General features: G+C 43.4%; 1 protein-coding gene across 3 annotated transcripts; it reads left to right on the top strand.

The window, feature by feature from the left end:
* The first annotated feature begins 56,036 nt into the window (after positions 1-56,036).
* dnajb5 (DnaJ heat shock protein family (Hsp40) member B5) lies at positions 56,037-117,900 on the top strand. Of its 3 annotated transcripts, XR_005944050.1 has the most exons (5): positions 56,076-56,168; positions 56,346-56,597; positions 96,144-96,754; positions 113,300-113,483; positions 115,279-115,383. XR_005944050.1 is itself a non-coding variant. In XM_041196145.1 (4 exons), exons 2-4 carry the CDS (start codon positions 56,387-56,389, stop codon positions 115,510-115,512), a joined length of 1,056 nt encoding a protein of 351 aa, XP_041052079.1. In that variant the 5' UTR covers positions 56,037-56,168; positions 56,342-56,386; the 3' UTR covers positions 115,513-117,900. The 3 variants fall into 3 exon arrangements, 2 of the variants coding, with proteins under 2 accessions (XP_041052079.1, XP_041052074.1); XM_041196145.1 differs by lacking the exon at positions 113,300-113,483 and having other exon boundaries at positions 56,037-56,168; positions 56,342-56,597; positions 115,279-117,900; XM_041196140.1 differs by lacking the exon at positions 113,300-113,483 and having other exon boundaries at positions 56,077-56,168; positions 115,279-117,900.
* The last annotated feature ends 21,846 nt before the right edge of the window (positions 117,901-139,746 follow it).

The raw sequence follows: 139,746 nt of genomic DNA, 5'->3' as shown, positions 1-139,746 counted from the left end.
TCTGTCCCATCCCTAATTTTAAATGCCTCTATTAAACATCCTGTGATTTGTCAAAGGCAAGTATGATTGAAGGAAAGTCATTTTTCTGCAGGGAACAATCAATTCACATTTTATTATATATTTATAATTCAACAAATAAACTGCACAGAAGGACCTTGTTGCTGTTGGCAATTAAGCAGTCTTAATTTAGTAGGTGACCTACTTCTGGCACTTAGTTTCTTCCCTACTGATGCATCAGGATCTAAAGTATTGAAACAGGTAAACCTATCAATTTTTGTTGTCCTCAACAATCATACACCATGTGATTATTTCAGTTACTTCAAGTTGGAATTCTGTGGTTAAGTACCATTAGTCTTTAAATAATGCTGTAGAAATATCAACATGAATATTTAATACATTCACATGGAATTTTTGTCTCTACTGTTCTGAGATTTGAAATCATTTATTTTAAACTGGCCTTCTTTAAAATAGCACCTTGAAATCAACAAAGTATCAACTGCCATGGAGGACCTTCGTGTAAGTGCCTTTACATTTCATACATAAGCACGCGATGCAAATGTAATTTTAATTTTCATAAATGTTTAATTTTACATTAGCCAACTGATGCTGTTGAGGTTATTTGACAAAACAAGTTATGACATAATAGGTGCCATATAATTTCCAAATTCATAATGGTATCATCTATATTACACTAATAAAATTGAAGACTTTCATTGTTACATAAATAATGTGCAGTGGCAAACAGTGGACTCACCTGGCATATTCAGCAGGGAAAATTATCTAAAGATAGCTGAACAATACCTTTTTCCCTGTTTAAATGGTAGAACAGTTCAAGTAATTAATGAGTCAAATTATTGAAAGCACATCTTGGATGCTATTAGTGATGGAACAAGATATAGGAAACAAGATTTATTGCTCATAATTACACTAAATATTTCAGCTAGAAGCAGCATAAATTTAACCATTGTTACAGGAACCAGATATTAATGCAGCTCCAGAGCCTACAACATTCCCCAGTTTTGATGTCAAACCAATTAATGGAGACAAATATTTTATGTCACCAACATATGTTTAAAATATCTAATTCTAGCTAAATAACATTTACTATTTTTGTTTAAATGGCAGAACTGTTCAAGTGGTTTTACTAATGTATGACTCAAGTTATTGAAAGCACATCTTGGATGTTGCTATTTGTGAAGCTGTGCACTTTATAGGAGTGAATAAAATTGAAGTTCAACTGAGATCAGTGGTACCTTGCAGAATGTGAAGGATTTCTCACATTCTTTCTTCAGTTATTCAACTTCATGGTCAAGTTTTTGACATTGGTATTAATTTAATGGAAGTATATCACTGGGCTGGTGTTTGAAGTGTGTCAAATAATCTTCAATAATACTTGAAACATGCAATATAGTGCATCTAAACTGGCTCTTGCTATAAAAGAGTATTTTCAGTTCTTATGAAATTGAAAGTATATATGTATTTGATATTTATAAGCTCTACATTGACAGAAAACAGTTTATCAAGTGCAATTTTATCTTTGAGCAGTGTTCTCCCTTGAAGAGGTTTTGCTGTATATAAGCTGCATTGTGGTCTTTTACTCCTTTGTGTCCTTAAACTCAAAATCATTATTGTTAATTTATGCTATGAAGGTACAGATAAAATAAAGATATTTCCTTTCTAAATGTATTGATGCATTTCAATTTCCTATTAATATTCAATGTGTTTCAACATGCATTTGAGAAGAAGTATAAAATTATTTTAGAATACAATGGGCAGAATTTCATTCTGAAGACAGAGTCCAGTGAAACATGCACAATCTTCCCCTTTTCAGTTAATTAATTATGCATCTTCGAGGAGCTCGATGAATCTCATGTCAGGAACGGGGAGGAAGTTGCCTGCCCTGCCGTAACCTCATGGGATCAAAGGTCCTGGCACCATATTTAAAGGGCACCCAGAGAGACATTCACTCATTGCAGGCCAGAGAGCAGATGCCTCAATTTAATGTTTCATCTAAAAGATGAGGCATTCAACATTGCAGCACTGTACTCAGCCCAGATTTTATGCTTTCAGTCTCTGGAGTAAGACTTGAACCCACAACCTTCTGATTCAGGTGAAATGTGTTCCCGCTGTGGCTGAAACCTGAAACATAGAACTCCAGTTGAAGAGGAACTATGGTCAGCTGTTATGCTGTGAATTCTTGGACCTTATAGTCTTTCCTATGAGGTCTTGTGGTACACCAGGTGGTGTCTCCGCTTCTGAACCAGAAGCTCTGGGTTCAAGTCCCACTCCAGGATTCAACGACCAAGGAAGGTGTGTTCATAATGTGGCCTATTAACCTGTAAATCCTGCCAGTATACGCCAATGGCAGGCAGTAAGAATGGGAGAGATTCCTGGTTACTCAAGTGATAGAAAGAAAATTGGAGTCTCTACCATCACTGTTAATTGCTCTGGACTTAAACATGCACATTGCCACAGCAACTCACTCCTTGGACTAGCTCATTTGGCTGGACGGCTGTATAGATCAGATTAGTGCCAACAGCGTGGGGTTTGACCCCCACTTCCAGTTGGGGTGGATTTGGGATCTGCCTCCTTGCCCTACCTGCGGTGAGGTTGTGGGCATTGTGGGTCGTACCTGCCTTTGGGCAGAGGACTGAAAAAGATGGTCTTTCCTTCTTTCCGATGCCAATACAAGAACTCCAACACAATTAAGAAGTTCTGTTTGAATTATTTTGCAAGTTCTCCCTGTGTCTGCGTGAGTTTCCACGGGGTGCACTAGTTTCCTCCCACCGTGTGCTGGTTAGGTGGATTGACTACAGTAAATTGTCGCCCAGTGTGTGTGAATATGTGTGTGTGTGAGGGTGTGTCCTGTAATGGACTGACATTCCGTCCTGGGTGTACCCTACCTAACGCCCATTCATCGCACAATTCCTAGCCTCTAACCTCTTCTAACCACAGTATTTATATGGTTAGTCGAGTTTAGTTTCTGGTCGATGGTAACCCCCAGGATTTTGATAGTGGGGGATTCAGTGATGGTAATGCCACTGAACATCAAGAGGCAATGATTGGATTCTCTCCTGTTGGAGATGGTCATTGACTGATATTTGTGTGGCGCAAATGTTACTTGGCACTTGTCAGCCCAAGCCTGGATATTGTCCAGGTCTTGCTGCATTTGGACATGGACTGCTTCAGTATCTGAAGAGTCGCAAATGGTGCTGAACATGGTGCAATCATCAGCAAACATCCCCGCTTCTGACCTTATGATGGAAGGTCATTGATGAAGCAGCTGAAGATGGTTGGGCCAAGGATACTACCCTGAGGAACTCCTACACTGATATCCTGGAGCTGAGATGACTGACCTCCAACAATCACAACCATCTTCCTTTGTGCTAGGTATGAATCCAACCAGCAGAGAGTTGTCCTCCGATTCCCATTGACTCCAGTTTTGCTAGGGCTCCTTGATACCACGCTTGGTCAAATGCTGCCTTGACGTCAAAGGCAGTCACTCTCACCTCACCTCGGGATTTCAGCTCTTTAGTCCATGTTTGAACGAAGGCTTTAATGAGGTCAGGAGCTGAGTGGCCCTGGCAGAACCCAAATTGGGCGTCAGTGAGCAGGTTATTGCTAAGCAAGTGCCACTTGATAGCACTGTTGATGACCCCTTCCATTACTCTACTGATGATCGCGAGTATACTGATGGGGCAGTAATTGGCTGGGTTGGATTTGTCCTTTTTGTGTGCAGGATATACCTGGGCAATTTTCCATATAGCCAGGTAGATGCCAGTGTTGTAGCTGCACTGGAACAGTTTGGCTAGGGGCGAGGAAAGTTCTGGAGCACAAGTCTTCAGTACGATTGCCAGAGTGCTGTCAGGGCCCATAGCCTTTGCAGTATCCAGTGCATTCAGCCATTTCTTGATATCATGTGGGGTGAATCAAAATTGCCTGTTTTTAATTGAATTCAAATTCCACCATTTGTTGTGGCGGGATTTGAACCCCAGTCCCCAGGGTATTACTCTGGGTCTCTGGATTACTAGTTCAGCAACAATACCAATTTAGACTTAAGATTTGATATAGTTCTTTGTCTTCTCCCTCCTTCTACACACTTAAATCTCGGATATTACAAAATAACTAAGGCAATGATCGTGCTGTTGGGTCTTCCAACTCAAAGTCCAGTTTAGTTTCATTCTTTTAAATACATTAATAAGCTAATCTGGTTACATCTATTGTATGCTCCTGACTTTTTTTGCATTTCCACACCTTCAATCAGCTAAAGAATCAGCTTTTAAATATAGGAACACCGGGATTAGAGTAGGCCTTACAGCCTCTATTCTACCACTTAGTTAGCTCATGGCTCATCTGTTACTCAACTTCCAATTACCTGCCATCTCAATACTCCTATTGAATACAACTTATATTCATATAGTGCCTTCAATGAAAGGCACTTCACGAGGAACGTTATAACCAAAGTATTACATAAAACCAAATAAGATGTTAGGTCAGATGACTAAAAGGAATGGCCCAGTGAGGTAGGTTTTAAGGATTGTCTCAAAGGAGGAAAGTGTAGTAGAGGCGGAGAGGTGCAGGGAGTGTATTCCAGAAGTTAGGGCCTCAGCAACTGAAGGTATGACCACCAATGGTGCACCAGTTAAAATTGGGGATGCACAAGAGGCCAGAATTAGAGGAGTGCAGAGAATTCTGAGGGTTGAAGGCCTGGAAGGGATTATAGCAATAGGGAGAGGCTAGAACAAGAAAATCGATCTTAGTCTTGAAAATTTAAATTGACCCAGCAACACCTTTTGGGCAGTGTTCCACATTTCCACTACTCTTCAGGTGAAGGAATGCTTTCTGATTTCACTCCTGAACAGCCTGGCTCCAATTTAAGATTGTACCCCCTTTTTCTCGAATCCCCCACTAGAGGAAATAATTTCTCTATATACACCATATTGAATCACTATAATTTTAAATATACAACCTTCTAAACCCAAGCAAATATAAACCAATTTTCTACATCTTTGCCTCATAAGGTAAATCTGGGTATCATTCTAATCAATCTATGTTGTATTTCTTTTAAGGGCAATATTTCTATGATCCCTCCGGTAGAGTACTCCAGAACTGGATGCAGTTCTCCAGATGCGCTTTGATCAGGACGATACAACTGAAGTATCACTTCTTCCATTTTGTACTCCGATTTCCTTGAGATAAGGGCCAACATTGCATTCGCCTTTTTGATTATTTTTTGTACTCACACACTAGCTTTTAGTGAGTTGTGTAAATGGACACCCAAATTCCTTTACTCTTCTGCAGTTTCGAGTTTCTCAGCATTAAGAAAATACTAGCAGTCAAATTAGTATACTTAACCAATTCCATCACAGCATCCAACCCTCCCATGTCATCCCCATCCCAGGCCATTCCATCCTTCCCATGCCATCTCTTTCATCCATTCTATCCTTCTTATGCTACCATTCTCTTGCCATCCCCTCCCACCCATACCATTCCTTCCCTTGCCATCCCTCATCCTATAAAGTGAACACACAGACAGAGAGAAACCTTAACACCACTGAAATGGATTTACACAGTAAACATTCAGGGAGTTATTGCTGACCGAGGATTTGCCCACTGAACCCGCAGAGGGAGACTCGCTTAAAAAAAAAATGACTGCTGTCAGGTTTGTGGACCTTGCTTTGCAGAGAACTTTATGGTTGGTGAGGTTGTTCTGCAAACCTCTTAGTATGCACCCGTGTGATGACAATTGGTTAATTAGGTATTTTATTGTAACATTCAAGTACTGAATGTACTGACTGTAACAATTTTGATCCAACTAATACAAGGCACCTGAAGTAAGTTGTAAAGTCCTCTGTTTCACGTATCTCTACATGCATCAGGCCCTGCCCACCAGATCAACCCGCCAATCAGCAAAGTGCAGACAGTCAAAAACTATTACAAATGATTATTTGCCTTTTTAGAATCCTCACACTTACTCAATCCTCTCAATTTTTCCACAATTTATGTTCCTTTATAATTTCCTGTTTCCAACTATTCAAAGAAGATCTGGTTGAGTGCTCCTGATGTTGACCAATACCACGTAACTAACATCACTAAAACAGCTTACCTGGTCATTTATTTCATTGCTGTTTATGAGTCCCTGCTGTGTGGAAAAAATGTTTTTTTTTTGCAAAAAATATACTTTATTCATAAATCTTCAAAAACATTTTGAACCATTTCAAAATCACCATTACAAAAATACAATCAGGTTCAACTTTAACAACATGAATCACAAAGTGTATCAGTACAAACAATGAATATTACAATCATTGGCAGACATTCATTTTAATCTGTATAGCCTGAGGGGCTCTAAACAGTTTCCCGTCCCTCGGTGCACTGTGGCAGCACCCCTTCCCCATTGCGCCTTTGTGGCGGCTGCCCCAAGCTTAACTGTGTCCCTCAGCATGTAGTCCTGGACCTTGGAATGTGCCAGTCTGCAACACTCGGTTGGGGACAACTCTTTGCGCTGGAAAACCAACAAGTTTCGGGCAGACCAAAGAGCGTCTTTCACCAAGTTGATGATCCTCCAGCTGCAGTTGATGTTTGTCTCGGTGTGTGTACCTGGGAACAGCCCGTAGCACAGAGTCCTCTGTCACAGAACTGCTCGGGATGAACCTCGACAGAAACCACTGCATCTCTCTCCAGACCTTCTTCGCAAAGACACAATCTACAAGGAGGTGAACAACGGTCTCTTCCCCACCACAGCCACCTCTAGGGCAACATGCAGAGGGGGTGAGACTCCTGGCGTGTAGGAAGGATCTTACAGGGAGGGCCTTTCTCACCAACAGCCAAGCTACATCTTGGTGTTTGTTGGAAAGTTCTGGTGATGAGGCATTCTGCCAAATGACTTTGTCAGTCTGCTCAGGGAACCATCCCACAGGATCCACCCTCTCCTTTTCCCTCAGGGCCTTTAAGACATTACGTGCTGACCACTGCCTGATGGACTTGTGGTCAAAGCTGTTTCTCTGCATAAATTTTCCCACAAGGGACAGGTGGTACGGCACGGTCCAACTACTTGGAGCGTTCCGCGGCATCGTGGCCAGACCCATCCTTCGTAACACTGGGGACAGGTAGAACCTCAGCATGTAGTGACACTTGGTGTTTGCATACTGAGGGTCTACGAACCGCTTGATGCAGCCGCACACAAAGGTGGCCATCAGTATGAGGGCGATGTTGGGCACGTTTTTTCCCCCTTTATCTAGAGGCTTGTACATCGTGTCCCTGCAGACACGATCCATTTTCGACCTCCAGATAAAGCGGAAGATGGCTCGGGTGATCGCCACCACACAGGAGTGTGGAATGGGCCAGACCTGCGCCACGTACAGCAACAGCGAGAGTGCCTCACACCTGATGACCAGGTTCTTACCCGCAATTGAGAGGCAGCGTTGCTCCCACATGCCCAGTTTCCTTTTCACCATAGACACTCGCTCCTTCCAGTTTCTAACGCGTGCCCTGGTCCCTCCGACCCATAACCCCAGCACCTTCAGGCCATCAGCCCTGATAGTGAAGGGGACAAAGGATCGGTCAGCCCATTTCCCAAAGAACATGGCCTCACTCTTCCCACGATTTATCTTGGCTCCCGAGGCCAGTTCGAACTGGTCACAGATGTGGATTAGTCTGTGCACCGACGCGGATCCGAGCAGAAAACGGTGACATCATCCATGTACAGGGAGACTTTGATCTGTGTGCCTCCACTACCTGGGATCATCACTCCTCTTATGCCCGGATCCTTCCTGATGGACTCAGCAAAGTGTTCTATGCAACACACAAACAGGACAGGTGAGAGAGGGCAGCCCTGCCTGACTCCAGATTTAATCGGAAAGCTATCTGATTCCCACCCATTGATTGAGACTGCACTACTGATGTTAGTGTAGAGCAGTTGGATCCAATTGCGAATTCCCTCCCCAAACCCCATTTTGGAGAGCACATCCACCATGTAGGTGTGCGATATTCTGTCAAAGGCCTTCTCCTGATCCAGGCTGATGAGGCAGGTGTCCACACCCCTGTCCTGTACATAGGCAATCGTATCCCTGAGCAGCACGAGGCTGTCAGAGATCTTCCTGCCCAGCACAGTGCAGGTCTGGTCGGGGTGAATCACCAATTCCAGAGCGGATTTGACCCGATTGGCGATGACCTTGGACAGAATCTTATAGTCCACATTCAACAGTGAAATGGGTCGCCAATTTCTAATTTCCTCCCTTTCCCCCTTGTGTTTGTAGATGAGGGTGATAATGCCTTTCCTCATGGATTCTGATATACTGCCGGCGAGGAGCATACTCTCGTACACTTCTAGCAGGTCTGGGCCGATCCAGTTCCACAGAGCCGAATACAACTCCACCAGCAAGCCATCGCTTCCGAGAGTTTTACTCTTCTCGAAGGACTCAAGGGTCTCAGTCAGTTCGTCAGGAGTTAGCGCTTTGTCCAGACTCTCCCGTGTACTGTCGTCTAAGACCTCCGTGATAGAGGACAGGAAGGACTGGGAGGCTGTGCTGCCTCTGGGCTTCACGTCATATAATCCGGCATAGAAGGATTTGCTGATCCTCAAAATGTCGGACTGCGATGACTTTACTGAGCCATCTTCTTCCTTCAGGCTGCTAATCACAGAGCTCTCTCTGTTCTCCAACCTTTGTAATCCCTCTTGAGCTCCTCAATGTTCTCTGGGGTCAGCACTTTCACGTTTAGCTTCCATGCCCCCCTGCCAACCCTCTGGTCCTTCTCTAAGTGACAGGCAGCCAGTAGGAGGCAGTGGTCAGAGAAGAACACCGGCTTGACGTCGGTGGATCTGACTGTGAATGCACTGGACACAAACAGGAAGTCTATCCTGGAACGGACGGACCCGTCAGGCCGCGAACAGGTGTATCTACGCTGCGCTCCATCTGCAGGGTTGCTGAAGACGTTGTGAAGCTTGGCATCCTTTACTGTTTCCATCATGGATCTGGATGTAGCATCCAATCTGCTGTCGGCCCTGCCGGATCGTCCAGCCACATCGATGATGCAGTTGAAGTCACTGCCCAGAATGACCGGCCTGGAGGTTGCCAGCAGCAGTGGGAGCTGCTGAAAAACCTCCAGCCGCTCAGCCCCTTGTGATGGGGCGTAGATGTTAATTACCCGGAGTGGAGCATTCTTATACATTACGTCTGCTACGAGGAGGCGCCCGCCCACCACCTCCTTAACCTGGGAGACAGTGAAGCTGCCTCCCCGCAGCAGAATCCCCAGGCCGGAGGAACGAGAGTCGTTTCCTCCCGACCAGATCGATGGCCCATGGGACCACCATCGTGACCATTGCCTGTACGGAGCTGAGGTGCGGTATCGCACACTCCTGCAGAAACAACGGGTCAGCTTTGACCTTGGCAAGGTAGTCCAAGGTCGCAACACATCGCGTAGTAGATTTAATGCTACGCACATTTATGGATACAATCTTTACACCCATTTTAAAGCAGTTAGCCGCTTACCAAACCTGTTGTCTCTGAGAGTTCCAGACCTTTGGTCTGCTCCTTCGTGCCCGTAGTGTGCTCAAATTGCTTCACTTTGGATGGGCTGAGGAAAGCGTCCTGAACCTCCCCATTGGCAGTGTTCTGCTCAGGTGGCATCTTGGGGTCCGTGTAGAGAGCGGGGTTTGAAATGTCCTCTGTTGGAGAAGCTTCTCCAATCCTCTCCCCCTCTGGGGCGTTGCTGCTCCCGGCTTCCCGGAGCTGGGGTGCACTGAGCGCCTCACTGTTCCCAGATTCCTGGGGTTGTGGTGCACTGGCCTCTTCGGGTTGTGGGCAAAGTTGGGGTGCGCTGGTCTCCTCATTGTCTCCAATGTTCTGGAGCTCAGGTGTCTCATCCTCCAACTCCCTAGCATTTTGCCGCTTCTTCTGTTGGCGCTGCCCTGGCCTTTCTTCATCCGAAGAGCTGTTGCTCTTGTTCTCCGTGTCGAATAGGAGACTCCTCTTGACTCTTGTCTGGGAAGTGGCTTGGTTTCTTTTTATCCCCTTCTTCCTTTTGGCTCTCTTCACCAGCTGCCACTCCCCCTGCTGCTTTCCCACTGCTGCCTCCTCCTCCTCTGTTGATTCGCTTTCCTGAGGAGTGGGAGGTTCAGGGGGCAGTGCTGTTGATTGGCTGTCTGCTGCCTCAATCTTTTCCTCCACCTTGTCTCTCTCTGTGTCCTCCTTTGTCCCGTTGTTCTCCCTGGGGGCCTTAGTAGTTGGAGTGACACGAGGCATTTCTTCTGCTTCCCCCTCGTAGGCTTTAGCTGCCTGTGCATAAGTACGGCAACGTTTGGGGCAGGTCTTGTAGAGGTGACTTGCCTCGCCACACAGGTTGCAGCACTTAGCCTGTTTACAATCTTTTGTCTGGTGCCCTTCCTTTTTGCAGTTCTTGCAGAGGACAGCACTGCAGTTGGCCGCCACATGACCAGACTTGCCGCATGAGCGACAAAGTTTGGGTTGCCCAGCATAGACAAGGTAGCCACGGCTTCCCCCAATAGCGAATCTGGAAGGGGGGTGGAAAACGGCTCCCTTACTGTCGGTCTTGAGCGTTACCTTAACCTGGCGTTTACATGTCCAGATCCCCAAATTATCTTTAACCTCAGTGCAGCTCCCAACCTTATCGAAGTACCTGGTAAGGAAGGTGAGCACGTCAGCGACAGGGACGTAGGGGTTGTACAGATGCACAGTTGCAACCCGTTCTCGTTGCAACGGTAGAGCAAAGAGCGGGTCCGCTGTCAGGATCTTCATTTCTGGCAGGTCCTTCTTTTCCTCAAACACCTTCAGGAGTTTGCTTGAAGGTCACATCAAAGAAACCAGCGCTGGGGAAATCCTGTAGGCAGTAGATCTCCGCAGCCTTGAAACCACACAGCTTGAATAGGATCCTCTTGGTGAAGAAGGTCCTATCCATTCCTGTTCCTTGCTCGCTGCCCTTCACCATGACTCGAATGGTGTTAGGTACCCCATGGTAAGGAGTTTGACTAGTTATAGCCCTTGCTCTTTCCCTGACAGAAACGCGATGAAGGTCTCTCCCCTGCCAGGTAAGTAAAAAATGTGTTTCTCCACATTACATCAGCGAGGTACAGCTCAAAATGAATGTCTGCCAATGATTGTAATATTCATTGTTTGTACTGATACACCTTCTGATTCATGTTGTAAAAATTGAAACTGATTGTATTTTTGTGATGGTGATTTTGAAATGGTTTGAAATGTTGTTGAAGATTTATGAATAAAGTATATTTTTGCACAAAAAAAAATCACACTTAAAAAGTACTTAACTAAAGCACCTCTGGGACATTGAGATTATGAAAGGTGTCACATAAATGCATACTCCTTGAGCATTAAAGCAGGATTGTCACTATGTAACATGTTATGTAGCCTATAAATGAAGGATTGTAATGATTCTAATTTCTGTACCACTAACACGAGCCCTATGAGTTTTCTGCAGGCTTCAGTGACAGCCTTTCTCATGCATTTCAGAATGCTGCTATAGAAACCTTGGGCCTCAATGGCTTTCTCCTCCTATTTTGACAGACTTGGAGATTGGATTAGACACTTCATCATCTCAGTGGTGCTATTAGGTTTGTTGTTGTATAGCAAAAACATGGACATAGCTGGAATAGGCATGGGTGCTGTCTTGCTGAATAAACCTATCAATGGTGCTGTCTCTCTGGACAATTTATCAGCATTTTTCTACCTAGATGTTCCAATATCTGTACATGGTAGAAAGCAGGCATGGCCACGTAGCCTGCAGCTATGGAACTGGCGGACCATTTAACAGCCCAGCTCATATAGAGCCAACTCAAGGCTCTCATTTAAATGAAACAGCCAGCCACTTCAATTACCCCTGCCACTGAAGAAGCTCTAAGGCATAATTTAGATCTTACAAATTATCCACTGTCACCATGGTTTACGCCATGATGACACACACATCACATTCTCAGATAATTTCTATGTGAAGATTAATATCTTGTTTTAAAAGTGAGGTACACTTTAACAATGTAAGAAATATGGGCAGGACTGAACTTTCTGATCTCTCAAGCCTGCTCTGTCATTCAAAATATTCATGGCTGAGGTTCTGCCTCAACACCACTTTCCCCTCCTATCCCCAGTTGCCCATATCCCTTGATTCCCTGAGAGACAAAAAATCTATTTATCTCAGCCTTGAATATTGTTATGGCACAGTGGATGGTAAATGTCGAGCTGCTCAAATCCCAGAGGGAAACTTGAAACGGCTGTCACAACTGTCTTGCAAGTGATATTTTATTTCAAGATGCATGCCTTGAATTCAATAGTAATAAGTTCACTGAGTCTTAGAAGTTTTTTTACAAAATTAAATGAAACATTGATCAATAAAAGAAAAGGTTTTAAGCACATACATAAGTCTAAACATTACTACTATAATAGCTTAATTAATCTGACTCCCAGTTACACCTCCATTAAGGCGGTAAAACAAATAGAATTAAACAGACCCAAGCAAAGCACACAAAACCCTGGACAGTGATATTCAATGTGCGTTTTCTTAGTTTCAGTTCCTGTAGTCAGCAACTTGATGCATAGAGGTTGGATGCTTTTCACACTTGTTAGATCTTAGAATTCCTTCTCCCTTACACACAACCTCATCTTCTTTATACATGTTTCTCCCTTTTTAATGTAAATTCCATTGTTCTAATATGTCTCTGTAACTTTACTTTTCTCATAATGTAAATCTTTCATAGTACTCATATTTATCAGTAACCTTCAGGAAAAATAAACACACTGTTTGGCTTAGCTTCTTATCGCTAGGTGTAACCTCTTACCATCTCTTGAAATTCAAACTAACTTAATTTATCTAAAAATGCAAATGTTCCTCACACCTCACATTCTAAAACTTCAGCCATGTTTATGTATTTAGCATTCCAAACATAGCTTCCCTTTTGATAACTCAAAAGCTTCAGACCAGCTGCCTCCAATTCAATTAAACCCCCCCCACACTCACATTCACACAGAGGAACTAATCCAAACCCCACTATTAACCTACCTTTACAATAAATGACAATAATATAGTGAAAATTATTATGTTTTCATGACAATATACTTAAATATGGTGGAGAGAATTCCAAAGATTTACAAATCTAAATTTAAAAATTCCTCATCCTAGTCTGGAATTATTGACCCCTTATTCTGAGACTCTGCCTGAGTTCTATGTTTCCTGGCCAGGGGAAACAGCCTCAGAGTGTCTATCTGTCATGAAGAGATATTAATGTCTATAATGTTATAGGAAATTATTTTAAAATTGGAATTGTAGGGTCTGTGTCTGTGTGTGGCTTAATTGGATTAAAGCCAGCTAGTCTGGGTGCTTTGATGTATAGTAGTTTGAGATGTTAAATAGATAAACATAAGGAGTAAAAGATAAAGTGCAGTTTGCATTTGTTGAATTGACCATTCAAAAGAATGGGTAAAATCTTGCACCTAGCTGGGAGACACCAAGCAATATGTTTATATTACTAATAAAATTGGTGGAATGAAAGGATTATTGTTAAGAGAGAGAAAATTTAAAAACCTAGTAGTACAATGGAAAATTTACATTCAAAGGGGAAGCTAGGTATAAACTGAAAGGAGTTTGTGTGTGAGAGTCAGAGGCATTTAAGCTCCAATCAGCCTGTAGGCCAAGGACTATGTCTGCAAAGGAACCAAATTGCAAGGGACCTTAATGTGAATTTGTAATGCCAAATGTGCTTTGTCTGGTGTCTGTTTAAAGTCTATGGCCAGAATTTTACCTTCAGCATGCAGGCACACACCTGACATGCCAGAGTGTAAAATGACACGTGATGATGTCAGGTGTGTGTCCCGACATCACCGTGCACTGATATTTCGCTAGGTGGGTGCACAATGAAAACGGAGGCACATCCACCATTAATTAATGGGCCAGTTAAGGCCCTTGAGGCACCAATTATCTGTGGTTTTATGTAGCCCGTGTGATTTTCAGGGTGCAATAGGCAGATGGGTAGGCCACATTTTCAAAAACCTCATCCACAGGCAGAATAACAGGGGTGAGTGGGCTTGCCAATGTGAGTTGTTTGTACTTTAGCTTATAAGCTGCTGCTTGCTTGTGTGAGCAGAACATCTTCATTTCGCTTCAGAGCTGCTTTGACAGAAATAAGAGGCTTCAGTTCAGGACTCCGGAGGAGTCATACCACTTGGGGCCTTCCAGGTATCAGACAACCTTCCCTCACCTGGGAATGGGGATTGTGGTCTCCGCTGGATGCAGCTCCTCTGAGGAGGAAGAGAGGGCCAGAAGGGGGAGGAGGCTAGGCATCCCTTTTCAGCCTCAAGGGAGCGATCTGTGGAAGGACAGACTCAGGCACAAGGGGCGCAGGGCCAACAGGAAGTCCAAGGCAGAAGGGGCTGCAGAAGATGCCACTATCCTGCAGCCATGGTTTACAGGCAGTGATGCAGCTACCTTAATATGTCTGAGGTGCAGTGCTGAAGGCGGCTCCGTCTCTCAAGGAAGACAGTGACCCCCGTCTGTCAGATGATCGGCCCTGAGATCAGCTCCAACTGTGTGGGTAGACACCCCATGCCAATGGTGCTGAAGGTCACAGTGGGCCTCAAATTCTATGCCTCCAGCTCTTACCAGGGGTTGGTAGGTGATCTTCATGAAGTCTCCCAATCAGCTGTCCACAGTTGTGTCGAGCTGGTGACAGACATTCTGTTCAGGTGTGCATTGACTTTCATTCACTACCACACGGACGAGGCTGGCCAGGCAGAACGAGCCAGAGGCTTTGCAGCAATTGCCAGGTTACCCTCATCCAGGGTGCAATCGACAGCACACATGGCCATCAAGGCTCCAGCAGGTGAGCCCGGTGCCTTCATCAAGAGGAAGGGATTTCACTCCATGAACTACATAATACAAATTAAATTGAAAGGTGTTATCCATCACACCAAATAATATTTACTATAAAACTGGGGGAAAAAAATATCACCAGTGATAAGCCCATGTTGTGCTTAAGGTGCTTTAAGTTTTTGCTTGCGGGTGCTACGTCTAGGAGCTCCCCCCCTCGCTGGTGCCAGCATTGGAGACAGTCTGCTCACTCTGCTGTCCTGTTGGCCTTGATGACCTTGGCAGGCGTCCTCTGGCCCAAGGAGCCTGTGCTGGCCCTGTCTGGGAGTGAGCGGCCAGTGCCAAGGCTGGCATCTCCCCAGTCGTCGCAGCCTCATTGGATGCCATGGTGACTGGCAGAGGGGCGGAGGAGCTGCTGGTGTCATCCAGAGCGCCCTGAGAGAAGCCTGCAGAGACAACAAGCAGCTTATGCGCCAACATCAGGTCGCTTTGGACCTCCCTGTTTAGCATTGATGGATGGGCACCAATTTGGGATACTAGGTGTCCAATCCATCTCCCACACTGATAGTGACCACCTGAGGTCCTGGCCGGTGTGAGGGCTTGCAGGTCCAAGCGCATCCCCAAAAACCCCTGATTCAGCTCCTGGAGGAGCCTTTCCCTGAGAATCACAGAATCACACAGTGCTGCAGAGGCCCTTCGGCCCGTCAAGTCTGCACCGACACGTGAAAAACACCTGACCTACCTACCTAACCCCATTTACCAGCACTTGGCCCATAGCCTTGAATGTTATGACGTGCCAAGTTCTCATCCAGGTACTTTTCAAAGGGTGTGAGGCAACCCACCTCCACCACCCTCCCAGGCAGCACATTCCAGACCGTCACCACCCTCTGCGTAAAAAGGTTTTTCCTCACATCCCCCCCTAACTTCCTGCCTCTCACCTTGAAATTATGTCCCGTCGTGACTAAACCTTCAACTAAGGGGAACAGCTGCTCCCTATCCACCCTGTCCATGCCCATCATAATCTGGTACACCTCGATCAGGTCGCCCCTCAGTCTTCTCTGCTCCAACGAAAACAACCCAAGTCTATCCAAACTCTCTTCATAACTTAAATGTTTCATCCCAGGCAACATCCTGGTGAATCTCCTCTGCACCCCATCCAGTGCAATCACATCCTTCCTATAATGTGGCAACCAGAACTGCACACAGTACTCCAGCTGTGGCCTCACCAAGGTTCTATACAACTCCAACAAGATCTCCCTACTTACGTAATCTATGCCTCGATTGATAAAGGCAAGTGTTCCATATGCCTTTTTCACCACCCCACTAACATGTCCCTCTGCCTTCAGAGATCTATGGAAACACACCAAGGTCCCTTTGTTCCTTGGAACTTCCTAGTGTCATGCTGTTCATTGAATGCTTCTTTGTCAAATTACACCTTCCAAAGTGTATCACCTCACACTTTTCTGGGTTAAATTCCATCTGCCACTTATCTGCCCATTTGACCAACCCGTCTATATCTTCCTGTAGCCCAAGACACTCAACCTCACTGTTAACCACCCAGCCAATCTTTGTGTCATCCGCAAACTTACTAATCCTACCCCCCACATAGTCATCCATGTCGTTTATATAAATGATTAATAATAGGGGACCCAGCACAGATCCCTGTGGTGTGCCACTGGACAAAGGCTTCTAGTTACTATAGCTTTCTTCTGTCATCACCCTCTGTCTCCTACAACAATGCCAATTTTGAATCCACTTTATCAAATTACCCTGTATCCCATGTGTATTTGCCTTCTTTAAAAGTCTCCCATGTGGGACCTTGTCAAAGGCTTTGCTGAAATCCATATAAACTACATCAACTACACTACGCTCATCTACACACCTGGTCACCTCCTCAAAAAATTCAATCAAATTTGTTAGGCATGATCTCCCTCTGACAAAGCCATGCTGACTATCCCTGATCAAACCTTGCCTTTCCAAGGGAGATAGATTCTCTCCTTCAGAATTTTCTCCAATAGTTTCCCTACCACTGACGTGAGACTCACTGTCCTGTAGTCCCCTGGCTTCTCTCTACAACCCTTTTTAAATAGTGGAACCACATTAGTTGTTCTTCAGTCCTCTGGCCCCTCCCCCGTGGCCAGAGAGGAATTAAAAATTTGGGTCAGAGCCCCTGCGATCTCCTCCCTTGCCTCCCTCAGCAGCTTGGAACACAAATCATCCGGGCCTGGAGATTTATCCACTTTTAAGCCTGCCAACACCTCCAATATCTTGTCACTCCCTATATCAATTTGCTCAAGAACCTCGCAGTCTCTCTCCCCGAGTTCCATACTTTCATTCTCATTCTCTTGGGTGAAAACGGATATGAAGTATTCATTCAACACTCTACCGATGTCCTCTGGCTCCACCCATAGTTTGGTTCCACACTGATAGTGACCACCTGAGGTCATTGCCGGTGTGAAGGCTTGGAAGTCTGAGTGCATCCCCAGGAACCCGATTCTTCTCCAGGAGGAGCATCTCCCTGAGAAGTCCCCATTCTGTCCATGGAGGAGGCAGTGCGCTCGGCCATGAGGGTCATTGCATTGGTCACATTTCGCAAGGATTACTCCACCACGGAGACCATGGCACGCATTCCTTCAGCATCTCTGCCAGATCATTCCGCACACCCTGCTGGACTTCTAGCATCTGCTGCTTCAGGGTCGACTCCAGAGGCACATCATCAGCCATCGACTGAGCATGTTCCTGTTCCCCAGCTATCTTCTGACTGCTGGCGCCCTGGGCGCTCTCTGCCTCTGCCTGCCCCTCAAGTGAGTGTGAAGTGCCCTCACTGCTGTGCGCCAAGATACTATCCGCCGATCTAATGCCCACCAAAGTGCTGGTATCTGCGCTGGTGCCTGTTTGGCTGAGAGTGTGACACAGGTAGGTTTCCATGGTTGCTGTCCTCTGGGGTCAGCGGTGGGCCTTCAGGCTCCTGACCCCGATGGGCTTCTGGTGAGCCTGAAAGGAAGAACAAGGACATGTCATTAGTTGAAGTCATTACACTGTTACTGTGCATGCCTGGCACCTGGATCAGGGTGCCCTCATATTTCCATTATCAATAGGGATTCCGTGTCCAAGACTCACATCAATATTGGGACAACAGTGGAATGGTTGCTCTTACAGACATTCTGCAATTCTGTGCACCGCACTTTTACCTCCCTGTGGCACCCCCAACCTCACCGCAGCCGGTTGACCTGGGCACATGGTGCCTCTCTAGCTCCAGGGCCTCCTGCTCATATCTACCTAGGATTAGGTGGGCCGGTCCTCCAGTCTGCAATGTCTCTGCATTGTTATGGGATGTCTTCTCCTGAAAGGACATAGGAGTAGTCCACCCTGTACCTGCATTGCCATTGCAGCCTAGCCAACCCCACCTGAGGAAGACCTCACAGCGCTCAGCCAATTCGTGACCCTGGATCCACAAGACATTCATTCCAAGTAGCCAGGGCTCACCGCTCTGTCCAGATGCTGCCTCATTGACATTTGACACTCACACTCTAAGAACTCTGAGGTCCGGGGGGTGGGGGGCCAGCTCCGAACTGCTGTGCTAAGTGACCTGTGTGAACACAGTACTCACCCTTCCCAATCGCAGGAGATCATTGAACTGTTTATGGCACTGCATCCATGTGCGCCTCACCACATCATTGGAACTCACCCTGGATGCCACCTCCTCCCAGGCATGTTTGATGAGGTGGGGAGGCCGCCTCCTCCTATCCCTGGGGACAAGGATCTCTCTGTGTGCTGCCACCTCCTCCAGGAGGGCAGCAAGACACTCATTGGAAAAACACAGGACCAACTGCCCCGCCGACCTGCCCTCCCACCTGCCGTGTTCAGCACTTAGCTCCATGATGAGGTGCATCTGCTTCACTGGCAGCCTTCGCATGGCTGCTGCAGCTGCATTTGAATTGGCCATCGGGTAGCCATTGGACCAGGCGGACATTGAGCTTCCACCCTTGTCCGCCCCTTCTCCCTGATGCCGCTGTCGCGTCATACGCTAAGCAGGCCTTAATTGGCCCGCCTGCGTAAAATGGCGGTGTGGAGCTGATCGCGGGCAGTGGGCTGCTTCCCGACCACCCCAGCCCGACGAGGGCAAAATTCAAGTCCAAGGGTTATTGTTGCCTTGATGAAGATTTACCTGGGAATGATTAATTTGGGGATTTTTTTAAGAAGTTATTATGGTCGTAATTTGTAGACATGTGTATGTGTTTAATTTGTTGCTAATTTAATAAATATTTAAGTTAGTTTTATATAAAAAACATCTTGAGGTTTGGTGGTTTTATTCCTGAATTCAGAGCTGCATCTTAAACATACCAATTGAAAATATAGGTTATGACAGTTGTTCAAGTTTCCCTCTGGGATTTAAAAAACTCAGCCATTACCAACTGCTATGTCATAACACTATCCTGTCAAGCCATTTCAGAATATTGTATGTTCCTTCTCGTTCTTCTAAACCCCAGATAGTACAGGCCCAATTTACTCACCCTTTCATCACAGGACAACCCTCTCACCCCAGGAACCAATTGAGTGAATCTTTGCTGTGCTGCCTCTAGTGCAAGTATATTGTTCCTTAGATGTACAGACCAAAACTGTGTTCAAGCTCCAATGTAGTCTCAACAAAGCACTATACAATTGTACTTCCTTATCCTTGCACTTCAATTCCCTTGCAATAAGGAAGGGAGAGATGGTGGCATAGTGATAATATCACTGGGCTAGTAATCCAGAAGCCCAAAACAATGGTCTAGGGATATATGTTCAAATCCCACTATGGCAGCTGGTGGAACTTAAATTCACTTAATAAATCTGGAATTATAAAGCTGGCCTCACTAATGGTGATCAGTGACAACTATTGTTGATTTTCATAAAAACCATCTGGTTCACTAATGCCCCTTTAGGGAAGGAAATCTGCTGTCCTTACCTGGTCTGGCCTACGTGTGACTCCAGACCTATATCAATATGATTGGCTTTTAACTGCCTTCTGAAATATCCTAGCAAGCCACTCAGTTCAAGAGCAATTAGGGATGGGCAACAAATGCTGGCCAAACCAGTGATGCCCACATCCAATAAAATAATATATTAAAAGTCAGCAAACTTGGATACATTACTCTTGGTCTCTCCATCTAAATCGTTAACATAGATTGTAAATAGCTGAGGCATTGTTTATCCATTCCCTCTACTTCTGTCCATTAACCAACCTTCATCCATGCTAATTTACCGCCCCCAACTCCATGCCCCCTTATCTTCTGCATTAACCTTTTGCGTAGCACCTTATCAAATGCCTTTTGGAAATCCAAGTATATTACTCACACTGTATCCACTTTATCAACCCTACAAGTCACATGCCTAAAAATCCCTAATAAATTTGTCAAACACAGTTTCCCTTTTGTAAAACCATGTTGACTCTGATCATTTTCCAGTACATTGTGTGAGGGTGGATTTTTTTAAAAAATATTTTTGGGGAATATACTGTGAAGAAGGATGTGTGTATGTGTAAATGATTTGATTAAGCGGAGGGAAAAGTCACTCCAGACAAGTTGTCTGAGAGGTTTAAGGCATGAAAGGATGAAGGCATTAAGTGTGCATTCATGATGAGATATTATGCTGGGTTTGAGGTACGAGTAAATAGGTTTGATTTAATATTTGCATTTTAGATAATTTGAGAGTTCATTTGAATACTAAAGGGAAGTCAGAGGTGACCAGAACCATTTTTGCATCTTACAGGAGTTCTATAGGAAAACAAAAGAGGATATATTATATTTTATTGACCCAAAAGTAGAGACAACATAGAAACATGAAAGATTTTCTATTTGGAAGGGTTTGAGTTTCAAAGAGATGTGAGAACAATGGAACCTGAGATAAAAGGGGGGAAAAGGCATTTTAGAGTTGCTGTGGAGAGCTTAGTTGTGGTTGGTGGTTGGCTGTTGGCTGTCTGAGGAAGATCTCCTAGAAACAACTCTAGGCTGGGCGAAAGATGCAGTTTGAATCAGCCATCCAGTCAAGCCAGAAATGTCTTGGGCTGAAAAAAGCATTCTTGTTCTGAAGTTTTAAGTTTCCACAGCAGAGTGGAAGAGAGTTTAAGAGATCGTATGGTATGCCGTTATTAAAGCTACAGCAGTTTGCCTTGGGTAATATTGCTGGATTTTTATAGTTAAACATCTATAACGGAGTATTGCCTGGAAGATATTTACTTGTGGGTCTGACCAAGTGGAGAGCCTTTTGGGGAATGTTTTATAAGACTAATTTTAACTGTGTAACTGTAATTCTGTGTGCTTAAGTTTTCTTTTCTTCTTGTTAATAAAACCTTTACTTCTAATTTTTAAATCCCAAAAGCATTACTGGACTACTTGCTGCTGAGATCAGTATGTTTTCCTCTCATTTTCAGAATACAAAGAAAAGGGTATGGCCTGTAAACCAAGTTTCCATCTGGGATTTGGTTTGATTAGCAATTAACATCTGCTGTGGTCATAAAAATTATTAAAACTTCCTTAATAATAGATTCCGGGCAGAATTTTCCAAGAATTGCACTAAGTGCGGTAGTGGGTGGGTAAAATGGAGTGCTGCTCGCTGACGAAAATGGTGGATTTTCACGCCATATCATCCCGAGCCCATCTCATTATTTATTCACTCCTGTGAAATGCGCCGTTCCCATAGCGGGCGGGCTCTCATGCGTCTGCCTGCCATCACCCCATCACGCCAGCCGGCTTAAAAGGCAGCCACCAGCAAAGCACATCGCCACCACTGCTGCCTGGGATACAGCAAAGAAAAAAAGACCGCAGCCCCCCACTTCAACAATGGATCTCTCAAGCGACTGCTGGATGTCATGGAGGCCCGCCTGGATGTGCTCTCTGGCCGCAGGATGGGCAGCAAAGTCACCAACCCAGCTTGGGAGATGGTGGTAGCAGTGGTCAGCACAAATGCCCTGCTGAGGAGGACAGCCACCCAGAGCTGCAAAAGGATGATCTCCTCCATTCTGCCAGGGTAAGTCACTCTTTTCATCTCTCACACTCACAAACTCATCACACATCCACATGCACTCACTCACTGCCAGTGCAAAGGACATCCCCATTCACTCTTTCACACACACCGTCATTGTCTTCCTCCCCGTCCATGGGACCACTCACCACGCAAACAGACCAGGCATACTTATCTTCTGTTCCGGCAGGCATCTTGATACACTCTCCCCATCTCTATTTATGCAGGACAAACTGGCACACAACAGGAGGGAAAGGTCACATGACAGGTGGAGGGATGCCGGAGATCAAAGTTCTGATAGAATTCAAAACAGCCATCCAGTTGGCCGGCAATGACTGGGTCCAGTCCTGTGCTGACAGTGAGGACAGCACTGTTATACCAAGTGAGGATCCAGCAAAGCAACATCCATCAGACAACCATGCCGTGAGTGATGCATCCTCTTTCGTAGGCCCTTGCCATGTACTAATTATCTTTCCTTGCTTTCGCAGGCATATCTGCCAAACAGCCGACAGAGGCCATGACTCAGGGCCTCCAGTCAAGATCTGAAGAAACCTCAAGAGGAATCTGGAGGCACCCTTCCTGAAGTCTTGTCACAGAGCTCACCCACACCCTCCACCAGCACAGAGACACACAACTTGGTGGGACCTAGCTTTAAAGTAGCCTCGGGATCACAATCTGGTGGGCACATCGCACTTTCTGATCCACAGCAGGCGGAGGCAGGAACTTCCCAGGTCCCCGGCATTCAGAGGACTGCTGGAGGCCAGAACATTGCTGAGTCTGAGTCAGATGACGAGCCTCTGGACTCGGTCATGTCACAGTTCCTGGAGGAAAGCTCGGGAACAACAGGAAGGGATATCCGCTGCACTACTCAAATTGCAAGGCACAATGGAGGAGTGCATCCGCCTTCAGGCTGAGGTGATAGTGCCAACATTGCAACGAACTGAGGTCAATGCTGGCAGGATGGTTGCCGCGATGGAGACCTTGTTCCAGGATGTCACTCCTGCACTGTTGCGTGGGCTTAACTCCATCCCTGCTGCCATAGTTGACCTCCAACAGTGTGCTTGCAAGAGGGGTGCTAGGCAGTTCAATCTCACTCCAGTTACCCCTTCCACCCGGGGAGTCAGCCAGCAGCCCTCGGGCACCCATAGGGAGGAGGATCAGCTGATGCACCCTCCGGGGCCATCCACCCAGGTGACTCTGGGAGTAACCAGCCCATCCAAATCCCCTCCTCTTGCGACCTCCGCAGCTCCAGTATCACAGGCAGAAGAGGATGCCAGTGCCACACAGCAAGGCCCTGAAAGTAGGCCAGGGCCCACCAAGTCTCGGCCCACCAGAAGACACCCGCCAAAGTCATCACAGATTGGGTGTCACAGTCAGCAGATTCTGCTGTGGATATCTGGGGAGCACCTAGACATAGTGGCAGGGTTAGGAAAGTTAGGTAAAAGTAGTTGCACAGCCTGGGCATGGGTGTTGATCACTTGTACATACTGTTCACAGAACACCTTCGGTCTGTCCGCAAGCATTACCCAGACCCCCCTGTCACTTGCCATTTCAACACTCCACCCTGCTCTCATGCCCACATGTCCGTCCTTGGCTTGCTGCATTGTTCCAGTGAAGCTCAATGCAAACTGGAGGAACAGCACCTCATCTTCCGACTAGGCACTTTACAGCCTTCCAGACTGAATATTGAGTTCAACAATTTTAGATCATGAACTCTCTCCTCCATCCCCACCCCCTTTCCGATCCCCCCCCCCTTTTTTGTTCCCAATAATTTATATAGACTTTTCTTTTCCCACCTATTTCCATTATTTTTAAATGTATTTCCATCCATTGTTTTATCTCTACCTTTTAGCCTTTTTTTGATTCCTTCACCCCACCCCCACTAGGGTTATCTGTACCTTGCTTGTCCTGCTTTCTACCCTTAATTAGCACATTCCTTAGATAATATCACCAACTTCAACACCTCTTTGTCCTTTTGTCTGTGACATCTTTTGGTTATCTCCACCTATCACTGGCCCTCTATCCAGCTCTACTTGTCCCATCCCCTCTTAAACCAGCTTATATTTAACCTCTCTTCTATTTTTACTTAGTTCTGTTGAAGGGTCATTCGGACTTGAAACGTTAACTGTGTTCCTCTCCGTAGATGCTGCCAGACCTGCTGAGTTTTTCCAGGTATTTTTGCTTTTGTTTTGGATTTCCAGCATCCGCAGTTTTTTGCTTTTATCTTAGTAGTTGTAGCCCTTGTGGCTCATAATCTGCAGGAGCACATACAGGTGTCAATAATGACACCCAAGTGCTACTTGGGTACACTACTTGCATAGACAAATGACCAATTATTCAAATGGCTCTCCTAGGCTCTTTTCCTTTGCTTATATTTACATAGGAATTAGGCGCAAGAGTAGGCCACTGGGAGTAACCAGCCCATCCAAGTCCCCTCCTCTTGTGACCTCCGCAGCTCCAGTATCACAGGCAGAAGAGGATGCCAGTGCCACACAGCAGGACCCTGAAAGTAGGCCAGGGTCTACCAAGTCTCGGCCCACCAGAAGACACCCGCCAAAGTCATCACAGATTGGCCTCAAGCCTGCTCCGCCATTCAAAAAATCATGGCTGATCTGATTGTAACCTCAATTCCGCATTCCCACCTACCCCGATAACCTTTAACCCCACTGCTTATTAAGAATCTATCTAGCTCTGCTTCAATATTATTCAAATATTCTGCCTCCACAGTCTATTGAGGAAGAGAGTTCCAAAGGCTCACGACCCTCCGAGAGAAAAAAATTCTCATCCCTGTTTTAAATGGACGATCCCTTATTTTTAAACAGTGACTCCTAGTTCTAGACTCTCCCACAACAGGAACCTTCCTTTCCATATCCACCCTGTCAAGACCCCTCAGTATCTTATATGTTTCAATCAAGTCACCTCTTACTCTTCTAAATTCCAGCAGATATAAGTCCAACTTTTCCTCATAAGACAACCCGCCATTCCAGGTATTAGTCTAGTAAACCTTGTCTGAATTGCTTCCAATGCATTTACATACTTCCTTAAATGAAGAGACCAATACTGTACATAGTACTGCAGATGTGGTCTCACCAATGCCCTGTACAACTGAAGCATAACCTCCCTACTTTTGTATTCAATTCCCCTTGCAATAAACGATAACATTCTATTAGCTTTTCTTTAGGAAAGCTTGCTGTACCTGCATACTAACCTTTTGCAACTCATGCACTAGGATCCCCAGATCCCTCTGCATCACGAGCTCCGGAATCTCTCACCATTTAGACAACATGCCAACATGTACAAAATGGACAATTTTCCCACATTACTCTCCATTTGCCAGATCTTGCCAACGCACTTAACCTATCAATATCCCTTTGTAGCCTCCTTATGTCCTCTTCACAACTTACTTTCCTATCTGTCTTTATGTCATCAGCAAATTTAGTAACCATATCTTCGGTCCCATTATACAAGTCATTTATATAAATAGTCAAAAATTGAGGCTCCAGCACCGATCCGTGTGGCACACCACTCAGTACATCTTGCCAGCCATAAAATGACCCATTTATGCCTACTCTCTGTTTCCTGTTAGCTAACTGATCTTCTAATCATGCCAATGTGTTAACCCTTACACCATGAGCTTTTATTTTCTGCAATAATGAGGCACCTCATTAAATGCCTTCTGGGAACTTAAGTACAATATATCCACCAGTTCCCCTTTATCCACAGCATGTTACTTCTTCAGAGAACTCCAATGCATTGGTTAAACATGATTTCCCTTTCCCAAAACTATGCTGACTCGCCTGATAACGTCGAATTTATCTAAGTACCCTGCTATAATATCTTTAAAAATAGCTTCTACCATTTTCACTATGATAGATGTTAAGCTAACGGGCCTGTAGTTCCCTTTCTTTCTGTCTCCATCCCTTTTTAAGTCAAGGAGTTACATTCACTATCTTCCAATCCAATGGAACTTTGCCAAATCTAGGGAATTTTGGAAAATTAAAACCAACGCATCAACTATCTCACTAGCCACTTCTTTTAAGACCCTAGGATGAAATCCAGCAGGACCCAGGGACTTGTCAGCCCGCAGCTCCAACAATTTGCTTAGTATCACTTCCCTGGTGATTCTAATTGTCTTGAGTTCCTCCCTCCCTTCCATTTCCTGATTTTCAGCTATTTCTGGGAGGTTACTTGCATCCTCTATAGTGAGGACCAATGCAAATTACCTGTTCTATTCAGCTGCCATCTCCTTATTTTCCATTATTAATTCATTAGACTCACTTTCTATAGGACCAACACTCACTTTGTTAACTCTTCTTTTTTAAATATCTATAGAAACTCTTACTATGTTTTTATATTTCTAGCTAACTTTCTCTCATGCTCTAATTTTTCACTCCTTATTAATCTTTTAGTCATTCTTTTGTCTTTTATATTCTGTCCAATATTCTGACCTACCACCCATCCTTGCACAATTATATGCTTCTTCTTTACGTGTAATACTATCTAAGATTTTTAGTTAACCATAGATGGTGGGTCCTCCCCTTGGAAATTTTCTTTTTCATTGGAATCTATCTATTCTGTGTATTCTGAAAAATCCCCGTAAACGTCTGCCCCTGCATCCCTATTGACCTATCCCTGAACCTAATTTTCCAGTTCACTTTAGCTAGCTCTGCTTTCATGCCCTCATAATTGCCCTTGTTTAAGTTTAAAATACCAGTCTTGGACCCACTCTTCACTCCCTCAAACTGAATATAAAATTCAATCATATAATGATCGCTGCTACCTAGGGAAGGCTTTACTATGAGGTCATTAATTAATCCTATCTCATTGCACAATACCAGGTCTCATATAACCTGCTCTCTGGTTGGCTTCAGAACATGCTGTTCTAAGAAACTATCCTCATCTAGGCTACCTTTACCCAACTGATTTTTCCAGTCGATTTGCAGATTAAAATCCCCCATGATTATCACCATACCTTTCTGAAAAGCTCCCATTATTTCTTCCTTTATACCCTGTCCTACCACAAGGGGGTCAGGGGTCTGTACACCACTCCCAAAAGTAACTTCTTGCGCTTATCATTCCTCATCTCTACCCAAACCATTTCTTATTTCTGGGTTCCTGAACTTAGGCCATTCCTCTCTATCATTAATTAATAGAGCCACCTCTCTATCTTTTTCTAGCTTCCTGTCCTTCCTTTAATATTCAGGCCCCAATCTATGTCATCCTGCAGCCATGTCTGTTTAATCTTCCATGGGATTGGGTGCCACTGGCAAAGCCCATATTTGTTGCCCATCCGTGAACTGAGTACAGAACAGGCCATTTCAGAGGGCAGATAAGAATCAACCACATTGCTGTGGGTCTGGAGTCACATGTAGGCATGATAGCAGATTTCCTTCCCTAAAGGGCATTAGTGAACCAGATGAGTTTTTACAATGATCAATGATTGCTTCATGGTTACAATTACTGAGATGAGCTTTATGTTCCAGATCTGTGAATTAAATTTAAAGTCCACCAGCTTTCAGGATGGGATTTGAACTCATATTCCCAGAGCATTAGGATTACTAGTCAAGTAACATTAACACTGTGCCACCATCTCCCCATTAATGTAATGGTTATGAGATTGCACTTATTTATTTTTATTTGCACTATCAATTCATTTGTTTTGTTTCAAATGCTATGTGCATTCAGATATAGAGCCTTTATTTTTGTCCTTTTAATATTTGTTACTGCTAGCTTTATCTGCTGATTTACTCTTTAGATTTGTACTCGATATCCCTTCCTATCATGGTATGTTTATCATTTCCCATATTAGTACCTTTCTCTCTTGCCTTGTTGCTACTCTTTGATTTACCACATCTTCCAAATTTGATTCCTTGCCTCCACTACTTAGTTTAAAATCCCCTCTACTTCCCTCATAATGCAGCTCACTAGAACACTGGTCCCAACGGGGTTCAGGTGTAGACAATCCCAACAGTACAGCCCCCACTTTCCTCAGTACTGGTAGCAGTGCCCCACGAGCTAGAACATACTTCTACCTCACCAATCTTTGAGCTACACATTAATTTCTCTAATCTTGTTTGCCCTATGCCAATTTGCATGTGACTCAGCGATAATCCAAAGATTATTAACTTTGAGGTTCTGTTTCTTAATTTGGTGCCTAGTTCATCATAACTGGCTATGCAGAACCGCTTCAAATGATCTCCAATGGAGAGCTTGTATATCCCTGCTTAAGCCTGCATTTTTTTAAAAATTATTAATTTACGGGATGTGGGCATCGCTGGCTAGGCCAGTATTTATTGCGCATCCCTAATTGTCCTTGAGAAGATGGTGGTAAGCAGTCTTCTTGAACCACCGCAGTCCACGTGGTGTAAGTACACCCACAATTCCAGGATTTTGGTCCAGCGACAGTGGAGGAAGAGTGATATAGTTCCAAGTCAGGATGGTGAGTGACTTGGAGGGGAACTTCCAGGTGGTGGTGTTCCCATCTATCGGCTGCCCTTGTCCTTCTAGATGGTAATGGTTGTGAGTTTGGAAAGTGCTACCTAAGGAGTCTTGGTGAGTTTGTGCAGTGCATCTCATAGATGGTACACACTGCTGCCACTGTGCGTTGCTGGTAGAAGGACTGATGTTTGTGGATGGGGTGCCAATCAAACGGGCTGCTTAGTCCTGGATTGTGTTGTTAGAGCTGCTGTCATCCAGGCAAGTGGAGAGTATCCTATCACACTCCAGACTTGTGTCTTGTAGATGGTGAGCAGGCTTTGCGGAGTCAGGAGGTGAGTTACTCGCTGCAGGATTCCCAGAGTCTGAACTGCTCTTGTAGCCACAGTATTTATATGACTAGTCCAGTTCAGTTTCTGGTCAATGGTAACCTTCAGGATATTGATAGTGAGGGAATGTCAAGGGGCGATGGTTAGATTCTGTCTCGTTGGAGATGGTCATTGCCTGACACCTGTATGGCGTAAATGTTACTTGCTACTTGTCAGCCCAAGCCTGGATATCGTCCAGGTCTTGCTGCATTTGGATATGGACTGCTTCAGTATTTGAGGAGTCATGAATGGTGCTAGGCATTGTGCAATCATCAGCGAACATCCCCACTTCCGACCTTATGATGGAAGGAAAGACATTGATGAAGCAGCTGAAGATGGTTGGGCTTAAGGAAATCCTGCAGTGCTGTCCTGGAACTGAGATGATCTAATAACCACAGCCATCTTCCTTTGTACCAGGTATGACTCCAGCCAGCAGAGAGTGTTCACTGTGGTTCCCATTGACTCCAGTTTTGCTGGAGTTCCTTGATGCCACATTTGGTCAAATGCTGCCTTTAAGTCAAGGGCAGTCACTCTCAAATCACCTCTGTTCATCTCTTTTGTCCATGTTTGGACCAAGGCTGTCAGAAGCTAAGTGACCCTGGCAGAACCCAAACTGAGCATCAGTGAGTAGGTTATTGCTAAGCATGTGCTGCTTGATAGCACTGTTGATAACCCCTTCCATTACTTTACTGATGATCGAGAGTAGACTGATGGGGCCCGGTTGGATTTGCCCTGCTTGTTGTGTACAGGACATACCTGGGCAATTTTCCACATTGCCGGGCAGCTGCCAGTGTTGTAGCTGTACTGGAACAGCTTGACTAGGGGTGCGGCATGTTCTGGAGCACAAGTCTTCAGTACTATTGCCAGAACACTGTCAGGGCCCATAGCCTTTATAGTATCCAGTGCCTTCAGCTGTTTATTCATATCATATCGAATGAATGAATTGGCTGAAAATTGGCATCTGTGATGCTGGGGACCTCTGGAGGATACCAAGGTGGATCATCCATTCGGCACTTCTGGCTGAAAACTGTCATGAATTCTTCAGCCTTATCTTTTGCACTGATATGCTGGGCTCCTCCACCATTGAGAATGGGGATATTTATGGAGCCTCCTCCTCCAGTGAGTTGTTTAATTGTCCACCACCATTCACAGCTGGATATGGCAGGACTGCAGAGCTTAGATCTGATCGGTTGGTTTTGGAATCACTTAGCTCTACCACTTGCTGCTTATGCTGTTTGGCGCGCAAGTAGTCCTGTGTTGTAGCTTCACCAGGTTGACACCTCATTTTCAGGTATGCTTGGTGCTGCTCCTGGCATGCTGTCTTGCACTCTTCATTGAACCAGGGTTGATCCCTTGGCTTGGCAGCCTTCATTGAACCAGGGTTGATCCCTTGGCTTGGCAGCCACGGTCAAGTGGGGGATATATCAGGCCATGAGATTACAGATTGTGGTTGAGTACAACTCTGCTGCTGTTGATGGAAGATGAGGGACAACCCAAAGTACGATTGTAAACACGAGTCCCCAGAGCCTGAATACATTTGGGAAGGCACCTTATTTTTCCATGCAGCAAAGGCTATTGATAGATAGCCAGAAATTACATACTCTTAGTTATTCCTGTCATAACCAGACATGCCCCCAACGCTCTATTTTGATGTAACAAGGGGTCTAAGAAGTATCATTGCCTCCACCCCCAGCAAATCACATCAGTGTTCACTGCAATCTCAACATTGTTCCACCCATCCCCCAAAGTAAGTTTTTTCAGGATATATTAACTTGTTTCAAAAAGTGCATCACTGAAGGTTGCAAGGTGGGACAGATAAGAGACTCAAATATAAAAAGATGTTAAGGATAGTATTAGATCCAAAGAGGAGTCATATCAAGTTGCTAGAAAAAGTAGCAAGCCTGAGGATTGGGAGCAGTTTAGAATTCAGCAACGGAGGACTAAGAGATTGGTTAAGACGGGAAAAATACAGTATGAGAGTAAACTTGCAAGGAAAATAAAAGCAGACTATAAAAGTTTCTATAAGTATGAAAAAGAAAAAGCTTAGTGAAGACAAATGTAGGTCCCTTACAGTCTGAACCGAGAGAATTTATAATAGAGAACAAGGAAATACAGCAATTAAAGAACTACTTTAGTTCTGTATTCACAGAGGAAGACACAAATAACTTCCCAGAAATACTCGGGAACCAACAGTTGAGTGAGAAGGAGGAATTGAAGAAAGTTAGTATTACTAAAACAATAGTGCTGGAGAAATTAATGAGACTGAAAGCCAATAAATCCCCAGGGCCTGATAATCTACATCCCAGGGTACTAAAGGAGGTGGCCATGGAAATAGTGGATGTGTTGGTTGACATCTTCCAAAATTCTGTAGATTCTGGAACAGTCCTCGCAGATTGAAGGGTGGCAAATGTAACCCCACTATTTAAAAAAAGAGGGAGGGAGAAAACAGCAAATTACAGACCTGTTAGTCTAACATTAGTAGTAGGGAAATTGCTAGAGTATTATAAAAGATGTGATAACAGGACACTTAGAAAAGATCAACAAAATTAGACAAAGTCAGTGTGAATTTATGAAAGGAAAATTGTTTGACAAACCTACTGAAGTTTTTTTGAGGACATAACTAGCAGAATAGATAAGGGAGAAGCAGTGGATGTGGTGTATTTGGATTTTCAGAAAGCTTTTGATAAAGTCCCACACACGAGTTAGTGTGTAAAATTAAAGCACATGGAATTGGGAGTAAATATTGGCATGGATTGAGAATTGGTTAGCAGAAACAAAACAGAGAGTAGGAATAAATGGGTCTTTTTTCAGAGTGGCAGGCAGTGATTAGCGGGGTACCACAGGGATCAGTGCTTTGGCCCCAGCTATTCACAATATATATCAATGATTTGGTTGAGGGAACCAAATGTAATATTTCCGAGTTTGCTGACGACACAAAACTTGGTGGGAATGTAAGCAGATGCAGTATAACTTGGATATTTATGAAGCTATTCACTTTTGGTAGGAAAAATAGACTGCCAGAATATTATTTAAATTGTGATTGATTGGGAAATGTTGATGTACAAAGGGACCTGGGTGTCCTTGTACACCAATCACTGAGCAAGCATGCAGGTGCAGCAAGCATTTAAGAAGGCAAATGATATGTTGGCCTTCATTGCGAGGGGATTTGAGTACAGGAGCAAGGATGTCTTACTGCAGCTGTTCAGTGCCTTAGTGAGACCACACCTGGAGTGTTGTATGCAGTTTTGGTCACCTTACCTAAGAAAGGATATACTTGCCATAGAGGGAGTGCAGCAAAGGTTCACCAGACTGATTCCTGGGTAGGAAGGATTGTCATATGAGGAGAGATTGGGCTAACTAAGCCTATATTCCCTGGAGTTTAGAAGAATGAGAGGAGATCTCATTGAAACATATACAATTCTGACAGGGATGGACAGACAGGATGCAGGGATGATATTTTCTCTGACTGTGGGGTCTAGAACAAGGGGACACAGTCTCAAGATATGAGGTAGACCATTCAGGACTGAGATGAGACATTTCTTTACTCAGAGGGTGGTGAACCTATGGAATTCTCTACCACAGAAAACTGTGGAGGCCAAGTCACTGAATATATTTAAGAGGGAAATAGATAGATTTCTAGACTCTAAAGGCATCAAGGGGTATGGGGAGAGAGTGGGAGTACAGCGTTTAGACGATCAGCCATGATCATATTGAATGGCAAAGCAGGCTTGAAGGGTCGAATGACCTACTCCTGCTCCTATTTTCTATGTTTCTAGAAGATGGCATGCTACATATTTCACATAATGAGGGCATTTTCCAACAGGTGGCTGCTAGGAAAAAAATGCAGCTAGCAGAGGAATAATGGCGAAGTGGGGGCATCTCAGCTGCCATCAATTCCAAAAGCTCGCCAATGCCAATTGCAGGACCTCGATTGCAAGCTTAAACTATAAATAATATGCTGCTCACAGACCTCCCATTTGTTAAGTGTTGAACAGACTAATTAGTGGTCCTTAAAGGATATCAAGTAAAAGGTTTGGAGCAGATAATCAGCCTGACAAATGAAGCACATAGCTGAGAACCAAGAATGCTTCAGACCATGTTATTTCAAATGTACCTGTTAATTCAGTTCCTTCATTACATACGAATTAGGAGCTGGAGTAGGCCATTTGGCCCTTTGAGCCTGCTAGACCATTCACTAAGACCTTGGCTGATCTGATTGTGGCCTCACCATAACTTTCCTGACTACCACCGATATCCTTATATTCTTCACTAATAAGAAGTTCAATCTACCTCTGCCTTAAAAATATTAAATGACCTTGCCTCTACTGTTCAGAATTGCACTGGCTCATGACCCGCTGAGAAAAAAAATTTCTCTTCATCTTGAATGGGAGACACCTCATTTTAAAACTGTGTCCCCTAGTTCTGGTCTGTCCCACAAGATGAAACATTTTCTCCGCATCCGCCCTGCCAAGACCCCTCAATAAGATCACCTCTCATTCTTTGAAACTCCAATGGATATAGGCCCATCGTCATAAGAAAACCCCCTCATCAATGGAATCAGTCAAGTGAACCTTTCCTGAACTGCTTCTAATGCAATTATGTCCTTTCTTAAATAAGGAGCCCAAAACTGTGCACACAACTCTAGATGTGGTTTCACCAATGCCCTGCACAACTGTACCAAGACATCCCTACTTTTATATTCTATCTCCCTTGCAGTAAACAACAATGTGGCAGATGATGTGTGTCAGGCAGATCAAATCCATGAGGGAAACTTGATCGCGTGGTCACAATGATTTTGCAGTTCGTATTTTATTTTGAGATGTGTGCCCTGAATTCAGTAATAATAAGTCCACCAAGACTTTAGCGATGTTTTACAAAACTAAATTAAATATTTATTAACAAAAGAAAAGGTTTCAAGCACATACATAGGTATACAAATTACTACTATAATATCACTAAAACGCTAATTAATCTGGCTTCCAGTTACACCCCTGTTAAGGCAACAGTAAAAAAACAAATAGATTTTAAACAGATCCAGGCAAATCACCACAATACCCTGGACAGTAGAATTCAAAGTGGCTTTTCCCAGCTTCAGATTCTGTAGACAGCAGCTTATTGCACAAATACTGGAGGCTTTTCACACTTCTGGTAGATCTTATAAGGCCTTCCTCCCTGATACATAGCCTCTTCTCCTTTATACTCCCTCTTAATGCACATTCCATTATTCCCATATGTCTTTGGAACTTTACCTTTCTCATGATATAATTTTTTTCATGGTATTAATATTATCAGTAACTTTTGGGAAAAATAAACACACTGGTTGGCCTAGCTTCTCTGGCTAGGTATAACATCCTACCATCTCTTTGAAATTCAAACTACCCTGATTTATCTAAAAATGCAAATTCTCCCCACTTCACCTTCTAAAACTTAAGCCATATTTACGTCTTTAGTATTTCAAACCTAGCTTCCTTTTGACAAGTCAAAGCCTCCAGGCCAGCTATCTCCAATTCAATTAAATCCCACACATACAGACACACACAGAGAAACTGTTCAAACCCCACTATTAACATCCTTTTACAATAAATCACAATATTATGAGAATTATTAAACTTTCATGACAACATTCCTTTTGCCTTCCTAAGCACTTACTGTATCAGTATACTAACTATCCAGGCCTCTCGGTACCTCAGAGTTCTGCAATCCCTCTCCATTTAAATAATATACTGGTTTTCTATTCTTCCTACCGAAGTGGACAAATACACATTTTCCCACATTATACTCCACCTGCCAAGTTTTTGTCCACTCGTTTAGCCTATCTAAATCCCCTTGCAGAATCCTTATGTCCTCTTCACAACTCATTTTCCCACTATCTTTGTGTCTAAATTTAGCAACTATACATTCAGTCCTTTCATCCAAGTCATTGATATAGATTGTAAGTAGTTAAGGACTCAGCACTGATCCCTGTGGTGGCACTCTTGTTACATCTTGCCAACCCAAAAATGACCATTTGTGCCCACTCTTTGTTTCATGTTAGCTAACCAATCTTCTATCCATGCTAATATGTTAACCCTACACCACAAGCTCTAGTTTGTGTAGTAACCTTTGATGTGGCACCTCATCAAATGTCTTCTCAAAATCCAAGTACACCACATCCAAGTTCTCCTTTATTCACATTGCTTGTTACTTCCTCAAAGAACTCCAATAAATTAGTCAAACATGATTTACCTTTCACAAAATCATACTGACTCTGCCTGATTGCACTGAGAATTTCTAAGTGTTGTGCTATAACTTCATTATTAATAGATTCTAGCATTTTCCCTACAGCAGATGCTAACTGGCCTGTAATTTCCTGCTTACTGTCTCCCTCCTTTCTTGAATAAAGGAGTTACACTTGTTATTTTCCAATCTGATGGGATCTTCCCAGAATATCAGGAATTTTGGAAAATCAAAACCATGATCTAATTGACTGGCAGAGCAGGTTCAACTGGCCAAATGGCCTACTCCTGCTCCTATATTCCTATGTTCCCTTTCACCTTTTGATTCACAATTATTTCTGGGATCTTATTTGTAGCCTCTACAGTGAAGACAGATGTGAAATATCTGTTCAATTCATCTGCCATTTCGTTATTTTCCACTATTAATTCCCCAACTTCACTCTCTAGAGAAATAACGCTTACTTTACTAGTAGAAGCTCTTACTATCTGTTTTTATATTTCTAGCTAGTTTTCTCTCTTCTTTTTCCCTCTATTATTTTCAGACATATTTTTGCTGTTTATTTTATTTTGTCCAATTTCCTGACTTGTCACTAGTTTTCACAGAGTTGTACCCTTTTTTGTTCAATTTTGAATAATTACACCTTGCCAATAAGAACCATAGAATCATAAAATGCATAAAAAGAGGACATTCAGTCCATCATGTCCGTGCTAGCTCTCTTTAATAGCTGTTCAGCTAGTCCTACTCCCCTGCCTTTTTATTGTAAACCTGCAATCTTTTTCTCTCTAAATAAGTTACCATTAGTAAGTTAGTATATAAGAACAAAAATTTACATTAATGCAAACTAACAGTAAAAAAGTCTTCCTCGTTGTATTGCATTGTGTAATTAAGTATAGCTACTCCAATAGCATTCTTTGTTAGAATCACTAGGATGGCAGATAAAGGAAGATTAATGGATGTCATACATACAAAATTTCAGAAGGTAGACGGCTTCCAGCTAGAAGTGGGATACATAAATTGGAAATAATCTTGAGACATGGATACGGGGAGGCGGTGGCATAGTAGTATTGTCGCTGGACTAGTAATCCAGAGACTCAGGGTAACATCCCACCAGCAGGACAGACCCAGCAGAAATGGTAGCACAGGTTATACAGTCGGAAGGGAGTTGGCCTGGGAGTCTTCAACATCGACTCTGGACCCCATGAAGTCTCATGGCATCAGGTCAAACATGGGCAAGGAAACCACCTGCTAATTACCACATATCGCCCTCCCTCAGCCAATGAATCAGTGCTTCTCCATGTTGAACACCACTTGGGAGAAGCACTGAGGGTGGCAAGGGTGCAGAATGTACTCTAGGTGGGGGACTTCAATGTCCATCACCAAAAGTGGCTCGGTAGCACCACTACTGACCGAGCTAGCTGAGTCCTAAAGGACATAGCTGCTAGACTGGGTCTGCGGCACGTGTTGAGGGAACCAACAAGAGGGTAAAACATACTTGCCCTCATCCTGACTGATCTGCCACCGATGCATCTGCCCATGATAGTATCCATAGGAGTGACCGCCCCACAGTCGTTGTGGAAACGAAGACCTGCCTTCACATTGCAGATACCGTCCATTATGTCGTGTGGCACTACCACCGTGCTAAATGGGATAGATTCCAAACAGATCTAGCAACTCAAGACTGTACATACATGAAGCGCTGTGGGCCATCAGCAGCAGGAGAATTGTGCTCAAAAACAATCTATAACCTCATGGCCCAACATATCCCCCATTATACCATTACCATCAAGCCAGGGGATTAACCCTGGTTCAATGAAGAGTGCAGGAGCAGCACCAGGCATACCTAAAAATGGGATGTCAACCTGGTGAAGCTATAGCACAGGATTACTTGGGTGCCAAACAGCACAAGCAACAAGTGATAGAGCTAAGCGATCCCACAACCAACGGATCAGATCTAAGCTCTGCAGTCCTACCACATCCAGTCGTGAATGGTGGTGGACAAGTAAACAACTCACTGGAGGAGGAGGCTCCACAAATATCCCCATCCTCGATGATGGGGGAGCCCAGCACATCAGTGCAAAAGATAAGACATCAGTGCAAAAGATAATTCGCAACAATCTTCAGCCAGAAGTACCGAGTGGATGATCGATCTCGGCCTCCTACTTCTCATCAGTATTCACCAAAGAGAAGGATTTAGCGGTCGATTTGTCTAGGGAAGAGTGTGTAGATAGCCTGGATCATGTTGAGATCAAAAAAGAGGTGTTAGGCATCTTAAAGAATATTAAGGTGGATAAGTCCCCTGGGCCAGATAGAATCTACCCCAGAGTACTGAGGGAGGCAAGGGAGGAGATTGGTGGGGCCTTGACAGAAATCTTTGCATCCTCACTGGCTAAGGGTGAGGTCCCAGAGGACTGGAGAATGGCCAATGTTGTTCCATTGTTTAAGAAGGGTAGCAGGAATAATCCAGGAAATTACAGGCTGGTGAGCCTTACGTCAGTGGTAGGGAAATTATTCGAGAAGTTTCTTCATGACAGGATTTACTACCATTTGGAAGAAAATGGGTGTATTAGTGAGAGGCAGCATGGTTTTGTGAAGGGGAGGTCGTGTCTCACTAACTTGATCGAGTTTTTCGAGGAAATGACAAAGATGATTGACGATGGAAGGGCAGTGGATGTTATCTACATGGATTTCAGTAAGGCCTTTGACAAGGTCCCTCATGGCAGACTGGTACAGAAGGTAAAGTCGCACGGGATCAGAGGTGAGCTGGCAAGATGAATACAGAATTGGCTTGGTCATAGAAGACAGAGGGTAGCAGTGGAAGGGTGCTTTTCTGAATGGAGAGCTGTGACTAGTGGAGTTCCGCAGGGATCAGTGCTGGGACCTTTGCTGTTTGTAGTATACATAAATGATTTGGAGGAAAATGTAACTGGGCTAATTAGTAAGTTTGCAGATGACACTAAGGTTGGAGGAGTTGCAGATAGTGAAGAGGATTGTCAAAGGATACAACGGGATATAGATTGGTTAGAGACTGGGCGAAGAAATGGCAGATGGAGTTTAATCTGGACAAATGTGACTTAATGCATTTTGGAAGGTCTAATACAGGCAGGAATTATACAGTAAATGGCAGATCACTCAAGTGCATTGACAGGCAGAGGGATCTGGGTGTACAGGTCCACAGGTCATTGAAAATGGCAATGCAGGTGGATAAGGTAGTCAGGAAGGCATATGGCATGCTTGCCTTCATTGGCAGGGGTATTGAGTATAAAAGCTGGGAAGTCATGCTGTAGCTGTATAGAATCTTGGTTAGGCCACTCTTGGAACATTGCATGCAATTCTGGTCGCCACATTACCAGAGGAATATGGAGGTATTGGAGAGGGTGCAGAGGAGGTTTACCAGGATGCTGCCTGGTCTGGAAGTTATTAGCTATGAGGAGAGGTTGAAGAAACTCGGATTGTTCTCACGAGAGCGACGGAGATTTAGGGGCGACTTGATAGAAGTTTACAAAATTATGAGTGGCATGGACAGAGTAGATAGTCAGAAGCTTTTTCCCAGGGTGGATGGGTCAATTATTAGGGGGCATAGATTTAAGATGAGAGGAGAAAACTTTAGAGGAGATGGGCGGGGCAAGTTTTTTAGAAGGTAGTGAATGTCTGGAATTCACTGCCAGAGGAGGTGGTGGAAGCAGTTACGATAGTGGTGTTTAAGAGGCAGCTTGACAAATACATGAATAGGATGGGGATAGAAGGATACAGACCCCTGAAGTGCAAAATGTTTTAGTTGACAGGCAATATAATCAGCGCAGGCTTGGAGGGCCGAAGGGCCTGTTCCTGTGCTGTACTTTTCTTTGTTCTTTGTTCTTTGTAACCCCAGCATCACAGATGGCAGTCTCCAGCCAATTTGATTCACTCCATGTGATACCAAGAAATGGCTGAAGGCCTGGATACTGAAAAGGCTATGGGCCCTGACAATATTCCAGCAATAGTACTGAAGACTTGTGCTCCGGAACTTGCCGCACCCCCCAGCCAAGCTGTTCAAGTACAGCTACAAGATGGGCATCTACCTGGCTACATGAAAAATTGCCTTGGTATGTCCTGTACATAAAAAGCAGGACAAATCCAACCCAGCCAATTACCACCCCATCAGTCTACTCTCAATCAGCAGTAAAGTAATGGAAGGGGTTGTCAACAGTGCTATCAAGCGGCACTTGCTTAATAATAAGCTGCTCACTGACACCAAGTTTGGGTTCCGCCAGGGCCACTCAGCTCCTGACCTCATTATGGCCTTGGTTCAAACATCGACAAAAGAGCTGAACTCCCAAGGTGAGGTGAGAGTAACTACCCTTGACATCAAGGCAGCATATGATCGAGTGTGACATCAAGGAGCCCTAGCAAAACTGGAATAATGGGAATCAGGGGGAAAACTCTCTGCTGGCTGGAGTCTTACCTGGTACAAAGGAAGATGGCCATGGTTATTAGATCATCTCAGTTCCAGGACAGCACTGCTGGATTTCCTTAGGCCCAACCATCTTTGGCTGCTCCATTCCATCATAAGGTCTGAAGAAAGGATGTTCGCTGATGATGGCACAATGTTCAGTACCATTCATGACTCCTCAGATACTGAACTAGTCCATGTCCAAATGCAGCAAGACATGGACAATATCCAGGCTTGGGCTGACAACTGGCAAGAAACACTCACACCAACAAGCGTCAGGCAATGACCATCTCCAACAAGATAGAATCCAATCATTGTCCCATGATGTTCAGTGACATTACCATAACTGAATCCCCCCACCATCAACATCCTGGGGGTTACTATTGACCAGAAACTGAACTGGACTATATAAATACTGCGGCTACAAGAGCAGGTCAGAGGCTCGGAATCATGCGACGAATAACTCACCTCCTGACTATCCAAACCCTGTCCATCATCTACAAGGCACAAGTCAAGAGTGTGATGGAATACTCGCCAATTGCCTTGATGGTGCAACTCCCACAACACTCAAGTTTGACACCATCCAGGACAAAGCAGCTCGCTTGATTGGCACCACATCCACAACCATTCATTCCCTCCACTACTGCGCGCAGCAGCAGTGTGTACCATCTACAAGATGCACTGCAGAAATTCTCCAAGGTTCCTTCAACAGCACCTTCCAAACCCACAACCACCACCATCTAGAAGGACGAGGAGAGCAGATGGATGGGAACACCACCACCTGGAAGTTCCCCTCCAAGTCACTCACCATCCTGACTTGGAAATACATCGCCGTTGATTCAGTGTCACCGGGTCAAAATCCTTGAACTCCCTTCCGACAACACTGAGTGTACCTACACCACATGGACTGCAGCGGTTCAAGAAGGCAGCTCACCACCACCTTCTCATGGGCATCTAGGAATGGGCAATAAATGCTGGCCCAGCAAGTGAAGCCCACATCCCATCAGTGAATGAATGATAAAAAGAAATTGTTAGTGGATACAAAGATTTGGCATTAAAAGTACACTCTCCGACAAATGTTATTCCCCAGCATTTCATGCTGGGGTCCTACTTTTTTGCTCTACCTATAAAGCATCTTGACTTGGGAAAAAGAGTATAACCAAGTATCAGATGATATTAAGCGAAGTGAACAGAAAAACAAATTGTAATAGATTAGATAAAGCAAATGAGCAAAATAGTAGATTCTGTTTAATGTAACAAACTGTTGGCCATCCACACAAGTTCAGTGATTCTCCTGCTCATTGATTTTTGGGAACACAAGTTGCATTATATCTTCTGGATTTCCCCCAATTTCAGTCACCAGGTTGGCACCTACTCCAAACACTGGTTAAGTAAGGTTTAATCTGTCTCAAGTTTATGTTGAGATTTCCAAATGTGCGTTAATATTGTTTAGGCAAATATTGAAACACCTCAACAACCATAATGAGATGCACAACTGTGTTTTCATGTAATTACTCTCTCCAATAAGATAAACATTGTAATTAAATGACAAAGTGTATATGTTACAATGGTTTTCCCGTCCCTCAAGCAGTGAAACACTATTTTAAATGCTCCATTTTGAGATTTGTTAAAATCATACATTTCTTCACTCCGTGAGTACAAAATATTCTCCATTACTTTCCCCGGCCCATCTTGCTCGCCTCCCGACTAATGTCAATCCTTCCACTGGTATGTTCATTTTCTTTATAACAAACACAGTTCCTGCAGCATTCTTCATAAACTGATGATGATGATTGTGGATCTAACTGATAAAATTAGGTCTAGGGAAAGCAGGTCTGACTGGAAACTGCAAGCCAGCCTCAAAACTCAGAAACTGGCCCATGTTTTGCAGTCTGCTGGAGTGAGGTGGGAAAGCTGGGATTTGTCTGGGAGAATTGGGAATGAGCAGAAATAGCTGTCCAAGGGTCTAGACGCTGAAGGGACATTAAACAAGGCAACTCAGTAACAATACGGTAGAGGAGGAATTCCTGGAGTGTATACGGGATGGTTTTGTGGACGAATACGTTGAGGGACCAACTAGAGAACAGGCCATCCTAGACTGGGTATTGTGCAATGAGAAAGGAATAATTGGCAATCTAGTTGTGTGAGGCCCCTTGGGGTGAGCAACAATAATATGATAGAATTCTTCATCAAGATGGAGAGTGACGTAGTTGAAGGCCGATGAATCCCCAGGGCCCGATAATCTACATCCCAGAGTACTTAACTCAGTTTCTGAGTTTTGAGGCTGGCTTGCAGTTTCCAGTCAGACCTGCTTTCCCTATACCTAATTTTATCAGTTAGATCCACAATCATCATCATCAGTTTATGAAGAATGCTGCAGGAACTGTGTTTGTTATAAAGAAAATGAACATACCAGTGGAAGGATTGACATTAGTCGGGAGGCGAGCAAGATGGGCCGGGGAAAGTAATGGAGAATATATTGTAGAAATAGTGGATGCATTGGTGGTCATCTTCCAAGATTCTATAGACTTTGGAACAGTTCCTACAGATTGGAGCGTAGCCTGTGTAACCCCACTATTTAAAAAGGGAGGTAGAGAGAAAACAGGGAATTATAGACCAGTCAGCCTGATGTCGGTAGTGGGGAAAATTCTAGAGTCCATTATAAAAGCTGAGCACTTGGGAAACAATGGCAAAGTCAGACAGAGTCAGCATGGATTTACGAAAGGGAAATCATGCTTGACAAATCTACTGGAATTTTTCGAGGATGTAACTAGTAGAGTTGATGAGGGGGAGCCAGTGGATGTGGTTTATTTGGACTTTCAGAAGGCTTTCGACAAAGTCCCACATAAGAGATTGGCATGTAAAATTAAAGCACATGGGACTGGGAATTAAAGCGCATGGGACTGGGGGTAGTGTATTGAGATGGATAGAAAACTGGTTGGCAGACAGGAAACAAAGAGTAGGAATAAACAGGCCTTTTTCTGAATGACAGGCAGCGACTAGTGGGGTATCGCAGGGATCGGTGCTGGGACCCCAGCTATTCACAATATATATTAATGATTTAGATGAGGCAACTAAATGTAATATATCCAAATTTGCAGATGACACAAAGCTGGGTGGGAGGGTGAGCTTTGAGGAGGATGCAGAGATGCTTTAGTGTGATTTGCTGAGTGGGCAAATGCATGTATAATGTGGGCAGTATAATGTGGATAAATGTGAGGTTATCCACTTTGGTAGCAAAAACAGGAAGGTAGATTATTATATGAATGGCTATAAATTGAGAGAGGGGAATGCACAACGAGACCTGGGTGTCCTCGTACACTAGTCGCTAAAGGTAAGCATGCAGGTGCAGCAGGCGGTAAAGAAGGCAAATGGTATTTTGGCCTTCATAGCGAGAGGATTCGAGTTCACGAGCAGGGATGCCTTGCTGCAATTATACAGGGCCTTGGTGAGACCACACCTGGAATATTGTGTGCAGTTTTGGTCTCCTTACATGAGGAAGGATGTTCTTGCTATAGAGGGAGTGCAGCAAAGGTTTACCTGACTGATTCAAGGGATGGCGGGGCTGACATATGAGGAGAGATTGAGTCGGTTAGGATTTTATGCACTGGAGTTCAGAAGAATGAGGGGGATCTCATAGAAACCTATAAAATTCTAACAGGACTAGACAGGGTAGATGCAGGATGTTCCCAATGGTGGGGGAGTCCAGAACCAGGGGTCACAGTCTGAGGATATGGGGTTGACCATTTTGGACTGGGATGAGGAGAAAATTCTTCACCCAGAGCCTGTGGAATTCGTTACCATAGAAAGTATTTGAGGCCAAAACATTATATGTTTTCAGGAAGGAGTTAGATATGGCTCTTGGAGTGAAAGTGATCAAAGGATATGGGGAGAAAGCGGGAGCAGGCTATTGAGTTGGCTGATCAGCATGATTATAATGAATGGCAGAGCAGGGTCGAAGGGCCAAATGGCCTACACTTGCTCCTATTTTCTATGTTTAAAGTTAATAAGACCGTAAGTAGATTATCTTCACTGAACGTGCTGTTAACGAGGAAAAATGGGCTATACAAATCTTACAGGGAGAAAGATGAAGAAGCTTTCTAGGATGAATATAACAAAATGGAAATTAGAGGGGTGAAGAAAGGCTTGGGAAAACATAGCAGCTGAGGCTGAGGCCAAAATGCAAATTGTGGAGGAGTGATATTGAGCAATGGCTGGCAGTGTCCTTTGATGGATTTCTATGTATCAGAATGCCAATTTCCATTGCCTCATGCCAACTTTTTGTAAATGTAACTGTACAAAATTATTTCAGTAGCATAGCAATATGAAAGCAAAGAAGTGGGGTTGGATTTTACAGCCTTCCACTGGCATGTTTTAAGACCAGTGGAGCTTATAAAATGCTGCATGTGGCCTGCCTGCTTTCTTCCCACCTGTGCCTAACTCGACTTCCACTTTATATTGGGCGGTGGATGTGTCGGGCAGCCCACTCGCCCTTGGGCCTATTGATGACCTTAAATTAATGGCAGAGGGAGGCCCAGACCAAGTGACGAGCCAGCAGCTTTTACTGGGTGAACTGGTGTTGAGCAAAAAGATGAGGGGGGCAGGGGGGATGCCTCCTTTGGGGGGTCCCCTGTGCACATCAAAGGCATCCCCCAATGTCATAACACCCTTTAACCCTACCCCAGCCCCACAAACATGGCCCCCTATCTCTCTCAACTCCCCCATTGCGCCTGCCAGCCAGACCCAGCCAACACCCCATATTTATCTTCTTCCCTGCTTCCATTGCCTCCTCTTCTGTGGGTTCCGGCTGTCATCCCAGCAGCGGCAACCTCTCAAACTGTACTACTGGGACCACAGAGCTGCTGGCCAATCAGATTAGCCAGCAGCTAAATCAAGACTTCTTTCCAAAATTGCACAAGTCTCACCCTGAGCCAATTAACCTCCACCCCCCACCAAGCTTGAAATGGCTGCAGGGCAGCTAACTTTTTCATGGGCCAGCTAACGACCAACTTTTTAAGACAGGGCGGGGAGCACTGTAACCTGTAGGATCTAGCCCATCATAACCATAACAAAAAAGCTTAAAACTATGCACAAACTACTAAATATTCTGATAGCCGACATTCAGGTATTTACAAAACAGGACATAAGCAAAATGCTCTCCCCAAATAAAGATATTCCAAGTATAATCAATGATTTAATGATTAATGACATTGAAGTTTAAATAAGCTAAAGGCTCAAAACAAACAAATTCCCAAGGTCAGTTGGTATTTATCCCAAAGTGCCAAGAAAAACTAAGGAGATTTGAGTGGCACTGCATATATTGCATGGCAAGAGAGGTGATCAACAATGTTCGTGTATCAAAGTCCAGGCTTCTAACTCAGTGGGAAGCTTTGATAATGGCTTGGTATAAATCTGAGATGCCACCAAAACATTGTTTCTAGGATAGGCTGAAGCTTGGAAGTTCTCTTGTTGGACTGGAAATCAGTTTTTTTTAAAGCATTAGCTTTTTTTATTCTTTCATGGGATGTGGGCATTGAAGCTGTTGCCCATCCCTAATTGCCTTGAGGTGGTGGTGAGCAGCCTTCTTGAACTGCTGCAGTCCATCTGGTGCAGGTACACCCACAATACCGTTGGAAGGGAGCTTGTCCCAAGAGTCATTCCAGTATGCATTAGAATTAAATGAGGATGCTTTAAGAACATTAGCCAGATCACAAAAAGGCCTTGAGATTTCAGAAGTGCCTTTGGAAGATTCTAATGGTCCTCATGAATTGCTAAGTTCAAGCTGGTTATGGTTCGATTGTAATCATGAACTGTATGTGTGACTCTCTGAATTTTAGGTGTAGGTACATTACTACAGTTGGCAACCAGTAAACCAATGTTAATGTTCGAGTTATAATTATCAACAAAAGTAAGCTGCACATCCAGAGATTTGATATGCGTGTTGCTCACCCAGACCGATGCACAATATTCAATCCTCAAGTACACCAATGCTAGATTCACTTTTCAAAGAGCATATACATTGGCACTCCACATTGTGTCAGCAAGTTTTCAACATTGGTCCTTGCTTCTACTTTTTCATAAATTGTTTTACAGTAGGTTTTTAAAGTCAAACATCTGTCCAAGTACTTTAGGTAAGGGTCATTGTGGACACACTGACCACAAAAGATATGAAATGGTTTTCTTGGCAGCTTTGCTTAGGCATAAAGCTGCCAGCACGGTTTTGGGAGCATTGGGGAGGGGATGCAAGTATTGAAAGTATTTCTCAATTAACCTCAAGACTGCACCAGTTTAAGAAGGCAGCTCACCATCACCTTCTCAAGGGCAATTAGGGATGGGCAATAAATGCTAGCCTAGCGAGCGACACCCACCTCCCATGAATAAAAAAATAAAGATAGTTTCACTTATGGTAGTGAGGTCTTTACTTTATACTGCATAAATAATTAAATAAATTTACAGTAAATTGTGTCAAGTCAATCACTAATATAGGTGTTAAATAGTAGAAGTACATCCACAAACATTTAAGGTAAACCATCTTTGAAGGTGTGTGTTCTGCTGGTCTGTTCATTCAAAAGCACAAGATATCTATATTGGCTCAGCATTAGCCAAGAATCACATAGCTATCGCATTTGATATCTTCAGCAATAGCCCATATCTCCACATGTTACATGCATTGAATAAGTCTGCCAGAATTATTCCGGTTTTCAGTTTGAGCAGAAACCGGTCATCATTTGACTCATAATGCTGAGAATTTGGTTGCTACAACTTCAGCCGGTCTGAAACCAGCCTGATCCTTTGGCACATTATCCCTGTAACCTTGAAGATAGGTGGGAGACAGGCCAGTAACAACTCTCGCCATTAAAATACAAATTGTGGAGGAGTGATATTGAGCATGGCTGGCAGTGTCCTTTGATGGTTTTCTATGTATCAGAATGCCAATTTCTATTGCCTCATGCCAACTTTTTGGAATCTTCCTGTTGAACGTACGGCAGTGAATAGATCTGCCATACGTTGATTGAAACAATACCAATGCCAAAACTGAGTTAGAATCTCTGCAAAATCAACTGAGTTTCATAAACTGTCCAACATGAGAACTGATTATTATGTGGATGTCAATGTACACTGTGGGCTGGGAAAAGGTGGGTAATGGTAACCAATAGATTGTAAACCAGATACTGGTGTCCATATTCAAAAACAATGAAAAAGTAGGGACAGGAGAGAAAGGCAAACTGAACTTCTTTATCCATTCATCATCCATCCATAAGCAGAGCTGTTTTTGAATTTTTTTAAAGTAGGCTGTGGCGTGTTTCCCCAAACCTTCAGTTTTGTGTGGTCCAATTTTATAAGTAACACACAGAAAACTCTCTTTCTGATTAACTCAGAAGCTTAGTTTATTTCACAATCAAACCCGGGGGTGGCGTGCACAAGCACATACGCATGCACGCACACACACACACACACACGGATAAAAAGAGTTTTTTATGATGGATGACAACAGTAAAAGAACCACAGAAATGAATATTAGTTCACGTGATTTCCAGAGTCCAGAAAGTCAAAGTCCATGGCAGAGTTCAGTTCAGATGAGTTCCTGATTGGAGACGGCAGCACAAAAGTCCTTGACAGTGAATGAGGATGCAGCATGAGGTTCCTGTATCTAGGTTGTTTGTCAGGCTATGGTCTTAAAATGTGGTCTTAAAATGAAACAGGCTTCAAGGAGTGGAGAGATGGTGGCTGGCTGCTTGGTCAGTCGGGAGCCTTGCTGTTGTTCTTTTCAGGTTTGAAGTAATCAACAAACTATTTAGGAGACTAGAAATGTAATATTAAACTACTCATGGGGCCAAGTGGTGTGGCCCATTATTGTGTTAACTGCAACTTCAGTTTCTATGCCTCTGGCCAAAGCCCATTGCTTCCTTTAAGAATGAAATGGTGGCTGTTAACACCCTATAATGAGTTTCGATGTGCAGAATTTTCTATGCCCACTGGCACTGGGCGTGATCGGTGGCGTGAGTGGACAACATGGCTCGATCAATTTAACGTCAGTGTGAAAGCATTTCGCAATCGTCTGCACAGCCCACCATCAGATGTTGAGAACCTCACTGTCATACATGTCAGCATATCATTATCAGGCCAGCCCGCCGGAATTATGTCCCCCCCAACCCCAGATCATCCGTCCACGTTGGCGGGAAAGCACACCAACCTAATCAGTGACTGTGCTTCCACTGCCTTCTGTGGCAGAGTCCCAAAGTCTCACAACCCTCTGAGATAGAGTACAGTTGAGGAAACGCCAAGTGCAGACTTGGAGTTTGGTGAATGGGGCAGTTTAGTGAAGGGGGGCAAGATGGTGATCATTTCTTTTTTCTATCTTTCTCACTCTGTAGAAATTAGTTCTTAACTCTGTTACATGGGAAGGAACTAGCAGTTTGGTGAGTATCTGATAAGTGGTTAGGTCTATTCTATCCCTAAGGTATAAAATAGTACACAAATTGGTGGTAAAGTTAATAAAATATATAAAAAGCAACTTAAATAGGTGAATGATGTCATTTAGTAATTATTAAAAACACATTAATGATGGCAGGACAGGTGATGTTTCAAAGCTGCAGCATGTGAGAGCTCCTGGATGTCAATGTGATCCAAGGCAAACATGTCTGCAGTGTTTGTGGATTGAGGAACTTTGGCTCAGAGCCTTTGAGCTGGAGGCTAAGCTGCAGACTCTGCGACACATCACGGAGGGGAAAAGTTACCTGAATGATTTGTACCAAGAGGAAGTCACATCACTCAGGATAGGGTCTCTGACTTCTTCAGTGATCGGGGCAGGAGGGTGTGACTGCGAGTAAGCCAGGTAAGGTGACCCAGAGGGCAAGAGTGTGAGCCTATGCAATTATCCAAAGGTTGGAGGTTCTCTCAGCTTATTTAGATGAGAGCAGGGGCTGCAGGGTAGATGAGCAAGTTGACCGTGGCACCCTGGTACAGGAAGCCATTCAAGTGGGCGAGCAAACAGGTGATAGTAGAGGACAGTATAGTGAGGGGGTTTGACACTGTTCTCTGCAGCAAAGAATGAGAGTCCAGACAGCTGTGTTGCTTGCCCGGTGCCAGGGCTCAGGACATCTGCACAGGGCTGGAGAGGAACCTGCAATGGGTGGGGGAAGGATCCAGTTGTCATGGTTTATGTAGGTACCAATGACATAGATGGAACTAGACTGCAGACATGTTTACCCTGGATTACCTTTGAGGTTCTTCTTTTTAATTTAGTGCCTAGCTTCTCATACTGACTATTGTTACAACCGGTCCCCAGCTGAGGTCCCCAATTTGTTATTACTGGGATAGGACCTTAATTTATTATGATCCCTGATGAGCAGGAATGAGCTGGCTCCCCTCTTAATTCAACCCCCACCCCCCTCAGATGGTTGTAATAAACATATTTACTTTAAGGAGCGAATTTAACCAGGCTTTCCTGAGTCAAAGAAAGAGTAGGTTATTGGCTACTAAAACTGTAGAAAAATAATAAAAATTGCAACACAAATACACACAGAAATGAGAAGTCGAGTCCAAATGAAAGTTTACAAATATATTCAAATCAGTCCTTTGCTTGTCCATAAGGCATAGATGGCAGGCGTTGTGGCTGTTAAGTTGGGTTATTCTGGTAGAGCCGACGTTGGTAGATTCAGTTAGTTGGAGACACTTGGTTTGTAAGATAACTATTTCCATTCTCTTGTGGTTTCTGCTGAGCTTTGCCTTCAGCAACAGAGGGTGTGTGTGTGAGAGAGATAGAGAGATCACACAGCACCCCAGCACACTGGTCAGCAGCTAGATTTTGAACCCATTTTTTCATGTGTATTCCAGGAGAGGAAATAGCCATGTCTTGCACCCATCTCTGTTAACACATTCTGAGATGTAAGTCAACAGGAGATGGATTTTTGGATAACTGCTAAGACATGCAAATCACTCCTCCACATCCGCAACCACAGGAAATTAAAGTTCAGTCTTTTGCATCTTTCCTAACTCCCTTTCAAGTGGCTCTGCTTGAAGGTGGCCATGACACCTTTTCAAGTGCAACATGCCATGTTCTCTTAGGACAGGTCAGTCAGTATGATCCACAGGAGGAGGTGATGGCATTGTGGTATTGTCGATGGACTGGTAATCCAGGGTAATGCTCCGCAGACCTGGGTTTGAATCCCACCACGTCAGATGGTGGAATTGGTGTTAATTCCAGTTTTTTATTGAAAAAGTATGAAACCATCATCGATTTTTGTGAAAACCATCTGGTTCACTAATGTCCTTTAGGGAAGGAAATCTACTGTCCTTACCTGGTCTGGCCTCCCTGTGACTCCAGACACACAGCAATGTGGTTGATTCTTAAAAGCCCTCTGAATTAGCCTAGCAAGCACTCAGTTGTATCAAACGACTACGAAGTCTCAAAAAAAAAAAGGAATGAAATCAGGCAGCCCTCCCTGCATCGACCTAGGAACCGGAAATGACAGCGGCAAATTCAGCCCTGTTGATCCTGCAAAGTCCTTCTAACATCCATCTGGGGGCTCATAGCAAAATTGAGAGAGGTGTTTCACAGACTAGTCAAGCAACACACTGACAGTGATACTCTCAGAATCATACCTTACAGACATACAATGTCCCAGACACCACAATCACCAACCAGGGTAGTCCTGCGCTATAGCTTCACCAGGTTGACACCTCATTTTTAGGTATGCCTGGTGCTGCTCCTGGCATGCCTTCCTGCTCTCTTCATTGAACGAGGGTTGATCCCCTGGTTTGATGGTATTGGTAGAGTGGGGGATATGCCAGGCCATGAGGTTACAGATTGCGTTCGAGTACAATTCTGCTGATGGCCCAGAGCACTTCATGGATGCCCAGTCTTGAGTTGCTAGATCTATTTAAAATCTATCCCATTTATGTCCCACCAGGACAGACCCTGCAGAGGGGGCAGCACAGTGGTATACAGTGGGGATGGAGTTGCCCTAGGAGTCCACATCATTGACTCCAGACCCCATGAAGTCTCATGGCATCAGGTCAAACATGGGCAAGGAAACCTCCTGCTGATTACAACATCCATCAGCTGATGAATCAGTGCTCCTCCATGTTGAACACCACTTGGAGGAAGCACTGAGGGTGGCAAGGGCACATAATGTGTTCTGGGTGGGGGACTTCAATGTCCATCACCAAGAGTGGCTTGGCAGAAGCATAATGACAGAGCTGGCCGAGTCCTAAATGACATAGCGGCTAAACTGAGTCTGCGGCAGGTGGTGAGGGAATCAACAAGAGGGGAAAACATACTTGACCTCATCGTCACCTGCCTGCCGCAGATGCACATGTCCATGACAATATCCGTAGGAGTGACCACCGCACAGTTATTATGAAGATGAAGTCCCGTCTTCACAATGAGGGTACCCTCCATCGTGTCGTGTGGGATAGATTTTAAACAGATCTAGCAACTCAAGACTGGGCATCCATGAGGCGCTGTGGGCCATCAGCAACAGCAGAATTGTACTCAAACACAATCTATAACCTCATGGCCCAGCATATCCCCTACTCTACCAATACCATCAAGCCAGGGGATCAAACCTGGTTCAATGAAGAGTGCAGAGGGGCATGTCAGGAGCAGCACCTGGCATACCTAAAAATGGGGTGTCAACCTGATGAAGCTATAACAGAACTACTTGCATGCCAAAAGCATAAGCATCAAGGGCCAAGTGATCCCACAACCAACAGATCAGATCTAAGCTCCGCAGTCCTGCCACATCCAGTCATGAATGGTGGTGGACATTAAATGGGGAGGAGGATCCACAAAATATCCCCATCCTCAATGATGGGGGGGAGTGGAAAAGACAAGGCTAAAAGCACTTGCTACAATCTTCAGCCAGGAGTGCCGAGTGGATGATCCATCTCAGCCTCCTCCAGAGGTCCCCAGCATCATAGATGCCAGTCTTCGGCCGATTCAATTCACTCCATGGTGATATCAAGAAACGGCTGAAGACATTGTATGCTGCAAAGGCTGTGGACCCTGACAACATTCCAGCAATAGGACTGAAGGCTTGTGCTCCAGAACTTGCCACACCCCGAGTCAAGCTATTCCAGTACAGTTACAACACTGGCATCTACCCGGCTATGTGGAAAATTGCCTCAGTGTGTCCTGTACACAAAAAGCAGGAAAAATCCAACCCAGCCAATTACCGCCCCATCAGTAAAGTAAGGGAAGAGGTCATCAACAGTGCTATGAAGTGGCACTTACATAGCTCCCCATGCCCACGCAAAAGATGTAACATCTGCCCCTTCACTTCCTCTTTCCTCACCGTCCAAGGGCCCAAACACTCCTTTCAAGTGAAGCAGCATTTCACTTGCATTTCCCCCAACTTAGTCTACTGTATTCGTTGCTCCCAATGCGGTTTCCTCTACATTGGAGACCAAAAGTAAACTGGGCGACCACTTTGCAGAACACCTGTGGTCTGTCCGCAAGAATGACCCAAACCTCCCTGTCGCTTGCCATTTTAACACTCCACCCTGCTCTCTTGCCCACATGTCTGTCCTTGGCCTGCTGCATTGTTCCAGTGAAGCCCAATGCAAACTGGAACAACAGCACCTCATCTTCCGACTAGGCACTTTACAGCCTTCCGGACTGAATATTGAATTCAACAACTTTAGGTCTTGACCTCCCTCCTCCGTCCCCACCCCCTTTCTGTTTCTTCCCCCTTCCTTTTTTTTTTTCTTTTCCAATAATTTATATAGATTTTTCTTTTCCCACCTATTTCCATTATTTTTAAATCTTTTATGCTCCCCCACCCCCACTAGAGCTATACCTTGAATGCCCTACCATCCATTCTTAATTAGCACATTCGTTTAGATAATATCAACAACTTCAACACCTGTGTTCTTTTGATGATCTGCTCCTATCCTAACACCACACCCCCCTCCACTTCTCCTCCTCCCCCCTCCCCAACCTTAAACCAGCTTATGTTTCCCTCTCCTTGTAAAGAAAGATCAGTTCTGTTGAAGGGTCATGAGGACTCGAAACGTCAACTCTTTCCTTCTCCGCCGATGCTGCCAGACCTGCTGAGTTTTTCCAGGTAATTCTGTTTTTGTTTTGGATTTCCAGCATCCGCAGTTTTTTGTTTTTATACCTGGGTAAGTAGTTAAGGTGTATTCCAGTCCCAAGGTTTAAAATAGTATACAAACTAGTGGTAAAGTTAAAAAAAAATATAAAGATGGAAAATAAATAAGTGAATAGCATAATTAAGTAATTAATGAAAACATATTAAGGAGGAAATGCATCAAGGCTACAACATGTGAGAGCTCCTGGATGCCACTGTGTTCCAGGGCAAACGCGTCTGCAATTAAAAGCTAGCAACTTGAGGAGCTTCGGCTCAGAATTATTGAGCTGGAGGTGGAGATATAGACACAGCGACACATCAAGGGGGGGTGGGGGGGGGGGTGTGTGTGTGTGTGGGGGTGTGTGTGTGTGTGTGTGTGTGTGGAGGTGGTGGATTAACTACTCAGCTCTCTCGGCAGAGTGCATGTATCCCGCCTACAGCTGGGAGATAAAAAAAATTTAGTCTACTTACACAGTACTTTCCAGTTACTGCTAATTACAGACTGGACTAGAATTATCAAGAACAAGATTAACACTTTAAACTCCCCCACTCACCAAAGCCCATTCCAAAGCTGCACTCAGAAGAGCTCCAGAGATTAGGTCAATGACGATGGCTTGATGTTCGATGTTGGGATCACAGTCCAGGGGAGGTAGTGGGAAATGTCAAAGAGTTGGTGCTCAGCCTCTCAAAGTAGAGTTTGACTGACTGTTTAGTTGGCTGTTGTGGGGTTACCAAGTCCAGTTCACAGAATCTTTACAGCGCAGGTGGATATTCAGCCCATTGAGTCTGCACTGGCTCCCTGAAAGAGCATTCGACCTAGTCTCACTCCCCTTCCTTATCCCTGTAACCTTGAGTATTCTCTCTTTTCAGATAGCAATCCAATTCCATTTTGAATACCTCAATCAAACCTGCCTCCAATGCCCTCTCAGGAAATTCATTCTAGACTCCAAACACACTCTGGTGAAAAAGATTTTCTTCAAAACTTTTACTCATTTTGCCAATTATTTTGAATGTGTCTTCTAGTTCTTGATGATACCTTGAATGAGAACAGTTTCTCACTATTTATCCTGCCCATACCCCTCAGGATCTTGAATACCCCCTATGAAGTCTCCTCTCAGCCTTCTTTTCTCCAAGGGAAAAAAAGAGTCCCAACCTTTCCAATCTATCCTCACAGCTGCAGTTCTTCATCCTGTAATCATTTTTGCGAATCTCCTCTGTACTCTCTCCAATGCCTTCACATCCTTCCTCAAATATGGCACCCAGAACTGGACACAGTACTCAAGATGAGGCCGAACTAGTGTCTTATAAGTTCCACATGACCTCCTTACTCTTATGCTCCATGGTCCCATTAATAAAGCCTAATATACTTTATGCTTCATTAACTCTCAACATGTCCTGCCATCTTATGTACATATACACCGAGGTCCCTCTGTACCTGCGTCTCCTTTAGAGTTTCTCCCTTTATTTTATGCTGTCTCTCCATATTCTTTCTACCAAAATGAATCACCTCACACTTCTCTGCATTGAACTTCATCTGCCACTTGTCTGCCCAATCCACCAAAATGTCTATCTCCTTTTGAAGTTCAAGACTATCCTCTTCACAGTTGATAACATTTCCAATCTTCATTTCATCTGCAAATTTTGAAATCATGCCCTCAACACCACAGTCTAGGTCATTTATATATCAGGAAGGGCAAGGATCCCAATAGGGAATCCTGGGGAACTGCACTACATACCTTCCTCCAATCTGAAAAACATTCATTAACCACTACTCTTTGTTCCTGTCACTAAGCTAATTTCTTATCCAATGCCCACTCACCCTTTTAGTCCATGAGCTAGAATTTTTCTCACAAATTGTGTGACACTGTGTCAAATGCCTTTTGAAAATCCATATACACCGCTTCAACTTCACTGCCCTCACCAAACTTCTGTTACCTCCTCAAAAACTCCAGATAGTTAAACATGATTTTCCCTGAATGAATCCATGCTGACTTTCCTTAATTATCCTGCACTTATCTAAGCGAGTACGGAATTTATCCCGAACTATAGTTTCCAGAAGTTTCCCTACCACTAAAGTCAAACTGACTATTCTGTGGTTGCCAGCTTTATCCTTTTTTGAACAAGGATGTAACATTCACAATTCTCCAGTCCTCTAGCACCACCTGTATCTAAGGAAGGCTGTAAGATTATCACTTGTGCCTCTGCAATTTCCACTATCACTTTCCTCACACTACCCTTGGATGCATCTCATCCAGTCCTGGTACCTTATCTATTTTAAGTAGAGATAGCCTTTCTAAAACCTCCTCCTCCTCAATTTAAATTCTTCTGGTGTACCAGTTACCTCCTCTCTCACTTCAGCCTGGGTAGCATCATCTTCATTCGTAAAGACAGGTGCAAAGTACTCATTTAATACTTCCACTATTTCTCCTGTCTCCACATGCAAGTCCCCTTTTTTTATCCCTAATCAGCCCTAATCCTTTTCCCACTAAGAATCACAGAGTACAGAAGAGGCCCATCGAGTATGCACCGACACGTAAGAAACACCTGACCTACCTACTCGTTTATTATTTATGTGCTTATTGAAGACCTTGGGATTCTCTTTCACATTAGCTGCCGGTCTCTTTTCATGCTCTCTCCTTGCTTTTTTTTAAATCAGTTTTTTCACTTCCCCTCTGGTCCTTTTATATTCGGCCTGATTCTCCATTATATTTGCTATCTAACACCTGTTGCATACACACTTCCTCCAATTCATCTTCACCTCTATCTCTCTCATCATCCAGGGCACACTGGATTTATTTGTCCTGCATTTATTCCTGGTGGTTTCATGAGACAACCCAGTCCACAGCCACCTCAAAACAGTCAGACAGCCTTTTCCTCCCATCTCAAATATTTTTCTAATAAACACAAGTTTTGCAGAAAAAAAACTTACCATTTTTGATGACCTTATGATTTTTCTCCTGGGTTGCTTACAGCAGTGCCCAGGTTTAATTCCTTAAGACTCCAAGGTAGTAGAACATAGGAAATGGGATTCGACCCATCAAGCCTGCTCTGCCATTCAATGTCATGGCTGATCTGATTGTGGCCATAACCACCACCGCCCCCCTCTTTCCTGTTTGCCCTTCTCATAACCCTCGATTCCCTTCTAGGTCAAAAATACCCTCTGGAAAACTAGCAGCCCTAACCAGTAGAGAGGTCCGCTCGCTGCTTGACCTTTAATACCAAGGGGAAACCAAACTTGTGTTGATATCTGATAAAACGGACACAAGGGAAAAAGTGAGAATAGAAATCATAGCGATTGTACTCAATGAGTAACCAAATATTACAATATCAAAGTAAACCATGAATACGGAGAGGGCGAGTGGTGTTCCTCCAAGTCCAGCTCGACCGACTAAAAATGATAGAAACGCCAGCTGCCTCGACCTTCCAGAGGCGGTTTGAATTCGAAGCGGAAACGATGCTCTATCGGAATGTTTCTGGAAGTTTCTCTCCCCCCACCCGCAGCATGCTCCACTCTAATTCCAGCCGATGAGTCACCACCCCCTCCCCCTCAGCCTAACCTGCTGGCCGCCGATTTTTTTTAAAATATCGGAAATGGACATCACGTTCACCAATCAACTCCGAGGCAGGGCAGGCGGGCCGGTCGAATGAAAGCAATGTTCCGGACGGTGATAAGATAAATGGACCAATCAACGCCTTGGTAGGCGGGCACTGAAGCAGCTAGCAAGATAGGTAGCACTGGAGAGCGCTTCTGGTTGACGTGTTGGTTTAAAGTACAGGGGGAAAAATTATTTAACGGTAATAAATTCTGGGGTTTCGACTCCAAATGTTTCAAATTCAAAATAAAGCTTGATTGCATGCTTCTAATTTTACCAAGCGCGGTCACCGGATGGAGCTTGTCACTTTTTTAAACACAGTAATTTGGATGTTTTTATACTAATAAAAATAATATATTTTTCCCCCTGCTTCAGAAAGATCGTTGCTGGCTGATCAACGTTTCTGGGGGAAAAAAAATCATGGGTAAAAATTACTATAACATCCTTGGTATCAGCTCTGAAGCCAACGAAGATGAAATTAAAAAAGCTTACAGAAAAATGGCCTTGAAGTTTCACCCGGATAAAAACAAAGAGCCCAATGCCGAGGAGAAATTTAAAGAGGTGGCCGAGGCTTACGAAGTGCTCAGCGATCCCAAGAAGAGATCCATTTACGATCAATATGGGGAAGAAGGTGAGTGTCCTTGAAGCTGGCCGCTTCCATCTCCCCCGCTGCCCCTCGTATACATTCTTGGGCAACGGCCGCTAGGATTCCCTCTCTATCTGACAGACAGTTAAATGTTGCAATCCATTACAAAAGAAATTTAATATAAAAGTGGAAATCCTTGTACAGATAGATTCTTGTTTTCTGCTGAGTGCAGCCTATTTTTCTGAACATTTGTGGTTATTTTTACAACGCCTGCACTCAATTCTGTATAAATGGAAGTTTTATATTTTGCTTGATTTTTTTTAAGGACAGTTTGTGTCATCGATATGTGACAAGGACTCAAAATAACGAAGCTAAAGGGCACTGCTGCCAATTAAAATTAAAGAGCAATGTAAGCAGGTTGGCACATTCTAGTGTCCGATATTATGTTTGGGAGTAGCGTGGTGTTGCTGGACTGTTCTATTAATAAGCAGCTTTTTATTCATTTTTGATTTGTCTAATCTCCAATATTAAATTAAATAAGCCAGAGGTGATTCATTGCTGCCCAACTAAACCACCGTGACCTTTTTTTGGTCCACTGTGTTAACGGTTAATTGGGGAAGTAATATAAATAAATACTTAATATTCCTCATCTTTGGCATCTCCTTTTGCAGAGTTTAAAATGTACAATTGACACGCTTAGCAAACCTTCCGTCCATTAGGCCGTATTTAGGAGAGCTTGCCTTTTTAACCAAGGTGTGTAACTCTTTGAATAATGTTTGTGCTTCAGCAGTTGATTGAACAGAAATGAGACTAACTTGCATTTATAATACTTTTCACAACTTCAGAAAGACCCAAAGCACTTTACAGCTAATGAAGTACTTTTGAAGTGTCCTCACTGTTGTAATATAGGAAATGTGGCATCAAATCTGGGCATAGCAAGCTACCCCAGACAATGTGCTAATGACCAGATTTCCTTTGTGATGTTAGTCAAGAAATAACTATTGGTCAGGACACCAGGGATAACTAACAATCCTCTTCAAAATAGTGCCATGGGATACATTACACCGAAGAGGGTAGACAGGGCCTCTGTTTAACTTCTTATTGAAAGACACCTCTAATGCACTACTCCCTGCATTGGAATGTCAGCCTGGATATTTTGTGCTGCAGGCTTTGGAGTGAGACTTTTAGAAACTGAAACTCGGATAGCCGAAACCCAGAAGGCTTTTGATAAGGTCCCGCCTAGGAGACTGATAATCCAAGGCAGTTTGGCAAATTGGATCCAGAATTGGCTGAGCGGCAAGAAGCAGAGGGTGATGGACGAGGGCTGTTTTTGTGACTGGATGCCTGTGTCCAGTGGGTTTCCACATGGATCAGTGTTGTGTCCCTTGCTGTTTGTGGTATATATAAACGACTTAGACTTGAACATAGGAGGGTTGATCAGTAAGTTCGCGGATGACATGAAAATTGGTGGGTTGGTAAATAGTGAGGAGAATAGCCTTATATTACAGGAGGATATAGATGGGCTGATCAGCGGCAGATGGAATTTAATCTGGATAAGTGTGAGGTGATGCACTTGAGCAGGACAAGCAAGGCAAGGGATGCACGATGAATGGTAGGATCAGAGGGACCTTGGTGTGCATGTCCACCGGTACCTTAAGGTAGTGGAACAGATAGATAAGGTGGGTAAGAAGGCATATGGGATACTTGCCTTTATTAGCCGAGGCATAGAATATAGGAGCAGGAAAGTTTGCTGGAACTGTATAAAATACTGGTTAGGCTACAGTTTGAGTAATGCATGCAGTTCTGGAATCCACATTATAGGAAGGATGGGATTGCACTAGAGAGTGCAGAGGAGATTTACCAGGACGTTCCCTGGGCTGGAGAGTTTTAATTATGAGGAGAGATTGAATAGACTGAGGTTGTTTTCCCTGGAGCAGAGGAGATTGAGGGGGTACATGATTGAGGTGTATAAAATTATGAGGGGCATAGATAGGGTAGACAGGAAGGAACATTTCCCCTTGGTGGAGGGATCAATAACCAGGGGGCATAGATTTAAAGTAAGGGGCAGGAGGTTTATAGGGGATGTGAGGAAGAATTTTTTCACCCAGAGGGTGGTGGGAATCTGGAACTCACTGCCTGAGGCAGAAACCCTCATAATATTTAAGTGTTTGGATGTGCACTTACGAAGCTATGGCATACAAGGCTATGGACCTAATGCTGGAAAATGGGATTAGAATAGTTAGGTACAGACTTGATGGGCCAAAGGGCCTTTTTCTGTGCTGTAGCTCTCTATGACTCTATATTTACTAAAAGAACAAAGCCACAAGGTTCACAGTTTAAACAAAAGAATTCTATTACACAAAAATCAAAGAATATGAACTATAATAATTACACTTTGTCTTAAATAGTCGGGTATATTAAAGGTAAAAATACAATAAACACAAACAATTATACTCTAAATTGAATGTCTTAACTCCACTTACACCCCAAAACCCTCCAGTCAAATACCTATATTCTATCCGTTGATTAACTGTTTGGTCTGGGACTGAGTCCGCAATTCGTGTATGAGCTAAGATTGCTAGGGCCTTCTGTTTGCTTCCAGCAAAGTTGGTTCTTCAGATCTCCTCCAACTTTCCTAAGATTGCAAACTCTCCTTTCAACAGAATGCTCCTGGTTCTGATCTTCTTTAGCTGTGGAGTTTTGTATCGAACACTTTTTTTTCTCTCCTCAGCTTGGCTATACCGGAAATTTAACTTACTCAGTAAAGTCCGTCAGTTAAACAAGGATTGTATTATTTTAGCCGGCATCCAGAATTTCAACTGAATTCTGCTGAAAGAGCTGTTTCCTTCATTCTGCAACTAACATGCTTGAATGGAGAACCATCCCGTGAAACCTTGGTGGAATCCTTATAATTAATTTCTTGACCCTTTTTTCTATTGTTCGTCTCCCAGCCAACCTGGTCACATGATCATTTACTGGAACCCAGCTGGTTTTTTTAAATCAGAAATCAGATCCTAGTTCTTAAAAGGATCACCACCCCACATAAAAATATAGCTTCTTTTTCCCCCAGAAGCACATGTACCATCACAATTGACATTAGTCTTGCATAACATATTGGTACCATTATAGGAAAACGTTATAGTTCAGCGAGTGTGCTTACTTGATTAATAAATCTCTTGTAGAAGGAGATGTTGGGGTGGGTGACAAAAAGCTTGATTAAAGACAGAGGCTCAAAGAGACAATTCCAGAGTTTAGGGCATTTACGGCTGAAGGCATGGTTGCCAGTGCTGATGCACAAGATGCCAGAGTTGGAAGAAAGTAGAGCTCTTGGAGCATAGTGGAGTTGGGGGAAATTAGATTGGAATGTCCAGGACATTGAGAAATTTGAACACACAAATGAGTATTTTAGAACCAAGTCATTGGTGTACTGGGAGCCAGTGTGGGTTGGTGAGAACAGGGCTCATAGGTTGGGACACAGGCAGCAGAGTTTTGGACGAGTTGAAGTTTATGGAAAATGGGAGATGGGTCTCGAACAGAAAGACCTTCGGAAAGCTGGAGGAAATAAAATCATGGATTTCAGTAGCAGGTAAAATGAGGCAGGAGAGGTGAAAGTATGTGGTTTTTGTGATGGAGAGGGTATGGAATCAGATAGGATGGCAGGGTTGCAAGCTGTGATTCAGCCTGGGATCATGGCCAGGGAGGGAAATAGAATTGGTGTTGTGGGAATGGAGTTTGCTGGATGGCTGAAGACAATGACTTTGGTCTTCCCAGTGTTTAATTGGATGAAACTGCAACTCATCCAGTGTCAATCTGACAACACACAAACAATAAAGGGCTTGAGAGACGGTGTCATCAGCTAACTTGTGGAACCTGGCACTATGTATTTGGCTGATGTATCCAAGGAGCAGCCTGTGGATGAGAAATAAGAGGAGGCGAGGCTAGATCCTTGAGGTAGCAGTGCAGAGGCAGCAAGAGAATTCAATGCCGAAATTCTGTGGTTACCACTGAATTAGTGAGATAGGAATTAGATGAGGGCAGATCCACTTAGCTGGACAACAAAGGTGAGGTGCTGGAGGAGAATTATGTGATCAGCGTGTCAGAGGTTCTGATGGATGAAGCGAATTAGCACCACAGTCATTAGAGGATGTCAGTGTTCCACTGCTGAGCCATTTGAGAGGTGCTAATAGGCATTATAGGATATTATGGACACATCTGGGAGTTCACAAACTGTTCAAGCACTGGAGAGAAAAGAGAGGACAGAGATGGGACTGTAGTATGCAGGACAGAGGTCAAGTGAGTGTTTCTTGATTGTGGCCCTGATGAAAGAGTTCTTTAGAAGGGGAGGGGATGCACAAGGTGACCAATCATCCTGGATTTCATGGGATCGTCCCATAATTGAGGCAATTGTCACATGTCCCACATTGTATTTTGTTTCACTTTCCCGTATTTTAGAACTTTAAATGACACCAATACACAGTATACATCTGCAAGTTTGTGCTGTTCTCAGCTGCTTGATCTGACAGGTTTGCCAACCGCAACCCCCCCCCCCCCCACCTCCCAACTCTCACAAGGTTCACCAGCAGCCCCTGTCCACTCATATTGTCCCCCAAGCCAAAATGTCCTTTAACCTGTTTCACTTATAGTTGGTCACCCTGGGCAGACGGTGGGGAGTACCTGAGAAGAGATAACAGTTCACAATGTGAGCTAATGTTGGGGCCATGAAGGGAAGTTGGGTGGTCAGCAGCTTAGTGGGAATAGGGTCGACAGTATGAAGGAACATGGGGGAAAAGCTAAGGAAAAATGTGAGTTCAGGGTTAGGGCAGGAGAATTTAGGTTTGGGAAGGAAGAAATGTGGCAGAGGCAGCTGAATGGGTGGGCTTTCTCTTGGTGACAAGCCAATGAATTGTTGGAGAGAGTGTGGAGGGGGGTTTGAGGAAACAGTTGGCAGTAAAGAAAAGAAGCAAGGGTTATCTTTGCATTCCAGAATTATCCTGGTGTAGTGAGCAATTTTGGCAGAGTTGAACAGAGTCAGATGCTGCTTGATACGATCTAGCCAGATCTAAACCAGTGCACAATGTTATGTTCATCTGCCCCTTTAAACTTAAGGGAACTAGGATGGAGGCTATACTGAGGGAATCACCAGGGTGGGAGAGAGATCAGTGTTGCATTGGGGACAAGGGTATCAGAGGTGATGTAAAGGTGTGATTGAACAAATCAACAGCTGCAAAAGGATTGTGCTGAACAGAGGGCCAAGGGCTAGATTGCTGGGAGTTTGAAATTGTCATTGTAAGTGATTTAGGAGAGATTTTTCCCTGGAGCAGGCAAAGAAGGAAATGAGGTTGAAACGGTTTTATGAGTGAGGAATCTAAGGAAGTGATGAGAGATGGCCTCATCTGTGAATCAGGCAATGCATTAAATAATTAACTTGCATTTATATTATGGTTTTTACAACCTCAGGATGTCCCAAAGCCCTTCAGCCAACGTTGTACATATATATTAATGGGAATATAGAGGCCGTGTGAGACTGATGGGTTGGTCATCTATATGGTTGGGAGAGATTAAGGAAGAACAAGAGGGAGTTACTTAAAACATAGGAATAGGCCATTCAACCCTTTGAACCTGTTCTGCCATTCATTGAGATTATGCCTGATCTGTATCCTGCCTTGGATGTATATACCCTTGTCTAACAAAAATCTATTGATATCAGATTAATTCACCTAAGGTAGGAAGGGAGTTCACACTTCACATAAATAGTTAAGTGTTTTCTAATGTTTGACCTGAATGGCCTAGTTCTGATTTTTAAAGTTATATTCCCTTGGTCTGTTCACTATTCACCATATACCCAAAGATTCACTATTTACCCTATCAATTCTTTTTGCAATCCTAACATCAATGAAATTTTCCCTTAACCTTCTATCTTCCAGAGAATACAAATTTAGTCCATGTAATCTTTCTTCATAATTTAACCCTTGGAGCCCTGGTAACATTATGGTGAATCTGCACTGCAGTCCTTCCTAGACCAGTATGCCTTTTGAGGTACAATGCTCACCACTCTAGGCAGTATTCCACTTATGATCTAACCAGGGCTTCGTATAGATGTAGCAAAGCATCCTTCCCTCTTATAACTAGAGGGTTAGATTTTGAAGCTAACATTCCATTAAGCTTTTGTGATTATTTTTTGTGTGTGTGCCTGGAAAGAGGACAAGGGAGTTGACATGCAGGTTGAATCACTGGGGTTGAGAAGTTCTTTATTGAGGGCACTGGGGGAGGAAAGGATCATGGGTACCTCTGTGACAAATTTGTTGAGGGGCTTGAGTAGGTGGTAGAGAACAAAGATTTTAAAGGAGAGCTAAGAAAGTGTCAAAGGAGTAGGGGGACATAGCCAAAGTGAGATGTGGTAATAAGAGCTACACCATTGTCCAGTCTAGGACCTCTTTGTTTATTTCATGTAGAACAAAACACTTTTTCCTGGCACAGCCCAGAGTTTGAAGTGGGAAAACTGCTGTATATATTTTCACAATTCAAATGGTTATGGTAGAAAAACTTCATATACTTTTTGATATTTTCTCAGTCCTTTCATCATCAGTCAATTTTACTGTCATGACTTAATGCCCAAAACTCTTGAATTTATTGCAACCATATACATGTGCTCTTTCTTCTGAATATAACCAAATGGAAAATAGTTTTACTAAAGTGTTTCAATTATAATGTCAGTATTTTTTAGGAGAGGGTAGAAAATACTGTTTAGAATCTTACAGCAAAACCCAAAGTATAACAGTTTTCGAGTGGAGGGGATTGAGAGAGAATGCAAGACTATATAAACAGGATAACTCCTGATCAACATTATAAACAATATTTCCAAGAAGGTTATTTTGTCAAGTGATGCAACATTATAGTATAATTAGCATGGCATAGTGGTATTTGGCTGGAGCAGATTATTTGTCATGTAGTTTTTTAAAATGGAGTCAGTCCAGGAGTAGGACAGCATTGTGGTTTCTTGAACAGTATTAAATTTCAGTCACAACATATAGATGCTAGATTTCAGTGGCCTACTTGTCTTGCCTAGTGAAGCAACCCACCTGAAATTTGGACTGTCTGAAGTTAATTTGATAATATAGTTAATATTTATATACCAGACCTCAAATGTATTTAGACAGTAAAGTGGACACTAACAGGAAAAAATATTAATGAGGAAAGAGGGAAGAAATACTTTACTAAAGATAAAATATGTACTTTTGTGATTCAAAAACTACATTTCCTTTTGAAGTTTTAACAGTGGCTCTGTTTTATACAAAATAATGGATACTTAACGTTATTTTGGACAACCTTTTCATTTGGTAAACTTTGTTATTTATGGTGTTATGTGAACCACTCCAGAAGTGCCTGCCTGAAAATATTTTCCACAAATCTTTATTCATCATGGGGCAGTTGTGTCTTCCTTCTGCCATATCAGGCACTGAGTACAGTTTTCCATTTTCGTTTGTAATACCAGAACTGTAATCAACAATATGTCAGAATGTGATTTTGTGCATGCTGGTAACCAGAAAACAATAGTTGGGAGGGTGGTTGCATGTGTATATATATATATGATTCAGTTGAATTTATGATATTTTTGAGTGTCAGATGTCACTCAAGAATCAAGTTTTCAGTTAAGTAGCAGAGTCCCACTAAACATTTGAGGTTAAATTAGTATCTTTATTGCAACAGTACAGGATTTGTAGTTATTCTTTTGCCAAAGACTTTAACAGAATCACAACTTCTCACTCAAGCTACATAAAGCTGTCGGTGTGTAAAAACAGGCCAAGGAATATAATTACAAATTTTGTGAAGAATCTGGCCTTGTGACTTTTTATAATCATTGAATATGAAAGTCTAAATGGAAATTGTTTACTCGCAAGTTGAAAGGGCAGGTTTACATTGATGAGCTCAGTATTATTCAAGGAATAAACACATTTTTTGTTTGAAATCTGCCTGTTATAATTTCAGCATCTCAAAGAAGAAAACAGCTTCCGAACTATTAATCTTGTTCTGCAACAAAGTCCTTGTTTAAGATTCAAGTTTTGTGGCAACATTTTAACTGCCTGTTCCTTGAGTCTAAGTTTGTGTGATGGCATACCCATTGGAGTGAAACTCTGGATGGTATAGACTATCTGTAGAATCAATGCTGTGCATTGTTTTAATTCACCAGCAAGCTTTTCTAAAAATATTTTTATTCAGATCTAGTGAATTTTCATTTTTAATCCACAGGTTAGCTTTTGAATAATTTGTATTGAATAATTGTTTTTCTCCCCCACCATTTTGCCACACTGATTCAACTCCATTATTTCATCCACCCATTGCCATTCTATCCTTCAGTGTGTTGCAGACAGGAAGAGAGATGGTGGGATAACCTCCCCCCTTTCTCCTTGTCGCTCACTTGTTTGTAACAAGATCTGCATTTAGAGGGAGAGTTTTACCTTTCTAGAGCTGTGACTTTTAGTAATAAACACAAAGCAGGCTTTCGGGCAAGTTTAAGTCAGAAGAAAATATAACGTTTATTCATACAACACCCTGAAATGTAACACTCCCTCATGCACACAGACAAAAACACACAAGTAAAGATGGATTCTAGAGAATGAAGCATGCAGCTAGAATAGTAACAGAATACCAGAAGCAAAGCAAAGATGTACATGGTGTAGGTCTCAATGGGTGTTCTCTCGCGGTTTTTTGGAGATGAATGGAAATTAGAAGTCTCTGGATTTCCAGACAAGTTTATAGTCGTGTTTCTGCAAAGGTGAATCTTTGCAGGTGAAAATGAATTAGTTCCCCTCACACTGCCTGGGTTGACTGATTGTTAGGCAAGGTTCTGTTCTTCTGGATGGAGGAATGGTACCTCCTGTCCTGATGGTTTCCAGACTGATCTGGATTCTTCCTTGGTGCCTGGAGTAAAAGATTGGTTATCTGAAGAATGTTTTGCTCATGTGACCCCATGGTTAGTACCCCCATTGTCCACATAACTGATTCAAAGTTAAAAGCTATGGCTACACAATGGAGGTTTAATGGTGGCTCTTCATACCTGCTTATGATGAACTGGTTTCTGTACAATTCTCTTTGTTAAGCTTCAAACCTGGAGACATGAATTCTGGACTTGAGTTTTGGTTAAATACCCAGTCAATAGGAGGTGTGAATTCACAAGTGGTTTCGCAGTGTGAATTTCTATTCAAGGGAGGGCATTCCACCCACGGTCATTTATATTTTAAGAATTTTCCAGATGCATGCTCAGACATGAGTTAATTCTTTGTCTCAAAATCACAAAAGGTCACCTGACTCTCAGTGGCCATCTTGGGCAGCATTTTGACAACTTTTTAAAATTAATTTCAAAAAATCCACATTGACTAAAGTCTGTATGTTAAGACCATAAGACATAGGAGCAGAAATTAGACCATTCGGCCCATTGTGTCTGCTCCGCCATTCAATCATGGCTGATAAGTTTCTCAACCCTATTCTCCCGCCTTCTCCCCGTAACCTTTGATTCCCTTACCAATCAAGAACCTATCTATCTCAGTCTTAAATACACTCAATGACCTGGCCTCCACAGCCTTCTGTGGTAATGAATTCCATAAATTCACCACTCTCTGGCTAAAGAAGTTTCTCCTCATCTCTGTTCTAAAAGGTCTTCCCTTTACTCTGAGGCTGTGCCCTCGGGTCCTAGTCTCTCCTACTAATGGAAACATCTTCCCCACATCCACTCTATCCAGGCCTTTCAGTATTCTGTAAGTTTCAATCAGATCCCCCCTCATCCTTCTAAACTCCATCAAGTATAGACCCAGAGTCCTCAAACGTTCCTCATATGTTAAGCCTTTCATTCCTGAGATCATTCTCGTGAACCTCCTCTGGACCCTCTCCAGGGTCCTTCCTGAAATTGCTCACAATATTCTAAATGTGTCTGACCAGAGCCTTATAAAGCCTCAGCAGCACAAAGGTAGTTGGCAGGTATGATGTGGTGGGCATCACGGAGACATGGCTGCAAGGGATCAGAACTGGGTGCTAAATATCCAAGGATATACATCCTATCGAAAAGATAGGCAGGTTGGCAGAGGGGATGGGGTTGGTTTGTTAGTAAGAAATGAAATTAAATCGATAGCAAGAAATGATGTAGGGTCAGATGATGTAGAATCTGTGTGGATAGAGTTGAGGAACCGCAAAGGTAAAAAAACAACCATAATGGGAGTTATGTACAGGCCTCCGAACAGTAGTCAGGATGTGGGGCACAAGATACACCAGGAGATAGAAAAGGTGTGTAAGTAAGGCAAGGTTACAGTAATCATGGGGGATTTCAATATGCAGGTAGACTGGGAAAATCAGGTTGGTAGTGGATCCCAAGAAAAGGAATTTGTGGAATGTCTACGAGATGGCTTTTTGGAGCAGCTTGTGATGGAGCCCACTAGGGAACAGGCAATTCTAGATTTAGTGATGTGTAATGAGACAGATTTGATAAGGGAGCTTAAGGTGAAGGAACCCTTAGGCGGAAGTGACCATAATATGATAGAATTTACCCTGCAATTTGAGAGGAAACAGCTGGAACCAGATGTAACGGTATTACAGTTGAATAAAGGCAACTACAGAGGCATGAGGGAGGAGCTGGCCAGAATTGACTGGGAGATGAGCCTAGCAAGAAAGACAGTGGAACAGCAATGGCAGGAGTTTCTGGGAGTAATTTGGGAGACACAGCAAAAATTCATCCCTAAGAAGAAGAAGCATACTAAAGGGAGGACGAGGCAACCACAGCTGACAAGGGAAGTTAGGGACAGCATAAAAGCTAAAGCGAAAGCATACAATGCGGCGAACAGCAGTGGGAAACCAGGAGATTGGGAAGCCTACAAAGACCAACAGATGACAACTAAAAAAGAAATCAGGAGGGAGAAGATTAAATATGAGGGTAAACTAGCCAGTAATATAAAAGAAGATTGCAAGAGTTTTTTTTTCGATATATAAAGGGTAAGAGAGAGGCAAAAGTGGACATTGGGCTGCTGGAAAATGACACTGGAGAAATAGTAGTGAGGAACTGAAAAGGTACTTTGCATCAGTCTTCACAGTGGAAGACATGAGTGACATCCCCAAAGTTCAAGAGAGTCGGGGGGCAGAGGTGAGTATGGTGGCCATTACCAAGGAGAATGTGCTAGGAAAACTGAAAGGTCTGAAGGTGGATAAATCACCTGGACCAGATGGATTTTACCCCAGAGTTCTGAAGGAGATAGCTGAAGAGATAGTGGAGGTGTTAGTGGCGATCTTTCAGGAATCACTGGAGTCAGGGAGGGTCCCAGAGGACTGGAAAATCGCTAATGTAACACCCCTGTTTAAAAAATGAGTGAGGCAAAAGACGGGAAATTACAGGCCAATTAGCCCGACCTCAGTCGTTGGTAAGATTTTAGAGTCCATTATTAAGGATGAGATTTCAGAATACTTGGAAGTGCATGGTAAAATCGGGCAAAGTCAGCATGGTTTCATCAAGGGGAGGTCATGCCTGACAAATCTGTTCGAATTCTTTGAGTAGGTAACGAGTAGGTTAGACAAAGGAGAGCCAATGGATGTTATCTACTTGGACTTCCAGAAGGTCTTTGACAAGGTGCCGCACAGGAGGCTGCTCAGTAAGATAAGAGCCCATGGTGTTAGAGGCAAGGTACTAGCATGGATAGAAGATTGGCTGTCTGGCAGAGTGTGGGGATAAGGCGGTCCTTCTCTGGATGGTGGCTGGTGACTAGTGGAGCTCTACAGGGGTCAGCGTTGGGACCACAACTTTTCACTTTATACATTAATGATCTAGATGAAGGAACTGAGGCATCCTGGCTAAATTTGCAGATGATACAAAGATTGGTGGAGGGACAGGTAGTATTGAGGAGGCAGGGAGGCTGCAGAAGGATTTGGACAGGTTAGGAGAATGGGCAAAGAAGTGGCAGATGGAATACAACTTAGGGAAGTGTGAGGTCAGTTTGGTAGGAAGAATAGAGGCATAGACTATTTTCTAAATGGGGAGAGAATTCAGACGTCTGGAGTGCAGAGGGACTTGGGAGTCCTAGTCCAGGATTCTCTTAAGGTTAACTTGGAGGTTGAGTCGGTAGTTCGGAAGGCAAGTGCAATGTTGGCATTTATTTCGAGAGGACTTGAAAGTTGGGAATATGATATCCTTACTGGGCATGACAAATGCCTCCTCCTCATACTTTTCCCCATCCCATTCCTTCCATCCCTCTCATCAACCCCATCCAATCCCTCATGGAAACTCTCTCCAGGCAGGATAATTTTGTTGTTGGGCTCCCCTTACCTTCTGTTGTTCTTGTTCTCCACTAGTCCCCCACCCTGCTGCCACTACAAACCATTGGCAGTCGCATGTATCACCACATGCTCCAGTCCTCTGGACATCCATATGTCCCTACATGTGCCAGGCGCAGCCCACCAAATGGACCCACCAGCAGAAACTAACCAAACAAAACTATTGTTATTGTAGATGAGTCCACATAGAGAGCAGGAAAACTTACATTTGATCCTTAGTTAAGCTGTTTTGGGTTAGTTGATCTCAGACATGCTGGCTGCGTAATTCATTGTGCTTTGAGTGTTAGAGGGTAGGAATTAGTTACTATTTACATTGCCGATTACTGTTCTGTGACTTCTATCCATGGGTAGTCTGGGATAGCCTTTAACATTGATCAAACTGAAGAGATGCTCTGAAAATACATTTGAAAGTGCTTTGTAAGGCAATACGATATAAGTCCATTGATGAAAAATGTAAGACCAGATCTAACTCTGAGCAGTGAACTGAGAGAAATGAATGGCTTGCAGATTAGAAGAACACGATAAGAACATGAGAAAGTATGGAACTAGAAGACTGAATTCCATCTGTCCCAGATCTGGGCATGTCCAATTAGTGAAAATCTCTAAATTACTCCCTCAAATATCAATCCATTTTCATCCTTAATTTTTTTCAGATTACTTGCCTTCTTATGTAGCACATTCCACACCTTCACCATCCTCTCCATAGTTAAATCTAAACTGTTTAGGAACCTTCCTTGTGTGAACTTGAGCCTGTTTCTCTGATTCTAGACAGGCTGCCAATTCAGTACATATCATCAAAGTTCAATTTATCTACTACCTTAAGAACCTTGAATACCTTTAAAATGCCTCCCCTGAGTCTTCTACAGAGTAAACATCCCCAGGATCATAGCTCAGATCTCTTAAGCTAGGTATCAATTTGATGTTCCTTACCCATGCTACCTGGATATCCCTATACTACAGTGACCGTGCAATTACAACTTCATGTAATTTGCACTCCATCCCTCTGACTATACTTTATAACCTTGCACTTGTCCTTATGTAATGCCAGTTGCCACTTTTGAATTTGAATCATAACATAATTCAGTTTACAGCCAGAGTAAAGAAAAGAAAGATAATTGAATCAGTGTTGGACTGCAAAGAGAACATTTTATAGGGATACAAGAGACCTGGCCTAGATTAACTGGATTCAAAAATGGAAGATAAAAGAGAAATGCAAAATGGGTAAGGTGGTATCTGTGCAAGCTACTAGGAGGAGGTGATTTGGTTTGTGCTGTCAGCAACACCAATTCAACGCAGCAGACATTTTTTTGCTAGTGAGCAAAGCGTATAGACTAGCATAGTGATTTTGCTGTAATTGGCCAGGAAAGGTTTATATGGGCCAATAAGGAAGGTGCTGTTCTGGCAAAATAGCTGTTAAACTATACCCAGAGTTATTTATTTTGCAGATCATGAAACTATCTTAACCAAAGTCATGAACATTTTGTGATGCATTATCCTTTCTCAACCTCTTCAGGAACTTGTAACACTTTGAACTACACCATCTTTATTGCTGAACCCACTGGGACTCAGCCATGCTTGCTTCCACTATTCCCTATGGTGGTGTATCTACAGCTGCTCCAGCAATAGCTTCTAATCCCATTCCTGCATAATACCTTCCAGCAAGGATCCAACCTTGCACATTTTCCTTTTTCATAAGGGGAGGTGAAGGCGTAGTGGTATTCTCACTGGAGTAGTCATGCAGAGACTCAGTACATATCCCGGGTTCGAATCCCACCATGGCAAATGGTGGAATTTTAATTCAATAAAATGTCAATTGTTGTAAAAACCCATCTGGTTCACTAATGTCCTTTAGAAAGGCAATCTGTCGTCCTTACCTGGTCTGGTTGTCTCTTAACTGCCCTCTGAAATGGCCTAGCAAGCCACTCAGCTGTAACAAAATCGCTACAAAGGCACAAAAAGGAGTGAAACCGGATGGACCCTGCACCGACCTAGGGACCAGAAATGACAACCCTGCAAAGTCCTCCTTTCTAACATCTAGTGCCAAAATTGGGAGAGCTGTCTCAGACGAGTCAAGCAACAGCCTGACAGAGTCATCCTCACGGAATCATACCTTACAGATAATGTCCCAAGCTCCGCCATCACCATCCGAGGTGGCAGCACAGTGGTATACAATCGGGAGGGAGTTACCCTGGGAGTCCTCAACATTGACTCCGGACCCCATGTCTCATGCCATCAGGTCAAACGTGGGCAAGGAAACCTCCTGCTGATTACCACGTACCACCCTCCCTCAGCTGATGAATCAGTGCTCCTCCATGTTGAACATCACTAGGAAGAAGCACTGAGGGTGGCAAGAGTGCAGAATGTTCTCTGGGTGGGTGACTTCAATGTCCATCACCAAGAGTGGCTCGGTAGCACCACTACTGGCCGAGTCTTAAATGACATAGCTGCTATGGGTCTGCGGCAGGTGGTGAGGGAACCAACAAGAGGGAAAAACATACTTGACTTCATCCTCACCAACCTGCCTGCCGCAGATGCATCTGTCCATGATGGTATCGGTATGAGTGACCACTGCACAGTCATTGTGGAGATGAAGTCCCACCATCACATTGAGGGTACCCTCCATCATGCTGTGTGGCACTACCACTGTACTAAATGGGATAGATTTCGAACAGATCTAGCAACTCAAGACTGGGCATCCATGAGGCACTGTGGGCCATCAGCAGCAGCAGAATTGTACTTGAACACAGTCTGTAACCTCATGGCCCAGCATATCCCCCACTCTACCATTACCATCAAAACAGGGGATCAATCCTGGTTCAATGAAGAGTGCAGGACAGCATGCTAGGAGCAACACCAGGCATACCTAAAAATGAGGTGTCAACTTGATGAAGCTATAGCACAGGATTACTTAGGTGCTAAACAGCACAAGCAGCAAGTGATAGAGCTAAACAATCCCACAACTAATGGATCAGATCTAAGCTCAGCAGTCCTGCCACATCCAATCGTGAATGGTGGTGGACAATTAAACAATTCATTGGAGGAGGTGGCTCCACAAATATCCCCATCACCAATGATGGAGGAGTCCAACACAGCAGTGCAAAAGATAAGGCAGATGTATTGGCAACAATCTTCAGCCAGAAGTGCTGAGTGGATGACCCATCTTGGCCTCTGGAGGTCCCCAGCATCACAGATGCCAGTCTTCAGCCAATTCAATTCACACCACATGATATCAAGAAACGGCTGAAGGCACTGGATACTGCAAAATTTATGGGCCCTAACAACATTCTGGCAATAGTACTGAAGACTTGTGCTCCAGAACTTGCAGCGCCCCGAAATCAAACTGTTCCAGCACAGCTACAACACTGGCATCTACCTGGCTAAGTGGAAAATTGCCTTGGTATGTCCTGTACACAAAAAGCAGGACAAATCCAACCTGGCCAGTTACTGCCCCATCAGTCTCTTCTAGATCATCAGTAATGTAATGGAAGGGGTCATCAACAGTGCTATCAAGCGGCACTTGCTTAGCAATAACCTGCTCACTGATGTCCGGTTTGCATTCCGCCAGGGCCACTCAGCTCCTGACCTCGTTACAGCCTTGGCTCAGACATGGACAAAAGAGCTGAACTCCTGAGGAGAGGTGAAAGTGACAGCCCTTGACATCAAGGCAACATTTGACTGAGTGTGACATCAAGGAGCCCTAGCAAAACTGGAGTCAGTGGGAATCAGGGAGAAAACTTTCCGCTGGTTGGAGTCCTAGCACAAAGGATGATAGTTGTGGTTGTTGGAGGTCAGTCATCTCAGCTCCAGGACGTCACTGCAGGAGTTCCTCAGGGTAGTGTCCTTGACCCAACCATCTTCAGCTGCTTCATCAATGAGCTTCCTTCCATCATAAGGTCAGAAATGGGGATGCTCACTCGCGATTGCACAATGTTCAGCACCATTCACAATGACTCAGATACTGAAGCAGTCCATGTCCAAATGCAGCAAGACCTGGTTAATATCCAGGCTTGGGTTGACAAGTGGCAAGGAACATTCGCGCCAGCAAGTGTCAGGCAATGACCATCTCCAACAAGAGAAAATCCAACCATCACCCCTTGATGCTCAATGGCATTACCATCACTGAATCCCTCACTGTCAACATCCTGGGGGTTACCATTGGTCAGAAACTAAATGGACTAGTCATATAAATATTGTGGCTACAAGAGCAGGTCAGAGGCTAGGAATAGTGCGATGAGTAATTTGCTTCCTGACTCCCTAAAGCCTGTCCATCATCTACAAGGCACAAGTCAGGAATGTGACGGAATACTCCCCAGTTGCCTGGATGAGTACAGTTCCAACAACACTCGAAGCTGGATACTGTTCAGGACAAAGCAGCCTGCTTGATTGGCACCACATCCACAAGCATTCACTCCCTGAACCACCAACGCACAATAGCAGCAGTGTGTACCATTTACAAGAGGTAGCTGCAGGTATTTACCAAGGCTCCTTAGACGGCACCTTCCAAACCCACGACCACTACCACCTAGAGGGACAAGGGTAGTAGATAGATGGGAACAACACCACCTGGAAGTTCCCGTCCAAGTCACACACCATCCTGACTTGGAAATATATCGCCATTCCTTCACTGTCACTGGGTCAAAATCTTGGAACTCCCTTCCTAACAGCACCTTGGGTGTACCTATGCCACATGGACTGCAGGAGTTCAAGACGGCAGCTCACCACCACCTTTTCAAGGGCAACTAGGGATGGGCAATAAATGCTGGCCCAACCAGCAAAGCCCACATACTGTGAATGAATAAAAGAAAAAGCTGAGTGCTACCCCTCAGCAGCATTCGACACGGGGTTAGCTTCCAAGTGTACACCAAGACTTCTTCAGGGATGGGAAATTTCTGCCATTAGGTGGATTTTTTACTTTCAACGTATGGAATTCTGACCTTCGAAATGATTTTCCAACCTCTGCCTCTGTACAGTTGTTGGTGCATTCAACCTCAATCTTGTGCTTTCAGAAGATGCCTGAAGTCCAGGCATACAGAGTGGGGAGCTGCATTGGAATTCGCCACTAACCTGAACTCCAACTGCTGACATTGTCTTGGGGCCAGCCCAGACCTGGCTGCCATAACTTATCCCACCGGGAGGACGTGTTCTGCTGCTGGCCGCTTGATGGAGCCACCAGGTGGGGGAGGAAGAGGGAGCAGTGGAGCCAGTCTTCACAGGGTTCAGAAGGAGCAGCGGAGCCTGAGTTTCCGCGAAGTTCATTTTGAGGGGGATAGACGGAGGGGTAGGCAGTAGGGCCAGAGTCTCAATGGAGTTCGCTAGGCAGGGTGGTGGGGACGGGTTATGGCAGGGTGGGTGCCGAGTAATGGCTGGTTGCATTGAATCAGCACTAGTTTTCAGTCACGGTGGCCTGGCCATGAAAGAACTTGGATACGTCCCAGGATAGCTCAGAGTTGCTGTAAGGCTGTTGGAAAGTCCAGGCTATTGGGTGAGGCCTTAGGGGTTACGGGGTGGGAAGAGGGGCTGCTGATTGAGTATGTTGAAGGGGTTGGGAAGTGTATGTGTATGTTCAACTATAATAATTATTAACTTTAATCATTATATACTGAATGTTACAATGCTTTATTGCTGTTTGTATTGGCATCTGAGATCATGTTAATATTAAGAGATTTTTAATGTATATTCATTCATGGGTTTTTGGGTGTTGCTGGCAAGGCCAGCATTTATTGCCCATCCCTAATTGCCCTTGAGAAGGTGGCGGTGTTAAAATGGGGTCATGTTGGAAAATAGCTTGTGAAGCACTGCCGTAGTCTTTTGCTTCGCTTCACATGCACATAATCCAGTAAGGTCATGTTCTGTTGTTAGTATGGACTTCATCCTGTATTACATGCACTAACTGCAATAAATGTTGAGGTCACTTTGGTAATTTTATTCAAATACATTGATCCACAGTCTTGACAGAAATAGAAGGTAGACAAAAGGAAAACTAACGTTTTTACCCATTTGAAGTGGCCTAGAAGTTTTTGCATTTCACTACAGATCATAAAAAGTGCTATAACTACATGATTCCTCAACACAGAATTTTCAAACCTTTGTCTTCAGCCACTAATTTTCAGACTTTTTGTCTTTGGCTACTCATCCCTGCTTTTTACTGGTCCACCACCTCTTTTGACTCCACTGTGCTGTCTGCTTCTTCAACATCCAGTCTTGAATGAGTTAGCATTTCCTCCACCTTAACACCAGGAAGATTGAGGCAATTGACTTGCCTCTAGTCACAAATTCACTGACTCCATCCTCTCTGGCCATTGTCTTAGGCTGACCTAAAAAGTTTGCATCATCTGTGTTCTGTTCAATCATAAGTTCACCTTGTGACCCCTTACACTTTTCACCTTAAACTGCCTACTTTCATCTCCACAACATTGCCCTGCTCTGACCCCACATTGTCAATCTACATCCAGACTCTGTTTACTCCTGTACTACTGGGTGACTTCATGTCCTCAACCTTGCATAAACTTTAGCTTTTGTGACACCCTTCCTTTATGAAATTCCACACCCAGTCCCACTTGTTTATCGCTCCTGTTCTCTCCACCCTACCCTGATTCATAGGCCTTCTGTGCTTCCACTTTAAAATTCTTATCCTTCTATTTAAATCTTTTCATGGCCTCATGCCTCTTTACCTTCAACTCTACAATTCCCACACCCTCTGCCTGTGACCCCATAAGCACCCTCCTTCACTTCACTTCACCTTGGACAATCATACCTTCAATTGTCTAAATCTCACATTCTAGAACTCCTCTGAAAAACCCTTATTACAAGTCAACCTCCCTCCCTTCCTTTAAGGTACTTATTAAATTCCACCTCTTGTCAAGAATATCTCATGGAGCTTCAGAGGTCATCTTCTCTAATCTTTCCTTTTAGCTTTGATCCACTTTTCATATATCTCTGAGGATTCTTCGACATTATATAATGCAACCTGTTGTAATAACAAACAGGTATGTTCTATAGCTGCAATTTAGGTTATGGAACCATTTCAGGAAGCATATCTGCAATATAAAGCAGCACTGATTGTTGAAACCACAAATTGATAATAGTGCAAACCTGATATGCTACAATCTTGTGTGTTTTGAGTAAACAATACCAAAATACTTTACATTTTTAGGAATGAGTGCTGTTGGAAATAATTTAGATGCAAAGGACTAAAAGAAGGCGTGGAATGCATACACCTTAATTGGATTCCTGTCTTGAACCTGAGGAATTCTAATATTTCAGGCTTGGTGGAAACCAAAGGTGATTATATCAGACTAAGCCTTTTGCTGACATTAGTTGGTCAGGTTTCTGGGCTAATAATATGATCAAAATAATCAAATTTCCTTGGAATTGTAGCAGTCTAATTGAGATTTAAAAAAACTTAAGTTCTATTCACTAATGTGTTGAAGCAAAAACAACACTAGAATATTAGACTGACACCTAAGACCCAAGTTTGAATCCCAGTTGGCCAAAACTGACATTTCACTCGAAGGATAAGTCAATGTATAAAAACCTTAGCGCGGGAGTGGAGCGCGACCTAACACGGGAGTTCGATGGGGAGGGGAGGGAGGTTCACCTTTGCTTTTTATAACTTTTTCACCCTGTAGGAACTAGTTCTTGCTCTACTACAGGGAAGAAACTAGCTGGTTGGCGAGTATCTTTAAGGTCTATTCTATTCCTAAGGTTTAAAATAGTACAGGAATTTCTGGTAAGAGTAATAGAATACCTAAAATAAAATAACTAATTGAATAAAATAATTAAGTAGTTAATTAAAACGCACAAGGATGGCAGGACAGCTTAACTATCATGGCTGCAGCACATGCAAGATCCTGGATACCAGTGTGATTGAGGGCGAACATGTCTGCAGTAAGTGTCTATGCCTTTAGGAGCTTTTGCTCAGAGTCATTGAGCTGGAGGCCAAGTTGCAGATATTGCAACACAACAGGGAGGGGGAAACTCTGTACCAGGAGGCCAACACACCCCTTAGGATAGGGTCTTCTGATTTAGAAGGGGGTCAGGACAAGAAGCTGTGACTGCAGCTGAGGCATGTAAGGGGACCCAGAGGGCAGGGGTAGAAGAGTGTCAGCTTCAGCAATTGTCCAACAGGTTTGAGGTTCTTTCAAATTGTTTGGATGAGAGTGGGGGTATAAGGTAGATGAGCTGACTGACCATGACACTGTGGTACAGGAAGTCATTCAAGTAGGGTGGGCAAAAAGGAATATAGTGATAGGGCATAGTATAGTGAGGGGGATTGACGCTGTTCTCTGCAGCAAAGAGCGAGAGTTCAGACTGTTGTGTTGCCTGCCCAGTGCCACGGTTTGGGACATCTGCTCAGGGCTAGAGAGGAACTTGCAGTTGGAGAGGGAGGATCCAGTTGTTGTGGTCCATGTAGGTACCAATGAAATAGGCAGGACAAGGAAAGAGGCTCTCCGTAGTCAGTATGAGGAGCTTGACACCAAATCAAGAAGCAGACCTCAAAGGTAATAATCTTTGGATTATTACCTGAGCCATGTGAAAATTGGCATTTGGGAAAATTAGATTAGAGAAATGAATGCGTGGCTCAAAGACTTGTATGGGAGAAGTGGGTTCCAGTTCGTGGGGCACTGAGGAAAATAGGGACTGCACTGTTGGGACTGTCCACACCTGAACCATGCTTGAACCAGTGTTTTAGTGAACCGCCTAACTAGGGAAGTAGAGGGGGCTTTAAGCTAAAGAAGGCGGGGTGAGGGATCAAAACAAAAACAGAAATACCTGGAAAAACGCAGCAGGTCTGGCAGCATCGGCGGAGAAGAGCACAGTTGACGTTTCGAGTCCTCATGACCCTTAAAGAGAACTAAGTAAAAATAGAAAAGGGATGAAATATCAAGCTTAGGTAGATACAGCAAATCAAGGTTGAGTCAAGGCAAAAGTGCAAAATAGTAATATGGGAAATGAGGGTCAGAGAATGGCAGGAAGGAACAGAGAGAGAGAACCTAAGAATACACCAACTGTTAAGACTAGGTGTTACAAGGATAACAAAAAGACAAAACTGAAGGTTCTATCTGCGTATAGCATTCATAACAAAGTAAGTCAATCGGGAGAGTTTCTTGGAGCAGCATTTTCTGAAACCAACCAGAGAGCAGGTTATATTAGACTTGGTATTGTGTAATATGACAGGATTAATTAATGATTTCAGAGCAGCAGCAACCACAATATAATTGAGTTTTACATTCAGGTTGAAAGGGAGAAGAGTGGGCCCAAGGCTAGCATTTTAAATTGAAATAGGGGCAACTATGTGGGCATGAAAGTTGAGCTAGCTGAAGTGAACTGGGTTACTAGGTTAGAGCATAGATCAATAGAGAAGCAGTGGCAGACATATAAGGGGATGTTTCAGAATGCTCAGAATAAGCATATTCCTACTATAATGAAAAAATTCTAAGAGGAGGACCCACCATCCATGGTTAACTAAAGAAGTTAAGGAAAGCATTAAACTTAAGGAGAAAACATATAACTGCACAAAGATGAACGGCAGGTCAAATGATTGGTCAGAATACACAGAACAGCAGAGAAGACTAAAAGGTTAATCAGGAGAAAGAAATTAGAGTATGAGAGGAAGCTAACTAGCAATATAAAAATGGATAGCAAGAGTTCCTACAAGTACTAAAGAGGAAAAGAGTAAATAGAATGAGTGTTACTCTAGACAATGGGGAGTTAATAGTAGATAATAAGGAAATGGTAGATTAAATAAACAAATGTTTTGCTTCTGTCTTCACCGTAGAAGATATAATAAACATTCCAGTAATGGCTGTAAGTGACGAGGTGGAAGGGAGAGAGGAAATTGGTGAAATTATAATCACTAGGGAAGCAATACAGAGCAAACTGATGGAGCTGCAGGCTGACAAGTCTCATGGTCCTGATGGACTTCATCCTAGGTTCTTAAAAGAGGGACTAATGAGGTAGTAGATGCATTGGTGTTAATTTTCCAAAATTCGCTGGATTCTGGAACGGTTCTATCAGACTGGAAAGTAACGAATGCATGAAGGGAGGGAGAGGGAAAACAGGAAACTATAGACCAGTTAGTGTGACATCTGTCATGGGGAAGGTGTTAGAATTGATCATTAAACAGGTTATTGCTGGGCACTCAGAAAAACTGAAGATAATTGAGAAAAGTCAGCATGGTTATGTGAAAAGGAAATCATGTTTCACCAATTTATTGGAGTTCTTTGAAGGAGTAACATATGCTGTGGATAAAGGGGAGCCTGTAGGCATGCTGTACTTGGATTTCCAGAAGGCATTTGATAAAGTGCCACATCAAAGGTTATTGCAGGAAATAAAAGCTCATAGTATAGGGGGTTAACATTAGCATGGATAGAAGATTGACTGGCTTGCAGAAAACAGGGTGTATGGATCTTTTTCTGATTGGCAGGATGTGACGAGTGGAAACTCACAGGGGTCTGTGCTGTGGTCTCAACTTTTTACAATTTATATCACTGTCTTAGATGAGGGAAGTGAAGGCATGGTAGCTGGTTTTGCAGATGAAACAAAGGTAGGTAGGAAGTATGTTGTGAAGAGGACATGAGGAGGTTGCAGACGGATATAGATAGGTTGAGTGAATGGGCAAAAACCTAGCAGATGGAGTATAATCTGGGAAATTGTGAAGTTGTTCACTTTGGCAGGAAGAAGAAAAAAGCAGAGTATTACTTAAACGGAGAATGGCTGCAGACTCCCGAGGTGCAGAGGGATTTAGGTGTTCTAGTGCATGAGTCACAAGAAATTAGTATGCAGGTACTGCAAGTAATTATGAAGGCTAATGGAATACTATCCTTTATTACGAGAGGAATTGAACTTAAAAGTAAGGATATTATGCTTCAGTTATACAGGGCATTGGTGAGACCACACCTCGAATACTAAAATGATTAAAGCAAAATACTGCGGATGCTGGAAATCTGAAACAAAAACAAAAATAGCTAGAAAAACTCAGCAGGTCTAACAGCATCTGCGAAGAGGAATACAGTTAACATTTCGAGTCAGTATGACTCTTCATGGACTCGAAACGTTAACTGTATTCCTCTCTGCAGATGCTGTCAGACCTGCTGAGTTGTTCCAGCTATTTTTGTTTTTGCCTCGAATACTATGTGCAGCTTTGGTCTCCTTATTTAAGGAAGGATATAAATGCGTTGGAGGAGGTTCAGAGGAGGCTTACTAGATTGACACTTGGAATGAGTCGGTTGTCTTATGAGGAAAGGTTGGACAGACTGGGCTTGTTTCCTCTGGAGTTTAGAAGAGTGAGGGGTGACTTGATTGAAGTATATAAAATCCTGAACATTATTGACAAGGTGGACATGGAAATAATCTTTCCTTTTGTGGGTGAGTTCAGAAATAGGGGGCATTGTTTTTAAAATTAAGGTTTGCCCTTTTAGGACAGAGATGAGGGAAAAAATTTTCTCTCAAAAGGGTTGTGCATTGGAACTCTCCACCTCAGAAGGTGGTGGAGGCGGGGGTCACTGAATATTTTTAAGACGGAGGTAGATAGATTCTTGTTAGGCAAGGGAATCAAACGTTATCAGGTAGATGGGAATGTGGAATTCTAAACGCAAACAGATCATCCGTGACCTTCTTGAACGCCGGAGAAGGCTCAAGGGGCCGAATAGCCTACTTCTGCTCCTATTTCTTATGTTGGCATGTTCATATACAAGACAGTTAGCTGAACAGTTATTTGGGTGCCTGCTAATAAGTAAGATTGAATGCCTCTGGAAATTTCTGGTCTGCTCTGTTACAGATACAAAAAGTTAACTTTGAGTTGAGAAATCATAGGAAATCATCTTTATTTTGGAGGCAGGCATGGCACTGTTTTAACTCTTCCCAAGACTGCATATACATAATTAGAAGAACTCACTTGCAGTTTCATGTTTTCAGCATGCGCTGTATTTTCTTTTTGTTTTAGTTGTTTTAATGTTAGATTACCAAGATAATTATCAAAGCTGTCAGTGTGTGCTGAATACTTAGAGTATTTGTGTGTGGTGACTGAGAGAATGGGGGCGGCAGAAAATTTAAAATTAATGAAATATATATATGGAAAAGGATTACACAGAGTTATGTAAAGTATACAACACAGCAGATTCGAACCTTCTCTCATCCTCCCTAATCTAACTCTAATCAGTGTAACCCTCTATTCCTTTCTCTCTCACGAGCTTATTGAGTTTACCCATAAATGCATCTATACTTTTTTCCACAATCACTGTCTTGCAGTAGCACATTCTACATTCTCACTGGGGTAAAGAGATTCTTCTGAATTCCCAGTTTGATGTATTGGTGACTATCTTATGTTCACAGTTTCTAGTTTTGCTCTGCTCCACAAGTGGAAATACTCTTCTTTGCTCCTCGATCAAATCTATCAAAACCTTTCATAATTTTAAAGTCCTCCATTAGGTTACCCCTTCAGCCTTTTCTTTTCACGATAAGTATAACCTCACATTTCTAGTATTATACTTGTGACATTTTATTACATTAAAGGCATTATATAAATACAAGTTTATTATTTTTAATTTCTGGGTCTTATAACAAAATTGGGAGAGCTGTCCGATACACTTACAATCAAGCTCATGGTTTCATAGATGAATGCGTGGCTGCAGAGGTGGTGTAGGAGGGAGGGATTTAGATTCCTGAGACATTGCGACCAATGCTGGAGAAGATGGGACTTGTACAAGCTGCACGAGTTACACCCCAGCAGGACCGGGACCAATATCCTCGCAAGGATATTCGCTAGTACTGTGGGAGAGGGAAATAAAGATAGGAATGAAAGACAGAAAAGTAGAAAGCAAAAGTGGAAGGCAGAGGAAACAAGGGCTAGCAGCAAATAGGGCCATAGTCCAAAAAATATATAAAACTGTTAAAAAGAGAAGTCCAAAGGCACTGTATCTGCATGGAGCATTCACAATAAGGTAGACGAATTTACAGCACGTTTAGATGTAAATGGGTACGATATGATTGTGATAATGGAGACATGGCTGCAGGGTGACCAATGCTGGGAACTGAATATCCAAGGGTATTTGATGTTTAGGAAGGACAGGCAAAAAGGAAAAGGATGAGGAGTTGCGTTGTTAGTTAAGGATGAAATCAGTGCAACAGTGAGAGAGAATATTAGCTCAAAATCTAGATATACAGTCAGGCTGAGTGGAGCTAAGAAGCTACAATGAGTGGAAAACATTAGTGAGAGTTGTCTGTAAGCCTCCAGACAGTAGTGATAAGGTAGGGGACAGCATTAAACAGAAAATTAGAGATGCATGTAACAAGGGTGCTACAGTAATCATGGGTGACTCTAATTTACACACAGACTGGGCAAATTAAATTAGCAATAATACTGTGGTGGATGGGTTCCTGGAATGTGTACAAGAGAGTTTTTTAGACCAATACATCGAGGAACTAACAAGGGAACAGGCTCTCCTAGATTTGGTATTGTGCAATGAGAAGGGATTAATTAATAATCTTGTTGTGCAGTGTCCTTTAGGGAACAATGACCATAACATGGTAGAGTTTTTCATTAGGATGGAAAGTGAAGTCGTCCGAGGTGTGAGTTGGCCAAGACAGATTGGGGAACTTCATTAAAAGGCTTAACAGTGGATAGGCAGTAGCTAATATTTAAGGAACGAATGTGCATTGCAACAGTTATGTATTCCTTTCTGATGCAAAAACACAACAGGAAAAGCAGCCCAACCATGGCTAACAAAATTAATTAAGGATGGTATTTGATCCAAAGAGGAGTCATATAAAGTTGCTGGAAAAAGTAGCAAGCCTGAGAATTGGGAGCAGTTTAGAATTCAGCAAAGGAGGACCAAGAGATTGATTAAGAGGGGCAAAATAGAGTATGAGAATAAACTTGCAAGGAACATAAAAGTGGACTGTAAGTAGCTTCTATAAGAAAAAGATTAATAAAGACAAATGTAGGCCCCTTACTGTCGAGAACAGGAGAATTTATAATAGAGAACAAGGAAATGGCAGAGCAATTAAACAACTAATTTAACTCTGTCTTCATGGAGGAAGACACAGATAACTTCCCAGAAATGCTAGGGAACCAAGAGTCTAGTGAGAAGGAGGAATTGAAGGAAATTAGTATTACTAAAAAAAATAGTGCTGGAGAAATTAATGGGACTGAAAGCCAATAAATCCCCAGGGCCTGATAATCTACATCCCAGGGTGCTAAAGGAGGTGGCCATGAAGATGATGGATGCATTAGTTGTCATCTTCCAAAATTCTGATACAGTCCCAGCAGATTGGAGGGTGGCAAATGTAACCCACTATTTAAAAAGGGAGGGAGGGAGAAGACAGCGAATTACAGACCGGTTAGCCTGACATCAGTAATAGGGAAAATGCTAGCGTCTATTATAAAGGCTGTGATAACAGGACACTTAGAAAAGATCAACGGGATTAGACAAAGTCAACATGGATTTGTGAAAGGGAAATCATGCTTGACAAACCTACTGGAGTTTTTTAAAAACGTAACTAGCAGAAAAGATAAGGGAGAACAGGTGGATGTGGTGTATTTGGATTTTCAGAAAGCTTTCAGAAAGTGGGATAAAGTCCCACTTAAGAGGTTAGTGTGCAAAATTAAAGCTCATGGAGTTGTGGGTAATATATTGGTATGGATTGAGAATTGGTTAGCAGACAGGAAACAGAGTAGGAATAAATAGTTCTTTTTCAGAGTGGCAGGCGGAAACTAGTGGGGTACCACAAGGATCAGTGCTTGGGCCCCAGCTATTCACAATATATATCAATGATTTGGATGAGGGAACCAAATGTAATATTTCCAAGTTTGCTGATGACATGAAACTTGGTGGGAATGAGAGGTGAGGAAGATGTTAGTAGACTTCAAGATGATTTAGACAAGTTGTGTGAGCAGGCAAATACATGGCAGATGCAGTGTAACGTGGATAAGTGTGAAGTTATCCACTTCGGTAGGAAAAATAGAATGGCAGAGTATTATTTAAATAGTGATAGATTGGGAAATGTTGATGTAAAAGGGACCTTGGTTTACAAGGACACCCATCACTGAAAGCAAGCATGCAGGTGCAGCAAGCAGTTAAGAAGGCAAATGGTATGTTGGCCTTCATTGCTAGAGGACTTGAGTACAGGAGCAAGGATGTGTTACAGCAGCACCGGCCCTTGGTGTGACCACCCCCGGAGTATTGTGTGCAATTTTGGTCTGCTTACCAAATGATATACTTGCCATAGAGGGAGTACAGCGAAGGTTCACCAGACTGATTCTTGAGATGGCAGGATTGTTGTATGAAGAGAGGTTGGGTTGACTAGGCCTATATTCACTGGAGTTTAGGAGAATGAGAGGGGATCTCATTGAAACATAAAATTCTGATCGGGCTAGACAGACTGGATGCAGGGATGATGTTTCCAGTGGCTGGGGGTGGGGGGTGGTCTAGAACAAATGGTAATAAAAACAGAAAATGCTGGGAAAACTCAGCAGGTCTATCAGCATCTGTGGAGAGAGAGACAGAGTCCGTATGACCCTCCTTCAGAGCTTGAACAAGGGCTCACAGTTTTAGGATAAGAGGTAGGCCATTTAGGACTGATTGAGGAGAAACTTCTTCACTCAGACGTTGATGAACCTATGGAATTCTCTACCACAGAAAGCTGTGGAGGCCAAGTCACTGAATATATTTAAGAAGGAAATAGATTTCTAGACTCGAAAGGCGTCAAGGGGTATGGGGAGAGATTGGGAGAATGGCATTGAGATAGAGGATCAGCCATGATCATATTGAATAGCAGAGCAGGCGCAAAGAGCCTAATAACATACTTCTGTTCCTATTTTCTATGTTTCTATCATACCTTGCAGCCAACTTCCCAGACTCTTCCTCCACCATCCCTAGTTATGTCCTATCCCAGTGGCAGGGCAGATCTACTAGAGGCAGCAACACAGTGGTATACTATACCACTCCGATCAAGATTTTGACCATCTGCCCTAATATTGTCTTATGTAACTCGGTGTTGAATTTTGCCTTTTAACACTGTGATAAAATGCCTTGATGTTTTACTACATTAAAGGTGCTATATAAATGCAAGTGTTATGTTTTCTATATAACATTGTAACAAGACTTCAAAACCTTCATTGGCTATAAAGTGCTCTGGGATGTCCTGCGGGGTTGTAAAATGCACTATATAAATGCAAGTCTTTTTTTCTTTGGTGTCTGTACTTTTATTGACAAGCGTTTGTACTCCCTTTGCTCTTCTACACCAATTGGATTCTTATTTTCCAAGTAAAAAGTGATCCCTATTTCTCTTACCAAAATGTGATATCTCACACTTTTGAAATTCATTTTCCCATTACATACTCATTCTGCAAGCTTATTAATGTCATCATATAAATTGTTGAAATCCTCTTCAGTATTGACTCCCATGGAAGGATGGTTCAGATACACAAGGTAACTTGATATCTCACCAAGCTATTCATAAATTCAGAAGAAAAGGAGAAGAGAAAAATGAATGAAAAGGGACAAAATAATGTTTCACTTTTACGAAATCCATCTGTACTGAGTATGATTCAATTTTTATCACAGATTTTGAAACTAGTCAGAACTAGTCTTTGCTCCTGTCAAACAGCTTTGAAAGTTTTACTATGGTCTAAATGTAATAAATAAATCTGTTCTTTTTAGTGGTTCAGTTCTGGCACTACTGTTTATTAAGCTGGACAGAATTTGAGCCAATAGTGAAGCATAAATGCAAGGAATGGGTTTGCACCTTCTTAGGGAAAGTACTATATTGAATCATGCATGATTGGTTAACTTGATTTGGACACGTCTGCTCAGTATTTTATAATGAATACACTCTTATGTAAATACTCAGTTTTGCAGTTGCCTAAACTATGGATTATTACTTTAGTTATTTTTTGATTTTAAAAAATGTCATCACTATTTATATGCAAAGTTATGGGGCATTTGCTGAAGATTTTGAATAGTTCAGTGGAACTTTGATTAGTCGCCAGTAAGTGCACTCTGACCAAGATACGTTTGATTTGACAAGATAACCCAACGGACCACAATTCAGTTGAATAAGTAACTATAGCAGCAAGAGTATGCTGCATTAGTGTTTATTAAAATGGAAAATTTAACTTATCAAAAATAGGAGTACTTGGTCCCCATGAACTTCAGTTACCGGAAATGATTCAGTAGATCCATTTAAGTACTCAACCATTTGGCCTGTCCTTCAATTGACATACCTAATCGAGAATCTTCAAGTAGTGTGAATGTGGCCCATCTGTTATTTCACTGACTGTTTAAGGGACTGAAGAGGTGCTGCAATTGTTTTTCATTTAATATGTAAAATAGTGAAACTTTATGATTCAACATCATACTGTGGAGTTTAATTTGTGGTGTAGTTAATTGAGGTCACTGGCATTGTAATCTAAAACTAACACTCTAGCAGGCAAGAAATTGCATAGTAGCAAATTAGATTCTTCAAATTGAAGTGGGAAAGATCTTGGCACCCAAATATTTTGGTCCTTGGGCATTAGTTTGTAAATACAGGTTATATTTTGGAGTTAGATTTTAGATTTCATAAAACCAAATCTGTACCATCAAATGCACAAATGTAATGTTATTCCAGTTTTATACTGATAATTAGAATTTAGCAGGAATCTCTAAATTACCTAGTTAAGAGGAATTTCCACATTCCTTTCTTAAATTTGAGTTTTAGCTGCAAATCTTCTGATAATGACCTGAAGTCTTATTCATAGATCATAACAAGATAGTTTTTCCATCAGATAAGGTTCACTGTTCTCTGTATAACTCTGTGACCCCTCTACAAAGTTATATGAAATAAACATGTTTCATCCATGTAAATGTTGTGGAACTAGAAAAATTGCAAATATGCATCATATACTCCTCCATGTTTATTCTGTTCTAAGGTATGTGGCTTGATTTGGGAAAGGCAGAATTCTATAGATTAGTTTTGTAACTTGTGTTACAGCCAGGTGAGAAAGTGGTAGAATGGCTCCCCTCTCTTTCAACCTGTTGGTTGATTGCAAGAGGTGTTTTTAAAAAGAATTTGCTTACCAATTCAGTGAGTGTTTAACTGTTTTCGGTGCTGTGGCTATAAAGTACATATGCAGACAGGTTTTCTTGCAAATTTTAAAAGAGGAGGAAATGGTATTTATTATACTTAACAAGCAATCTATATATATATATATAAAGAAAAAAATGCTCCAACTCTTACTCTCAAACGCATTCAAGAGATGCGCGCACACACACACACACACATATACAGATTCAGTAACCCTTCTGGATTCTGCATTGAGACAGTTTAAAATGTTGACAGATGATCTCTGTCTTTTCCTCTAAAGCTAGCGGCAGTGTAGTTTACATTGAAAATGCTGCCTGCGGTATTGGATAGGCAGGTTATACACTTGCAAAATGGTTGGAGAGAGAGGTAGGGATCACAAGTTGTCTTTTTGATGTTACCCACTCATGGGCCTGAACTTTACCCTTGGTGGGTGGGCGCAATCGACAGACCCGCGACCAGTCAGCCTCCAAGCGCCATTTCACGCTGGCTAGCTAATTAATGTCCACCCAGCCTGAAACGCGTCCTCCCGATGGTCAGGAAGGGGCGAGCGGGGGCCTGTCAGCCGCCATTTCCAATGGCGAGCTGGAGGCCAGTTTAAAAACAGCACAGGCAGCTCCTTGAAGGCTGTCAGGGAAGAACATATCTTCTGCGTTGTGAACACTGAAGTTACGGCATCAAGTGCAGCTGGAGATGCCAAGTGGGAGGGCAGGTCTTGTGGGCACTCGGTACCCCAGTTTTCGGATGAGTCCCTCCCGGTTCTCCTGGAGGAGGTGGCTGCCAGGAAGGAAGAGGCCACTGCACCTAACAAAAAGTGCTTGGTTGGAGGTGGCAGCGCAGGTCAGCAGCCACGACGTGCGGTGCACATGGATGCAGTGCCGCAAGAGGTTTAACGACCTGCTGTGCTCAGGAAGGGTGAGTACCATGTTGGCCTGGATCAGTGTGTTGAAGTGTTAAGGTCTGGCTGTCCCCCCGTGGAGCTCAAAAGTGTTATGAGTCTGAGTGCTAACCGTCAGTGATGCCAGAGCTGGCCAAGGGGGTGAGCCCTGGCTGCTTGGACTGAGTGCCTTGGGGCTGAAGGGCCACGATTCAGATGTGCCTTGCAAGGTATTCCTCAGGAGGGGTTGGCCAAGCTGCAATGGTGCTGCAGGTAGAGAATGGACTAATCCATGCTCCTCCGTCCTTTCAGGAGAAGACGAGCCTAGAGAGGTCAAGGATAGGTGGAGGCCCTCCAAACCTCCCTAGTCTTATCCAGATTCGAACAGGATGCCTTGGAGCTGGAGAGGAACCACGCAGCTGGATCAAACGGCCGCAGAGAGGCTGGGGTGTCAGACGAAGGTAAGAGTGTAGTGCACAGAGGTGAGAGTTTCAGATGGTGCAAACATTTTTGTGTAGTCTCATCATTGATGGGAGACTCAAAACTGGATTCCCCATTGATCGTTGAAAGACAATGGCACCATGATGCAGATCTCAATTGTCTCACATGGGTGCTTGGCATGCACAGTGACAGTGTGATGACTTGTTGTTGTTCTCCCTTAGATTCGGCAGCACGCAGTCAATTGCAGAACCCTGAAGAGGTACCCCTGACACTAGAGGGCCACTGGGTTCCACGTGCACCTGTGTCACACCCGCTCTCTGAACCAAGCACCAGTGCAGATACCAGCACCTCAGTGGGCGTTAGATCCTTGGCTATAATGTCGAGCACAGTGGTGAGGGCACGTCACACTCACTTGAGGAGCAGGCAGAGGCAGAGAGTGCCCAGGGCGCCGGCAGTCGGAGGACTGCTGGAGACCAGGACAACGCTCAGCCAAAGGTAGATAATGAGCCTCTGTAGTCATCCATTGGGCAGCAGATGCTGGATGTCCAGCGGGAGGATTTGGCAGAGATACATGAGGGTATGCGTATCATGGTCTCTGTTGTGGAGGAGTCCATGCAGAGCATAAGCACTGCATTAACCCTCGTGGCCGAGTGCACTGCCTTCTCCGTTGTGAAAGTGGCGGCTCTCATGGAAAGGCAGCTCCAGGAACAGAATCAGGGTTCCTGGGGTTGCGTTCAGACCTGCAAGCCTTCACATAGGCAATGACCTGAGGTGGTCAGTGCCAAGTTTGGGAGGTGGTTGAGGTACCCAGTATCCCAGCTAGGTGTCTGTCCATTAATGGCGAACAGGGAGGTCCAGAACGACCTCGCATTGGCACACGAGCTGCTAGCCGTCTCTGTGGGCTCCTTTTGGGGCGCTCTGGATGACAGCAGCAGCTCCTCTGCCACTCTGCCCGTGATCATGGCATCTGACGAAGCAGCGGTGACTGGAGGGATGCCAGCTGTGGCACTGGCCGCTCGCCTCCCAGACAGGGCCAGCACAGGCTTCACTGGCCAGAGGACGACCGCCATGGTCATCAAGGCCAACAAGACAGCAGTCTAAGCAGGTTGCCTCCAATGCCGATGCCAGCGAGGGGGTGGGGGTGGCACCAAGATGTAACACTCACAAACATAAGTTTAAGGCACCATGAGACTGGTCACAGATGATCATCTGTTGTGTAATGTTTTGTTTATGATTACTGGCCTGGGAGTTAAGCTCAGAGAAGTGATAATTTTTTTGGATTGTCAAAATGAGATCAGTTATGTTTTTGTCCTAATGGCCTGAGTATGCTTCACCTTTGTATTTTTTTGGTGCGGGGCACGCCAGTATGTAATGCTGGACTTGAGTGGCCCTAAACTTTATTACACAGGCATTGAGTGGACTTTGGGTTCAAATAAAAGGGTCATTTCAGACATCCGGGTAGGAGGTGGCAGCCCTGGTGTGAGGTGGAAGCAGATCTTTGGCAGCCTAGCTGAAGGATCAAGGCGACCCTGGTGTTCCTGACTCCTTGAAGGATATAGAGGACTGTCAACGCGCTCTCTGCATTCTCACCGTGCTCCTCTTCTGACTCACTACCGGATTCATCCTTGGTGGCCTGTGGAGCTTCTTCAACATCCTCTTCCTCCAGTGGGTCCTGCCTTGTCAGTGCCAGATTGTGGAGAGTGCAGCATGCAACCACTATCAGTGACTCCCGCTCTGGGGGGTTATTGTAGTGCTCCCTCGGAACAGCCCAGGCATTGAAAGCGCATCTTCGGAAGACCTTTGGTCCTCTCTATCACCACCCTTGTGGAGGCATGACTCCTGCTTTAACACTGCTCTGCCTCTGTTCTTGGGTGGTAGAGAGGCATCATAAGCCACTTTTCCAACAGATAGCCCTTGTCACCCAGCAGTCATCCATCCAGTCAGGCTGGTGCACTGAATAGCCTTGGCACCTGGGAGTGTCTGAGAATATGAGCATCATGGGAGCTGCCAGAGTACTGTGCACAGACTTAAGAGCATAAGATGTAGGAGCAGAAGTAGGCCATTCGGCCCATCGAGTCTGCTCTGCCATTCAGTTAGATCATGGCTGATCTGATAATCCTCAACTCTACTTTCCTGCCTTTTCCCCATAACCTTTGATTCCCTTACAGATTAAAAATCAGTCTGTCTCAGCCTTCAATATACTTAACGACCCAGTCTCTACAGCCCTCTGCAGTCAAGAATTCCACAGATTGACTACTTTCTGAGAGAAGAAATTCCTCCTCATCTCTGTTTTAAATGGGTGGCACCTTACTCCGAGATTATGCTCTCTGGTCCTAGACTCTCCCACAAGCAGAAACAACCTCTCAGTATCTAGCCTGTGAAGCCCCCTAGGAATCTTATCTGTTTCAATAAGGCTGCCTCTCATTCTTCTAATCTCCAATGAGTACAGGCCCAACCTACTCAACCTCTCCTCATAAGAAAATCCCTCCATACCCAGGATCAACCTAGTGAACCTTCACTAGACTGCCTCTAATGCCAGTATATCTTTCCTTAGACAAGGGGACCAAACTGTTCACAGTATTCTAGGTGTGGTCTAACTAGTGCTTGTATAGTTTTAGCAAGACTTTCCTATTTTTATATTTCATTCCCTATGAAATAAGGGCCAATATTCTATTTGCATTCCCTATTACCTGTTGAACTTGTTTGTTAGCTTTTAGGGAGTCATGCACAAGGACTCCGAAATCCCTCTGCACTGCAGCCTTCTGCAGTCTTTTTCCATTTAAATAATATTCAGCTCCTCTATCCTTTCTTCCAAAGTACATAACCTCATATTTTCCCACATTATATTCCATCTGCCAAGTTTTTGCCCACTCACTTAACTTGTCTATATCCCTCCATAGACTCCTTGTGTCATCCTCACCATTCGCCTTTCAACCTATTTTTGTGTCATCCGCAAATTTGGCGATAGTACATTAACTTCCCTCATCTAATTCATTAATATATATTGTAAATAATTGAGGCCCCAGCACTGACCCCTGTGGCACTCCACTAGTTACAGGTCACCATCCCAAAAATGTCCCCCTTATCCCAACTCTCTGTCTTCTATTAGTTAGCCAATCCTCTCTCCATGCTAATATACTACACCCAACACAATGGGCTCTTATCTTATTAAGTAGCCTTATGTGTAGTACATTATCGATTGTCGTTTGGAAATCCAAATATATACATCTACTGGTTCTCCTTTAACTAGTCTGTTTGTTACCCTCCTCAAAGAATTCTAATAAATTAGTTATTGTATTTATTCCCTTCCCCACTTTTGCACCTTGATTATTTCGTATTTTTGGAATGCAATTAGTATCTTCTACCATGAAGACTGAAGCAAAGTTTTTATTCAACTCCTCTGCTATTTCCTGGTTCCCCATTATTATTTCCCCAGCCTCATTCTCTAAGGGGCCTATGTTCATTTTGGCCTCTCTTTTTATATATTTAAAGAAGCTGTTACTGTTCATTTTTATATTACTTGCTAGCTTACCCTCAAAGCTGTTACTGTCTGTTTTTATATTACTTGCAAGTTTACCCTCAAAGTTAATTTTCTCCCTCTTTATTATTTTTTGGTCATCTTTTGTTGGTTTTTAAACTTTCCCAAGCATCTGGCTTACCACTAATCTTTGCCACATTGTATGTTTTTTCTTTCAATTTGATACTGTCCTTAACTTCCTTGGTTAACCATGGTTGGTTTATCCCCTTCCTTGAATCCTTCTTCCACACATCTTTGCTGAGTGTCATAAACTATTTTTCAAATGTCTGCCATTGTTCATCAACCATATTTTCTGCTAAATTGCTTTCCTGGTCCATTCTAGCCAACTCTGCCCTCATTCCATTGTTATTACCCTTATTTAAGTTTAGCACAGCTGCTCCTGACCCAAGTTTCTCACACTCAAACTGAATGCTAAATTCTACCATATTATGGTCTCTGTTTCCTAGGGGATCTTTTACTGTGAAATCATTTATTAAACCTGCCCCATTACACACTACCAGATCCAAACTAGCCTGATCTGTGGTTGGATTCACAACATATTGTTCTAAGAAACTGTCCTGAATACTCTCTATGAATTCTTGCTTGTGTCTACCTCTGCCAATTTGATTTTCCCAATCTACATGAGGATTAAATTCACCCATGATTAATGCAGTACCTTTTTTACATGCCCTCTTTATCTCCTGATTTATTCTCCGTCCTACAGTATAGCTACTGTCAGGGGGCTACTCCCACCAATGTCATCTTCCCTTTCTTAGTTCTTACCTCCACCCATATGGATTCAACATCTTCCGATCTAGAATCCTTTCTTGCTACCGTAATTATTCCATCTCATATTAACAAAGCTACCACGCCACCATTTCCTTTCTGCCTGTCCTTTTGAAAAGTCACATTCCCCTGAATATTTAGTTCCCAGTTTTGATCTCCTCGTAACCATGTCTCCGTAATGGCTATAAGATCATACCTGTTAACCTCTATTTGTGCCATTAATTCATTTATTTTGTTCCAAATACTACATGCAGTTAAGTGAAGGGCCATTAATTTTGCCTTTTTACCATTTTTTCTCCCTTTGACCCCCTTTGCTGCTGTTTTTTAATGTTTGTACATGCTGCTCCTTCCTGTCACACTCTGGGTATCATTAACTAAATAGCTGCCCTGCAAGGCTGCCATGTCCTTATGCTTTGTAAGCCTACGTATCCCCTTTCCAGAACCCTCCCCATATATAATTATTTAAAGCCCTCTCTACAACCCTAGTTATTCGGTTCGCCAGGACACAGGTCCCAGCATTGTTCAAGTGAAGCCCGTCCCACCGGAACAATGCCCTTTTGCCCCAGTACTGGTACCAGTGCCCCATGAACTGAAACCCATTCCCCCCCACACCAGTCTTTGAGCCACACATTTAACTCCTTGACTTTATTTACCCTATGCCGGTTTGCCTGTGGCTCAGGTGGCAATCCCAAAGTTATTACCTTAGAGGTTCTGTTTTTATTTTGGCTCCTAACTGTTCAAATTCTTTCAGCAGAACCTCCTTTCTAGTCCTATCAACGTCGTTGGTACCAACATGGATGATGACAGCTGGATCCCTGCCCTCCTGCTCCAAGTTCCTCTCAAGCCCTGAGGAGATGTCCTTAACCCTGGCACCAGGCAGGCAACAGGGCCTTCTGGACTCATGCTCACAGCTGCAGAGAACAGTATCTCTCCCCCTAATTACACTGTCCCCTACCACTATTACATTCCTATTTCCCTCCACCACTTGAATGGCTCCCTGTACCACGATGCTATGGTCAGTTCGCTCATCCTTCCTGCTGTCCACGTTCTCATCCACATAGCTTGTAAGAACCTTGTAAGTGTTGGATAGTTACAGGGGCCATAGCTCCTTAAACGTTACCTCCTGGGTCCCCATACCTGCTTCACCTGCAGTCACCCTCCTCTCCCTGATTACAGACCAAATTTGAATTAACTAATCTGAGGGGTATGACTGCCCCCTGGAGCAAAGTGTCCAGGTGGCTTTCCCTCTCCCTGATGCGGCACAATGTCTGCAGCTCGGAAGCCAGCTCCTTAACTCGGATCCAAAGCTCCTCAAGCTGCAAACACTTGGTCCAGATGTGTTCACTCTGGATCACCTTGGTGTCTAACAGTTCCCACATGCTGCAGCAGCAACACGTCACCTGTCCTGCAATCACTATCGTATTTTATTCAATTTATTAATGAATTACTCTAGTATCCCCACACTTTACGCTTTATTATAATTTTTTTTATACACACCAGTATCAATCTTATACTTAACAAGTTATCTTTTAAAAAAAAGAAAAAATAAACTAGCAATCTAAACACAAACTGAAGACCTTATTTTTAAGATGAGAAATACTCCCCAATCCTACTCACGAATCAGCTGCACTCCCTGCTTTTTAATAGTATCTCACTCTTCTCACACACTCTCACTGTTAAAGGCCCTGCTTCTCTCGCACTTCCTCCTTCTAAATGTCCATGCTGTTTCTCTCACAAATTCTTGCTGTAAATGACCACACTGTTTCTTTTGCACTCTCTCCCCGTAAACAACCACACTGTTTCTCTCAAGCTCTCTCACTGCAAATGACCACGGTGTTTCTCTCACGCTCTTTCACTGTAAATGACTGCGGTGTTTCTCTCACTGACTTGCAGAACCTGTGTCCTGTGGTCATACACTATCTGGACGTTCATTGAGTGGAATCCCTTCATGTTGACGAAGGTACCCAGCTGACCTGCTGGCGCCTTGATGGCCACATGTGCAGTCAATTGCACCCTGAATGTGGGAGAACCCAACAATTGCTGCAAAGCCTCTGGCTCACTCAGTCTGGCTGGCCTCATCTGAATGGAAATGAATAAATGTCATTACCCGCCTGAGCAGAGCTTCTGTCGCCAGCTTGATGTAACTGTAGACAGTTGATTGGGACACTCTACAAAGATCCCCCACCGACCCTTGGAAAGAGCCAGAGGCATAGAAGCTGAGGGCCATTGTGACCTTAAGAGCATGGGGCTCCCACCCATACAGTTAGAGGTGATCTCAGGCCCAATCATCTGACAAATGGAGGCCACGGTCTCCCAGGAGACCATCTCCCTGACCGTCTACCTCAGATATATTGAGGCAGCTGCATCACAGCCTGTAAATCCTGGCAGCAGGATAGTGGCGTCTTCTGCAGCCCCTTCTGCCTTGGACTACCTGCTGGCCCTATGCTACTTGTGCCTGATCTTCTCCTCCCATATTTCCATCCCTTGGAAGTAGCATTGGGACAACTGGCCTCCCCTCCCTTCTGCCCCTCCCTTCCTCAGAGGACGTGCCACCAGCGGAGACTACATTCCACATTATCAGGGTAACAGAAGACTGTCTGATACCTGGAAGGGTCCACACAGTCAAAATCCTCCAGGGGCCTTGGAGACACCAATGAGTCCTGAAATGAAGCCTAGAAATGTTAAGAATGAAGCTCAGAACAGAGATGATGCTGTCAAGTTCAAATAAGCAACCACAGAAAACTATCTCCGCACTACTCAGACTGACAATGCTCTTGAACCTTTTTATCCCACCCTTGGATGAGAATTTGCAAAATATAGGTTGCCTCCCTGCTCATTTTGAACGTGCGACAAGCGCAAAATCGCAAAGACAACGTAAAATTGGATTCAGTTGGTTTTTTAATGGCCTCTTAATTGATGGCGGGCGTGGCTCTAACTCCGTGTGTGCCTGCCGACCTGAAGATTGCACACATGCGGGATGACCTCTGGATGCTCGCTCAACGTCTTCTCGCGCTATTTAATGGCTGATCGGGTCAGGCATGCACCTGCCTGCAAAGCATAAAATTCTGCCCATGGTCTTCCTGCACACTGACCCTGGAAATTAGTGTCCTTTTGCACAAAGGGCTAGCTTGCTGTCACATGACCTTACTTCGCAAATCAACCAGTTACAAAATATTGTCATAACAAGCTCATTCTAGGTCCATTGTTAAAAGTGATGAGAATAAAATGGTTGATGGGACCCTCTTCTCAGCCAGGGCCCATTGTCCAAAGTGATTTAGTTTAATGGCTTGGCCCCCACCCAACTAAATAATTAGACTACGTCTGAATGTCTTTGAGTAATTCAGCCAATGGCAGTTCATACTTATTTAAACTTATTGTCCGTGGTAAGCTATATTCAGACTGCCCGACTCCCTTCTGATAGCTTTGTAAATAGCCAGGTGAAGTTATGTAAATGTTCAGCCATTTCGGGACCTGCTGTTTAGGTCACTTGAGACTTTTTGAAACTTATTCTGTGGGTTAAGCCCACTCAATAAACAGTTATTTTTTATGTTAAAAAAACCCTGTTTTATAACACTTGCGTGTAATCTGTTTTATATTATAGGTCTGAAGGCTGGAGGAGCCTCTACTGGTGGCCCTGGTAACACGTTCCACTACACTTTCCATGGTGATCCCCACGCTACTTTTGCTTCCTTTTTTGGTGGTTCCAGTCCTTTTGATATTTTCTTTGGTACTCAAGGACGCTCCAGAATGGCTAATGACTTCACTCATGAAGACATGGACATTGACGATGATGATGATGACCACGATCCCTTCAATGCATTTAACCGTTTTAGTTTCAACGGAATGAATGGATTTCATCGGCGGCATCCAGATCCCTTCCACACTCGAAGAAAGATACAGGATCCCCCTGTAATTCATGAACTTAGAGTATCTCTTGAAGAAATCTATCATGGTTGTACTAAAAGAATGAAGATTACACGTAGACGGTTGAACCCAGATGGCCGAACCACAAGGACCGAAGACAAAATTTTGAATGTTGTTATTAAAAAAGGTTGGAAAGAGGGCACAAAAATCACATTCCCCAGGGAAGGTGATGAAACAGCAACCAACATACCAGCTGATATTGTCTTTATTCTGAAAGACAAGCCTCATCTCCATTTCAAGAGAGATGGATCCAATGTTGTTTATGTCGCGAAGATCACCCTTAGAGAGGTAGGCACAAACAAGTTTTTCTTTAACTCACCAGAAATTTAAAGGTTATCTTGAAATGTAAGTTATTTTCTGTTGCCCAATATTTATGCACTAGAGTAAAGGATAGCTTGATTTGGTCCTAGGAAGACCAAAAGGTTGAATTATAACCCACCGGTCAGGGTTGGCGAAAGTGGGATATCTGTAAAGACCTGAGAACCTGAAAGTGAAGGTTTCCTGCATTCAGTGGAGTAGAGTGCTTATGACATAATTGGCAAGTTCTCTGCCCAAAAACCAGCTGATCTACAGACTTGGCTTCCAGGCAATCAGGGAATAGCCCAAAGGAGCCGCAAGACAAGTTCTCCACTGCAGATTGTTGGGGACATGGTTGTGTTTTTTTTTAAATTCTTTTCACAGGATGTGGGCATCTCTGGCGACACCAGACTGTTTTATTGCCCATCCCTAATTGTTCTTGAGAAGGTGGTGGTAAGCTGCTTTGCTGAACAACTGCAGTCAGTGTGGCGTCGACGATGCTGTTCAGGAGTTCCAGGATTTTGACCAAGCAACTGTGAAGGAAGTATAGTTCCAAGTCAGGGTGGTGCTTGGCTTGGAGGGGAGCTTGCAGGTGGGGGTGTTCACTTGCATCTGCTGTTCTTGCCCTTCTAGATGTTAGAGGTCATGGGTTTGGAAGTTGCTGTTGAAGTATCTATGGTGAGTTGCTGCAGTGTATCTTGTAGATATAATGCACTGCTGCTACTATGCATCGGTGTTGGAAGGGGTAGATGTTTAATATGGTGGATGGGATTCCATCCAAGTGGGCTGTGTTGTCCTGGATGGTGTCAAGCTTCTTGAGTGTTTTAGAGCTACACTCATCCAGCCAAGTGGAGAGTATTCCATCACACTCCTGACTTGTGCCTTTGTAGATGGTGGACAGGCTTTGGGGAGTGAGGAGATGAGTTACTCACTGCATATTCCCAGCCTCTGACCTGCTCTTGTAGCTACAGTATTTATAAGACTGGTCCAGTTCAGTTTCTAGTCAGTGGTAAATCCCAGGATGTTGATTGTGGGGAATTCATTGAATCAATTGGGTAATGCCATTAAATGTCAAGGGGGTAAAAGCAAAATACTGTGGATGCTGGAAATCTGAAACAAAAACAGAAAATGCTGGAAAAACTCAGTAGGTCTAACTGCATCTGTGGATAGCATGTATAGAGAGGTGGTCACACCACAGGCTAAGAGTCCACAGGCAGGAAGGAAATGGGTGACCACCAGGCAGAGCAAGAGGACTAGGCAGGCAGTGCAGGAATCTCCTGTGGCTGTTCCCCTGCAAAACAGATATACTGCTTTGGATATTGTTGAGGGGAATGGCCTGTAAGGGGAAAGCAGCAACAGCCAAATTCGTTGCACCACGTTTGGCTCTGCTGTACAGGGAAGGAGTAAAAAATGTGGGAATGCAATAGTTATATGGGATTCAATTGTAAGAGGAATAAATAGGTATTTCTGTGGCCACAATCGAGACTCCAGGATGGTGTGCTGCCTCCCTGGTGCTAGGGTCAAGGATGTCTCAGAGCAGCTACAGGACATTCTGAAGGGGAAGGGTAAACAGCCAGTGGTCTTGATACACATTGGTACAATTTTTACATAGGTTAAAAAAAATGGGATGAGGTCCTAAAAGCAGAATATAGGGAGTTAGGAAGTAAGTTGAAAAGTAGGACCTCAAAGGTAATGATCTCAGGATTAATACCAGTGTCATGTGCTAGTCAGAGTAGAAATAGCACGATATATTGGATGAATACGTGGCTGAAGAGAGAGTATGAGGGGGAAGGTTTCAGATTCCTGGGACATTGGGACCGGTTGTAACTCTTTAGAGTACAAAACCGTTTCCATCTGTTTCAGATGAAGTTACATTGTTTCATAGTTTGCCATTGTGAGATTTGAACTCTTGATCTTAGGGTTACAAACCCAGTACCATAACCACTTGGCTATTTAGGCCAAGCTCTGGGACCGGTTGTAGGGGAGGTGGGACCAGTACAAACTGGACGGGTTACACCTGGGCAGGACCAGGACTGATGTCCTGGGGGAATCTTTGCTAGAGTAGTTGGGGAGGGTTTAAATTAAAATGGCAGCAGGATGGGAACTTATGCTAGAAGTCAGAGGAGGGGAATCAAGGACAAGAACAAAAGACAGAAAGGGGAATAAGAAAAGTGATAGGCAGAGAAATTAAGGGCAAGAATCAAACAGGGTCTCAGTGAAAAATATTGGGAATGGGACAAGTAATTTTAAAAAGACAAGCCTGAAGGCTTTGTGCCTTAACGCGAGGAGCATTTGCAATAAAGCAGATGAATTAATCACACAAATAGATGAAAACAGGTATGATATAGTCGGGATTACGGAGACATTGCTTTAGGATGACCAGGGATGGAAACTGAACATCCAAGGGTATTCATTATTTAGGAAGGACAGACAAAAAGGAAAAGGTGGTGGAGTTGCATTGCTGGTTAAAGAGGAAATCAACGCAATGGTGAGGAAAGATATTAGCTCCGACGATGTGGAACCTGTATGGATAGAGCTAATAAGCACTAAGGGACAAAAAACGTTAGTGGGGGTTGTATATAGACCCCCAAACTGTAGTGGTGATGTTGGGAATAGCATTAAACAGGAAATTAGATACACATGCAATAAAGAAACATCTGTAATTATGGGTGACTTTAATCTGCATATAGATTGGACAAATCAAATTAGTAACAATATCGTAGAGGAGGAATTCCTGGAGTATATACGGGATGGTTTTCTGGACCAATACGTTGAGGAACCAACGAGAGAACAGGCCATGCTAGACTGGGTATCGTGTAATGAGAAAGGAATAATTGGCAATCTAGTTGTGCAAGGCCCCTTGGGGATGAGCGACCATAATATGATAGAATTCTTCATCAAGATGGAGAGTGATGTAGTTGATTCTGAGACTAGGGTCCTGAATCTTAATAAAGGAAACTACGATGGTATGAGGCACGAATTGGCTGTGATGGATTGGGAAACGTTACTTAAAGGGATCACGGTGGATAGGTAATGGCAAATATTCAAAGAGCGCATGGGTGAACTGCAACAATTGTTTATTCCTGTCTGGCGCAAAAGTAAAACAGGAAAGGTGGCCAAACCATGGCTTACAAGGGAAATTAGAGATAGTATTAGATCCAAGGAAGAGGCATACAAATTGGATAAAAAAAACAAAGTAGACCTGAGGATTGGGAGCACTTTAGAATTCAGCAAAGGAGGACCAAGAGATTGATTAAGAAGGGGAAAATAGAGTACGAGAGTAAGTTTGCAGGGAACATAAAAACTGACTGTAAAAGTTTCTATTGGTATGTGAAGAGAAAAAGATTGGTGAAGACAAATGTAGGTCCCTTACAGTCAGAAACGGGAATTTATAATGGGGAACAAAGAAATGGCTGATCAACTAAATACATATTTTGGTTCTGTCTTCACAAAGGAGGACACAAATAACATACCAGAAATGATGGGGAACACAGGGTTTAGTGAGAGGGAGAAACTGAAAGAAATCATTATTAGTAGAGAAATGGTATTGGAGAAATTAATGGAATTGAAGGCTGATAAATCCCCAGGGCCCGATAATCTACATCCCAGAGTACTTAAGGAAGTGGCCCTAGAAATAGTGGATGCATTAGTGGTCATCTTCCGAGATTCTATGGACTCTGGAACTGTTCCTACCGATTGGAGGGTAGCTAATATAACCCCACTGTTAAAAGAGGGAGGTGGAGAGAGAACAGGGAATTATAGACCAGTCAGCCTGACGTCGGTAGTAGGGAAAATTTTAGAGTCCATTATAAAAGATTTAATAGCTGAGCACTTGGAAAACAGTGGCAGAATCGGACAGAGTCAGCATGGATTTACGAAAGGGAAATCATGCTTGACAAACCTACTGGAATTTTTTGAGCATGTAACTAGTAGAGTTGATGAGGGGGAGTCAGTGGATATGGTTTATTTGGACTTTCAGAAGCTTTCGACAAAGTCCCACGTAAGAGATTAGCGTGTAAAATTATGGGATTCGGGGTAGTGTATTGAGATGGATAGAAAACTGGTTGGCAGGCAGGAAACAAAGTAGGAATAAACGGGTCTTTTTCCGAATAGCAGGCATTGACTAGTGGGGTACCGCAGGGATCGGTGCTGGGACCCCAGCTATTCACAATATATATTAATGATTTAGATGAGGGAACTAAATGTAATATATCCAAATTTGCAGATGACACAAAGCCATGCAGGAGGTGAGCTGTGAGGAGGATGCAGAGATGTTTTAGTGTGATTTGGACAAGCTGAGTGAGTGGGCAAATGTATGGCAGATGCAGTATAATGTGGATAAATGTGAGGTTATCCACTTTGGTAGCAAAAACAGGAAGGCAGATTATTATATGAATGGCTATAAATTAAGAGAGGGGAATGCGCAAAGAGACCTGGGTGTCCTCGTACACTAGTCGCTGAAGGTAAGCATGCAGGTGCAGCAGGCGGTATAGAAAGCAAATGGTATGTTGGCCTTCATAGTGAGACGATTCGAGTACAGGAGCAGGGATGTCTTGCTGCAATTATACAAGGCCTTGGTGAGATCACACCTGGAATATTGTGTGCAGTTTTGGTCTCCTTATCTGAGGAAGGATGTTCTTGCTATTGAAGGAGTGCAGCGAAGATTTACCGGACTGATTCCAGGGATGGCGGGGCTGACATATGAGGAGAGATTGAATCGGTTAGGATTATATTCGCTGGAGTTCAGAAGAATGAGGGGGGATCTCATAGAAACATATAAAATTCTAACAGGACTAGACAGGGTATATGCAGGAAGGATGTCCCTGATGGTGGGGGAGTCCACAATCAGAGGTCACAGTCTGAGGATACAGGTAGACCATCCAGGACTGAGATGAGGAGAAATTTCTTCACCCAAATAGTGGTGAGCCTGTGGAGTTCACTACCACCAAAAGTAGTTGAGGCCAAAACATTGTAGGTTTTCAAGAAGGAGTTAGATATAGTTCTTGGGACGAGAGGGATCAAAGGATATTTGGAGAAAGCAGGTGCAGGCTATTGAGTTGGATGATCAGCCATGATCATAATGAATGGTGGAGCAGGGTCGAAGGGCCAAATGGTCTACTCCTGTTCCTAATTTCTGTGTTTCTGTGAGAAAAACAGAGTTAATATTTTGAGTCCGTATGACTTCTTCAGAGCTAAAAAGAAGTAAAAATGTAATTAAATTTATACTGTTCAAGTGGGATGGAGCAGGTAAAGCTGGATAGAAGGCCAACGAGATAGGTGGGGTCAAAGGAGAGATTGAAGGTGTCATGGAGAGACCAAACGTAGACTGGGTGATCGCTTTGCAGAACACCTTCGGTCTGTCCGCAAGCATGATGCAGACTTTCCTGTCACTTGCCATTTCAATACACCGTCCTGCTCTCATGCCCACGTGTCTGAAATTGGCCTGTTGCAATGTTTCAGTGAAGCCCAACGCAAACTGGAGGAACGGCACCTCATCTTCCGATTAGGACTTTACACCCTTCCGGACTTAAAATTGAGTTCAACAACTTCAGACCATGAACTTTCTCCCCTATCCTCACCTTTTTTTTTAATCTTTTATTTATTTTCATTTTTATTAATTTATTCATTGTTTTATCCCCACTTTTTATCCTATTTTTGATCTTTTTTCTCAAACCACCATCTCCTCCCCGCACCCCACCCCTACAAGGGCCATCTGCCACTTGTTCATGTTGTTCTTTTCAGAGAGCTTACCCTTGTCCTGCTATTATCGCATTCTGCTTTCTTACCTTAATGCCACTATCAGCACCTCCTTTAGCCCTTACCTCTACCATGAACATCCCTTTTGTCCTTTTGTTCATGACATTTTTGTCAATCTCTCCTTTGCCCCTACCTGTCGCTGACCTTCTATCCCGCTTCACCTGCTCCACCTCCCCTTAAACAGTATAAATTTCATCACATTTTTACTTCCCTTTAGCTCTGAAGCAGTCATACAGACTCGAAACATTAACTCTGTTTTTCTCTCCACAGATGCTGTTAGACCTGCTGAGTTTTTCCAGCATTTTCTGTTTTTGTTTCAAATGTCATGGAGAGGTGGTTGGATCCTCTCTTGTTAGAGATGGTCATTGCCTGGCACTTGTGTGGCGTGAATGTTACAATGTTACTTGCCACTTATCAGCCCAAGCTTGAATGTTGTCTAGTTCTTGCTGCATATGGGCATGGACTGCTTCAAATTCTGAGGTGTGTCTGATCGAATGGTGGGATGGTATGGGTTGTGCAGGCAGAAATGTTGGATCCAGCAGTTACCTCCTGGATTCAACCTTCCTTGCCTAGGTTTGGCTGCCAGGTTTCTTGAAGTCCAGGAAACCCAGCCATTCAGCATTAAAAATCAGTTGTGGAATAACATTGAAGCATACAGCTTCATAATATAAAGTGCCATGTTGCCTGCTCACCCTTATCCCGCCACACCATGCATCCATTCTTTTTATGGACATACCAGGGCAGTTGTTAACTTGGTTGATTGGCTAAGACTGATTGACTTATGGAGCATCACATTGATCATCATGTAATTTATTTGCGAGTCCATTGCTGAAAGTCCTTTCAGTTGTGGTGTTCATAAGCACAATGTGTCACATGTCTCTAACTTTATCATTAGAAAATTACCCCCATTGTCAGTCAGAAATTTAGCCTGTGCTCCAAGTCTTTTTCCATTTTCCCATATCTACAATCACCCTTTTGCCCTTGCCATGTAATACCTTACAAAGACTGAATCTGGTTGCCATGTTTATAAAGTGTAAAATAAAAATGTTTCTGTCTTTGTCCCACTCCTTTAAATAAATGGCACAAGACTTTACTGAAGTAGTATCCAGTAGGAGACTTACAATGGGAATCCTCCGACACTTTTTACATATGTCACGTTTTGCACTAATTTCTTTGAGCCTTGTGTACTCACACAAGTGTATCACACCTGCATCCTTCAGTAGGATGATGAGCAAATTGTGTAACTTTTAAGGTAATTTGCTTTTTTTTCTCTCAGATTCTTATTATCGGATGCCATTCACACATCTTAACATTCTGACTAGAAATGTCAGGCTTTGTTAAGTGGATGTAATAGTTCCTTGATTGGGAAAATAGTTACTTTATCATGTACCTTTTTCATGGAAGGCTTGCTCAGCAGCAAGAGTATCTCACTAGAGACTACATCAGTACTAATTAAGTGGTTTACTCCTGCAATTCTGCGTGGAATCACCAGTCTTTTTAGTGACCTCAATATATTGTCATCCCTGAACCTAAAACAAGTAAGATTTTCTTACTACCTAACCTTACTTGGATCCTTACTAAGTGAATCTAAATAATATTTTAACCAATCTGTGCATACTGTCAAAGTGCAATCACTATCTAACATGGCACAATTAAACAAATCTGTGACTAGTACATTCACGAGCAGACAAAAGCTTCTTGTGACTAGTATAATTTCCAGACTGATCATTATCATCAACTTCTGAATTCTCTGTATCGTGCGTCGCTTTGAAAGCCCTACTGATCTGCTTTGGGCAGTTCATCGCATAATGATATTGATTCACATCTGAAGCATCGGTTAATTTTTCCCTGGACATTGCTGGGGTTCATTTGTCTATTGGTGCTGGTCCAATCCTGTCATCTGCGATATCCAGATCTGCCAAAAGTGCCATCATCATCATTGCTTTTGTCTGTAACTTTTCTCTTGTACTAATGCCTGTACTCCATATCTGAACAACCTCGAAAGGCCGTGGTCGCTGTGTCTTCCATTCTTTCTGACATCGCAGATTGGTTGACAAATGGACTCTGGTAGAGGTATTCCCATGGAGAATGCACCAGTAACTGACAGTTAACTGCCAAGCATTGCTTGAAATTTAAACCAGGCAGCCTGACTCCGATTGGTCAAGACATTGCCCTGAGGAATGAACCAACACCTAGTTTCTTTTTCATTTACGGGATCTGGGATAGCTTGCTAGGCCAGCATTTATTGCCCATCCCTAATTGCCCTTGAGAAGATGGTGGTGAGCTACCTTCTTGAACCGCTTTAGTCTCTGTGATATAGGTACACCCACAGTGCTCAAGGATTTTGACCCAGAGACAGCGGAGGAATGGGGATATATTTCCAAGTCAGAATGGTGAGTGGCTTGAAGGGGAACTTCCAGGTGGTGAAGTTTGTCCTGGATGGTGTCAAACTTCTTGAGTTTTGTTGGAGCTGCACTTAAGTGCAGTTCCAACAACGCTCAAGAAGCTTGACACCATCCAGGACAAAGCAGCCCGCTTGATTGGCACCCCTTCCACAAACATCCACTCCCTCCACCATCAACAAACAGTGGCAGCAGCGTGTACAATCTACAAGATGCACTGCAGAAGCTCACCATGGCTCCTTAGACAACACCTTCCAAACCCATGACTACTGCCATCTAGAAGTTCACCATTTAAATAATATTCAGCTCCTCTATTCTTCCTGCCAAAGTGCATAACATCACATTTTCCCCACATTATATTCCATCTGCCAAGTTTTTGCCCTTTCACATAACCTGTCTATGTCCCTCTGTAGACTCTTTGTGTCATCCTCACTTGCCTTCCCACCTATTTTTGTATCATCCACAAACTTGGTATTAGTACATTCACTTCCCTCATCCAAGTCAATACATTCACTTCCCTCATCCAAGTCAATAACTGTGGCCCCAGCACGGATCCCTGTGGCACTCCACTAGTTACAGGTTGCCATCCTGAAAATGTCCCCCTTATCCCAACTCTGTCTTCTATTAGTTAGCCAATCCTCTATCCATGCTAATATACTACCTCCAACACCCTGGGCTTCTGCCTTATTAAGTAGCCTTATGTGCGGTACCTTATCAAATGCCTTTTGGAAATCCAAATTCTACTAATTCCCCTTTATATATCCTGCTTGTTACCCCCTCAAAGAATTCTAATAAATTTATCAAGCATGATTTCCCCTTCATGAAGCCATGCTGACTCTGCTTTATTATACTATGTTTTTCTAGTTGCTTTGCCATTACATCCTTTAAGTAGAATCTAACATTTTCCCAGTGACAGATGTTAAGCTAACTGTCCTATAGTTACCTGCATTTGCCTTCCTCCCTATTTGAATAAGGTTGTTACATCAGCAGTTTTCCAGTCCTCAGGGGCTTTTCCAGAATCTAAGGATTCTTGGAAGATTACTACCAGTGCATCCACTATCTCTGTAGCTACTTCCTTTAATAGTCTAGGATGCAACCCATCAGGGGACTTATTGGCCTTTAACCCTATTAGTTTCCCTAGTTCTTTTTCTCTATTGATACTTATTGTATTTATTTATTTCTCCCCCCCCTTTTTGCCCCTTGATTATTTAGTATTTTTGGAATGCTATTAGTGAAGACTGATGCAATGTATTCATTCAACTCCTCTGCCGTTTCCTGGTTCCCCATTATTATTTACCCAACCTCATTCTCTAATGGGCCTATGTTCACTTTGGCCTCTCTCTTCCTTTTTATCTACTTAAAGAAGCTCTCACTGTCCGTTTTTATATAACTTGCTAGCTTACCCTCCAAGTTTATTTTTTCCCTCTTATTATTCTTTTGGTCGTCTTTTTAAAACTTTCCCGATCCTCTGGCCTATCACCAATCTTTGCCACATTGTATTTATTTTTCAATTTGATACCATCCTTAACTTCCTTGGTTAACCATGGTTGATTTATCTCCTTCCAAAAATCCTTCCTCACTGGGATATACCTTTATTGTGAGTCATGAACTATTTTCTTAAACGTCTGCCATTGTTCATCAACCGTCTTTTCTGCTAAACTCCTGTCCCATCCCACTCCAGCAAACTCTGCCCTCATTTCTTTATAATTGCCCTTATTTGAGTTTAGCACAGTTGTTTCCAAGCTAAGTTTCTCACTCTCAAACTGAATGCTAAATTCCACCATATTATGGTCACTGTTTCCTAGGGGATCTTTTACTCTGAGATCATTTATTAAACCTGCCTCATTACACATTACCAGATCCGGTGAGAAGAAAGAGCAGAGACCTGAACACAAACTAAGCACCTTACTTTTACTTTAAAGACTAGAAATACTCACCAATCAACTTCTTTCCCTGTACTCTCGTCACATTGTGGTTCGTGATGTCACTCTGCCGCTGTTCTCATTGCATCTCGATCTGTGCCTTTTATCCTATCCCGCTCATCTCTCACTCAAAATATATTAGTTTCAGCCTTTGGAATAGAATAAACCTTAATGATTTACTAGATACTCACAGATTAAGCAGCTTCTCCTGTAGCAGAGCAAGTATCAATTCCTGAAGGCTGAAAAAGTTTAGGCAAAAGCAACCAAACGCCTCTTTCCCTTACTCCACTTAATCCCTGAAGTGCTGAACTCTGGCACTCTATAGTAAGTTACACTCGATCCTTATGGAACACCACTTCCCAGCTTCTGTCACTGAATAATTACCCTGTACTCCCACTCTCTGCCTTTTGTCTTGAAGCCAGCTAAGCAATCCATTCCCCTGACTCCACATTGTCTGACCTGATTCAGAATCTCACAGTGCAAAAGAGGCCCTTCGGCCCATCGAGTCTGCACCGACACGTGAGAAACACCTGACCTACCTACCTAATCCCATTTACCAACACTTGGCCCATAGCCTTGAATGTTATGACGTGCCAAGTGCTCATCCAGATACTTTTTAAAGGATGTGAGGCAACCCGCCTCCACCACCCTCCCAGGCAGCGCATTCCAGACCGTCACCACCCTCTGGATAAAAAAGTTTTTCCTCACGTCCTCCCTAAACCTCCTGCCCTCACCTTGAAATTATGTCCCCTTGTGATTGACCCTTCAACTAAGGGGAACAGCTGCTCTCTATCCACCCTGTCCATGCCCCTCATAATCTTGTACACCCCGATCAGATCGCCCCTTAGTCTTCTCTGCTCCAACGAAAACAATCCAAGTCTATCCAACCTCTCTTCATAACTTAAATGTTTCATCCCAGGCAACGTCCTGGTGAATCTCCTCTGCACCCCCTCCAGTGCAATCACATCCTTCCTATAATGTGGCAACTAGAACTGCACACAGTACTCCAGCTGTGGTCTCACCAAGGTTCTATACAACTCCAACATGACCTCCCTACTTTTATAATCTGTGCCTCGATTAATAAAGGCAAGTGTCCCATATGTCTTTTTCACCACTCCACTAACATGCCCCTCTGCTTTCAGAGGTCTGTGGACACATACACCAAGGTCCCTTTGTTCCTCAGCACTTCCTAGTATCATGCCGTTCATTGGATACTTCCTTGTCAAATTACTCCTTCCAAAGTGCATCACCTCTTACTTTTCAGGGTTAAATTCCATCTGTAACTTATCTGACCATTTGACCATCCCGTCTATATCTTCCTGTAGCTCAAGACATTCAACCTCACTGTTAACCACCCGACCAATCTTTGTGTCATCCACAAACTTACTAATGCTACCCCCCACATAGTCATCTATGTCATTTATATAAATGACAAATAATAGGGGGCCCAGCACAGATCCCTGTGGTACGCCACTGGACAATAGCCTCCAGTCACTAAAGCAGCCTTCTGTCATCACCCTCTGTCTCCTACAACTAAGCCAATTTTGAATCCACCTTATCAAATTACCCTGTATCCCATGTGCATTTGCCTTCATTATAAGTCTCCTATGTGGGACCTTGTCAAGGCTTTGCTGACATCCAAATAAACTACATCAACTGCACTACCCTCATTTATACACCTAGTCATCTCCTCAAAAAATTCAATCAAATTTGTTAGGCATGACCTCCCTCTAACAAAGCCATGCTGACTATCCCTGATCAAACCTTGCCTCTCCAAGGGAGATGGATTCTCTCCTTCAGAATTTTCTCCAATAGTTTACCCACCATTGACGTGAGACTCACTGGCCTGTAGTCCCCTGGCTTATCTCTACAACCCTTCTTAAATAGCGGAACCACATTAGCTGTTCTCCAGTCCTCTGGCACCTCCCCTATGGCCAGAGAGGAATTAAAAATTTGGGTCAGAGCCCCTATGATCTCCTCCCTTGCCTCCCTCAGCAGTCTGGGACCTGGAGATTTGTCCACTTTTAAGCTTGCCAACACCTCCAATACCTTGTCACTGCCTAGATCAATTTGCTCAAGAATCTCGCAGTCTCTCTCCCTGAGTTCGATACCTTCGTCCTTATTCTTTTGGGTGAAGATGGGGATGTGAAGCAATGGTTCAACCCTCTAACGATGTCCTCTGGCTCCACCCATAGATTGCCCCCTTTGTCCCTTCTGGGCCCTACTCTTTCCTTGGTTATCCTCTTTCCATTGATATACTTATAGAATATCTTGGGATTTTCCCTACTTTTACCAACCAGAGCTTTCTCAAATCCCCACTTTGCTCTCCTAATTGCTTTCTTAAGCTCCACCCTGCACTTTCTGTACTCCACTAATGCCTCCGCTGATTTCATTCCCTTGTACCTGCTAAAAGCCTCTTTTCCTTCAATAGTCAATGATTCAATGGTCTATTATGGGGCATCTTATCAAAGGCCTTTTGAAAATCCAGTTGAATTACATCCACTGAATTGCAATTGTCTTCTCTTTCTCTCTCTCTCTCTTGCATGGTGCCAGGGTAAGCGGCTGGAGAAGAACTTGGAAAGGATGTTCTTAAAAAAAGTGCGCTCAATAAAACCACGCTAAACGAAAATCATCACCCACAAGAATACATGTAATAAGGGTGTTATGTTCCTGACATATAATTTTTACATTAAAAACCTTTTGGCTGCTCTCGCTCTCTCCCCCCTCCCTCTCACCTCCTCCCTCTCTCTCTCTCCCCCTTCCCTCTCTCTTCCTCCCTCTCACTTTCTCCCTCTCCCCCTCTTGCTCATACTCTCTCACTCTCATTCTGGTTCTCGCTCGCTCCCGCCCCAGCCCGCCCACCTGCTCGCTCTTGCCCCGGCCCGCCCGCTTGCTCTTGTCCCAGCCCGCTTGCTATCTGTGTCATCAAAAAATTCAATAATTTGGTCAAGAGGCAAGCGCAAGAATCAATAAGGGGCACAGCAAAGGCAGTGAGGTAAGTAGTAGGATTTCTAAAGTTTCTAAGTGGACCAGTTAGGCCTAAGGCAACCAAAAGGTTTTTAATGTAAAAATTATATGTCAGGAACATAACACCCTTATTACATGTATTCTTGTGGGTGATGATTTTCGTTTAGCGTGGTTACTATCAGGCCAGGAGACCAACACTGCTTCAATGAGGTATGGAGGAGAGCATGCCAAGAGCAGTACCGGGCATACCTAAAAATGAGGTGCCAGTTTGGAGAGATTACAACATAGGACTACATGCATGCTAACCAGCAGAAGCAGCATGCTATGGACTTGCTATAAACTGAGCAATCTCACAACCAACGGTTTAAATCAAATTTCTGCAGTCCTGCCACATCCAGTCATGAACAAACAACTAACAGGAGGAAGATGCTCATCTTTCATGGGATCTGGGTGCTGTTAACAAGGCTAGCATTAGTTGCCCATCTCTAATTGTTCTTGAATGGCTTGCTTGCTAGGCCATATCAGAGGACAGTTAAGAATCTGCCGCATTGCTGTGGCATTGGAGTCACATATAGATCAGACAGATAAGGATGGCAGATTTCCTCCCCAAAGGGCATTAGTGAACCAGGTGGATTTTTATGACAACCTGGTAGTTTTGTGGTCATTATTAAGGACACGAGCATTTTATGTCAGATTTATTAATTGAATTTAAGTCCCATCTAGATGCCAAGGTGGGATTTGAATCTGTCTCTAGAGTCTGGGGCAATATTGAATGATTTATAGCCCATAACTTGACTTCTCGCAGCCTTCTATCTATCTAATTGTAGCCGGAGAATCACTTGCAATGATTTCTCTTCCTGTCCCTGCATCATTGCCTCTGGTGTCCCCCATGAATCTTTCTTTGGCCCCTCCTATTTCTTATCTTCATGCTGCCCCTCAGCGACACCATCTGAAGATAAGCACTGGTTTCCACATATGCGCTGACGACAGTCTGCTCTACCTCACCACCACTCTGCTGGCTCCTCCACTGTTGCTAAATTATTATGCTGCTTATCCCATATCCAGTACTGGGTGAGCATAAATTTCCACCAACTAAATATTGGGAAGACTGAAGCCATGATTTGTGTTCCTTGCTCCAAACTCCATTCCTCAGCTACAACTGCTATCCCTCTCCTGGGCAACAGCCTGAGATTAAGTCCATCTGTTCACAACCTTGGTGTCACATTGGATCCAGAGATGAGCTTACAATCTCATTTTTATTCCTTCATGGAATGTGTGTACTGCTGGCTGGCCACTATTTATTGCCATCCCTAATTGCCCTTGAGAATGTGGTAGTGAGCTGCCACCTTGAACTGCTGCAGTCCATGTGTTGTAGAAATACCAACAGTGCTGTTAGGAAGGGAGTTTGTAGGATTATGACCCAGCGACAGTGAAGGAATGATGATAATAGTTCCAAATTAGGATGGTGTGTGACTTGAGGGGAACTTTCAGAAGGTGGTGTTTCCATGCATCTGCTACCCTTGTCCTTCCAGGCAATAGAGGTTGCAGGTTAGGAAGGTGTTGTTGAAGGAGGCTTGGTTAGTTGCCGCAGTGCATCTTGTCAATTAGGCTTGTCCAACCTGTGGCCCAGGGGCCACAAAGCCATTCTACGTGGTCCCCAAAGCCACTGTTCAAAATGCCAGTAAGACCAGTAAGTGAGGTTGGAAATTCTGCAAGGGGCACTCCTCCAATCAAAGTCTGTTTCTCTCCCGCATTTGCTACTGATAATCTCATTGACAACACTCTTGAGTGTTGTTGGAGCTACACTCATCCAAGCAACCGGAGAATATTCCATCACACTCCTGACTTGTGCTTTACAGATGGTGGCAGGCTTTGGGGAGTGCTTTGGGGAGTCAGGAGATGAGTTATTCTCCTCAGAATTTCCAGCTTCAGACCTGCTCTTGTAACCACAGTATTTATATGGCTGGTCCAGTTCAGTTTCTGTTCAATGCTAACACCCACCACCACCCATCCACCCCCCACCCCTCCCCCTGACAGAAAGTTGATGGTGGAGGATTCAGCAATGGTGATGCCATTGATTGTCATGGGGAGATAGTTAGATTCTCTCTTGTTGGAGATGGTCATTGCCTGGCACTTGTGTGGCGCAAATGTTATTTGCCACTTATCAGCCCAAGCCTGAACATTGTTGAGGTCTCGCTGCATTTGGACACAGACTGCTTCAGTATCTGAGGAGTCGTAAACATCCCCACTTCTGAGGGAAGATGAAGCAGCTAAAGATAATTGAGCCTAGGACATGCCGTCACTAAGACCACCAACTTTCACCTCTGTAAACATCAGCCAACTTTGCCTCTGCCTCAGTTTGTCTCCATGCTGAAACTCTCGTTCATGCTATTGTTACCTCTGGACTCTACTCCAGCAGACTCATGGCTGATCTTCCACATTCTACCCATCGTAAACTTGAGGTCATCCGAAGCTGCTCCCCACGTCTTAACTAGTAGCAAGTCCCATTCCCCTTTTGCCCCTGTGCTTGCTGACCTAAATGGCTCCCAGGCAAGCAAAGTATTGATTATAAAATTCTCATCCTTAATTTAAAATCATTCTATGGCCTTGCCCTTCCCTTTCTCTGTAATCTCCTCCAGTTCCACAATACTCTGAGATATCTGTGCTTCTAATTCTGGCTTCTTGTGCATCCCCAAAACAGTGGCCATCCTGTTGGTTGTCACAGTCCCAAACTCTGAATTACCCTCCCTACACCCCTCTTCCTCTCTCTCTTGCTCCCCTCCTTTAAAACACTACTTAAAACTTATCTCCTTAACTAAGCTTTTGGTCATCTGATCTCATATCTCCTTATGTGGCTCAGTATCATACTTTGTTTTATAATGTTCCTGTGAAGCGCCTTGGAACGTTTCATTATGTTAAAGGTGTTATATAACTATATGTAGCTGTTATTGCTCAAATAGAGGATAATTTCAGTCTTGATGACTCTCCAACTATTCACTACCACAGATGTTAAACCAACTGACCTGTAATTAGAGATTAGCTCTATCTCCTTTCCTAAAAAATGAACATTGCTTTGGCTGTTTCCAATCCTGCAGAAGACAGTACTCTTAAACACTGAAACATGGGCTCAGAACTTCGATTATCTGGACAGTCATACTCCAGAGGTACCCCTAAATATGTGCTGGGGGACCCCTCAAGTCCCCATGCACTGACTACAGGGGAATTGCCCAGGAAGTTTGGACTTTTGGGCAACTCTCCTGCGTCTAGACCCCTCAGAAATTCTTGAGTTAAAGTCAGGGACTTTGGATGGATCTGACTCGCCAGAATAGTTATCCAGGAAAAGTTGGAAGGGTTAAAACCAGTTTGAATACCTGGGTAATTATACTGCTGAACCTCCTGACTGTCCCCTGGGTCTCTAGCTACACCCCCCTAGCGACCCACCCTACCACCTCACCCACTTACCTTACACATTTAACTTCTCTCCATAGCTTCTCAAAAATGGCTTTGGGACCTTCAAATTTACCGGAATATGGCAGCTAGTGCTGTAAAAAGGGGGCCTGGTTTGGCTTCCCCTGACACTCCTGCCCTATGAAGGAAAGACTCCCAGAATAGGTACGGTACGCTCCACATTTCTGATGAGTCTGGGTGAGAAACGCAGAGCTCTGTTGCAAGGTAAGCAAACAGTATTGGAGTGGCATTGAAATGGTGATTGCCATTCCTCAAAAGAATTGGCTCATAATTTTTGGGATCTTTGTAGCTTCTTCCCTGTCTTCCGTCAGGACCCTAGGATGTATATTATCAGGCCCTGGTGCTTTGTCTTCCTCTAGTTTAATTAATTTATCTAAAAGTTTTGTTATCCATCATAATATCATTCATCTCATTCTCAACCGTGGCATTTTTGATCATCTCTAAATTGAGAATCCTCACTTAGTAGAGATCCCTTCTCACTTTTAACAAATACTGTAATTTTCAGTTATATTAGTATCATTCACTTTGATGGCATTTGAAATATTTTCTTTATCCCACTTTTAACCTCGTCTTGCCACCCATTCTTGCCTCATATATGAATGATGATTTGATGACTTGAAACTTTAATTTTCACATTTAAGGAATAAATTCTACCCCAGAGGAAGCTCATTCTTTGGGTATGTTCAATGCAGAGATCAATAGATTTCTAGATGCTAATGACATCAAGGGAAATGGGATATCGCAGAAAAATGGCATTGAGGTAGATGATCAGCCATGATATAGCTGAATGCCAGAGCAGGCTCAAGGGGCTGAATGGCCTACTCTTGCTCCTCTGTTCCTATATGGAGTATGTTCTGCACATTGCTTGGGCCATGTATGTCAGTTTGTAAATTATGACATATGATGAATTAACTAATAATTTAGGTATAAATTGACAGCAGCAAAATGGGCACATGAATGGGTGTAACGTGATTTGACTCCCACAGGAAATTCCACACCAATATATTCTTCAGAAATTCCTTTTAGATCTTGAAGTAATGGCTCTGAATTTCCGAAATGAAAACTTGGGCTAGTTATCTGTCAGGCTACCCTTATTTATGGGATGGCAGATAAAGGAACTCAAGATTTTGTGGTTCAGAATTGCATGCTACAAGAATTTGCATTAAACATTGTGTGATATCTGGATGTTGATGTACTCATATTAATATCAATACATACATTGATGCTGTGCAGCTGAGTATTTAAGTATCATCAGCCTGTCCCTTAGGATGCAATAATACCACTGTAAAACGTGTCCCCCCTTTCAGCTGTGCAAACTGAAGGTTATTTTTCTGTGATTAGTATAATAATTACTGCTGCAGGTGGTTTTACAGGAATTTAAGAACTTTGTGAAACTCATCACATGGTCACCAGTGCGTTTCTGAATTGCCCTTTTCATGGTACCAGATAGACCTCCATGGATAGAAATTTGGCAATACTTGTAGACAAGAGGCTTAATTTGATAAGATTCTTTTTATGGCAACCCAATCAAGACTTGTTTGGAGGCCAACCAGATTGGCAATGGAATGGTGCATTGTATACCTGTGCTCCATTCCATAGCGTCGGAACACATTTACTTCCCCCTTTATCAAGTTTCCAAGTTCTGCCATCCTACTTTGACTGATATGCCTGATTAAGGATGTAATGTTTTAAGAACCAAAATCAATGACTGAAAAAAGATCATTCTGGTCACAAAACACCTCTTTTAACACTTATATAAACTCTACAGAATTTAATCTGGATGACTGGGAGAATCTCTCAACTCTCTGCTCCCTGAATATGCCTCGTTATTTGCTCAATACTGCACCACAAAACTTCCCTTCAAAAAGATGAGCCTGATAAAATAAACGGAATTCTCCTGTTCCATTTTGTATATGTAATTTGTTTGTTTTACAGTTTTTGTCAGACAAATGTGGCTTTAAATATCTTCATATAATTAAACATTTGTTTACTTTCATAGGCCTTATGTGGTTGCACAGTTAATATTCCTACAATTGATGGCAGAGTGATTCCCCTACCTTGCAATGATGTTATCAAGCCTGGGACTGTGAAGAGGCTGAGAGGCGAGGGTTTACCGTTTCCTAAGACACCTACTCAACGCGGTGACTATATAGCAGAGTTTCAGATAAAATTTCCTGACAAAATGCCTCAAACAACGAAAGAAATCCTGAAGCAACACCTTCCAATCTCTTAGAACTCAAATCAAAGCAATATATAACACTGTGCCAGAAGTTTGAAGAAACGAACAAAGGATCATACATTTTCTAATATAATGTAATACATTTTAAAGAAAATTATTTTAAGTCCGAGCTTTTCAGTTCTTTATTATGCTGAACCTTGTAAACATAACAATGGTAAGTGTGCAAAAGAACTGTAGAATCTGTTTTAGTAGAATAATAATCTTAACGCATACTGAAATCACTTTTCACCAGTGTCAGGTTGGGGTGGGAGGGAGCAGGTGGGGGAAACCTATTTTAAATATGCCTGCATGTGAGAGGATATGGTGCAGTGCTACATCACTAAAGCTGGATTTGTCCAGTATGGTGTAATTTAGTAGTAACTAAAGTACCTGCATAATAAATCAGAGATGGTCATTTGAAAGTTGAGCTTTTAGGCATTATTCTTCAAGAGAAACACTAGATAATTGTAAGCTAAAATGACACTGGCCAGTAGTATTGAAGCACAAGTCATCATGGTGCCATAAAAGGGTGCGAGTTTGTTTGAACCATGGAATAATTTGTACAAGTTTACAAAAGTCCACTGCAGCAAAAAAAGTTTCAACTTTTGAAAAGCTTTGCAACAATATTGGTTATAATTTTTTTCCACCATGTTTCACAATTTGGGTTAAGTTACTGATCAGAATTACATTTGGACCTATACACTGGAAGTTTTAGAGGCAAAAACAACCTTTTTATGTAGAGGAGCCATTATTTCAAGTAAGTTTGCTTTTGAGAAGCGATATGTACATCACACATCGTTAATAGTGGAGAAAATGAAGTTTTAAGTATTAAGTTAATTGACTGTAGCAATATAGTACTAAACGCAGAATTTGATATTTTATATGTTTTAAAAAAAAGCATTTTCTTACAAAGTCATCTGTCAGCAACAGAATCGGTAGCTTTGGAGGCTTACAATTTCACAATTTTAAAATTGAACCAAGTTTGAGCTGGAATTTTGAGCATTAGGGAAACTTATTAAACTGATACACTCTTGACTTTCCTTCGTGATCATTGAAAAACATTTTTGTTTAGTATTTGTCACATGTCAAATGTTCAACTTTGTATTTTCTTCTGTTTTGTATGAATTCCTATATATAATGTCATGTTTAAATTCTCCAGCTTTCTGCGAACAGTCACTGCAGCTCTTATATCTGAAGCATTTTAACAGAAGTTGTTTTTGGTTTCCCTTGTTTTCTGTATTATGACTTATACTATTTTTAATTCACCCAGCTTTCCCTATGCTACCACACATTTAATTACAAAATCAGATTTTATACTCACTGTTTATTATCGACAAGTCATCATTATTTTATTAGCTTTTTTGCAGTACAGTTATTCCATTGTTCTTCTTCACAGCCTAGCCAAACTATTTTATATTTTGCTTGCAATGAGCTGAAACACACTCCATTCTAGTTCCCAATTTTTATAGACTTATATGCTTCATTCATTCATGCTAGTATGATGGCTGAAGTTGGTACATACAAGATTTAGAGAGCAGTTTTGTAGTCTACAGGGGAATGATGTAAGCAAGGGAGACACTCTGCAAGAGTTTCTGGTGGTCTTTTTTTGACCCCTACAACTAATATAAAAAAACCGGTGTGGAAAGAGTTTTTGCTTGCACTATAACTCAGGGCTGCATGTTTTTGCTGCTGAGTATACCTGCTGCTGTAAAACATTTTGTGAAATTTGTACAATTATTACTATTTTATAATCTGGTAAATTGGTTCTTTAGTAGGGTTTGCACAAACTATTGCCAAGTTTCATCAAAATGCAAAATTATTAAGCAGTGTTCTTTTTCACCATTTCCCCTCTTTTCCTTCACCCCCATATGGTTAAAATAAAACATACTGCCAATTAAAGAAGAAAAAAGCGCAATCTGTATTGACTGGAAGTTTTGAAACCCTCCTCTTTTCTATATGTTCATATGACGGCATACAAAATTATAAACAATGGTTCAGATGTGTAGTGTAGCAATGAAAATATTTTAAATATTTTTTTTAAGTTAGTTGGTATTCCAGTACTAGTAAAGAGCATCAGGACGTTGCAAATGCTAGATAAATGTTTAATTTTTTGAGTCTGCTTTTTACACTTTCATGGGAATGACAGGAAGCAGAGCTGCCCCTACACAATTAGGAACCAAAAACTTTATAATGTGCTAATAGGAAAGGAATGAAAGTAGCACAGGTGCTGCTTGAAAAAGAATATGAAACTCTATTCCTGTATCTTAATTTTTTTTATTGATTTTAAAGAGACTTCCAAAAGAAGAAAAATCCACACAGGTCCTTTTTCAATAAATTGTTGACACTTTCAATATTTCCATCTGTATTTTAATTCGTAAAAAAATAAACTGCATTTTGACTGAACTTTTTTCTCTCTTTCTTCTAACATTTAAGTTGTATTTATCAACAATAGTTTAATTCAGATACTTTATTCATTTTTATTGTAATGGAGCACTCAAATTATGTGTTCTTTATTTGTACAAAGCAGCTTTGTAAATTTAAGGATTTTTCTAATGGATTAGATAAACAACCCTTTCTTGTAACTTGACTTGTTTTTCAAATCTCAAATTTCAAGTGAGCTCAAATCAGATTTCTGAAAGGATTTTTTTTTTAATGCAGCAAGGGGATATGGGGCGGTATGAGGCAAGATATAGGTTAATATAAAGATGGATATCTCAAACAATGATCAGGGTATTCAGGTTCTTGAGTAATTTGTTTGTCTTGAGCGGTCCCCATCTGGTATAGCTCAGAGCAGTTGCCTCATCTAGCTTAAGTAATGCAGTAACTATTTGCATTTATATTACACCACCGAACATAAGAACTAGGAGCAGGAGTAGGCAATTCAGCCCTTCGAGCCTGCCCCGCCATTCATTACGATCATGGCTGATCTCATTTTGGCCTCAACTCCAATTTCCCACCCTCTCCCCATAACCTTTCAACCCATTACTAATTAAAAATCTGTCTATCTCCTCCTTAAATTTATTCAGCATCCGGCATCCACTGCACTCTGAGGTAGTGAATTCCACAGATTCACGACCTTTGAGAAGAGTAATTCCTCCTCATTTATGATTTAAATCTACCACCCCTTAGCCTAAAACTATGGCCTCTCGTTCTAGAATGTCCCACAAGGGGAAATATCCGTTCCACATCTACTTTGTCTATCCCCTTTAGCATTTTATATACTTCAATTATATCTCCTCTCATCCTTCTAAACTCTAGCGAGTACAGGCCTAAACTGCTTAATCACTCCTCATAAGGCAAGCCCCGCATCTCTGGAATCAATCTAGTGAACCGCCTCCAGTGCAACTACATCCTTCCTCAAGTAAGGGGACCAAAACTGTGCATAGTACTCCAGGTGCAGTCTCACCAATGCCTTGTACAGTTGCAACAACACTTCCCATTTTTATACTCTATTCTTTTAGCAATAAATGCCAAAATTTCATTTGCCTTCTTTATTAACTGTTGTACATGCAAACTAGCTTTCAGCGATTCATGCACGAGGACACCCAGATCCCTCTGCACTGAAGCATTCTGAAGTTTCTCTCTATTTAAATAATAAGTCACCTTTTTATTCTTCCAACCAAAATGGATAACCTCACACTTATCCATGTTAAACTCCATCTGCCAGATTTTGGCCCATTCACCTATCCTGTCCATATCCATTTGTAAATGTCTTTATTTCTTCATTGCAACTTATGTTCCCATCTATTTTGGTGTCATCTGCAAATTTAGCTATAATACCTTCTATCCTTGAATCCAAGTCATTAATATAGATTGTAAATAGAAAAAGGTCCCAAGATACTTCAAGTTGTCAGGGGAGAATTAATCCTGAACTAAAGCATAGGTTGACAGGATTGATTAGAAGATTGGTCGAAGTAATGGTTTTAGAAAGGATTTTGAAAACTGAGGGAGGTGGTGGAGAGACAGAAGTGTTTAGGACAAGAATTCCAGAGGGTGTGGCTGAAGGCAAAATTCTTAATGATGGAGAGAAGGGAGGAGGACACAAGGAGCCAAAGGCAGCAGATTGAAAAACTTATTTGTCAGACTAAAGGAGGTTACAAAGTTGTAGGGGGTGAGATGATGAAGAAATTTAAACAGAAGGACAAAATAGTCATTTGGTAGTATAGAACTTGAGTATTGCTGAAAAAAGGGATATGTTGAAGCTTTTCATATTGCACTCATCAGGACAGTTCGCAAGAATACCAATATAAGTAGAAAACAACAAATTATGAGAAGAGAGTGCTGATTGGCAAGTGGACTCTGGTAGAGGTATTGCCATGGAAAATGCACTAGTGATGGTGACTGATGGTTAACTGCCAAGCAATGTTTGAAATTTAAGCCAGGCAGCTTGACCCTGACTGGTCAAGGCATTATCATGAGGAATGAGTCAGAAAATGGCTGTCACTTATTTTGTTCAGCGAAAAGATATAAAAATGTGTACATGTTCTTTCTGTCTGCAAAGAATAGGGCCCTGTGTATTAATATATGTAGCTTTCAGTACACACAAATGTGCCACACTGTGAGCCCAACTGACGATCTTAAATCCGTTCTTAGCACACTGTAGATTAGGACAAAACGGAAGGACAAAAATTTAAGATGCATTTCGGAGCACCTTGGTTTACTTAAAAGTATATGTGATATCCGAGTTAAGATTTGATATCTGGGGGCAACAGGATTTTGGATGAGCTGAGGTTTATGGAGAGTCAGGTGTAGGAAACCAACTGGGGAGGGTGTTGGATAATCTGCAGTTTGTTAGGTGTGCATGAAAGTATCAGTTCCAGATGCCCTGAGATAGGCCAAGGTAGATGGGAACAGCAACAAAAACCAAAATTGTTGGAAATACTCAACAGGTCAGGCAGCATCTGTGGAGAGAAAAACAAATATTTCAGGTATGTGATCTATCATCAGAATAGTTCTGGCCACTTAAAGACCTCAGCCTGCCCCCACCAATATTTTATCTGTGACATATTGTCGCCAGACTAATAATCCAGAGTTCAAATCCTGCCATGACACATGGTGGAATTTGAATTCGATAAAAATCTGGAATTAAAAGTCTAATGATGACCATGAAACCATTGTCGATTCTTGTAAAAACCCACCTGGTTCCCTAAGTCCTTTAGGGGAGGAAATCTGCTGTCCTTACCTGGTCTGAATTGCATGTGATTCCAAACCCACAGCAGTGTGGTTGACTCTTAGGGTTGGGTAATAAATGCTGGCCTAGCCAGCGACACCCACATTCCATGAATGAATATAAAAGGGGAGGCCCATGCTAAGTTAGTAGCTTGGCAGCTTTAGTTGTGTGGGCTGGTGTCAGGCAAGTGGGACCTCCCTTTGTTGGGTCCCCTGTGCCCATCAGAGGCACTCCCCCTTCCCCCAAAGATCAAACTTCATAATTTACCCTCCACTGCCACCACCCGCACCCCCCCTGCCCCCAAACCCCACTTCTGCCTGGCATTGCTGGGACTACAGATCTGCTGCCAATCAGATTGGCTGACAGCTTTCTGAGGCAGAACTTGCCGTCCCTGAAGGGCAGAAATCAGCAATCCTACCTCCAGTTGATTAACAGCCAATTGCCGATTAAATAACAGTGAGATAATCATTCAAACGGGCAGTCTTTGCACTGACATAAAAACATAAATAAATAAAAGATGAAAAAAATATTTAAAAATAAATAAATGATTAAAAAAAAGTTTAAAAATAAAAAATCAGGAATTAGAAACCTAATAATGACCATGAAACCATTGCTGATTGTCATAAAAACACATCTGGTTCACAAACATCCTTTAGGGAAGGAAACCTGCCATCCTTACCTGGTCTGACCTACATGTGATTCCAGACCCACAGTAATGTGGTTGACTCTTAAATGGCCTTGCAAGCCACTCAGTTCTCAAGGGCAATTAGGGATGGGCAAAAAATGCTGGCCTTGCCAGCGATGCTCCCATCCCATGAATGAATAAAAAAAAGACCTTAGTCGCTGATGCACTTATACTCAGTCCCTTTCCACTCTGCTTGTCTTTTCCAAAATCACCACTCTGCTCCATTACTTCGACTTCTCTCTTTAGGTTTCTAAATTTCTCTTCAACTGAATCCTCCTCGCCTTTTTAGTTTGAAGCCCTATCCACAGTCCTAGTTATACAATTCACCAGGACCACTGATCCCAGCCCGGTTTATGTGGAACCTATTCAAACAAAATAAATCTCTTTCCTGAGTACTAGTGCCAATGTCCTATGAATCAGAACGCCTTCCCACACCACTCTTTGAGCCATGTGTTTAATTCTGTAATCTACTTGATCCTATGAAAATTCGCCCACGGCTCAGATGACAATCCAGAGATTATTTGAGGTTCATGTTTTTAATTTGAACCCTAACCTTCAAACTCTCTCAGCAGAACGTAATTCCTAGTTGTACCTATGTCATTGGTTCCTACATGGACCATGACAATCCTCAGTCCAATTTCATCTGCAGCTGCAAAGATATGTCATTCACCCTGGCACCAGGCAAGCAACAATCCCTGTCACAGCTGCAGAGAACAGTATCTATCCCCCCCGATTGTACTGTCCCCTATTGCTACCACATTTTTTATTCTCTCCACTTGAATGACATCCTGCATCATGGTGCCATGGACAGTTTGCTCATCTACCCTGCAATCCTTATTCCCATCCAGTTTGGAGATGATATAAAAATTGACCATGTGGTTGGTAATGAAGAAGAAAGATGTAGACTGCAGGAAAATATCAAAGGGCTTGTCAGATGGCAGAGCAGTGATAAATGGAGTTTGTGAGGTTTGTGAGAGAAGTGTGAGGTAATGAAGGCTAACAAGGCAAGGGAATACACAATAAATTATAGCATACTGCAATGCATAGAAGGACCTTGGAGTGCATGCCCAGAAATCCCTGAAGGTGGTTGGACAGGAAGATGAGTTGGTTAAGAAAGCATATGGAATACTTGCCTTTATTAGGCGAAACAGAGAATATATGAACTGAGAGGTTATGGAGCTGTGTAAAACAGTATTTAGACCACGGGTGGAGTACTGCATGTAGTTCTTGTCACCGCACTATAAGAAAGATGTGATTGCACTAGTGAGGGTACAAAGGACATTTACAAGGACTAGACTGGAGAATATTAGTTATGAGAAAAGATTGGATAGGCTTTAAAAAATAAGGCTGAGGATAGGCCTAATAGAAGTGTTTGAAACTATGTAAGGTTTTGATAAGAACTGAAGTAGGCCATTCAGCCCATCAAACCCGCTCCACCTTTCAGTTAGATCATTGCTGATCATCTACCTCAAAGTCACTTACCTGTGCTATCTCCATATCCTTTGATGTCATTAGTCTATTGATTTCTGTTTTGAATATGCTTAATGATTGAGCTTCCACAGCCACCTCTGGTAGTGAGTTCCAAAGATTTACCATCCTCTGAGTGAAAAAATTCTTCCTCATCTCAGTCTTAAATGGCCTACCCCTTATTCTGAGACTATGTCTCTGCGTTCTAGACTTACACCCAGAGGAAGCATCCTACCTACATCCACCCTGTCACACCCTGTAAGAATGTTGTAAGTTTCAATGAGATCACCTCTCATTCTTCAAAACTCGAGATTACTGGCCCAGTTTCCTCTATATCTCCTCCTAAGACAATTCCAACATCACAGGGATTGGTCTGAACCTCCATTGCACTCCCACTATGGCAAATATATCCTTCCTTACATAAGGAGACCAGAACTATACATAATATTCCAACTGCGGTCTTACCAGGGCTCTATACAATTGCATCAAGGCATCTTTACTTCTGTACTCAATCTCCCTTGCGATGAAGGCCAACATACCATTTGCCTTCTTTAATGATTGTTGCACCTGCATGTTAGCTTTTAATGATTCATGAACAAGGATACCAGGTCCCTTTGGACACCAACACTTGCAAACTTCTCACCATTTAAGAAATAATCTGTTTTTCAACAAAAGTGGACAACTTCACACTTATTCACAATATTCCACCTGCCATGTTCTTGCCCATTTCACTTAGCCTGACTAAGTCCGCCTGAAGCCTCCTTGCATCTTCCTTACAACTTACATTCCCACCTAGTTTTGTGTCATCAGCAAATTTGGAAATGTTACAATTGGCCTCTACGTCCAAGTCATTTACATAGATTGTGAACAGCTGTGGCACCCCACTAATAATAGCCTGCCATCCTGAGAATGACCTAAATGAAAGAGTGGATACAGAGAGAATGATTCCTCTTGTAGGGAATAGCATAGTCATAGTCACTAAGAAATCCAACAGGGAATTCAGAAGAAACTTCTTTATCCAATAAGTGGTAAGAATTTGAAATTTACAACCACAGGGAGTGGTTGAAGTGGACAGTATAAATGCATTTAAGGGGAAGCTAAACAACCATTTCAGGGAAGAAGGAATAGGTGGTTTCAATGGTAGATTTAGATCAGGAAATATGGGAAGAAACTCAAGTGGAATATCAACACCGGCATGGACTAGTTGGTCCGAATGGCCTGTGCCTTTGCCGTATATCATATTTATGTATGTAATCCACATAAGTAGCAAGGTATGTCGGTGAAGAGAATGGAGCGTTACAATGATAGACTTAGCTGAGGAAAGTGGGTGGAGCATAAATGCCGGAATGGACTTTTTGGCCTGAATAGCTTTATTCTGTGCTATACATCCTATGTAATCTTTTACACAAGTGCTATTTTTAAATTTTGCTTTGACAACCTGTGTTTTTTGTTTCGCAGTAATTATTGCTGTGAATTTTAATACCAGCAGAATATGACATTGAGAAACTATCTGGAGTAGCAGTTTTTCGCTTTTACTTTTTTGAAGTAAGTTTATGCTAATTTATTTTTATACAAGTACACATGACAATAAACTATGATACTTTTACCAACAACAATTGCTCAGATAATATTAGGAAATGATTTACAAGCAAGGGTTTTTTAATTATAGGGATATCTTTTGTTCTTCATTTATAGCCAAATGAGTGTGTGTAGAACTCAAACAACAGCTGACCAGACCCAGTAAAAGCATCAGAAAGAGTGGCCTGATGTCTTTAAACTTGTTTTTCAAATACATTTTTTATTTAAGTATAAGGATGCTCAATAAATGAGTAATACAAATGGTTTGTTTTTTTACCAGATATGGTATACCTTATGCACTCTGCTGTGACCATGGTTTTCTCTAGAAAAATTTGGCTGGTTAGTCAGACCATATGTAGCATCATACAACTCCACCTTCCTGTAATGGAAAATAGAACAGCCATCTGCATAAGTCAGTTAAGCTGTGCCAATCAGACACAGTACAATAAACATTGGTCAGCAATATTTATGTTAAACTGTCAGGCTGTTGGCAACAGTTGGATGATATTTTCTAATGGGTGGAACGCTTAAAATTGAAGAAATGGCATTTGCATGTTATCATGAAGTTAATGAGAATTTAGTTTATATAATCTTTGTTTAGTGATGGTGAATTGGCATGCTTAAAAGATTTTATGTGGAAAACATATGCAGTTGAAGGTGAAAAATACCATTTGTTTAACCATTTACTGAAATATGGGGCAGAATTTTTCGTTTGACGTGCGGGGAGCGGGCACCACATGGTGATGTTGGGCGAGTGTCCCGATGTCACTGCGCACCATCGCAATATTTCACTGGGCAGGCATGCAATGAAGTCTGACGCACGCCCGCCATTAATTAACAGGCCAGTTAAGGCCCTTTAGTCTTCAGTTGACACCGATTTTTCGGCACCCATGCGATCTTCGGGTCGGCACAACGGGCAGGCGGGTAGGAGACATTTCTATTAACCTCATCCATGGGCAGAATAAGAGGGCTCAGTGGGGACGTGAACCTGGTCTGTGAAGTATTTATTGGAGAAAGTTTTTTAAACTTGCCTGTGTGATCTGCAGTACTTCAAAGTGCATCCTAGCAGCTTTTTCTGGACTCTTAACCTTCATGTCAGCACTCTGCAGTGAGGAATCTTTTTCAGGCCCGTAGCTTTCAGGAAGCCTTCCCTTAGTCTGGGTATGGGATCTGATTTGTCCACTGGAGGAAGCTCCTCTGAGGAGGAAGGGAGGGCTAGAAGGAGATGGAGGCCAGGAGTGCACATTCAACCTCCAGGGGAGTCACCTTTGGGAGGACAGGCGCAGGCACGAGGGGTGCAGGGCCAAGAGGTAGTCCAAGGTGCTAGAGGCCATGGAAGACTCACTATCCAGGGTATACAGGCGGCGAAGCAGTTACCTCAATATGTCTGAAGTGCAGTGCCGAAGGAGGCTCTGACTGTCAAGGGGGACAGTGAACTATATCTGTCAGATGATTGGGCCTGAGATCTCTGCGTGGGTGGACACCCCATTGCCAGTGGCTCTAAGGTCACAGCTGCTCTCAACTTCTATGCCTCTGACTCCTTCCAGGGCCCGGTGGGTGATCTTTGCAGTGTCTCCCAATCAGCTGCCCACTCCTGTGTCAAGCAGATTACAGACACTCTGTTCAGACATACATTGACCTTCATCCAATTCCATTGGGACCAGGCAAGCCAGACACAGTGAGCCAGAGGCTTCGCGGCAATTGCTGACTTCCCCCGCATCCAGGGTGCAATCAACTGCACACATGTGGCCATCAAGGCACCAGCAGGTGAGCCCGTTGCCTTCATCAACAGGAAGGGCTTCCACTCCATGAACGTGCAGATAGTGTGTGATCACAGGATGCAGATTCTACAAGGCTGTGCAAGGCAGCTCCCATGACGCCTACATCCTCAGACACGCCCAGGTACCGGGTCTCTTCAGTGCTCCAGCCCGGCTGGATGGATGGCTGCTGGGTGACAAGGGCTATCCCCTCAGAAGGTGGCTCATGACGCCTCTCTGCCATCCAAGAACAGAAGCTGAGCAGCGGTACAATAGGAGCCAGGGCACCACAAGGGCTGTGGTGGAGAGAGCCATCGGTCTTCTCAAGATGCGCCTCCGATGCCTGGACCATTCAGGGGGCGCACTCCAGTACCCCCCAGATTGTGTGTCAGTGATAGTGGTTGCATGCTGCGCTCTCCACAATCTTGGGCTGGAAAGGGGGGATGCACTGGACAATGAAGACATCAGCGCAGTGGATGCGGCTGCACACAATGAGTCCAGCACTGATTCTGAGGCTGAGTATGCACAGGGAAATGCTGAGGGGGTAGACACTGACCCGGGACTACACCAAGGAGGCAGGGACACCTGGGATGCTTTAATACAGCGAACCTCCAGCTAGCGCAACACAGATGGTTCACCAGGACAAGCCTGGGCTAGCGCCTCAATCCTCAACACCTAAGTGCAAAATCTGCCAGACATCAGTAGTAACTAAAGGCCTTGTACATTAAGATGAATCTCCAAATAAACACTCATGACACTTTTCTTAAATATACACATGTAGAAGGAACGAGCCACCATCAGCCATGGCATTTAATGTGTGAATCAGAAGTTCTCACAGTTAGAAAACAATAGTGTAAACAATCCAAAATAAATCATAAGGACCTAATCTTGGGCCAACAGAAAAGCACCAGTGAGAAACCCGTGGTGTGCCTAATGTGCCTTATGCTTTCGTTTATGGGTGCTACATCTTGGTGCTGCTCCATCGCTGGGAGTGGTATCTGAGACAGCTTGCTGACTCTGCTGTCCTGTTGGCCTCGATGACCTTGGCGCTCATCCTCTGGCCCGTGAAGCCTGTGCTGGCCCTGCCTGGGAGGGAGCTGCCAGTTCCACAGCTGGCATCTCCCCAGTCGTCGCAGCCTCACCGGATGATACGGTCACTGGGAGAAGGGCAGAGGAGCCGGTGCCCTCATCCGGAGCACCCTGAGGGGAGCCCGCAGAGATGACAGGCAGCTGCTGCACCGACGTGAGATCACCTCGGACCTCCCTGCTGACTGTGGATGGATGTGCAACGAGCTGGGAAGCTTGATGCCCACACCATCTCCCACACTGGCACTGACCAGCTGAGGTCGTTGCCAATGTGAGGGGCTTGCTGGTCAGAGCGCATCCCCAGGAAGCCATGATGGGTCTCCTGGAGGAGCCTCTCCACAAGAGTCGCCACTCTCTCCATGGAGGACATATGGCGCTCGGACATGTGGCTCATAGCTTCGGCGAGCATCCTCCACCACAGAGACCAAACCAAGCATAGCCTCATGTATCTCACCCAGATGCTCCCACACACCTGGCCGCATTTCCTGCCCCCGCTGAGTTGCAGATGACTCCAGAGGCACATCATCAGGCACCGACTCAGCATGTGCCTGGTCCCCTGCATTTCTCCTACTGCTGGCGCCATGGGCACTCTGTCACTGCCAGTCCTCCAGCCAACGTGAAGTGCCCTCACCACTGTGCCCTGGGACACTAATCGATGTTTGAATTCCCACCGGGGTGCTAGTATCTGCACTGGTGCCTGCTTGGCAGAGATGGTGTGATGCTGGTGAGACTTCAGGGCCCTCAGCTGTGAGTGGGGGCATCTGCTGTTCCTCCTCCCAGCTGTGCTGTGATGATGCTGAAAGGAAGAACAAGGACAGTGGATCAGTTAACGTGGAGACAATGACAAAGTGCATCCCTGTCCCCCGGATCATAATGCCCTCAACGTTCCAGAACCAATGGACCAGCAATGTTGCAACAATAACTAATTTAACAATCTTCAATGCTATGGCTGTTGGGAGGACAATGCTGACCTCACTGTTGGCCTTAAATACCTGGCCGTGCCACCCCAGCCTCACCGACACCAACAGACCTGGGTGCATGGTGCCTTTCCAGCTCAAGGGTCTCCTGTTTGAAATGGCTTAATGTGGAAAGCTATGCCTGGCCGCCTCCAGTCCTCACACACTCAGACGCATTATGAGCATTCTTCTCTTGAAAAGGAGAGAAGACCATTCATTGGGGCAAATTGCACATAGACTCTGCTCGTGCACGGCCCACCCCAACCAGAGTGGGGCATATCAGGCCTCCAGTGCCTCCTCATCCTGCTGCTGCTGATCACTCAGACAAAGATGCTAAGCCTGCTCCCCACCCCCCCCCACCCGCCCTCTTGGACACATGCTGTGTACATCACATTAGGAACCACGTGGTATTTCCTCCCATAGCAAGGAGGTGCAAGCATGTGCAGCATAGAGGGCAGCAGATGGTTCTTTGCCACGACACCTTGAGGCTCCCCTTCCACCATCTCATCACCCTGCATGGGACATGTCCTGAAGTTCTAAATATGCGCCTAGCTGTAGCTCTTCCAGGTTGCCCCCAGACTAGTCATGTGCAACTAAGAACAACACATGGTGCGGGGGAGAACTCATCTCCTCACTCAGGCTGACCTCAGCATGGGCACTATCTGCTTGGCCACCCAGCAAAGGAAAAATGCCCTAAATGATTCAATGCAGTCACAGCAGTAAGACTTGGGGTCGGGGGGACCTCAGAGGGTAAGGCTATCTGCTGGGTTAAATGCCCAATGCCAAGATGGTACTCACCCCGCCAGAGTGCAACAAATTGTTGAAGCGTTTGCAGCACAGGATCCAGGTGTGCCGCACCATGTCGCGGGAGCTCACCACCTCCTCCCAGGCACATTTGGTCATGTGAGGGGGCCTCGTCCTCACATCCTGGGGGAACAACACCTCCCGCCATGCTGCCACCTTCTCGAGGAGGACAGCAAGGCATTCATCAGAAAATCGAGGGGTGCTTTGGCCCCCCACTAGCCTACCCTGCAGCCTGGCCTGCTCCTCTGGCCTACCCTGCAGCCTGGCCTGCACACCCGAACCCTTCTGGTGCAGCCTAGAACTGGCCATCGTGAGCAGCCTACAGAAGACTGCCAGGCCTTCTTTTAAACAGACTGCCGGGTTGCACACTCCCGCTATCCACAGGAGTTGGCAAATACGCTGGGGGCCTTAATTGGCCCGCCCACGTAAAATGGCGGAGCGGACCCGATCATGGGCAGCAATCAGGTCCGTGCCCGCTCCCACTCCCCCCTCCACTCCCCAAATGGAAAATCCTGGCCATAGTTGCCACTCTGACAAAACTATATTGGCCGGACATTGACACAGGTTGATCTTGTCCAATTTTTCTCTTCAAACTCTTTTTTTCCTCCTTTCAGCATTACCTTATGATTTGGGAGCTCTGAAAATACTTCTTTAGAGAGAGAATTTTGCTTTCAATTCAGATTTTTAAAAATTCAATTTAGCCATAGTCTGTGTGATATGCAGTGCTTGGCACCCTATTAAACAGCTGAGGATTAGCTGGTAAAAGCAGACATATCTACAACCAACACATATTCCCTGAGCTACGTAACTTACAGGGGTGCTGTAGCGACAGAGTTCCCTGCCTTTTTATACGTATATTTTTCATTTGTCTATTAGGATCTCTCCTCTGTTTAATAAGAAAATTAAAATTTAATTTTGCTTTTCTCGTCTTGTATGCCATCCACAACTTCAAATTAACATTGTAAGTGTAAGTTTCAGTGTATCCACATATTCGTTGAACTCTTCAAGTTTTTTGTGGCTTTCTCATTAGTGCTGAAAGTAGACATTGAAAAGAAAGAAAATGAAATTTACGAAGCACCTTATCACCTTACTACATCTCAAAATACTCCAAAACTACATATACAATAAATTATATTTGAAATGCATTGGCTTCTGTTGCTTAGACAAATGTGACAGCCATTTTTTGCACATTGCAAAAACCTTAATCTATCAATGAGTTAAATGACCAGTTTATTCACTTTTGGTGATAATGAAAGCAAAATACTGCTGATGCTGCAAATCTGACATAAAAACAAAATGTTCAAAAAACTCAGCAGGTCTGGCAGCATCTGTGGAGAGACAAGCAGAGTTCATGTTCTGAGTCCGTATGACCCTTCAGAGCTGAAGAGAGGTGACGTTTGTTGATATTAGCTGAGGCTGAAATGTTGTCAGGATGCTAGCAGAGCTCTTGTTTTTCTCTGAAGAATAAAATAGGACTACATCCCTCTTCAGTACTACATTGTTGCCCTCCATCAGTACTGAAGGTATGGTGTTTACATCCATGATAACAATAACAGATTGCATTCATATTAGTTTCTTGCACATAGTGAAACATCCTAAGGCACTTCAGAGAAGAGGCAAAAGAGTGCAATATTATAGTGGTTATGTTAATGGACAAGTACTGTAATCCAGAAGCCTGGACTTACAATCCAGAGAGCTCAAATTCCACAAGGCAGCTACAGAAGTTAAATTAATTGAATGAAATATAAAATAAAAAGCTAGTATCAGTAATAGTGACCATGAATTTACCAGGTTGCCGTAAAACCCCAACTCATTCACTAGCATTGTTTAGGGAAGGAAATTATCACCCTTACCCCACTCTGGTCTTGATGTGAATTCAGGCCCACAGCAATATGGTGACTCTTAACACAAAGAGCTAAGCTTTATTATCCATCTTGGCTGAGAGCCCAGAAATCCATTGCTCTGTTGAAACAGCTGAGCCCCCAGGCAGACATTGCTTGATTGACAGGCCTGGCTCTCTGATCTCTGCAATCAATTGCACAATGTTTATTTACACAAGTTAAGAGCTTTCAAGTACTTGCATTTTCTGCTATTGATACTGAAACGGATGATTGACACTTCTATTGCCCAATTGTAAAAAGTTTTTTTTTTAAAAATAGTGGAAAATAATGGATGAAATATTTTACACATCCTATTGTTACTATGTGGTGCAATGGTAGCATCCCTACCTCTGAACCAGAAGCTCCAGTTTCAAGTCCCACTTCAGGACGCAATGGCCATGGAAGATGCTTTCATAATGTGACCAGGCTGATTATCAGCCTGTAAATCTTTCCATTATGCCTCATGGCCAGTGGGAAAATTTCCTGGTCAGCCACTGCAGTACTTTACTAAGCAAAATCATAGACCAATCCAATAGAAATCCATGGTCACTAATGCCCTCTAAGGACAAGGTACGTACCTGAAGGGGGTAGATTGTCACTTATAGGGTTAATTGACTCACTGTGTGCTGTATAGAACCAATGGGCATGGGATGGGCATGAGTGCCCATGGTGGGGTCTAGGAGCAGGTTCATAGCCTGGTATGGGGAATGAGGGGTCATTTGTGGCATGGATGGAGCATGGGGAGTGTGTGGGAGATGAAGGGGTAGGAGGAGTGAGAGCAAGGGGGCCTTACATTTTTAATTATAACTGGGACAAAGTCACATAGTGCTGAAGCAGGCCTTTTAAACAGCTTGCCTCGACATCCAGCAACCCCTGTGGCTGCCTCCAATCTCTTTCTCGGGTCGCATGCCCTGACTGCAGTCTGCACCCAACCTCTCACAATGAAAATCCCATCTTTGCAGGCACTTTTTCCCAAGGTGGACATGTGAAGTCAGGAACTTTCCCAACTCCCGCTACCCACCTCGGTGATGAAAACCTGGGCCATAGAATCAGAAGGAGGCCATTTGGTCCATTGGATCCATGACAGCTCTCTGTAGAGTAATAACATTGCCCAACTCTATCCCCTTTTCTTTGCAAGTTTATTTCCCTCACATGTCCACCCATCTCTTGTGGGGGATGTGAGGAAAAACATTTTTACGCAGCAAGTCATAATGACCAGGAACTCTCTGCCTACAAGGGTGCTGGAAGTGGAGATGATTGATGATTTAAAAAAAAATTGGGTTGTTTCCCAAAACCTTAAATCTGAGTCCCTGAGCCCATCAGCTTATGGGAACAGCTTATCTTTGTCTACCTGACTACATTTCAGAAATGTCTCCCCCCTCCTTCATAATTATCACAACAATCACCTGTGTCGAGGATAATCCTTCCTTGCAGATGGCTGGGTGGAAGTGAGATATTTGTGTTGATTCTGTGCTCACAGATGGTTTATGAGCCCTATCTTAGCCTTGCAGGCTCTCCAACAATGAGGTGTTGGCTTGTAGAGATGGTGGCAGTTTGTCGGCTGGAGGAGATGCCCTCTCTTTCCGACTCTCAGTGGCTGCTCTTGTTGGTTGGCAAGTGTTGACATCATTTTTAGTGTTGGATTGTCATTTTGGTCACAATTGGGCATCTATTTCCTATGTGTTGAGGTTAATAGAGCAGACCATCATGGAGGCTTAGGGATTGTCTTTTAAACGTTTTCTTTGGATCACATGTGAATGGGCTCCCTTGTGTAGCTCTGAGTAGAGCACCTGTTTGAGCAGCCTTGAATCGGGCATTCTGTCAACGTGTCCTGTCCATCTCGGCTGATGTGAGATTATCATGGCCTCTATACTCGGCATGGCTGTGTCTTGGAGGCCGTTCATGTTTGGTTTTTTTGCTCTCCCATTTGATCCTTCTATGACAGCATTGATGTTTTGTGGGGCCTTCAGCACCATAGAGAAACCTGATAAACTTTGAGTTTAGTGTCAGGTCTGAGAACATGATTCTCGAAAACTTGAGTACATGATTTACCATAGGCTGAGCTAGCAAGTTGGATTTGGTGAATACTTCAACTATTTGTTGTAGTTCTTCTTCAGAGTGAACAGTAAAGTGTGTCTTCTGCATACTGTGGTTCTAATGCAGAAGTTGTTGTCTTGGTTTTGGCCTTCAGTTGAGGTTGAAGAGTTTACCAGCAGGGTGTCCGGAGAGGTTCTGCTTATTTTGCATATCTGGAGTTTGTTCCACCTGTAATGCGGACATATTGCTAAGACATTGCCTCTTTCTGTGTCTGCAGGTACAGCAGACAAAGGTCTCGGAATCCTCAGAATTGAAGTCACTGAGTATCTCACCTGGCACCCAAGCAACACAGATCCACCCACTTGGGATTTTAGTCAGCATGTTTGAGAGCATCGGACATGGTGAAATATGGGGTACAAATGAAAAGGACATAAGGAACTGAAAGCACCTCATTGTAAGACCATCTTACTTCTATCCATAACTAATGAGGGCAGGAATCATGACCTCCAAATCTCAGCTTCGGGGAGAGAAAAGCTGTGTTGGAACGCAAGTCACTACTATAGGTCTATGTGTGTGGTGTGCTCATGCATACTTCTTATGTTTTGGAAGAAGTTTGGGAGCAAACAGCAGCTCCAGGAAAATCTTGGATGCAGCCCCTTACAGTAGAAGGTTTTATGCCATTCTTTGCATCTCATGAATGCTAAGACAGCAGGCAAGCGGGCTGCAGTGTCACCTCCTCTTTGGGCAAGATAGTTCATCGCCTTGCCTAAATGGACAGCCATTTATAATGACATCAACAATGTCACCGAGACATGGAGTCTGCTCACCCACATAAATCAGTAGCCACAATAACAGAGGCCAGGGGAAGGCAAGACCATGAAAAGGGTGGCATTATTGCCTCTCCCAATAGCACAATATCCACCACTGTCCATCGCTTTGCTCTGATGCCTTCATCTGCCAAAAAATAAATAACGCCGGGTTACCTCTGCACCTATAAAAATGCAATTGCCACCACTAGAGACATGCTCACAGAGGTCAAGAGCAATATGAATCCCAGGACTCTCTCACCAGCAACCTCACAGGCTACAGCTGCAAGAGTTGCACCAAGAAACAGCACTAGACTAAGTAGTTGATCACAACACAATCAGACTGTCAGGAAGGAGAATCACCATGACAGTAGGCATGCAAATCAGAGATACCGCACATTTTGGCAAGAATGTTGCCACAGGTATTGTAGCATATGCAAATGTGTTGAGGGAAGATACGCACAGTGAAGCGGTGTAACCTGCCTGGCAGATGAGGGTGGGAGTGCAAATGTAATTTTTTGCAAGGAATAGGGAATACTCCTAATATAGGCTCTACAATGGGCATGAGGAGAAAGTATCTTGTACAGTGGTCTGCCAAATGATAATTACAGCTGCCAAGGATGTTTGTACTAGTGCCTCCTCTGGTTCTTTAAGCTTTTTAGTGATGCCATCTATCTGCTTTTCAGAAAGTTCGTGCTCTAGATGCTCCATTGATCTCTTTTTAAATTGTAAGGTTGTGAAACATAACAGAACATGATTGAGAAATGTTGGTTGGGTTATACTGATCGCTATCTTCCCCGCACACAGGCCTGGGAGTGCTGCTTCACATATCGGATCTGGTGGAGGCATATGCCCCAGTATATCTGTGCCCCAGGGAATGTGGGATTTCTGCAGAGTGGTCATATGCCAAGAAAGCAAGAGCCGTCCTTTTGTCTGTGAAGATCTATCACTCGACTTACTGGGTATTTGCAAATAATGCTGGCATATTGAACAGTCATAAAATGTATGTAACGAGGTTTGGCAGGGAATCTGGTGCTTACTTGCAGTATCTGATGCAAATAGTTGCATTCAAGCTGAGCATTAATGGGGAAAATATTCTTGCTGTTGCAGGGGCAGGTACAGCTAAATGGATAACGTTATGACATCCTGTATTTTTGGCATCCCAGAGTCTGTCCTGTTGTCCAAACAGAAAATGATGTACTGTTGTTTTCCCAACAACCATGAAATCAATGACCTGTTTCAGCCAGCATTGCACTCCAGACTGATGAACTCAGTGCCCCAACCCCAGGAAACAGCCCATGTTAAAAACAAAAATGTTCAGCAGCTGTAATCTTCATTACTAACAACAGCACCTTGCCTTCCTTGGAGTTGAGCAGGAAACTAGCTGTGGCCTTTCCGATGAATTAAGGCCTGTGAAGACACTGTTCTTCTATCAGGTTCAGGTGATATATTTAGTTGGCAGGGTAAGACTTAATGGGAACTCTTCTCCTGCAATGATGCTGCATTTTTCTGGCATCACAAGGTTTTTTTTTCTGGTCTTTCTGCCTTTAAGTACAAGTGAACAATGGGATTTCCATTATGCTAAATGTTATGTTGAAGCCAAAAGTTGTGATCAACTCCCCAGCTCCTGAACACAGTGCACCCTAAGTAAAGCAAGTCTGCCCCTTTAGTAGTGGACTCTTTAGTGTGGAATCCTTTAGTGTGGATTCCAGATGCAGCTTAACAACAAAGCACATCCAGTTACTATGAGCAGTATTTGTACATGACCTAGAATCAACATTAGGGGAAAAAGTTGATGAAGAAGACATTTTGACAGCCTTGGACTAATGGTAGCAATGAAATGAGTAACAGTGAAGTTGAGGTTCCTTTTTCATATTTGTTGTCCGCTTTTGTTTCTAGGCTTCTGCTACACAGTGAACCTGTTACGTTCTTGGGCTTCCATCAGGATATTGTTTTCACACCTATTGCCATGATCTACTCCCATAAGTGAGTCCTTGCTTCCTTTGGCGATATGTGCACAATTTCTAACAATGTATCATTGTGTAAGGTTCAAACAGGGCACTTAAGTTACTGTAAACTGCTCAGTAAGATGGCACACGCCTGCTCACATTCTCTTAGCCTTCAGATGACAGGAGAATGATCATTCTTTGGACCACATTACTTAGGCTACCTCCTACAAATCAGTTTTACTGAAAAAACAAGAATAAAACTTTAATAAAAGATTAACACAACAGATTTCACTTTAACATGCACCTGTTCTGATAAAAAAGAATGCAAAGAAATAAATTGCATTTATATAGTGCCTTTCACAGACTCAGGGTGTCCTAAAGCACTTTACAGCCAAGAAGTACTTTTGAAGTGTTTTCACTATTTAATATTGGAAAGAATAAACAACTTCCCTAATAATACAGGAGTGATTCTGTAATCTGGCACTCAACAGGAGCAATGTTCAGGAAGGCACAGGCCCACATTTCAATTTTTCCTGAGATGCACTCTCTGCAAGCATCACTCCTCAGAGGGCTGCCAGATCATGGAATCAGTCCTACTGTACCTGGACCAGTATCCGTACAAAACTCTTGTATGCAAGTTTAGTAGCTTTCGCATGCTCACTTCTACACAGGCTATAGTACAGTAAAGCATGGAAAAATGATGAATTGGCAGACACCTTTCAAGTACATTTCATTGGCTGAGTTTGGGGCTGTCAGTCAGTATGTGACATGCTCCTAACACATGAACTCAAGAATTCAAGATAGGCAGTTGGGTAGGGCAGCCAAAAGCAGAAGATACAAAGGCACATTTCTGGCTTTTATACACAGCAAAGATGACCTAGTTGCTCAGCCAAATGCATCTGTAGCCTCCAGATTTGTGATATCTGCAATACACCTGAACAAACAATTTAAAAGTTTATGGTGATTGTTTGTAGTGACAAAAGGCAGATTGACCCCTTGATTCATTGACATTGATTTCTCTCCCAACACATAGGACTCTAGGTACATATGAACTAGGAGCAGGAGTAGCCACTCAGCCCTTCAAGCCTGCTCTGCCATTCAATAAGATCATGGTTGATCTGATGGTAACTTCCAACCTACTCCTGATAACCTTTCACCCCATTGTTTATCAAAAATCTATCTAACTCTGCCTTAAAAATATTCAGACACTCTGCTGCCATTGTCTTTCGAGGAAGAGAGTTCCAAAGACTCATGACCCCCTGAGAGAAAAAATTTCTCTTCATCTCTGCCTTAAATGAGCGACCCCTTATTTTTAAACCGTGACCCCTAGTTCTAGATTCTCCACATCCACTCTGTCAAGACTCCCAGGACCTTAAATGTTTTGATCAAGTCACCCCTTACTCTTCTAAACTCCAGTGGATACAAGCCTAACCTGTCCAACCTTTCCTCATAAGACAACCCACCCATTACTGGTATTAGCCTAGTAAACCTTCTCTGAACTGCTGCTAATGCTTATTTAAGCTTTCCTTAAATAAGGAGACCAATAATAGACACAGTACTCCAGATATGGTCTCACCATTGCCCCATACAACTGAAGCATAACCACCTTACTTATGTATTCAATTCCCCTTGCAATAAACAATAATGTTCTATTAGCTTTCCTAATTACTTGCTGCACCCACATACTAACCTTTTGTGATTCGTGCACTAGGACAGCCAGATCCCCCTAAATCTCAGAGCTCTGCAATCTCTCACCATTTAGATAATAAGCTTTTTTATTTTTCCTGTCAAAATGGACAATTCCACATTTCCCCATATTATCCTTAATTTGCCAGGTCTTTGCCCATTCACTTAACCTATCAATATCATTTAGTAGCCTCCTTACTCCTCCTCACAACCTACTTTCCTACCTATCTTTGTGTCATCAGCAAATTTAGCAAACATACCATCTGTCCCTTCATCCAAGTCAGATATATAAATTGTAAAAAGTTGAGGCCCAAGCACTGATCCCTGTGGCACACCACTTGTTACATCTTACCAACCAGAAAAAGATCAATTTTTGGCTACCCTCTGTTTCCTGTTAGCTAGCCGATCTTCTATCCATGCCAATATATTACTCCCTACATCATGAACTTTTATTTTCTGCAATAACCTTTGATGTGACACCTTATCAAATGCCGCCTGTTAATCATTCACTGGTTCCCCTTTATCCATGGTGCATGTGACTCCTTCAAAGGACTCTAATAAATTGGTTAAGCATGGACTCGGATCTTCCCTATGACAGGCGGGCTGGGTGAGAACGGGCGGGGGCAGACACGGAGACGATCGCTGCCCGCGATCGGCTCCACACCGCTATTTTATGCGGCCCGCCAGCCTTAAGGTTGGATGGGCAGCATTCTCAAGTGGCTTAACTGATTTCTTAATGGCCTTAATAGGCCACTTACGTTTCAGCTGGCAGCAGCCAACTCCAACGCACTCCTGCCGAATGAAATATTGCGAAGGCACGCAATGACGTCAGGATTCACACCCAACATCATATTATGCGTCGGCATGTCGGACCCCCCCCCCCCCCAACACACACCGACCGGAAAATTCTGCCCATGATTTCTCTTTCACAAGACATGTTAACTGTGCCTGTTGCCTTAAACTTTTCCAAGTGCCCTGTTATAACACCTTTAACAATAGATTCTAACATTTTTCCCTATGGCAGATGTTAAGCTAACTGGCCTGTAGTTTCCTGAGGCAGAATTTTCTGCCTATTGGGCGGGCGGGCCCAACCCAATCTCTGGTGGGTGGGGTGCTGATCCCCACCGGAGAAGCAGGCCACACCACCATTTTAAGTGGGCGGGAAAATTAAGGCCCGCCCAGCGTGACGCCAGGCGGGAAGCGCTATGTGCTTCCTGTGTGGGCAGGGGGTGATTCTCCAAATGCGAGAGTGCGCTCTTTCGCGCATGCGCACGAAAGAGCGCACATCCCCCTGAGGCTAAGTGCTGCCTCAGGGAGACCGCTGAAAGTTGTAAAAACATTATAAATAGAGAAAAAAAAATCCTTAATATATCCCCCTCATGTGACAATGTCACACGAGATGGGACATGTTAATAAATTCCACTAAAACTTTTATTCAAATTTTTTAAATCCTACATGAAACCTTATCCCGCCATTGGATGACGTTTCATGTTTTTTCTATTGCCCGCCTGGGCTCCTGGCCAACCCACCACGCTTAAAGTTGGACGAGCAGGTCCTTTAATTGTTTTAATGATCCTGTCAATTACCTCAATTAGCCATTGACAGGTCGGCAGGCGCACAGCTGATTTTGCCGCACCCCCGCCTTCCTGAAAATTTAAATGGGGCGGGATGACATCGGGGGTTCCGCCGGACGTCATCCCGTGTCATTTTACGCATCGGCAAGTGGACCCAGCCCCCTGCTCGCTGACAGCAAATCAGCCCCTGCTTTCTGTCTCCCTCCCTTTTCGAATAAAGGAGTTACATTTGCTATTTTCCAATCTAATGAAACTTTCCCCAAATCCTAGGGAATTTTGGAAAATTAAAACCAACGCATCAACTATTTCACTAGCCATTTCTTTCAAGACCCGTGGGTGAAATCCATCAGGAGTTGGGGATTTTTCAGCCCGCAGCTCCAACAGTTTGCTCAATGTCACTTCCCTGGCGATTGTAATTTTCCTGACTTCCTCCCTCCCTTCCATTTCCTGATTTACAGCTATTTCTGGGATGTTACTTGTATAGTGAAGACCAAAATACCTGTTCAATTCATCTGCCATCTTCAAACTGACTTTCTACTGGACCAACGCTCACTTTGTTAACTCTTTTCTTATTTAAATATCTATAGAAACTTTTACTATCCTTCTTTATACTTCCAGCTTGCTTTCTCTCTCTCGTACTCTAATTGTTCCCTCCTTATTAAATTTTTTGTTATGCTTTGCTGTTCTTTATATTCTGTCCAATCTTCTGACCTGCCACCCACCTTTGCGCAATTATGTGATTTTTCTTTAAATTTGATACATCTTTAACTTTTTTAGTTAACCACAGATGGTAATGGTAAGCAAAATTAAAGGA

This window comes from Carcharodon carcharias, chromosome 1 (genome assembly GCF_017639515.1).
Source record: "Carcharodon carcharias isolate sCarCar2 chromosome 1, sCarCar2.pri, whole genome shotgun sequence".
NCBI lineage: Eukaryota > Metazoa > Chordata > Chondrichthyes > Lamniformes > Lamnidae > Carcharodon > Carcharodon carcharias.
The sequence above is the reverse complement of the archived record's forward strand: the minus strand, read 5'-3'. Positions and strand labels throughout refer to the sequence as shown.

Bases quoted from the DNA above. Each gene is read 5' to 3' on its own strand.
- dnajb5 (XM_041196145.1), top strand. From the start codon at position 56,387: ATGGGTAAAAATTACTATAACATCCTTGGTATCAGCTCTGAAGCCAAC. The intron at 56,598-96,143 runs GTGAGTGTCCTT...TTTATATTATAG, and splicing joins CGATCAATATGGGGAAGAAG to GTCTGAAGGCTGGAGGAGCC. The intron at 96,755-115,278 runs GTAGGCACAAAC...TTACTTTCATAG, and splicing joins CGAAGATCACCCTTAGAGAG to GCCTTATGTGGTTGCACAGT.